We start from the raw sequence: 135,000 nt of genomic DNA on the forward strand, positions 1-135,000 counted from the left end.
GCACGGGGAATCCCGGCACATGAAAGAGAGAAGAGTATATATATGTAATCAGAGGCTGGCGGTGGTGGGAGTTTTAACGGTAGAACCCCCCAATATAAGATTCTTCCCTTGTTTTTTCAAAATGTTCTGTTCATTACCTGTGTTAATTAATGTACACCCATTTTATGCTTTCTCCTTTTTAAGACCTGCGTTTTGGATGTCTTACAAGGGGGGGTTCCACTGTAGACTAGCTTTTCTTTGGGGCTCATACAAAAGAGGACTTGCACGCATGCATGCACACGCTACCCTCCACCCTTATCTCCACCTCAGATTGACATGTTTCTAACCTGCTAGCAATCTGTTTTTTGCTGCTGACGTTGTGTGGGGAGGCGGTTTAGATTTAGAATGTATTATTAATGTAATACACAATGTATAAGTATTCCTGAGATGGAGACACAGGTCTCTACCTCTTAAAGCCATATGTACTCGATGACTATACACGCTAATTGCTTTACCAACAGCTGGAGACATGCTAAATTAAGTTCCCTGCAAAATATTGTGGTCTAGGACCCCTTCAATGTTGAGATATTTGAATTTTTATTTTGATCTAGATCGTCCTATTTATAGATTTGCCAACAGAGGTAGCGTTGACGCAAGGGAAATAACTCCGCGTCTTTGTTGACATCCTCACTTTTTCAGAGGCTAGAACAAGCTGTAATGCATGTATATGGTCCGCGCATTGCGACATATCGTCATTATATGGCCTTATGATGCATTTGACATCGATTGTGGGCAAACTACACATCGTAAACACGGGAGCGAGTTAGTAAGCCTGTGCATGCCCTCAGGATTGGAAGTGTGTGATGAGTGAAGCAACATGAGACGTCATCCATACTCGAAGTCCCACAACAGATTCTTGGTAGAATATTATTCTTTCGTTAGTTCCAAGTACAAATAAGAGAGAACGGGGACAGATAGGAAGGGACATTGGGTGGGTACATGGCAAGGCAGTTTGGGGTTGTGGGTGTTCATCGGTGATAACTGCAATAAACAAACAATACCTTATAATACATGCATTTTAAACATCAAATACTATACCAAGTCATTCAATAAAGATAAAGAAGAAATAAAATGAGAAAAGAGAGACAATCTGCACTAAAGTGCACATTTAAAGAAAAAGCTTAATTGTATGCATATTGGGACCGTTTGGAGATGGGAGAGACTGTACTAAAGTGTGCCTTTAAAAAGTCAAGATATACATGTGCTCAAAACAATCTCGTTCCGTTCCCATGACACAACTTTCACAGGTGGCCGAGGCCAGCGTTTCAAAACACCACTCTGTAAATAGAGTCCCGTGCTTCACGTTATTACGTTGCAAAACTGTCTAGTGACAATACCATTCGTTTGCAGATCAAGCCGACTGCATAAAGAAAAAACTCACTTAGTCGTTTGCCTTTTAGTCCTTTACACATCCGTTTAAATTTAATAACAGAGCCATTTGTGGCAAAGTTATATCCACGCCACAAAAACTTGCGTGTAAGTCATTTAATCCCTAACATCGCGTTAATTTCGTTTTAATTAACATTACATAACAAAATAACATTTGCACACAAGGCGGGGAAGGAAGACTGACAAGTGAATACCTCACACTCACAATATATACGATTTACACCACCGACTGGCGTGAGAACAACTTGAAAAGGAGTAACCATTAACCGGTGGGGAGGGGGGGGGGAATAATCGACCCAATCAATTTAGCATTAACTAAGCAAACTTAAACACACAGTCAGGTTAACATTACAAGCATCGATGCCTACAAAAATCACAACAACAACTATTTAAAAATACTAACCATTTGGGCTCATTTCTTCACGACACTTCTCATAAAGGCACGCAAGTCATGAATGCACAAAAACTTCACATCTGGTGTACTTCTCTCCTGAACTATTTTGAACACAAAACCATGGTCGGTTTTACTATTAATCTAAGTTTCTATTTTCTGACACAATCTGTAGAGATGTGCTCGGTTTCACAGACAGGAAGCAACTGAAGGTATTTGCGGGAAGAATAGCCCGCGTGAACCCTTTTTGAGACTGTACCAAAAAACTGACTGTGCAAATTCGTTCTCGTGCGTGTTTCACGCCCGACCAACAATCGTGACATAAATTCAACTCACTGCGTGCGTCCCGTTCAAACGGAGCTGAGGGGCAGTTTTCCAACAAAAATCAACTGCTATCCGCATTACAAAAACATTCACACATTCATCCAACGAGAACGTGGAACTAAAGCGTCAATCACAATACATAGTAGAAAAAGTGAGTCAAGAGTCAATGAATGATAGTCGGTCCAGTAAGAGTCTCAAACAAAGGAAAATAACATCTTTCTCACACGCATGACAACCCAATGAACAAAAAACCCTTACACAGGTACAAAAAAACCAATACCAATTAATATCGTCATAATTTGAGAACGCAACACACGGCAACAACAATTCTGTCTTGTTTCGTCAACACACAAAAATTGGCAATAATAGCCCAACCATAGGCGCATGACATGAAGTAGCATGCCTTGATCAGGGGCATGCACAAAGCCTTTAATTGTCGTGCTGTAATGTTAATGGGATGTTGTTTTTCAGAATGGCCTGGTGCCCATTGTGGAGCCAGAAGTGTTGCCTGATGGTGAACATGATCTGGAAACTGCACAGAAAGTTACAGAGCAGGTGAGACAGTCTTCCCCTGTAGAAAGCTTCACAGACACAAGGAGTTCAGTATATGGACTTGATTGACCAAGGGACGCAACTGTTGGCAGTGCCACTTTTGTTATGTCCCTTCAGCTGTACGGTTGTGATGGTGGTTGTGAGTTGGCAGGCAGAGTCATACCTCTTTGACTAAAAACACCTTACCTGTGCGTATACCTACCCAGATATAAATATGTTTTTTTTAAAAAGGAGTGTTAAATTCCTCCTAGTAGTCCATGATGTTTACCTGATTTTTGGCATCAGGAAATACTGTGCATCTGATTGTTTGTAATGTGAAACACAGTTAGTATTGCAGGTGTCATTTGGCATTTGTAGAGAGCATCAGTGTTGTTCCCAAGCCTCAGTCTTGGGTCAGCATAAAGTCAAATTTATATAACAGTTTGCCTAAACTTGTGCCATCATTTCTGCAGAATAACTGAACTTTGTCATGGGAAGGGGAAGGGTGACTTAAAACTTTGCACAAAGTTGGAAGAGCACTGGACTTGTCATCCTATAGGGTCACGGATTTGAATCTAGGTCGATTTTATGTGCAGACTCTGTATCCATGTTGAACCCCCATGTCACAACAGTGGCACATAAATGACCTTGGTCATTCTGCCATAAGTGCAGGTGGCTGATAACACCTAAACACGCACACACCTGGGTAGCGCGACTCTTGTTGTTGCTAGCTTTCCACTGGGAGGAAGCGACCTGCATTTCTCAGCGATGGGACAATAAATTGATGAAAATGAAGACAATCAATCCTGGCAACATGCGTGTATTGTGTGCAGGTTCTGGCCTTCCAGTACAAGGCCCTGGCTGACCACCACGTGTTCCTGGAGGGCACTCTGCTCAAGCCTAACATGGTGACCGCCGGTCAGGCTTGCGCCACGAAGTTCACCCACGAGCAGATCGCCATCGCCACCGTCACTGCCCTCTCCAGAGGGGTACCCCCTGCTGTGCCTGGTAAGTCGCATATCTCTGTGGGATTTTCTGTATGGTTTATTAATCGCTCCTTCTCGCTGGAGCCCACGTTGCTGTACAATAGCTTCTTCTTCTTCTGCGTTCCCGGGTGTGCTGTACAATAGCAAAAGGGGCTCCTACAGTCCTTCTATCCTACTCTGTGCTTGCGTGAGTGCATGCGTAGTTTGTAGGAGGGCCCCTTTTTGCACCTGTATTTCAGAGGAACAAGTTTTATGCGTGGTGAAAACTGTTTTAGGATCTCCAAATATTTGGGAAAATTGTTTATTGTAGAGCAGTGAGTCGGAAATGTTACAAAGTTAGGGAAAACGTGGTATAAGTTGCACAACACACTTGAGTTATGCACTGTCAAATTTTGGCATTTCTGCGTCGCTGAGTTTTCTCTCTTTGGGCCTGGAAACCCTGCTCATGTTCACATACACGTGAGAGAATGTTATCTTCACAAACTTTCCAATTTTGGAGAAAAAACCCCACAAACATTAAGCAAATTCCTCTACTTGTGCTCACCCAGGCATCACATTCCTGTCGGGCGGTCAGTCTGAGGAGGACGCGACGGTCAACCTGGACGCCATCAACAAGTACAAGGGCAAGAACCCCTGGGCGGTCACCTTCTCCTACGGCCGTGCGCTGCAGGCTTCCGTGCTGGCCGCCTGGAAGGGGAGCAAGGATAACGTCCCCGCCGCTCAGAAAGAGCTGCTCACGCGTGCCAAGGTGAGCACACACTTTTTTAGACTCGCCTGAGTAACCAGGGCCGAGGTACACAAGGCGAATTTGGTGGCACCCAAATGTGTGGTGACAAGCTGCGGGGTCTCAAAGGTTTAAAACACAACAAATCTCAATTTCAGTCAGTCTGACCCTACGGTTGCGTACCACACATTTGGGTGGCGCTCATTGTCGCTTCTCGCCCCTCAGCCCAGGAGTCTTCCAAATGAGCAGTATTATATCATTCGGCTGTCCAAATGAGCAGTAATATATCATTCGGCTGTCCAAATGAGCAGTATTATATCATTCGGCTGTCCAAATCTGCAGTATTTTATCATTCGGCTGTCCAAATAAGCAGTATTATATCATTCGGCTGTCGAAATTTGCAGTATTATATCATTCGGCTGTCCAAATGAGCAGTATTATATCATTCGGCTGTCGAAATGAGCAGTATTATATCATTCGGCTGTCCAAATGAGCAGTATTATATCATTCGGCTGTCCAAATGAGCAGTATTATATCATTCGGCTGTCCAAATGAGCAGTATATCATTCGGCTGTCCAAATGAGCAGTATTATATCATTCGGCTGTAGTCATTTGCAACCAATTTGGATCAGAAAGAAAGAAACAAAAAAACAAGGTGTTACGTAGTTTGGAATGCTACCAAACTCTTTGTGTTTATAGAAAATGGGTTGCATAAAAAGATGTGAAGTTTGTTAAAGCCATATGTACTCGATGACTATACATGCTAATTGCTTTACCAACAGCTGGAGACATGCTAAATTAAGTTCCCTGCAAAATATTGTGGTCTAGGACCCCTTCAATGTTGAGATATGTTAATTTTCATTTTGATCTGGATCGTCCTATTTATAGATTTGCCAACAGAGGTAGCGTTGATGCAAGGGAAATAACTCCGCGTCTTTGTTTACATCCAAAGTTTTTGAGACTCTAAAACAAGCTGTAATGCATGTATATGGTCCGCGCATGGCGACATATCGTCATTACATGGTCTTATGGTGCGTTTGACATCGATTATGGGCAAACTACACTTTGTAAACACGGGAGCGCGTACATATGCCTTTAAATTAAGCAGCAGTGTATAGGTCGTTTGATATCTGTTACTGCATTTTGACCTTTTACATTGTGATTGACCTCAGGTTTTGCATTACTGAACAGATATATATATATATGTAGTTCCAGTGTTTCCCGCAGTGGGGCACTGCGGTTATGAAATTAAAGGCCCCTCCTGTTTTTGGAACCGCAGGAGCTTTCTAGTTTGCTGTTAGGTAGATTTTTGGTTCCTCTTTCCTGTCATGCTCTCTTTTTCTTCATGAATTCTTTTCTTTTTTCTGCCTTCTTGCTCATTCACCTGTATTTTTTCCAAAAATCTCTTCTCTTGCCGCTTGTCTCGCGATTCATGTATAGTTTAGTCTGTTAGTGTTCTGATGTAAGTCCAGCAGTAGATTGGTTAAGCCTATTTTAACATACTGGAAACTGGTAATCTTCCAGTAGGTATTAATTTAGTTTTACTAAAGCCTGCTGGGACACAAGTAATGGGTTAGTGCATTTGTAAACAGGAATCGCTTGACAAGTGGCCCCCTTCATCCCCCCCTTCCTCGTCCTGATATGGCTCTGCGTAGTCGGCTGGACGTTAAGCAACAAATAAACAAACAAACAAAAGTTCCAGTGTTACAGATGACCCCTCTCATAAGTGAAACGTAAAGCATGCAGAACTTTGGAATTTGGTCAGTTTAGACCCAGCTTTTTATTTTAGAAGGGTTGTTGGATCGCTTTAGTAAATGTTTGAAAATGTCTACTCTTACGTGTATCTAATTTAAAAAAAAAATATCAAGAACCAGGGAAGTCGTTAGGCGTCAGGCATCGGACATATAACAATGAAAATCCCCAAATGTCCGATTCACATTGCCGCATGTTGGTGAGATGTCCTATCGTTTTAGCCTGAGCGTGGTCATTGTCCGATATGTACTCCATTCCTTCGGACAGCGCGATATTCGTTAATTTTCATTTCAAGATACAAATCTTCTAAAAGACCGAACGCTCTCGTGTTCAGCCGACACTGAAGTTGCCAGTGCCGCGTGCGGATCTTTTGTCGAGAATTCCCGAACCGTTTGCGGTATGCGCCGTTTGGGTATAACCGTCTTGGTGCAGCGCACTGATCTAATAATAGTCAGTGCATGCTACAGGAGTACGGGAGACAACTCCAACTGACTAAATTTGTCGTCTGCTTTTGTTTTCAATACGAGACGAAGCACTGAATTATGCCGCTGAAAAAACCCCGAAAGCCTGCAAAAGATCAGCATTAGATCAAACCGATCATTTTGTTTTTCAACTTTAATATCCAAATCATGCAGTTTGTAATCAAAGTAAGAGCTCTGAAGTTGTTCATGTTGGTTTCTTTTTTGTGGTTTCTTTGAAACTAAACAAATACAACATTATACGCACACTGTGTTGATGTATTTACTATATTATGTGTGTGTTCTACAGCGCGCGTGGGGGTGTGTGTGTGTGTGTGCGTGTGTGTGTGGGCGCATGACTTTGGAACAATTCCATGGAATGTGTTATAAGCTGTTTGGCACAAATTCATAATGTCCTATTACACTTTCTGAAAGCGGTCAAATGTCCTATTGATGCTGAAGAACTCAGGACATTTGTCCTATAGGTATGAATTTGTAGCAACATCCCTGAGAACACTGGTTTACAACATGTATGTATGGTTTGTGTTTCCAGGCTAATGGCGATGCGTCACAGGGCAAGTACGCTGGCGGTGTCGCCGGTGCTGCTACCGGCCAGTCCCTCTTCGTGGCTGGACACGCTTACTAAGCATCCTGTCCTTACCCTGGACAAGTGGAACTTGTCCTGCTTTCTTCATAGACTTTTGGCACCATTTTTTGCCATCGTTGGTGCTTCGTGCATTTTTTACTGACTCAATCAGGAACAAGTTCCGTGTGATCAGAGGGGGAAAAAATTGAAATGCATTACAACTTATGGTGGTTCTTTTTTCTTTGCCACAAGTATCCGAATAGAACAGTATTTGTTACTTATTTTTCTTTAAATGTGTGTATCTTTGACCCAACTTTGGCTTAGTTGTAGTGTAGATGTCACCTCAAATATAGACAAAGAACATCAGCTGTCATGTGATATAAGGGGTCTGAGGACTTCAAGACCTAATCTTATTATGTGTATTTAGTCCCTTTTCATCGATACACAAACGGCATTCAAAGACAGTATTTTGTATTGTCTTTGGGGAAGACTTCAGGGCTTGTTTGTACATAATTTTTCATGGTGTTTATTTTGTAAAATGTGGGAAAGAAAGCACTAGATAATCTGGGTCATTGTTGTGCAGTGCACTGAACGTGCTGTCTATTGTGGCAGACATGGCTTGTCATTTCTCTTCACAGTCTGTAGTTTCCATAGAATTGTTTGTTGCTGTTGCACATCCCCAAGTAACCTCCAGATTTATCCCAGCATTCCTTTTTGATTTTCCCTTTGAGTATCTTTGTTGTGAAAAACAAAAGATGTTCTTCAGCGGAGCTGCACATAAATGGTTGGTCCATATTAAAATGCTGAGACTGATTGTGGCAATGTTTAAACAATGCTGAGACTGATTGTGGCAATGTTTAAACAATGCTGAGACTGATTGTGGCAATGTTTAAACAATGCTGAGACTGATTGTGGCAATGTTTAAACAATGCTCACACATTGTGATTTGTCAGTGCAGATGTGCTTGTTTTGTTGCGCAAACGTCACCAAATTCCTGGACTGTTAGTGAATAATAAATACGTAGCTGCCATCGATAACTTGACAAAGTGTTGGTTGGTGAATTGTGAATGGGATGGGTATGTAGGAGAGAGAGGGTGTGTGTGCATGTGTTTTTGTGTGTGCGCATGTGTTTTTGTGTGTGCATGTGTTTTTGTGTGTGCGCATGCGTGTACGAAAGAAAGTGTGAAACCGAATGTCTTGCACATACTTGATTATGCTGAGGTGCTTTTTGATGCATCTAAGGAGTCGGGACAGACTTGTAATGATCAGATTTTAAAGATAGGGATTTAAAAAGATGTACTGTTTGGAGGCACTTTTGGAACGTTCAGTAGAAAGAGGCTCTTCTCCTAAATGTTTGTAACCATTGCCACAGTTTTACACAAAGTGCATGAAGATTTATTTTGATTGGCACTCTTGCAAAACACATTCTTTTTCGCCCAGGCAACAAAGATATTTTATCAGACAACCCCCTACTGTCAATAATACAGTACTGACACAAGTCTGACTTAAGTTATTGAAAGAATTATCAATTGTTGGAATTTTCTTCTTTCAGCATTTATAGCTGAGAGACAGTCCTATTAGGGAAAGGACCAGTGAAGTCGATAGTTATGGAGTGTAGTTTGTCAAATTTATAGCTTTTTACACAGAACAAACAATCGTGCAATGTGTCTGTAGTGAAAAACGGCAATGCAAATTATCCAGGATTATCCAACAAAGCCTGAAGCGGTTTCTCGAACCTGTATTCTTTATTGAACAACACACTAACACACACACAATCCGCTGGCTTTTCAATCAAAAACAGGCACCGTTTCTTGTGTGTGAAAGCATAGATATCTGCTTGCCTGTAGGCAAAAGCATAAGCCAGGAACGGTCAACCTAATCTTTTCTCGCTCCATTTTGCACATAATACGCCAGAACAAAAACCCTGGCTCCTATAGAGACACACGCACATACACAAGTACAGTAGGACCCCCCCCCCCCCCCCCCTTATAATTCTCTAGAAAAATATATTAAAAAACACCAACTAAATCAGGTCTTAACAAGTCGCGTAAGGCGAAAATACAATATTTAGTCAAGTAGCTGCCATTTTTCAGCAAGACCGTATACTCGTAGCATCGTCAGTCCACCGCTCATGGCAAAGGCAGTGAAATTGACAAGAAGAGCGGGGTAGTAGTTGCGCTAAGAAGGATAGCACGCTTTTCTGTACCTCTCTTTGTTTTAACTTTCTGAGCGTGTTTTTAATCCAAACATATCATATCTATATGTTTTTGGAATCAGGAACCGACAAGGAATAAGATGAAAGTGTTTTTAAATTGATTTGGACAATTTAATTTTGATAATAATTTTTATATATTTAATTTTCAGAGCTTGTTTTTAATCCGAATATAACATATTTATATGTTTCTGGAATCAGCAAGTGATGGAGAATACGATAAACGTAAATTTGGATCGTTTTATAAATTTTTATTTTTTTTTTACAATTTTCCGATTTTTAATGACCAAAGTCATTAATTAATTTTTAAGCCACCAAGCTGAAATGCAATACCGAACCCCGGGCTTCGTCGAAGATTACTTGACCAAAATTTCAACCAATTTGGTTGAAAAATGAGGGCGTGACAGTGCCGCCTCAACTTTCACGAAAAGCCGGATATGACGTCATCAAAGACATTTATCAAAAAAATGAAAAAAACGTATGGGGATTTCATACCCAGGAACTCTCATGTCAAATTTCATAAAGATCGGTCCAGTAGTTTAGTCTGAATCGCTCTACACACACACACAGACACACACACACACGCACATACACCACGACCCTCGTTTCGATTCCCCCTCGATGTTAAAATATTTAGTCAAAACTTGACTAAATATAAAAAGGAGGGAGTCAACGTGCAGGTGGTAATCTATACATATAAATAAAAGAGTGTCTGTGTGTGTGTGTCTGTCTGTCTGTCTGTGATCGCCAAAGCTCCGAGAAGGGAGGGGGCAGGAAGACGATGTCGTGCCTGTGACTGTTCTTCTTCTTCTTCGTTCATGGGCTTAGACTCCCACGTTCACTCATGTTTTTAGCACCAGTGGATGTTTACGTGTATGACCGTTTTTACCCCGCCATTTAGGCAGCCATACGCCGATTTCGGGGGAGGCATGCTGGGGTATTTTCGTGTTTCTATAACCCACCGAACTCTGACATGGATTACAGGATCTTTTCCGTGCGCACTTGGTCTTGTGCTTGCGTGTACACACGAAGGGGGTTAAGTCACTAGCAGGTCTGCCCATAAGTTGACCTGGGAGATCGGAAAAATCTCCACTCTTAACCCACCAGGCGGCAGCGACCGGGATTCGAACTCACGACCTCCCGATTAGGAAGCCGACGTCTTACCACCACGCCACTGCGCCCGTCGTGCCTGTGACTGTGAAGATGTGCACCTGACCGCCGCTGCGCTGCCAGCCCTCCAATCCTCCTCCGCCTCCTCCCCCCCCCCCCCCCCGGAGAGAGAAACTTTTAGTTGTGGCTTGGCTCTTCTAAAAAAAAAAGTAAACTTGCCCCCCCCCCCCCCTTTCAATCCCCAGATCTGACCCCCCCCACCACCACCACCCCCATTCCCACCACCACCGCCGACTCCACAACTACCACTCCCACTAGCCCTACATCATCAACACCAACCCAACCACCATCCCCAGCACCCCCATCATCCCCCATCACCAAGGGCGGATCTGGGGGGGGGGGGGGGGGGTTACACGGGTTACGTAACCCCCCCCCCCCCAAAAAAGAGGTAATTTATTGGCTCAGGATGCACCAGATAGCTCTATTTTGCTTCTTTGGATAAAAAAAATTCCGGGGGGGCATGCCCCCGGACCCCCCTAGAGGCTAAGGCGCCTTCGGCGCCGTCAACTTGTATCTTCGCAGTCATTTTGTAACCCTCCCCTCCAAAGTGAATTGATCCGCCCTTGATCACCACCACACCAACCCCTTCCTTACCCCCTAAAAGAAAAAAGAATTATAGCTATCTCGATGTCATCACTGCATGTCTACTAAAACGGCTACATTTCGTCTACAACACATCAAAGCACAAGCCGCGTCTGCATCCCTCAGCAGGTTCACGTCATATTCCGGAGTATTCAGATCAAAGCACAAAGCCGCGGCGTATCAGCACGATTGCAAAACTGAAGAGAATTCTCATGCCCTCGTATATATATAAAAATGGATGTAAGTGTGTGTGTGTGTCTGTCTCTGGTCGCCATACCTCTGAGATGGCAAGAGGCAGGAACAAGATAGTGTGCACGTACACTCCCTAGGTGCCGCAGATGTGCACCTGGGTTTTAGTTTCTTGATTCATTGTTTCCTTTCTCAGATTATGGACCTCCCATTTATTGAATACAGCCTATATGGTGCAAGACCAGTTCAGTGCCTACTGTTCACCTGTAGCAAGCACATCATGCCACTGAGTGATAAAGTTCCGGTATTTTCTCGTTTCAACCGGTATATTTACCGGTATTTGTCGGTTAACGCCAATACTGAATTTTATTAACTAATGTTACACAGTTACTTCATATTTTACGGATTTGCAAGGACACTAAAAAGTTTGACGGTTGCATACCACGGAACGGCGTGGTCAGCAGCTGCACCCAGCGCGTGGTTGGCACATGAACGGTGGAAGTCTCCAGACTATGCTTTGAAACTTATGCTTTTTTGGCGCACTTTGTATTGAATATTCTCATTTTCGAGACTTCCATTCACATGTGCACGTGCTTGTTACATGAATAAGTTGTGTATCAATAGAGTAATTACAAAATTTATGGTTGAGTGTCATGAAATGAACACTGTCACCACATTTAAACTCGGAAATTTGTCATTACTGGCAACAGACTGGCTTGTTTAAGTACTCGAATGTGCTAGTTTATGTATCCCTGATAGCTGATTAAGTTTACAAGGGTTGGTGTTGTGTAGATTTTACACAGTTCGTAAATCAAATCTGAAGTCTGTTTTTTTTGCTGCCTGCGCGCCGCGTGCAGACCCGGCTATAGTACATTCCTGGGGAAGGGGGGGTTCTGGGGAGTGCACGGTAGGCCCCGTCACATTGGCAACTATTCCGCTTCTTCTAAGGTCGCGCAATAGCGGACCCGCGCTGGACCCGCGCAATAGCGGCCCAGGCTGGAAGTACCGTCTTTCACTGAACATTATTTTAATCTTCTTTCTTTCCTTATGTGTGTTCCTGCAATTCTGCTGGATTGTCAAGTTTTCTGTGTGGAGAGGGCTAGTGTTCTTCTTGTTTCAAGTTGTTGTTTCTTCTTCTTCCTTTTTTTTTTTTTTAGATATATTAGTTAGGCCTACATCAAGTTTTTTTAATTGATCTTACTTGCATAAATCAGTCAGAGAGAAACAGAGAGAGAAAGAAACAGAGAGAGAGAGAGAAACAGAGAGAGAGAGAGAGAAACAGAGAGAGAGAGAGTGTGTGTGTGTGTGTGTGTGTGTTCCAGTGTGTGTGTGTGTGAGAGAGTGCAAGCTTTGCGGAACAGTCAGGACATGATACAGGCGTTAGTGTGTATATCTGCATAAAACACACACTCACACACACACACACACACACACACATGTATATGTAGTGCCTAATTCACAGAATTGCCAGATTCGCGGAATTAAATGGCAACATTTTTGCCCATTTCGCAAAATCGACAAAATACTGCCCATTACGCAAAATCGGCAGCTGTTTGCCGAAAACGTGCTAAGGCTTCTAAATGTTACCCACTTCCCGAAAGCGGCAGCCAGTCTGTTACTTTTTGTGTCACCAAAATATTGCATTAACATTACATTACCTCCCTATTGTGGTTTTATGGTCTGTGTCGAGCATAACCCCGGAAATGAACGAAAACTACACTTTTTGTCATAACTTTTAGATTATTGCGATATTCATCCATTCAAGTACCTAGCTGTCTAAATGTGATGATATCCCAGGCATATCACAACTTTAAACCCATAAAGTGGCTGCTGATTTCATAAACTTGGCAAATGCTTGAAGCCTTTAAGCGTTTTCAGCAAAATGTTGCCGATTTCGTGTAATGGGCAGTGTTTTGCCAATTACGCAAGATGGGCACAAATGTTGCCCCGGCAATTCCGCGAATTCGGCAATTCCGTGAATTCGGCACGACATATACATGCACACACACATGGACACACATCCTCTCTCTCAATCTCTCCCAACTCTTAAACTGACTCTCAAACACAGATCAAGTTCTTGCAACCATGTCTTTATTCCTGTGTTTAACATCTTCTTCTCTCCTCCACTTCGCCTACCGACCGAAGCCGGTGGCTACAAGCCACAATACACAGTTGGTTACATCTCCTGAGTTAGTGGAGCACACAACAAAATACGTCCACACTCTTCCGAAGTTCTCAAAGTTCTCGCTATAGATCAGAAGGTCGTCTAAGTAGACTAACAGTACAGCTTAAGTTCTGTCAAAGCAGACATATGGAAAAAGTCATGATCCTCATCACTAAAACCATGCTCCTCTCTTGGAGTCAAAGGGAGAAGTGGCCGAAAATGGGGGGAAAAGTTCCAGAATTGCAGGATAAGCACTGTCTTATCCTGTAGCCAGACGAAACTAGTTCTTTGCACTCAACTACTTTCAGTGCCTCAAAATACTATAAATATTCATTAATAACATAGGAGAAGATTCCAAAATACTAAACTTAAAATGTTTAATACAAAAATTGCATTATTGATTAGAAATTTTGTATCCCTACACAAGACAGACGTTTTCAGTGGCAGGGGAAGACAAGCACACTGGTCACACCAGAGTTATCCTCAAACACAGAGATATAGACTAAGGAGTAGTGCAGGGGAGATAATAAAATTTTTGATTTAACGGACTCTCTTTACAAAGTGACTGCACCACTGGAATAAATGAAAATACATCTCAAGATTTAAACAGTATTATGTACACATGTAAATGTGAACCTCTTACATGCGTACACGCAAGCAAAAGACCAACTGCGCACGAAAAAGATCCTGCAATCCATGTCAGAGTTCGGTGGGTTATAGAAACACAAAAATACCTACATGCTTCCCCTGAAAGCAGCGTATGGCTGCCTGAATAGCGGGGTAAAAACGGTCATGCACGTAAAAACCCACTCGTGCAAAAACATGAGTGAACGTGGGAGTTTCAGCCCATGAACGAAGGGTAAACTTTTTTTTTAAATACACATACTTGTGAAGTATAGCTGCATGCACACATATGTTCTATTACTTGCAACACAGTGAAGAACAGTACTTCAAACCAATCAAATGGCAACAGAAGTAGTGTCTGACTCTCTCATCTTCCACCCACTCCCTCCCCTCTCTCCCAACAGCACCTTCTTTACGTATATTCCTTATCTCATGGCATTCTTGGATACAAATATACATACATTTTTGACAATTAATACGCAATTCCAGTGTACATGTAGAAAGAAATCAGAACTGACACTTTTAGCTGCTGAAATATAGGATTATGTGCCACACTGTATTAAGTTCTCCAGGTCAGATTTAGATTTTTGTTATAAAAATCAGAATTACTGGTTTGGTGTTGATGTTTGGCTGTGTATTTTTCAGCCAAAAAAATCTTTTTGTTTACCTGTTTGAAAAGATCAAGAGGAATGTTGCTAGGATTTATTTTCTTAGGTAAATTTGCAGAAATGACCATGCAAGTTTTGGTAATTTTCCAAAATTCAAGGCAGCCACTAGTGTTTCTTTTTACCCACCAGAAGGAAAGTCAGGCAGAGCTGCCAAAATTACAGCCGTTTTCCACAGTTTGAAAGAGGTTTGGGCATTCTGCTGACAGCCAAACCCAAATGACATTCTTGATAAGGCAGTGAATGTTCACGATGCTCTGTCAACATAAAGATCTTTCACAAGAGAAAGAAAACTTGTGAATCCCTAGGAGGATGAAGGAAGGTATTTGTTCATGAAATTGAGAATCCTTTGCCATGAGTCTTCCTGAGCGATAGCATGTTCTTTCACATAGCCTCCCCACAGTAAGTCTTGACCTGTTCAAAAACAAAACGTAATTTTTCATTAAAGGTTTGCATCATTTCATCACAAACTGCTATATTTCATAACAAAATTACAATCATTCGATTTCAACTTACTATCATTTTATTACAAATCAGCATAAACTCTAAAATGACCCATAAGAATATCCTTCTGAGAGTCAAAGGGTGCATCTAGATTATGTACCTATATAATTCTATACCGAATTGTGTACACACACACACACACACACACACACACACACACACACACACACACACATATGCACACTTTAGACTCATTCACACATCTGATTTCATTTTCTCGTTTGTCCCTCAAATCAACTCCTCCAAAATACCGTACCAAAGAAGGGGTTGTAGCAGGTGCGGCAGTGCGGGTTGTAGGGGGGTTCCAACAGGTGACCTGCACCCGGGTAGTGCATCACCTCTATCAGGTGACGGCGGTCTTCAGGGTACAGCTTCTTGGGCATGTCTCCAACATGAGGATGATTCTGACCATCATCATCCGATATCAGGGTCAGCATGTGTACATCTCTCTCCCATAGCTGGTTAAAAAAAACACCATGATTTACTACTACTAATAATAATAATAAATGAGCATTTATAGCGCAACATCATAACTTTACAATTATGCTCTTTGCGCTTGACACATTTAAAATTAAAACACAGTTATACAAGCATTTACATCTACATTCATAGTCAACAACGCTTAATTAAAAGCATACACCATCAAACATACATTACACAAGATTTTTCCACTAAGTAATAAAAACATAATATACAAGCATTTACATGAATAAAATAGGTAGTGAAAAACAAGGAAATACCAGCTGAATACCCTTAATCAAACAGAATATGTTATCAACAATACTGAAAACAGTCCTTGATGTTTATATACATTATCACTAAAACAACCGATACACTACATGTAGCATACTGATGGACTGAGAAAACAAAATCAGGGGTTGTATTTCTTGAAGAAGTGCGTTTTAAGTGCTCGTTTGAATGCTTGGGGTGACTGAGAGTGGCGGATGTGAAAGGGGAGAGAATTCCATTGTGTGGGTGCGCAGAAAGTAAAAGTGTGTTGTCTGTATGTTTTGGTTTTGGTGTGTGGAATGGTAAGGATGCGACAGTCAGAAGAGGCACGGAGTTGTCTTGCTGGAGAATAGACGGTGAGGAGTTCAGAGAAGTAAGCAGGAGACGAGCCAGAAAAGAAGTTAAAGCAGAGGGTGGACAGTTTGTAGTCAATGCGGGCTTGAATAGGTAACCAGTGCAGCTAGTGTGTGAAGTTTCTGCAGGGGGACTGGGTTTATACAGCTGGGTGTCATCAGCAAAAGACTGATTTAAAACAGAATGGTTTTGAATCAGTGTGGAGAGGGGCTTAGTGTACATGATGAAAAGGATGGGACCGAGTACTGAACCTTGAGGGACGCCGAAAGAAAGTGGGGCTGGAGCAGACATCTGGCCATCGACAAGCACAGCCTGAGTCCTGCCAATGAGATAGGACTCAAGCCATGCTAGCGGTGGACCGGAGATGCCGTACAGAGTCTGAAGTCTATGAAGAAGCGTGACATGGTCAATCGTGTCGAACGCTGCAGAATTTAGGTCAAGTAGGGTAAGCACTGACACATCACCACCATCCAGAGCAGACAGAATGTCACTGATTACTTTAAGTAGGGCTGTTTCAGTACAGAGAAGGGCGATAAGCGGACTGAGAGTGCGAGATCAAATCATGGGTGTTCAAATATGACAACAGCTGCTTCAAAACTACCTTTTCAAAAACTAAAAAAGTGATTACTTTTTTTTTTAATTATGGGGATAGTGTCCTGTTGGAAAAGTACTTCTTTAGGCTAAAACTACAGTCCTTTTTCCTAATATTATTTGTCTGCATTCATGGGCTGCAACTCCCACATGCACTCGCTTTTTGTTTACATCTCCAAATGAAGCTGAAGTTACTTTTGCAGATTCTATCACATACACAATCAGTAAAGCCAGCTGTAAACATTTGTAGTATGTATATAACTTACAGGGATAATATCTTCCTCTGGAAAAGTCCAGCCATCTTTCATTACTTGCCCTTCTTCTGTGACGGGACATTTGTCCATATCCAGCCTGCAAAACATTAAGATTAACTGTAGTTATAAAGAACATGAACTCAATCTCTGAGGGCTCATTCTGATTATAAGTACAAGATGTAAAATTTGATACTGAAGAAAAATACTCAAATCAGACAAATGATCTGACCCCCGTTTCTCAGCGGACAGACACATGGTGAGTGAAGCGAGGAAGTAGCTTTTCTTGTGGACCACTTGCCAAGAAGAAGGCTAGGATTTAGCAAGAGTAGATGAGCATCCATGTGGAAGTGCTTGCAATGCTATAAAACAAGGTGGCTGCACAGCTGGCAATTCCATGGCTTTTTCTCGACGAGTGCAGATGACGATTTCGATATCAACCAAAAGCGTTTATAACTCTTGCCTGGCTAGCACATAAGGCCTAAAAAAAAAATAGGTGTGGTTACGGTAACCCGACCTACCCTATTTTTAGGGGCCGATCCTATAACTTTTTATTACATTTGTCAAAACAAAAAAAAAACGAGTGCAAAAAACGCAATGAAAGCGAAAGCGCCCGTGTCGCACACTTATTTCCCTGTCAAGTAGGTTTAATTTGTACACATTAGAAAAAAAGTAATTAAAAAAAAAGTGATTGCCTACCTACCTACCCTATTTTTTTTGGCAATGTTACCGTAACCACATCTATTTTTTTTTTTGGCCTAATCGTTTTATATATACACCCTTGCTTTCTTGCAAATGGGACATTACACTATATATACAATGAAACATTCACCAGTACATCGACCTAGCAGTCTTTAAAGTGGATGAAAAAGGAAGTAAAAAAACAAAACAGAAAACTGATTTAATTCGGTTTTAAAGACTGATCCTTTGTCTGAAGATGAGAGTTAAGAAAAAGAAATCTAGCTGAGTCTCATTTCTATTTGAGTGTCTGTCCACTTGAAAGACTGCTCGGTCAATGCATGAGTGAATGATTTCTTTCGTTTATAATTAAATGTTTCATCGGCTAACCAGTTTTGATTCTTGGACACTTACCGAACTCCTTTTTTTAGCAGCATTCCTTTCCGGTGAAGATTAATCATAAAGCCATGAAATCCTGGTCCATTTATGCGGACAAAGGCCCTGATCTGGAAAGCACTGAGGTTTAATATGCTATCAAAATCTACAACAGACAAAAACTTTCACCTCAGCAGAAATAAGCATCCAAGTGTTAGTTGCTATTCAATATTAATATTCTAACAACCAGCTGTATACAGCATAAAACAAGGATCGAGACATTACAGACGAACCCTATCTAAAGAACCCCCTATATTTCAGGCTACTCCAATTATGGACGTTTTCCGGAAATACCTTTGTCAGGATTTTCGGCGGTTTGAAGGAGTAGTAACCCCTGAAACTGCGGAAAGCTTTTTCACAACATCCGGGACACTCTCCACGCCTCCGACAGGCTGTATGCTGCGATCGGGACGAACAACAAACTCCGATGTAAATGCTATGCGGCATGCACTAGATATGATACCGGCATTTTCAATATTAAAGAAGCCATCAGAGCCACAAATCGCCACGGATGGCTTGCTGATCACTGGAAGTGTTCGCTAAGTACGTGTGTTTTCCTGATACCACGTGACCTTTAAGCCAAACCCACATGACCTCTATCAAAACACCTTATATGTGCCAGCGATCCTTTCCACAACAAATTCTGAACTCCGATGATTTTCGAAAGAAAAGGGTATCATATTGTGAGCGCGCTACATGGCATACACATCGGATTGGGTTTTTCCTCCTGATCGTGGGGTACGTACAGTCCAGCGGAGAGTGCTCTGGAAGTTGTGAAAAACCTGTCTGTAGTTAGGGGCTCTCTCTCTCTCTTTCTTAGTCTCTCTATCTCTCTCTCTCTTTCTTAGTCTCTCAGTCTCTCTCAGTCTCTCCCTCCCCCTCTCCTCTCCCTCCCCTGCAAGAAGTCGGTGAAGGGAGAAACTCGATGCACCCACTGAAGTAGCGCTGTGGGTTTCCCTGAACCCACCCCGTCGTTAGAGAAATAAACGGTAAAAACCCTCTTTCAAATGTATGGGTTCAGACAAACCCGCATCGTCGTGAGAGAAATAAACGGTAAAAACCCTCTTTCAAATGTATGGGTTCAGACAAACCCGCATCGTCGTTAGAGAAATAAACGGTAAAAACCCTCTTTCAAATGTATGGGTTCAGACAAACCCGCATCGTCGGGCGTGTGTAGTCAAAAGCGGCATCCGGCAAAGGTTAAGACGCCTGCATACTTTCTCAGATTTTCCCATTATAGGGGTTCCACTGTAGTACAAGTACCCAAAACAGCCACAGATGCCAGAGTAACAAGGCCTCACCTGAGGACAGTGCCAGGCCATCATCAGCCCAACAGCGGCTCCTCCTGAGATTGCGATGAGGCCAACACCTTCAGGATGGATAGACGGATGTGATGCAAACCATGTTGCTGCGTCCTTTGCAAAAATAAAAACAATGCTTTGAGATCTGAAGAAAACAAGTAAAATTCAATGCCGTAAACTGAGTTCTTCTTCTTCTTCGTTCATGTGCTTTGACTCCCACGTTCACTCATGTTTTTAGCACGAGTGGATTTTTACGTGTATGACCGTTTTTACCCCACCATTCAGGCAGCATTAGCCAATTTCGGGGGAGGCATGCTGGGTATTTTTGTGTTTCTATAACCCACCGAACTCTGACATGGATTACAGGATCTTTTTCATGCGCACTTGGTCTTGTGCTTGCGTGTACACACGAAGGGGGTTAAGTCACTAGCAGGTCTGCACATAAGCTGACCTGGGAGATCGCAAAAATCTCCACTCTTAACCCACCAGGTGGCAGCGACCGGGATTCGAACTCACGACCTCCCGATTAGGAGGCTGACGTCTTACCACCACGCCACTGCGCCCGTCTGTAAGCTGACTAATATTGTCATAATTATAGCACTTGACAAGATCAAATAACCATAATTTGAGATCACAAGAAAACAACATATGAGTGAGGCAGAGAGTGCTGCTACATGTAGCAAGGTAAAATAACAAAGAGAAGTAAGCACTAGAAATAAAGACAACAGCAAGTGAGAGTTATGTGGAACCAATCTCCTATTACCTCTAAAAAAAAATGATCATTTGCGCAGGGCTAAAAAATGACTAATACAGAACACTGACAAAGACAAATATAGGTTTAATTATTTATTTATTTATTTATTTATTTATTTACGAGGATTTATATCGCGCACGTATCTCACCACACAAGGCGACTCAAGGCGCATGTTACCTATTAATGCCGTGTGAGATGGAATTTTTTACACAATATATCACGCATTCACATCGGCCAGTAGATCGACTGCCTTTAGGCGCTGCATCCACCTTTCACGGCCTATTATTCCAGGTCACACGGGTATTTTGGTGGACATTTTTATCTACGCCTATACAATTTTGCCAGGAAAGACCCTTTTGTCAATCGTGGGATTTAAAGGCCAAATATGAAGTGGTGTGAACAGTAATAGAACAGAAGGGAAGAGTAATACAAAAGTCAAACATTATAGGTGTGTACTGCGGATAAGATATGGCGTCATTGTGATAGGACCGCCATACTGGGTGTATGGAGAGCACGCCTCTTGTAGCGCTAGAGCAGCAGCTAGTTCCTACAAGCACCAGTATGTGAACAGAAAAAAATACACTTAATTTCTTACCTCAAAGTAATCAAATGTTTGTTCTGTAAAGGTCTTTGGAAGATCATCATAGCCAAAGAAGGGCAGAGCAAAAGCTGCAAAACCGTTAGCTGCCAGCAAAGCTGCTCGAATCTCCATCAGCCCTCCAGCGATTCCAAACATGTCTATCACTCCAGGGAAGGGGCCATCGCCTGAAACAACATTACGGCAAAATTGGGCCTCATAACTTTTTAAAGAGCTATCGTCCATGGTGTGCTTACACAGCAGGCACAAACAAGCTGTTCAACTTGGAATATAGCACAAAATTTGGCCTCATAAATTTGTAAAAGAGATATCGTCCCTGGTATGCTTATACAGCAGGCACAAACAAGCTGTTCAACTTGGAATATAGCACAAAATTCTGCCTCATAACTTTTTAAAGAGATATCGTCCCTGGTATGCTTATACAGCAGGCACAAACAAGCTGTTCAACTTGGAATATAGCACAAAATTCTGCCTCATAACTAAGAGATATCGTCCCTGGTATACTTATACAGCAGGCACAAACAAGCTGTTCAACTTGGAACATATAGCACATGTACTTATCTATCAGACCTTGTGCCAATCTAAACAAGTCTATCACACCTAGTAAAGGAACCTTGCCTAAAACAGCATTACAGCAAACATAAAATTCTGATTCCCCCTCAGATCACATTGATATGTACAATGTCAGAAGCTTTCCTTCACAACATTGTAATACGTTGTTAACAAAAGAAAATATCATAATATGTCTCCAAGTAGAAGGGAAAACACAGACAAACAAACATCCTTCTTTAGTTAAAGGCACAGTAAGCCTCCCGTAAACCATCACAGATACTGTCAGGCTTTTACACACAGTACAAACACCCTTCCATTTGAACGCTCAGCAAACGGGAACATCCTAGGTGCCCTACGTAAAGAGCAAGCAATCTTTAAAGAATTAATTTTGCGGAATGTCTCAGAGACAATCGGACCGTTGTGCGTTTTGGCGCTAGACCTAACTTTTAAAACCTAAATAATAAATTGACAGCTTGTTACACAAACATTCTTAAATCATAAAAGAATTCTTTTTTCATCAAAACAAGATCAGTACAATTCGAAGTTTTGAAAGTTTGAAAAAAGAAAAGCCCGGAAGCAGGGTCACGCAAGGTCGTGGTTCTCGTAGCAGACGACGGGTTATGCCTATCGCCAGTTCCTCTGAACAGTCAAAAGCCATCGCTAGAGTTCTTGTAAACCACAGCCGTTTGTTTCGTGCATAGTCAGAGGTACATAATAACGTGCTATTGCAGATAAACTCACATCGAGTCGCATTCAAATTATTAACTGACGACTACATTGTGAAAAAGGGAAACTGAATCACACGGGTTCACGATGGCTCAGGGGTAAGATAAACCACGCAAAAATAAATTCTTTGAAAATTGCTCGCTCTTTACGGAGGGCACCTAGGATGTTCTCAAGCGGTGAGTGTTTGAATGAAAGGGTGTTTGTACTGTGTGTAAAAGCCTGACAGTATCTGTGATGGTTTACGGGAGGCTTACTGTGCTTTTAAACAACTTCACACAAGATTGTAAACAGTATGGCAACGCTTTGTACAAAATTACCCACCTGGAGGCAAGAACAGAGTTCCCCTCACCGTTCCCTCTCTCACTGGTATTCTTCTCACATTGGACGGCATCACCACTCTCTCCACCTCCAACGCAGACAGAGGCTCATGCTGTGTGTTCTTAATATGAAGGTCGGACAGTGGTAAGTGCCCCAGGTAGACTGACAGTTTGTACAGAACTGGACGCTCCACATTCTTCACAACCATACGAATGTTCAGAGGGCCAGACGGACATGGTTTCATGCTCCAGAACAGCCCCATTGGTTCTACACCTGAACACAAGTAAATATGATTACAATGGTACCTGCGATGAAAGGACAACCTTATGTGACCAGCTATATTGCAGGTTGTCTGTCTGTCTGTATTAGACAAAGGGACAAAAGATGTCCTTCCTCGGTTGGTGCCATTGTCTTATTATCAGAGGAGCCTCACAAAGTCATTGCAGGAACATTATTATCATTTTACTTTTTTAAAATTCACTGGAATTTTGACCTATCGGTTTTTAAAGTGGACAAACAATGTAATACCCCCATTCCACACAACCGTTCTGGGTCCCGTTCCCGTACCAACCAAGGAACAGAGCGGGCACGGGAGGGATCCGCAAAGGAACGTAAATGATCGTTAACGGAACTGCTTTGAACGGTAGGGTTGGTAGGGTTGGTAGAGTTTGGACTGCATGTTCAAAATTTTAGCCGTTCCCCTCCCAATCAGAATGAACGGTTATGGAACCTTAACCCATCAGTAACGGAACGCTTGGATCGTTAAAGGAACTTAAAACAACGGTAACGCGACGGTATCCCTCTCACACACTGAGTTGTCATACCCACATTCCACACATCCGTTCTAGGTCCCGTTCCCGTACCGAAGGACGGCTGCCACTATGGTCACGCTGCTCAAAGATGCCAAACATATCAAAACAGCGGAGCCGTTTGCGCAGTGTTCCATGGTGTGGCAGCCATCCTTGGTCGGTACGGGAACAGGACCTAGAACGGTTGTGTGGAATGGGGGTATCTTCTTCTTCTTCTTCTGCGTTCGTGGGCTGAAACTCCCACGTACACTCGTGTTTTTGCACGAGTGGAATTTTTACGTGTATGACCGTTTTTACCCCGCCATTAAGGCAGCCATACGCCGTTTTCGGAGGAAGCATGCTGGGTATTTTTGTGTTTCTATAACCCACCGAACTCTGACATGGATTACAGGATCTTTTCCGTGCGCACTTGGTCTTGTGCTTGCGTGTACACACGAAGGGGGATAAGCCACTAGCAGGTCTGCACATAAGTTGACCTGGGAGATCGGAAAAATCTCCACACTTAACCCACCAGGCGGCCGCGGCCGGGATTCGAACCCTCGACCTTCCGATTAAGAGGCCGACGTCTTACCACCACGCCACAGCGCCCGTCTGGAATGGGGGTATAAAATGCAGGAAGCAAAATGACAAAAGGAACCCCTTTTTCTCAGGCCTTTTGTCTTTTCGCGGAGTTTGTTTAGAATGTTAAAGTCTATACATGTTTATTTATTTTTATTTTTATTTATTTATTTACGAGGATTTATATCGCGCACGTATCTCACCACACAAGGCGACTCAAGGCGCATGTTACCTATTAATGCCGTGTGAGATGGAATTTTTTACACAATATATCACGCATTCACATCGGCCAGTAGATCGACTGCCTTTAGGCGCTGCATCCACCTTTCACGGCCTATTATTCCAGGTCACACGGGTATTTTGGTGGACATTTTTATCTACGCCTATACAATTTTGGCAGGAAAGACCCTTTTGTCAATCGTGGGATCTTTAACGTGCACACCCCAATGTAGTGTACACGAAGGGACCTCGGTTTTTCGTCTCATCCGAAAGACTAGCACTTGAACCCACCACCTAGGTTAGGAAAGGGGGGAGAAAATAGCGGCCTGACCCAGGGTCGAACACGCAACCTCTCGATTCCGAGCGCAAGTGCGTTACCACTCGGCCACCCAGTCCCGTATGTGTATAAGTTTTGCTTAGTGCTTGGGTTCTTGGTGTTATGTCTCAGTTAAACGTATGCTTTGTATGCTTGTTGATTTGTGCTAGTTTATTCTATAATGAATTTGTAAAGCGCCTGGAGCCAATTGATGGGACTCGCGCTATAGAAAAGTTATTTATTATTATTATTATTATTATTATATAAATATATGTTTATGATGTAAACAAAATTCATGGTTCACAGCTAGAAAGAGGGCTCCTTTTTTTGCTTAATTTTCTCTTTGCTTAAGGCACAGAAACGTAATCTAAAACACAAGGCCATCTTAACTCCTCACCTGTATAGGTGCCTCCGACAGAGGCGTCTTTCTGAAGATCCACCTCTCCACTGTGACTGGCAACATAATGACTGCACGACACAAACTGTGCTGGTTTCCTCCGCCACTCGTGTTCCGTCATGGCATGGAGTGTGACCTTGGCCTTGCTTGGGAGACCTTGAACCTTGATGTGAACTTTGTCTGTGAAGAGGCTGACCTTGGGAGTGACCTGAATGAGTTCTGACTGGGCAGGCTGGGAAAAAAATGGCCGCTGCGTGCATCTATGAAGAATAGGTTGCAGCTGGCGCAGTCGCCTAGTAGCTACAGGAAGTAAAGAAAGGGTATAATTACAGTTACAAAGCTTTATAATAATTAACTCCACAAGAATGTCAAAATCGGTGTCCCCTACCACAATCAACAGCTGTTTATTGTCAGATTACAGTTACAAACTCAGATTCAGACATGTATTCTGCATGCATGATGGCAATGTTTGCTCATAATGAGCGCATGAATGTATTGATGAGTCGGAAAAAAATGTAACAATGATAAGGATAATGAAAGTTATTGAAAAAGAAATCTAACTTATAGTAATATCTATAAGCACTGCACATATTATAAATCTCATTTATCTTTTTGTTTTGATATATAAAAATTGGGCTCCATAACATAAGCATGCATGCATGCCGCTTGTTTGTAATACAAGTGTGTTGCCTTCCCCACATTTAACTTCCTGGGTAGAATCAGAGACTATAGAGTATACAGACTGTATACTCTATAGTCTCTAGTAGAATAGAAAAAAAATGCACCTGTCAAGATTGCACATGGACACAGTGGTGAATGCAGTTTGAGGTCCCTGCGGTAAGAAGACACCTCCCATGAAAGAACACCTTTTATTTTTGCTTTTGCTATTATCTTGACCAAAAATGATCTGCCGTGAGAGACATGAGGCAATCTGCAAAGTGCAATGTAGGTACACTTCCAGTAACCAAGGTCCCAAGGGTATCCTTTTATCACAGGTATACTAACAGTAACAGTAGTAACACTAAACAGCTGATACAAAGAGGATGCATGGATAATTAGTGAACACTATAGTACACATGTACTTACTGAGACATACTAGTCCCTGTCTACAAGAGGGATAAATCCTCATGATCACATTACTACCTAACAAACACGACCACATGGTTTTACAAACTGTTTGATATCTACATGCAGTGTGACTGTGTCACAGTGTGTTAAAATACAAGCAGTATCTCTGTCCTGTACGTTATGCTATCTTTTGGGTCATGCATAGTCACACACGATCCGAGAGAACCCCATCCGTTTTCAGCGCCCATGCATACGACTGACCTACTTCAAGTGTAATGCACAGAGAGAGAGAGAGAGAGAGAGAGGAGAGAGAGGGGAGAGAGAAAGTAGAGATCGAGCGAGGGAGATTGAAAGAGAGAGAGAGGTGAATGGTTAAGTTTTAATAAAGCTAACTGAAAACTGCACAAAGAGCGTTACACACCCATCTTCGTGCTGCTACGTTTAAAAAATTGCAGAAAAACCGTCAATTCTCCTGTTAAACACAAGATTTGCTTGAGTATCAACTCTGTTGTCGAGGGCCTTTCTCAATGATAAACAAAAGACGCTGAAGTTATTTCCCTTTAGACTTCATATACCTTGTTTTATCATAATGGTTTGCGGTACTCCGACACAGCTAATGAAAACGGACTTTCACTATATGTTTCCTCCTGCTCTGTATCTGTGTTTTTATTGTGTTTTTTAATTTTCCATGTACCCTCACGGGGTTTTATCGGAATAAAACTTGACTTGACTTGACTTGGCTCGTGCGTCAAGGCTGACGGGCAAAATTAATTGATCATTCTCACTTCATTTCAAGTTGAGTCTTTAGTTTTTCGAAAGTCACGTCTTGCATTGCAGGGGATATTTAAAGCCATATGTACTCGATGACTATACACGCTAATTGCTTTACCAACAGCTGGAGACAGACTAAATTAAGTTCCTGCAAAATATTGTGGTCTAGGACCCCTTAAATGTTGAGATATTTGAATTTTCATTTTGATCTGGATCGTCCTATTTATAGATTTGGCAACACATGCAACGTTGATGCAAGGGAGAGAACACCGCGGCTTTGTTGACATCCTCACTTTTTCAGAGGCTAGAACAAGCTGTAATGCATGTATTATGGTCCGCGCATGGTGACGTATCGTCATTATATGGTCTTATGGTGCGTTTGACATCGATTGTGGGCAAACTACACTTTGTAAACACGGGAGTGCGTTAGTATGCCTTTAAGCACGGTTTTCAGGCTAAAAAAAACAAAAACGAAAACCTCCGAAAAACCCCGAAAACCCCATCTAAACTAACTAAATCTATCTTCAAAGTTAAGAATTTGACATGCCTGTGAGAAGTCATGCTACATGCACCCCAATTTATGTGTTAAAAGCCAGAGTTTTCGACAAAGTCGATGCAACAATGCATATTTAACACCATATATACGTCACAGTACTACTGTTGTTTGTAAAATATGTTTTAAACGCTTAATTAATTCTTTTTATGTATTTAAATATTTGTAGAATTTACTGGTGTGTGTGTGTGTGTGTGTGTGTGTGTGTGTGTGCGCGCGCACACACACACTGACACACACTACCTCACACACCGTCAAACACACACACACTGCACATACACACGCACACACACACACACACACTGTACACACACACACACACACACACACACACACACACACACACACACACACACACACACACAATAATTTAAACAAAAATGTTAAAAACACAAACACGGCACACACACAAAAATGTTTAAATGACACTGCGTCGGCTCTCCCACGGGTCGCCACATGCCTGCCATTGTTTTCACGCTACTACTAAATTGGAACCTCTATTTCGGGGTCACGAAAAATCTGAGAAAATAAGGTTAGTCTTAACAAGTCGCGTAAGGCGAAAATACAACATTTAGTCAAGTAGCTGTCGAACTCACAGAATGAAACAGAACGCAATGCAATTTTTCAGCAAGACCGTATACTCGTAGCATCGTCAGTCCACTGCTCATGCATGGCAAAGGCAGTGAAATTGACAAGACTAGAGACTCGCTATTGCTCCTATGAGGGGAAGAAATGAAGAATGAAAAATTAACTGGACAGGTGCACATCTTCACAGTCACAGGAGTGCACATGCACGACATCGTCTTCCTGCCCCCTCCCATCTCGGAGCTTTGGCGATCACAGACAGACACACACACACACCCACACACACACATCTAGGCTATACATATAAATAAAAGAGAGTGTCTGTCTGTCTGTGTGTGTGTGTGTGTGTGTGTGTCTGTCTGTGATCGCCAAAGCTCCGAGAAGGGAGGGGGCAGGAAGACGATGTCGTGCATGTGCACTCCTGTGACTGTGAAGATGTGCACCTGACCACAAGGCCACCGCCGCTGCCGCTGCGCTGCCAGCCCTCCAATCCTCCTCCGCCCCCCCCCCCCCCCCCGAAGAGAGAAACTTTTAGTTGTGGCTTGGCTCTTCTAAAAAAAAAGTAAACTTGCCCCCCTGTCACGATCTAGTGACATGGATCAAGAAAGTGTCACGCGGTGGGGTGCCTTCTCTTGGTCAATTGCGATAGAAAGCGCCTGTGCGTACTGTCAACGGTTGTGAATTTTGTTGACAGCGCAGAACGAACACGAATATTTTTGTGTCACTGACACGGATTTCACGTGGGTGATTTCTGCTGTGGAGGCAGAATTGTCGATAACTGAACTGGGGTATGTGACAGGGTGAGTCACGTGATTTTTGTCAAGGTTGTCTGTGTGAGGACAAGTAGGCTATCGACACTCTCGAAACTCAGCAGCGAGAGAGAAGGGTCGGTGTCAGTGTACTCCTACTAGTTTGATGGTTTTTCAACACGTGTGAATACTTCACTGGGTATCAACGTGCTATGCTACTTGCTAGTGAGGCTTGATAGGAACTCCATAGGACAGACCACCTTCTTCTTGAACACATGCTGGCTGACAGACGGGGCGTCAAGATTCTCCGCTGGGCGGTTTTCACTGCATAAGGTTTCAGCGAGAGAGGAGAAGTCATTCGAAAGGAAGCGGTTTCGCTTAAGGGAGAGCTACCTACATAGGCTTGTGAGATAATAAATCATTATTTAACGCTGTTGACGAGTCTGTGTTTGTGGAATGAAATACTCTCTGTTGTTCTTTCCAGGTTGGCGCATAATTTGCTCTTTGTGACGCTAAAATACTAATCTGTATATGGTTTTTGCAGATATTGAGAGAAGGAAGGAAAATAGCTGATTTGTTGTTGTAAAAGTCCGTTTGTGCAGGCCCACGTGCTCGATGAAATATGTCAGGGTGACATGTTTAAAGGTGGAGGTTGTTGGGTAGCTTGACATGTTTAGTGTACCGAGGCTTTTTGTTGCAGCCTTTCTGTCTTCATTTCCACCGGCTACTGGTGCTGGCTGTTATCTGCGGGACGCTACGGGAAGTGATGTAACCAGCTAACCGGCTAACCAGCAAACCGGCTAACCAGCTAACCAGCGACTGGGTGCGGCGCCTGATGTCTCCACAGTTCCCTGCTTCGTCACCACGCTAACCAGCACTTCATTCGACGGAGCAGTTGTGGAGACTAAAGACTAATTACAGGACGTCCACTCAGTGGCAGAAGAAAAGCTAAGTTGCACCATGTCTTAAGCACCCTGTTTACCACCGTTGTCATCTTTTATATTTGTGATTATATTCGAGTGGTGACAACGTGGGGTGTGTGACCCCTGCATTAACTAGCACTTTTGGGCAGATCAGCTATATTTCCCTAGCTTTACACGGGATCAGCGTGTTACTATAATTTTCTATATTCTAACTGGCATTTTGTCAGTGGCCGTGTTATTTACGTTTTGAACGTAAAAGAACATTTTTGGGAGTGAAGTCTCGAGGGAGGTGGCGAGTCATTACATAAACAGGCGTCTGAAACTTAAACTTTTGTTGTTTCCATTAAATTGTATGACTGCGAGAGTGGATCTTGGTGTGCATGTGGTTAGTTAGTTAGAAGTAACTAACCGTTTTATAATCACCTTAAGTGATATAGTGAAACGTGACACCCCCCCCCCCTTTCAATCCCCAGATCCGACCCCCCCACCACCACCACCCCCATTCCCACCACCACCGCCGACTCCACAACTACCACTCCCACTAGCCCTACATCATCAACACCAACCCAACCACCATCCCCAGCACCCCCATCATCCCCCATCACCACCACACCAACCCCTTCCTTACCCCCTAAAAGAAAAAAGAATTATAGCAATCTCGATGTCATCTCTGCATGTCTACTAAAACGGCTACATTTCGTCTACAATACATCAAAGCACAAGCCGCGTCTGCATCCCTCAGCAGGTTCACGTCATATTCCGGAGTATTCAGATCAAAGCACGAAGCCGCGGCGTATCAGCAAGTTTACTTTTTTTTTAGATGAGCCAAGCCACAACTAAAAGTTTCTCTCTTCGGGGGGGGGGGGGGGGGGGGGGGGGGAGGCGGAGGAGGATTGGAGGGCTGGCAGCGCAGCGGCGTCGGCAGCGGCGGTGGTGGTCAGGTGCACATCTTCACAGTCACAGGAGTGCACATGCACGACATCGTCTTCCTGCCCCCTCCCTTCTCGGAGCTTTGGCGATCTCAGACAGACACACACACACACACACACACACACAGACAGACAGACAGACACTCTCTTTTATTTATATGTATAGATTTAGAAGTGCACTGGATGCCTGCCAGGATCGCTCCCAATATCAAGGTAAACGCCCCTTTTTTTGTTTACAAGCATCTGGAATGATTGGTTATCTGAAGATTAAAGGTTGTGATCAAAGACTATATCGTCGGTGAAATCGTGGGACCTCGTTAGTGACTCTTGGCGCCAAGTGACTTACGACGTCCCACGATTTCACCGACGATATCATTATCAATAATGAAAAGAAAAACAAGAACTCATTCTTAAACGCCACGTCTAAAAAGTTGATCTCTTCACAAAGAGATTTTAGTTAGAATTGTCAGTCTGATATGCCCGAGACCATCGTCCTTTTACTCTGTCCCAGTCTGTATCTCTGTCCTTGTCTTTGTCTGTCTTTGTTTGTCTGTATGTCTGTCTGTCTGTCTGTCTGCCAATCTGTCTGTCTGGCTGTCTGTCTGGCTGTCTGTCTGTCTCTCTCTGTCTCTTTGTCTCTCTGTCTCTGTCTCGACTGTCTCTGTCTCTGTCTCTGTCTCTCTCTCTCTCTCTCTATGAGGATGGTGATGATAATGATGACGACGACGACGACGGTGATGATGATTTATTCATTCAGTAATAGCCTGTCCAGACTTGGAAACCGTTTTACGCTATATGCACCGCAGGCCGTTTTGTGCGTCGCGCGGGATTTTGCCGAGTGGCCACACATCGACGACTTTTTTTCACAACGCGGTATCAGTGGAGCGCAAGCGTCAAGGTCACCTGACAGGAAGGTCAACACGCTAGCGGTAATTTGCAAAGATGGCTGGGTACATACAAAACAGTGACAGTTGCATCGACTGCCACGCCGCGAACTTTGCGTCCCTGTTTTTGTATAACTTGGAAAATGTATTCCACGGGGATTCGTGGCTTCTGAAAAGATCGATAAGTTCGCCGATCTGTGTCGAAGAGATACTTAGAGTCTACCCACAATCCAACTCGATCTGACGGTTGACGTCATCGCTCTGGTTTTCTCTGATTGGTCAAATTTCCGTCGTTCTATGTCTGTGTCAGAGAAATTAGAACACGCTCTATTCTTCTGCAGATAACGCTTCGCGATCATAGCCCGCACGCCGCAGCGGGACGGCCGTTTTGAGCATAAGTCAAATGTGGACAGGGTCAGCCTGGAGTGTCTGGACAGGCCTTTTCTTATTAACTCGCGTCTCAAAGACCTGTTTTGGTCGAAGCACAATGTTGCACTTGTGTTGTTTTCTTTTATTTCTTCTTATTAGTTACTTATTTATTGATGAATTTTGATTCAGCTGATCGTTTCCACGCTTCCCAGCAAACACGGACTGCTGAAAAGACTGTACAGCAAGATCAGTGGAGGAGAAATCCTTCCTGCAGTTTTCTCCCTTGCCCCCTACGGACGCCGAGCGCGTGATAAAAGTGATGCTGGAAGCCACCGATGGTCAGGTCACACTACCACAATGGCGGCTGATCCAAGAAGCCTTCAAGCACTGTTCGCTGCCTCTGTTCATCACTCTCACGTTTCAGGTATGTACGTTTGAGAAAACATATGCATGCTGTGTTACGATGTGCTACGCTTATTTTCTTTTAGTCTCGTCACTCTCGCGATAACTTATGTGTTTTGACGTCCTTGGCATACGGATCATTGTGTTCATTACAGTAATTAGCTTGTTTTAATCTCCCCTCCTTTTGCCAAGTTAGATTTTGGCTGTTTCCGGGTTTGGTGAGTGAGCATTGACCTGTGAATTTCTTCTTCTTCTTGTCGATCACACTGGAGGCGGTTTAGACCTTTGGCGGGAGGGAGCTCCAGTCGCTGGGGGTAGACTCTGTTGATGCGCACAGTACGGCGCTGCTTAACCCTGGCGGGACCTCCATGAGTGTCGCTGGGATCTGACAATATCTTCGTGTGCATTAAGTACAGCGTTGATATAATCGCGCTAGGAAGCTGGCATTCTATTTTAAATTCAGATGTCTACGAGAAACTCTTCTGTTTCAACTCTGGTCGCCGCAGGTCCGGACTACCGGGGGGGTTATTGGGGTTGCGCAATCCCCCCCCCCCCCCCTGGCCTAAACATGTGCCTCACTTATTTAAAACATTTTTTATTATTGTTTATTTTATGCCGTTTCATGCAAGGAGCGACCATTTTCCTATCTCAGAATATGACCTACCCATCAGCTTCAGGGGGCTTCGCCCCCTGACCCCACAAGGGGCTCTGCTCCTTGACCCCGTCAGGACTCGAGGAACATCCCCCTGGACCACCGCCGGCAACCCCCCCCCCCCCTCCTCTTAGCCTAGTCCGGCCCTGGGTCGTCTCGCTCGTGCTTCTCTACACCTTGCCGCTCATGGGGAGAAACTCTTCTGTTTCAACTCTGGTCGTCTCGTGCTTCTCTACACCTTGCCGCTCACGGAGAGAAACTCTTCTGTTTCAACTCTGGTCGGCGTCTCGTGCTTCTCTACACCTTGCCGCTCATGGAGAGAAACTCTTCTGTTTCAACTCTGGTCGTCTCGTGCTTCTCTACACCTTGCCGCTCATGGAGAGAAACTCTTCTGTTTCAACTCTGGTCGTCTCGTGCTTCTCTACACCTTGCTGCTCATGGAGAGAAACTCTTCTGTTTCAACTCTGGTCGTCTCGTGCTTCTCTACACCTTGCCGCTCATGGAGAGAAACTCTTCTGTTTCAACTCTGGTCGTCTCGTGCTTCTCTACACCTTGCTGCTCATGGAGAGAAAGTGAGTCCATAGCTTTAAGGCGGTCCTTCATTCAGCCCGAAGTCGACTTCGCAAAGACTTCGCGAAGTCTTTTTACAGAAAACTCAGTGCTAAAACTCCGTGCGGCCAGCTTCGCGAAGTCTTTTTACAGAAAACTCAGTGTTAAAACTCCGTGCGGCCAGCTTCGCGAAGTCTTTTTACAGAAAACTCAGTGTTAAAACTCCGTGCGGCCAGCTTCGCGAAGTCTTTTTACAGAAAACTCAGTGTTAAAACTCCGTGCGGCCAGCTTCGCGAAGTCTTTTTACAGAAAACTCAGTGCTAAAACTCCGTGCGGCCAGCTTCGCTAAGTCTTTTTACAGAAAACTCAGTGCTAAAACTTCTCGTAGTCGGCTTCGCCCAGTTAATAATGATAGGCTGAAAGGCAGTCCTTAACTGAGCCTTAAGTCGACTTCCCGAAGTCTTTTTACCGAAAACTCAGTGCTAAAGCTTCGTTCGGCCAGCTTGGTGAAGCATAAGTCTTCGCGCAGTCGACTTCGCCAAGTTAAGGACCTGCTTTACGGGAAGATCCCTGAAGACGGAGAATGGCTGCCTAAATGGCGGAGTAGAAATCGGCCATACATGTAAAAGGCAATTCGTTAGAAGATCATGTGTATTTTTTTTTAATCATTCCTGCAGAGGGAGTATAGCCGCCTTAATGGCGCGGCATATAAAAATGAACTCGTGAAATGAAATTCGTGTGTACGTGGGAGTTGTTGCTCACGAACGAAGAAGCAGAAGGAGAAGACAATGGGGGAAGGGATGAAACATTTGCGAGAGGGTAGGATGTGTGTGTGTGTGTGTGTGTGTGTGTGTGTGTGTGTGTGTGTGTGTGTGTGTGTGTGTGTTTGTGTGTATAACGTCCGTCATTATTGTTTATATAGTATTTAACTATCATCACGTACATCTGATTAATAGAGGCCACTTTACTGGTACTGCGCGAAATTGTATTGAATTTGTTTAAACGTTTATTTGAAATATCAATACATGGTAGTATTTGTTTTATTCAAATTAATTAGAACTACTGATTATACAAGAAAATAAACAATGTGAACGTAAGCTTTTCACTGCAAAAAACAAAAATGGCTGTGTGTTACTGTTGTCTTTTTGTGTGTGTAATTAATGTGTAAGTCCCTCTGCAGCACATTTCAGGTTTTTCTTGAAGAATGATTTTTCCAAAGGGCAATGCGCGTTGTTATCAAGTTGTGCTTAATTTTTATGCACGGAGGTTTTTCCATCATCTCAAAACTCTGTAATGTTCTTGTTCCTGGCACTGTTGAATTTCTTGTCGTCTTACCGTCCAGCAGCCAGGAATTGTCCATACTGTTGAAAGAGCTTGTCACTGATCAGAAATGCCATTTTGCTAGTTTTGAAGGTGTCTCGGTTAAGCTTCCTAAAGATACTTCCATAAATCACTGGTTTTCACAATATCACACATTTTCTGTCACAAAACACACACAGAAGCTGACAGTGTTGCACGCACAATGTCACATTACGCGTTCGCTCAGAGAAGACTTGTTCGACTTCAAAATCAGTCACGGCGGGGATGAAGCTCAGTCGGTAGCGCGCTGGATTTGTATCCAGTTGGCCGCTGTCAGCGTCATCTTGAACACGCGGCCAGTACCGTGTAACTGGCCTTGAGACCGATCGATTCAAGGGGGGCAATCTCAGTCATCTGAAAGAGGGAAATCCAAACGCAATCCGCCTTGTTCGATTTTATGGGCATGGACGATAGAGAAAAATAAGAAAAGCAAAATCTGGAGTCCAGTCTGGACGAAACTGCTATCAAGAACGCAGAATTGATTTTTTCTGAGTTTTTTTTTTAGCCGTTAGCGCGATTTCTCATTTCGAATTTCTCATAACTGCTGGCGGCTGCAGTGAAACCAACAAAGGGGCCTCACTCTGGAAGAGTTTCCTGCTCCGATAAACATGGCGCTTACGGCTAAAAAAAAATCAGAAAAAATCAATTCTGCGTTCTTGATAGCAGTTTCGTCCAGACTGGACTCCAGCTTTTGCTTTTCTTATTTTTCTCTATCGTCCATGCCCATAAAATCGAACAAGGCGGATTGCGTTTGGATTTCACTCTTTCAGATGACTGAGATTGCCCCCCTTGAATCGATCGGTCTCAAGGCCAGTTACACGGTACTGGCCGCGTGTTCAAGATGCTGTCAGCGTGAGTTCGTCCCCACGTTCGGCGAGAGATTTATTTCTCAGAGTCAACTTTGTGTGCAGACTCTCCTCGGTGTCCGAGCACCCCCGTGTGTACACGCAAGCACAAGACCAAGTGCGCACGAAAAAGATCCTGTAATCCATGTCAGAGTTCGGTGGGTTATAGAAACACGAAAATACCCAGCATGCTTCCTCCGAAAACGGCGTATGGCTGCCTAAATGGCGGGGTAAAAAACGGTCATACACGTAAAATTCCACTCGTGCAAAAAAACACGAGTGTACGTGGGATTTTCAGCCCACGAACGCAGAAGAAGAAGAAGAAAAAATCAGTCATACGTACTTCCCCACACACGATAGAGTTAAAGGCAACGATGTTTGAAACAGGTGAATTCTTGAAAATCATAAGTTCACAATAGGTTTGAACTCGGATTTAAAATGAGGAACATGACTAGTAGGTCTAAGACATGCTGAATTCTCATGACGCACACGCAAGGAATTTACCATTGCATGAAGCATGCAGAGCCCTCATGATTGGAAATGGATGTCCAGACCTCAGTATATGAATTTTGTGCTGTCTTTTGTTTAGTAGCTAGTTCCATGATAGATGCAGTTAACTGTCGAATCCAATTGACAACCTGGGCCAAGGCGCACGAACCGAAAATGGGTGCCACCCTAACGGGAGAGAACAAACCGAGGTATCTGATTCGTTGAAATCACAACAAATCTCAATTTCAACCAATCAAACACTGCGGCTGGCTCCCGACCGGTTGGTTACTTTCTCGTGCATCTCAGCCCACGCCTACACTTATGCAGATGGGGTTTAAAGGCACAGTACGCCTCCCGTAAACCATCACATATACTGTCAGGCTTTTACACACAGTACAAACACCCTTTCATTTAAACACTCACCGCTTGAGAACATCCTAGGTGCCCTCCGTAAAGAGCGAGCAATTTTCAAAGAATTCATTTTTGCGTGGTTTATCTTACCCCTTAGCCATCATGAACCCTTGTGATCCAGTTTCCTTTTTTCACAATGTAGTAAGCTTATCTGCAATAGCACGTTATTATGTACCTCTCAATCTATACGAAACAAACGGCTGTGATTCACAAGAACTCTAGCGATGGTTTTTGACTGTTTAGAGGAACTGGTGATAGGCATAAACCGTCGTCTGCTACGAGAACCACGACCTTGCGTGACCCTGCTTCCGGGCTTTTCTTTCTTCAAACTTTCAAAACTTCGAATTGTACTGATCTTGTCTTGATGAAAAAAGAATTCTTTTATGATTTAAGAATGTTTGTGTAACATTAACAAGCTGTCAATTTATTATTTAGATTTTAAAAGTTAGGTCTAGCGCCCAAACGCACCACGGTCCGATCTTGAGAGGAGACAATCCGCAAAATTAATTCTTTGAAAATTGCTCGCTATTTACGTAGGGCACCTAGGATGTTCCCGTTCGGTGAGCGTTCAAATGGAAGGGTGTTTGTACTGTGTGTAAAAGCCTGACAGTATCTGTGATGGTTTACGGGAGGCGTACTGTGCCTTTAACTTAATCATGGGAGATTCATCCGTCGGAAGGATGACTGGATTCAACCGACAAGTTTGAATAGGGTCATAACTCAAATTACTGTGGATGCATTTGAACACAAACAACATATTTTGTCTGTATGGTATACGTAACTGTACGTGATGGATGTACTTTGGATGCTGAACATCTAGCTAGTCAACCACAACCCATAGTAACGTCAAGGCGAATCATCGACATTTTAAGGAGATCTGCATTTTTTTCTTATCAGACAACGATCGGCTTCGTTAGTACCAGATGCAGTTTCTCAGACAGACTCTGTACTCTTCTTCGTGTAACCCGAAGAAGGCAGCAAATGGAATCTCCCACGTTAAGTCTGTGCTAGGCTCTGTTTCATCAGGGGACGACAGAAGGCCGCATAAACACGTTAACTCTCTCAGACACAGCATGCACGCCGCCTCGTGTAACCAGAAGAAAGCAGCTCTTGGATAAAGTCTGGACTCTCGTCGTCAACGAGAAGAAGAAGAAAGCAGCACCGATGGGCTACAGCGGAGTGCCATACTCAAAGTCATTTGACCCCTCCTCATTCTCATCGATCTTCACCATGCGAATTTCCTGGGTCCCCTTGAAGTCCTGCTGCGGACTGTCCCGAACGGCCACAGTACCGATGATGACCTCAACGGGCACTTGGAGGTTGGAGCAGAGTCCGCTGGGCACGACGATCAGCTTGAGGACGTAGCGCACGTCGATGAGCTGGCAGTCCCGCAGGTAGGTCGGCGGGACGTCCGGCACTTCCATGGGCAACTCGCTCCACTGGTCTGTTCCACCCGGAGGCACGCTCCCACGCTCGCAGCCTTTGCAGATCCTCGCCGTCCGCGTCACCGCGGACCCGTAGACCTTGAGCGTGGCCACCTGCTCCAGGACGACGAAGGACCTCTTGATGTTGCGCTTGGAGGAGTTGGTGACCCGCCCCGAGATGCTCATGGCCTCCCCTGGTACGTATCCCTCGCGGGGCAGGCTGATGAAGGCGGAGATGGTGCCGGAGTTGCAGACCAGGCTGGCCACGGCCTTCTCGCCCTCATTCTCCACCGCCTGCCTGGCTACGGGGAGCTCGTTGAGGTCCAGGACGGTATGGATGATGAACTCCTGCCTCCTGGAGTAGCTGAACTTGCCCGGGCGGTGGACGATCGCCTCCACGAAGTACACCACGGAGCCGTTCTCGTCGCCGTCGCAGTGGAAGGAGTTAGGCAAGTGGCTAGGGAGCCTGACCTTGAAGGGGTACTCGTGAAGACCCGGGGGTATCTCCACAAGCGGGCCCTCTTCTTTGGGGAGATGACCCAACAGGACCACGTCTTTGGAGAAATAGCGCTCTTTCTGAGTGTCATAATCCCCGACAAACATCGTCACCTCTGCTCTGCCTTTGAATTTGACCCGTATGCCTTTCACTTGGAAAGTTTCGGCGTTTTCTAATACCACTTTTCCGACTACAGTTTCTCCCGGTAGGAAGTGGTTTTTGTCGTGTTCGAAGATTGTTTCGAGCTTTTTTAACTTCCCCATTTGTTTGAACGTTTGTTTTAATTCGTGTTGAAGTTGAACGTGAAATCCGTCAGTGGTAGAATCCGCTTCACATAAAGGACATGGTTTTCATGTGGACCAAATCATAGCAGTTTGGATTTACTTCGGGCAGAGAATGTTTATTTTTGAAGTCAGTTGCAGGTTCTGATCGATATCTCAAGTTGTTCCTGTCGTTTCGTAACCCACCGTGGTCTTTGGGTTGCGTACATTTCCGATAAACCATCATACTGTGCATGCTGTCGAAGTTCCGAAGTTGTAGACACCAAATTCCCCAATCTTCTGAAAAGTATTTGGACTTGCATTGTTCTAAAGTTTTTGTCTGATTTTGTCACGTTTCTGTTTTGCAGATGTGTCGGGCAGGCTTTAGACAACCCTCAACAGATTTGCTTCACCGGCCATGCGACTAAATGTCTTCTGTTGACACAAACCAAGATACTACAGTCCATCTACTTTGACAATGTCAGCCGAAAACATCGCACAAACGACATCTTGCAGGACCTTGACATGCGCGAATTCACTTTCTCACAACGAGCCTACGAGGTAATCTCTTCGTGTCGTCATAGCATCCCTCTAATGTCGTCAATGTTTATGTACGTTCCTTTTCTGTAATATTGGTCCTGGCAACAGAGACCCACGTAAAGCGAGACTCACAGACTGCACTGTACACGCTTGGTTAGATTATTTTGGGAAATTTTCCAGTCGTTGAAATGTTCAATTAAAATGTATCTAAGAGTAAGAGTAAGACTAAGAGTAATACTAATAGACTTAGAGAGAAAAGGGGAGAGAGAGAGAGAGAGAGAGGGGGGGGGAGAGGGAGAGAAAGAGAGAGAGATCGAAAGAGAGAGAGAGAGAGAGAGAGAGAGAGAGAGAGAGAGAGAGAGAGAGAGAGAGAGAGAGAGAGAGAGAGAGAGATTATGATGATGATGATGGAACTTTATTTTTCAACGATAGAGGTTTAAGGCTATATACGTCTTTGTGAGAGAGACATAGAGAATAATACATGGCTTGCTGTGTCGTACCAGATTTACACGAGTTTTATTTTTAAATATTGAACTGCGAGCGAAAGCGAGCTGTTCACTATTTGAAAAAGCAACGAGTGTAAATCTGGTACGACGCAGCAAGCCATGTGGTATTCTGTTTATCCTACATACTGTACTTAGGGGAAGGGCTCCTAATATGGACCGCTTTTTGTTTCATGCTGATAACTAGCTTGTTTTCTTGCGAAGAAGTTTCATTTTGTGTTTGGTAGTCCTTCCCTCTTAGGTTAACCGTTAGGCCTAATTAGAGTAAAATAGCTTTGATAGACATTCAGCAAAAATTAAATACAGGAAAAATCACAAATGGTCCATATTAGGAGCCTGGGCGCCTAATATGGACCAGTGGAGAGGCCTTCACGAATCGCTGTAAAAAGCCCCCTGTACTTCAAAATAACATGATACAACTTAGTGTGCAAGTCAGACTAATTAAAATATGCTTTAGATTTATCTGTTTTGGGTTGATGAGAGCATTATTTGAAGCACACCAGGAAACTAAAGAAGCTTATCAAAAACTTAGTGAAAATAAGTGAAATTATTAGGGGACTCACGCATACTTTGAGATTTTGCTATTATTTTTGACTCACATGCGAAGCAAAAGTGAGTCTATGTACTCACCCGAGTCGTCCGTCCGTCCGGCCGGCCGTCCGGAAAACTTTAACGTTGGATATTTCTTGGACACTATTCAGTCTATCAGTACCAAATTTGGCAAGATGGTGTATGATGACAAGGCCCCAAAAAACATACATAGCATCTTGACCTTGCTTCAAGGTCAAGGTCGCAGGGGCCATAAATGTTGTCTAAAAAACAGCTATTTTTCACATTTTTCCCATTTTCTCTGAAGTTTTTGAGATTTAATACCTCACCTATATATGATATATAGGGCAAAGTAAGCCCCATCTTTTGATACCAGTTTGGTTTACCTTGCTTCAAGGTCAAGGTCACAGGAGCTCTTCAAAGTTGGATTGTATACATATTTTGAAGTGACCTTGACCCTGAACTATGGAAGATAACTGTTTCAAACTTAAAAATTATGTGGGGCACATGTTATGCTTTCATCATGAGACACATTTGGTCACATATGATCAAGGTCAAGGTCACTTTGACCCTTATGAAATGTGACCAAAATAAGGTAGTGAACCACTAAAAGTGACCATATCTCAAGGTAGAAAGGGCCAATAAGCACCATTGTACTTCCTATGTCTTGAATTAACAGCTTTGTGTTGCATGACCTTGGATGACCTTGACCTTGGGTCAAGGTCACATGTATTTTGGTAGGAAAAATGTGTAAAGCAGTTCTTAGTGTATGATGTCATTGCTAGGTTTAGTTATTTGACCTTGACCCTGAAGGTCAAGGTCATGTAAAGGTCAAGGTCAAGCATGTGAGTCGTATGGGCTTTGCCCTTCTTGTTTTTTGTGCAGTAGAAACTCGGGGTCAACATTGCTAAAAGTAACAAATACAGTCTTAGCTGTCATATGTAGCGCGTTTTGTGTGATAAAAGCTTTGGCTGTGGACAGAAACGAGTCCGTTTTAGGCGGCAAATTTAGAGTGAACGCTGCCAAAAGTGAAAAAAAGAGAAAAAGCCTAACAGTTTTGGAGTTTGTGTTTCTGCAACTGTTTTGACATGTGCAAGTTATCCAGAGAGGGTGAATACAGCGAATGAAATTGTTTTGAGCGCTCTAGCGCCGCTAGTTTGTCAGAACTGGAGGTGGTCCATATTAGGAGCCCTTCCACTATATGTGTATTTTACTGAATATGTCCTGCAGTCGAGGCAGTTAAATGGAAGACGCTTGTTTTGGAACCTCGATCTCTTCTAAAGCCTCGTGCAATCTATTACGTCAAAGCTAAGAAACGTCACTCTGAAAGTGTGGCGTGACGTGTTAGTTCTAAAGATTCATCGAGGGTAATTATCGAGCGCAATTTTTGTTTCTATAATGACGTTTGTCTCGGTGACTTTGGCATCATAAGCAGTGGAAAAACAGGTCCCTGCCAGATTTGCTTGACATGACCTCATTTACATGATATACACACGTGTGATTTGAACGATTATTATCTCACGGGTGTCTCTCTCACGTATGTAGGATAAAGAGAGTTTATTCATGAAGTGCCCCCAAAATGAGTTTAACAACATTTGAAAGAAGATAATAATTATTGACAATTTGAAAGGGAAAACAATTCTTGATCACCTTTTTCCCCCACCTTTTTTCCAGAACCTGATCCTATGCCGTTCTCTGAGGTGCCTCTACGTGGTGGATTCCCACAGAGAGAGGCTGGTGCACCGCCTACAGAGAGCTCCGGACTCTGTCTTCACGGAAACCCTGACCAATTTCACCGGCGCAGGCTTCACCCCCGATGACCGTTTGGTGGTCGCCTCCCGCCACACACACCTGTTTGTGTGGAACACCAGCTCTGGTCAGCCGGTCAGAGTCCTGCAGGCTGCACTTTCGCCACTGGTCAAGCTCTTCGTCTCCGCCACCAACAAGGCTGTCACCCTCTTGCAGGACAACACGCTCCAGGTGGGTTTTGGGATCACAAGGGATGGAGGTTGAAATAGGTGTTTTCGCACGGTGAGAGCTTGTGTGTGTGTGTGTAGAGGGTGTGTGTGTGTGTGTGTGTGTGGGGGGGGGGATGGAAGGTCGATGATGTATGTGTGTTGGGTGGTGCGTGTGTGTTTGTATGTGTGATCATGCTGTTGGTGTGATTTTGTTGTCGGTGTGTGTGTGTGTGTGTGTTCTTGCAGCTGTGTGCATAACAATGAGTCTGTGTGCGTTCCATCGTACCCGCAAACGAGAGAGAGAGAGAGAGAGAGAGAGAGAGAGAGAGAGAGAGAGAGAGAGAGAGAGAGAGAGAGAGAGAGAGAGAGAAAGAGAGAGAGAGAGAGAGAGAAGGAGGGGGGGGGGGGGGTGATTTACCATTGAATACGTACAACGCTTGCGTGCGTAACATTGACGTCGGGTCTTACACGCACTCCCTGTTGATGCAGGCATTGAAACTATAACGTGTTAACATTGTTTATTAATTTTTATTTGCAACTAGAATTCCAAATACAAGCAACTAGAACATTATTGAAACACACACAAACTCAACTTGTTTATAACCTCTGTAAAATTACCCCCATTTTAAGACTCCCTCCTTTTTAAGACCTTGTTTTCTCTGACTTGTTTATAACCTCTGTAAAATTACCCCCATTTTAAGACTCCCTCCTTTTTAAGACCTTGTTTTCTCAGATGTTTTGAGATCTTAAAAGGGGGGTTCCACTTATAGGGTTCCACTTATAGAGTTCCACTGGGTGGCCGAGGTTGCGAGTTCGACCCTGGGTCAGGGCGTTAGCAATTTTCTCCCCCCTTTCCTAACCCAGGTGGTGGGTTCAAGTGCTAGTCTTTCGGATGAGACGAAAAACCGAGGTCCCTACATTGGGGTGTGCACGTTAACTTAAAGATCCCACGATTGACAAAATTGTATTGGCATAGATAAAAATGTCCACCAAAATACCCGTGTGAATTGGAATAATAGGCCGTGAAAAGTAGGATATGCGCCAAAATGGCTGCGATCTGCTGGCCAATGTGAATGCGTGATGTATTGTGTAAAAAAAAAAAATCCATCTCACACGGCATAAATAAATCCCTGCGCCTTGAATATGTGCGCGATATAAATTGCATAAAATAAAAAAATATAAAAAAATAAACAAATTAATCCCTGCGCTTAGAACTGTACCCACGGAATACGCGCGATTATAAGCCTCATATGGATTGATTGATTGATTGATAGATCTGAGGTGTGCTCACATCAACAGTTTACACAGGAATGAATGTACCTTTAACAAAATCTAAAGTAAACAATGAAACTGTACATTTTTTTTAAGACTGAATAACAGTTGAAGTATGGACAATTCGGCTAAAGAATAACAGTTAAAGTATGGACAATTCGGCTAAAGAATAACAGTTAAAGTATGGACAATTCGGCTAAAGAATAACAGTTAAAGTATGGACAATTCGGCTAAAGAATAACTGCAGTTAAAGTATGGACAATTCGGCAAAAGAATACGCAGTTAAAATATGTACAATTTACTCTGATAAAAACTAATGACATGTTTTTGTCAAGATCCTTTTACGCTAAATCCACAGTCTGACGGTTTGGTAAAACATGAAAAGGAGGTGGGGGGGTACTGACGAGCATGATGCTACTCAGTTATTATCAACATTCGCAGACCTACGAGTAGAACGTTGTACACCATTGACAGTGACAGGGAGTTTACATTGTGATTTGTTATTGATGCTGCCGCTGATTGATGACCTGAATTATCTTCTGTCCCTTCAAACTGTAGAGTCATTACAAGACTGGACTGATCTCACTGTCTTCAAACTGTTCATTACAAGACTGGACTGATCTCACTGTCTTCAAACTGTTCATTACAAGACTGGACTGATCTCACTGTCTTCAAACTGTTCATTACAAGACTGGACTGATCTCACTGTCTTCAAACTGTTCATTACAAGACTGGACTGATCTCACTGTCTACAAGTTTTAAAAGAAGAATCAGTTTTGCTCGGAAAACATAAAACAATGGATGTTTACTGCCATCAAATAGACAACTTTGTCAAAAGAAAAAGACAAGATCAACACTATTGTGCTCTAGTAATGAGTCTATGTAATCGTGTCTACGAAGACAAGCCCGAGCCTGCTACCTCTACAAATCATACGTCAACCTCAACACGCATCTCAGTCAAATATCAGCGACACAAAAATTATTTGATAAATTTTTACAAGCTTAGACAAATGCTTATGTGCTGGTCCTTAACATTTTACATTTTGGAAAGCGCCGGGCACTTAAACATGTCATGAAAAAGTTTCAGTTGGATAAATCAATTCTTTTGAGTTCCTATGTTCCTAGTAATTATTGAGTAGAATTTTCGGTCTGTTCTTTATGTACAAGATAATTCGTAGTGGAAATAAACATTGAAAATGGTCGAAACTGAACAGACGCTGCGACACAATTGTAACCTTAACATTCCAACCTTTCCTTGAAAAGTATCACGTATCAGAAACATGTCTACAATTATTGTCGAGAGACGCAGGATTCGTTGATTGAACAGTATGGCCAATTTCTTACGCTGGAATTTGCTAAATGGCAGCAAACGTGGTCAACAATTTTTTCAGTCACATCACAAAACTATCCTTCTCGCAATTAACTATAAATTTTGGCGAGATCGTTCAGATAGATCTTCACAGTTCTTTGACAATCTCAGTCACATCACAAAACTATTTTTCTCGCAATTGACTCTAAATTTGGGCAAGATCGTTCAGATAGATCCTCATGTTCTTCACAGTTCTAACTGACATACAAAAGACGAGGCAATCCACGGACCAAAAGTCAGACGCTAAAGTTCTTCTTGCGACTAGAAGCACTCATACGGGATGCTGCAAATAACTCTAAAAGATCGTTCAGATGTATCTTCACAGTTCTTCACAGTTCTTGCTGACATCCAAAAGACGAGGCAAATCCACGGACCAAAAGGCAGACGATGAAGTTCTTCTTGTGACTCGAAGCACTCCTGGATGCCGCATTTAACTCAAAAGATAGATCTTCACACTGCATGCTGACATCCAAAAGACGAGGCAATCCACGGACCAAAAGTCAGACACTGAAGTTCTTCTTGCGACTGGAAGAAGCAATCCTACTGGATGCCCATGGTGGTACGCAAAGTATCCGCCTGCACCGTTTCCTCGTGCACCGTTTGCGTGACGCCCGTGCTCGTGTCACGCGCCGTGTGCGTGATGCGGTGGCAACCGCGCTTTTCCAGGCTACTCTCGATGCGCAGGGTTGTGGAGTAGCCCCGAGAGCCCTCGGAGGAACCCAGGTAGAACTTGCGTTGTGTGGACTTCGGGGAAGCGCCTTGCTGGCTTGTAGCTGAAGCTTCGGGAGAGGAGTACTCTTGACCTAGGCTGCACGCTGATTCTTCCAGTTCTGCAACATCATCAATGACATTTCAGTAAATTGTGCGTGTGTTGATAGACTTGATGAAAGGTTAGGATCGTTTAGAAAACGGGAGTGCTGGGAAAGTTGAAAACGCGTACGTACGTACAGACCACAGAACTTTTATTATATATCTATCTAATGTAAGTTCTGTGGTACAGACAGACAGACAGACAGGAAAGTGCAATCAATACATTTTGTCATCGTTGTAACTTCTTGTTGCCAATGCATACAACATTGCGATATATATTTACTGGCATACTAGTCAGTCCCTTGCAACAGAGTATGAACTCAACGAAAAAGATAGCAGAACGCTGTGTGGCTGTGTGTGTGTGAGAGAGAGAGAGAGAGAGAGAGAGAGAGAGAGAGAGAGAGAGAGAGAGAGAGAGAGACAGGGATACAGTGAGAGAGAGAGAGAGAGAGAATAAGAATAAGAATACTTTATTATCTCATAGAGAAATTCAGGCGTGGTACATATATAACAATAATACAAACAGGACATTGTTTTTACATAAGACATATCAATCAATCAATTATATAACAGGGCAGGTTATAAACACACCTCCCAGAGAGAGAGAGAGAGAGAGAGAGAGAGAGAGAGAGAGAGAGAGAGAGAGAGAGAGAGAGAGAGAGAGAGAGAGAGAGAGAGAGAGAGAGAGAGAGAGAGAGGAAACCAAACTAACTGCACTACACTACCTTCCTGTGGTAGACAGTTCCTCTCGAGGTTGAGCACGATGCAGCGTCGCTGATCCGCCGCTTCATCAGCAACCAGCGTTCTGTCGTTGTCGTCGTCGTTGTTGTCATCGCCTGACTGTTGCCACACGTCACTGACACGTCTCTCTACCACCGTGCTCACGGAGCTGTTCTTGGTGACGTACCCGGTCGGCAGGTCCGGGTACAGGTCACTCTGGCTGCTCTCGGGAAAGCTGTTTACAAACTGGTCACAGTCACTTCGGCTTTCCTTGTTCTGCGAGTAGAATGTTTCCTCGGTCTCGAAGCGTTGTCCTAAAAGCAGGTGATCTCTGCCTTCGAAGTCGTCATCTCTGGGTTTGGTTTCTTTTTCATGTTCTTGTACTCTTGGTAGATAGTCTCGTCTGTGGTTAAGTGGTTCCCCGTCAGTGAAGTCTTCAAATCCATACCTTCTGTCCGCCATTTCGTCATAGACTTCTGTCACGTTCATGTGCTTTTCGTCGTTGTCTTTCTTCTTACGTCTGGGGTTTTCCCGTCTGTGCTTGAGTTCTAATGTCGGGTACTCTGAGCTTGGAAAGTCGCTGTGAGTGGACAGACTTTCACCCATGTCGTTATCATCCCTGCTTGTGCTGGTGGATTTTGGCTTTGCTCTTTCTCCGTTTTCTTTCCTGTACTCTGTTTGCTCTGTCCTGCCGTCTTGCCGTCCATCCCCTCGTTCCTCGTACTTGTTCTTCCTGTCCTTCGTGCCTTGCTGTTCTTCGTTACGAGTGCCCGCGTCAGACCATTTCCCCAAACGACCTTCATCGGCGTTCACCATCTGTCGCTTGAATCGTTGCAGTTTCTCGAATCTTTCTTCCAGCCACTGACTCGCTTCTGTGAACTTTTGCTCTCTGGTCTGCTCCTCTCTTGACCGATGATCTTTTCTCTTTGGTGTCTCTGGCTTTTTCATCTCCTCTTCTTCGTCGTCCTGATCGGTTATTTCCCTCAACTCCTCTCCCTGCCACTGGTCGTCGAGCCACTGGTCTTCCTTTCTGTAACTTTGCTCCTCATCCTTCTGGCTAACGTCGTCCTCCTCCTCTTCAATAGCGAAAGAATCTTGTACATAGTACTCCCTGCCATTCCCCTGGCTCAACTCTTCTTCTTCACAGTCTGGTACATCTTCGTCTCTCTTCTGATTTTGCAGATCCTTCTTGTTGCGTTTCTCGTCTTTTCTGTGCATGTCCCTGCGTGGTTCTTTGTTAGAACCATACTGTTTTGTCTTTGGCTGTTCGGCTTGCGACTTCTCATTCAGCAATTCGTTTCGAATTCGGTCTTCTTTTCTGTACACCTTGCCCGTCTTCTGGTCTGTCAGCCACCAAGGTTCTTCTCCGCGTTCATTCTTCGTCTCCTCGTCTGGTTGTTGGGGTTTGTTTTTCCTGTAGTACTGCTCTCCTTTCTTGCCGCCTCCAAGCCAGAAATGTGCTCGTGTTCTGGGCCGAGACCTGTCCGTCTTTGCTCTGCGATCTTTAGCAGCGGAAGAGCCCTGGAAGCGTTTGAGGTCGTCTGGGTGAGGCACGCCTGTGTATTCATCGTCAATGTAGTAGTCCTGGAAGTCAAAGGGATGATTGGAGATGTCTGTGTTCCCCGCTGTGCTGGAGGGAAGGAATGGCAACAGGTGTTCAAAGCCGATATATGTGTTACGAGGACTGTTGCTGAGGCTGCCAGGGCTGTTGCTGCAACCGTTTGCAGACTGGTCAAAGCTGGCAAAGAAAAGACTGTCGGTATGGTCCAGCTCCATGTCGGATTGCTCAACAGCGGAAGCCCTGAAGTCTTCTCTCTCCTGCAAGACGTTGGTCAAGCTTGTTGACTTTCCAAGGTTGGGTGGAGATTTGTCTTCTTGTGGAGAAGATGGGGCTTGGAGCGTCAGTCTTGGTACAGCTGTAATGGTTTCGTCAGTGACATCGAGCTCGTCTTTACTAGTTAAGGGAAAGCCTTCCTCTTCCTCCTCCTCTTCCTCCTCCTCCTGAGAAGTCTCATCTCGGTAAGAAACGCTAGTGAGACTTTCCTTGCTACCCTTCAGACTGCATGCTGAATCGTCGTCTTTGTCTGGGCTTTCTTCGTCATTCTGTTTTTGGCCTTCGGGTGGGATTTCGTTCATGTCAGGGGACTGCTCCAAGCGAGTGGGGGAAGTATCAAGGTCTTCAAACAGTGTTCCGTGCGGGCTCTTGCTGCCCTTGAGGATTGACTGGCGAAGACTGTGGTTGTGCATATAGGCCTGGAACTGCTCCGTCAAGGTTCTCACGCTACCCGGCATGCTGAGCTCAACATCCTCGTTCACGTTTAACTCCGCACTCATTTCCACAACAGCTGAATGAGATTTTGTGATGTGCTTATTGCTGAAGCGTGGCGGGCGGCTTCTGGATGACGGAAGTGACCGACGTGGAGAGAGCTTAGTTTTTCGTTTGATGCCACTAACAGTCTGTAGATTAGCGAAGCTCCAATGGTCTCCTTTGGTGAAATCTTTGACGTCTGTGGAATGGCTGGCAGGCTTGACTTGCGGCAAAGTCTTGCATCGTTCAGCATAGTCTCTGTCGGAGCTACCCGGCAGATCTTCCATCGCAAAAGGCACTCTCGAAATTCGGGGCGACAGACTGCCAGCACGCAGCAGACCGAGTGACCCTTGCCAGGGCAGAGAGGCGGTGCGTCTTGAGTACCTCTGATGACGGTCAATAGCAGACGACGAACTTGACCGCTCTGACTGATTTCTGGGAAGAAGCCCCATGCCTGTAGGAGGACGGCTTCGACTTGTGCTTGGCAAAGAAAGCATGCACCCATGATCGGTCCCATCATCTTTTGTTGTTTTGGGATTACTCTGACCATCTGCGGCGTCAAACTCCAGGCTGTCATCGCTGTTGTCTAGGGTTGACCAGCTGTCAGTTGCACTGCCTGGCCTTTTCTGTCTGGTCAAGTAGTGGTTGTTTGTGGCATCTGCGACCGCTATTCCTGTGGCTCCTTCACTTGCAGGGCGATCTGATGTCTTGCTCTGCTGGCTGAGCACAGACTGTGCTGGTGCTGGAGCACTAGATGTACTGCTGCCAGACTGTACATCACTGGTTCTGTTGATTACCGTTGACTCTGACATGTCAAACCAGCCCCACGCGCTACCCTGAGCGACAGCGATTCGTTGTTGCTTTTCTTTATGCATCGTTTTGACTCGCTCAAGCGTGTCTGGATTCCATCCCGGAGGCTGGTTAAGAGGACCCTGAAGCCAGTGGTACATTGAGCTGAAGTCCCGTGGGCGTAATGTGGGTGCTGGCTTCAGTCCCATGTCGATGATATCTTGGAACAGTGTCACAGCCTTGACCGTTGGTACGAACTCTCTGCTACTTGACTTGTGCAGCTCAACCACCTCGTTGATCGTTTTGCCTTTCCACGGCAGTTCCGAAGTGATCATCTCCTGCAAGATGGAGCAGAAGCTGTACACGTCACTGGCGACGGTAGGAGGAGAGCCTTTCATGACCTCCGGTGACATCCACCTGAAGAGCTGGTCCACGTGAGGACGAGTGGCCACAGTGCAAATGCGACCAGTGGAGGCTTTCTTCATCTCTACCATGTACTCCAGGTTGCCCACCTTCACCTGGTGCATGTTGGCCAAGAAGATGGCGTGGGAGGACAGGCCGCAGTGGATGAAGCTCTGGGAGTGCACGTACTGCATGGCCAGACACACCTGGCTAGTGATGTCACGAATGTAGGTCATGGGCAGGTGGTCCAGCTTCTCGTGCAGCACGTGGTACAACGACCCGATGCTGACCCGCTCAAAGACCAGCATGAGATTGTCAAAGGTGTTTGCCTGACACAGACCCATGAGGAGCAAGAGGTTTGGGTGACGAAGCTTGCTGATGTGATCAACTTCTGAGATGAGCAGGTCCACCGTCGACTCTCTCTGCAGGTTCTTATCCAGCTTCTTGATGGTCACCGGCGTCGTGTTCCATGTCATGCTGGTCATCACGTAATAAGAGCTTGACTCAAAAGAAATGCCTCCATCGTCGCTTCTCAGTTGGTTTTCGGTGACGAGCGGTATGACGGACACGACCCCACTTGCTGCATCCCCACCGTAGTACACGCGTCCGTAGCCGTGGCTGTGAACTCGACGAAGTCCGGACTCTTGCTGAATGTCAAGCGACATTTGGCTGCCAACTTTACCACGAAGCATTTGCAGGATGGATGGCTGACGGTCCAAGCTGTTAGCACGACTCAGGAAGTCACCGCTGAAGTTAAGAGCAAACAACTGCGCCTTTTGAAGGAACTCCAACAATTTTTGTCGCTTTCTGGGACTGGGGTTCAATCCTGCCCAGTCTAGACATGACTTGCCTTGGTTGTCATGGAAACGCAGGTCACCACCAGCTTCTAGCATCGCACCGAGAGCTCGAAGACTACCCTTCAAACAGGCCACGTGCACAGGTGTCATGCCAGTATCACTTTTCTCATTGGGGTTGGCACCATTTTGTAACAGCAGTTCCACAATGCGGTACTGACTGCGCAGAGTGGCAACGAACAGTGCTGTTTGGCCAGCGTTGTTTGGAAAATCTATCCACAGGCCTTTTTGCAGCACGTCGAGAACGTCCTTCTTGCGTCCATGCATTACAGACACAAATAATTCTTTCAGATCCTCATTGTTTGAATCTATTTGTCCCAAAGTAACTAGCGGTTCATATCTATCATCTGTGCCCTTTGTGTCCTTTCCCGAGCCGACAGAACGTGTCCATTTAAACAGTTCTCTTTTCCACACAGACATCTTTTGAATTGTTTGGTCCCAACCACAATGAGGGTCAACACCTTTTGACCGCTGTCCTGACAAAGCACCAACTATCCACTGATCTCACATAAGTTGCAAGACAATTCGAAGGAACTAAACTGAGATTACCTTCTTGATGTTGCTGTTAGATGCATCTTTTACATGGTCAATCACAAGGTTGGCCTTGCTTCCTTTTTTTACACAAGTAGATTTCACAGGAATGAAATCAGTTTGCAGACGGAACGTAGTGGACGATTCCATTTGCGCTCTAAAAAGTGTGGATGGGTTTATCTGGAAAACATAGCAATCAAATATTTTGGATGAAACTCCAGAGTAAAACGTCTCTTTAGATCATCTGTGCTTCTGCTATTAATAAAACATAATAATGTAATACATTTAGTTAACAAATTAGGGAAATCTTTGATTTCTTTTTCGCATTTAAATATTTGCAACCCTCTATGAACCCCACAGCATGTTAAATGCCGGAAGTGCTTCGAGTGGATGTGTCCTTAAAAACTCAAAATAGTTCCAACGTCGAACCACCTCTTGTTAAAAGTTCGTGGATTGTGTGTACAATGGAAATGTCTTTTTCCCGATCCTTATCATTTTCACAGACTAAAAGAATGTTTTTCTCCATGTAACAGCGGAATAGCTTGTGATTCGCTTCAGTTTTAATGAATTAATCCGCCATCTAATGATCTATTTGTTTGCGAACAAAAATGGCTGCAGAACAGAAAGTTGTGTGGGCGCTCTTTTTCAAACTAGTTTCGACCTGCAAGACCGATTGCTTCACCCAAAGGTGCTTAAGCATTCTTTGCTTAAATCTTAGGAGAGTGGAAGATATGCCGTTTAAAAAAAAAATCCCATTTAGACTTCAGTTTGGTACGATCACAGAACGGCAAAAAAGCAGGGAAATGATATTCTTGAGCTTGATTTTGAATCAATCCTCAAAGCGAGTAGTCTAGACTTGTTGCTTTCAGAAATACTTTGTGAAACAAGGTAAGCTCCATTGAAACTGATAGAGATTTTGTCCTGATATGCTTCAGGTATGGAACTTGAACAACCTGGACGCAGACGTTCTGCACGCCAACGAGATCATCAAGGGTGCAGTGAAGACACTGGCCGTGTCAAACTCTGCAGGCATTGTCGCATGTCACGGCGGGGTACGGGGTCAAGCAGAAGTGAAACTGATAGAAGTCAGCACAGGAAGAGTCACAGGAACACTTCAGCAGGCCACCCATGTGGAGCTTGTGTCGTCGGTGATTTTGTCTGCCACTGGGAGGTTAGTTTGTAGCAATTTTGCTTTCGTTGTGCACAGCGTGGTGTTATTTCTAGAATGTGGGAGTGAGATGAATGAAAAGTGTGTTGTTTTCCTTGGTGTGTGTGTGTTCATGGGTGTGTGTTTGTGTGTTCGTGTGAGTGTCTCACAGTGTGTGTGTGTGTGTATCTCACACTCACAGTGTGTGTGTGTGTGTGTGTGTGTGTATCTCACACTCACAGTGTGTGTGTGTGTGTGTGTGTGTGTTGTTTTGAGGTATAGGGGTTGCTTGGTGTGTGTGTGTGTTGTTTTGAGGGGATTGAGGTATATAGGGGTTGCTTGGTGTGTGTGTGTGTGTGTGTGTGTGTGTGTTGTTTTGAGGTATAGGGGTTGCTTGGTGTGTGTGTGTTGTTTTGAGGGGATTGAGGTATAGGGGTTGCTTGGTGTGTGTGTGTTGTTTTGAGGGGATTGAGGTATAGGGGTTGCTTGGTGTGTGTGTGTGACAGTTTGGGAGATTGTGAAATGAAGAAATTGGGGTAGGATACACAAAGACCAACCAACCAACCAACCAAAGCCTACGAGGATTGTTGTGTGGTAAACAGTGTGATATTGATACAAATTACAATTAATGCAATGTTTAAAAGGGCTGATGAGATTAGGATAGCTTGCTCTGAGAATGAGCATGCCAAAAAAAACCCACTTGTCATTTGTATGGAGACGTGATGGATCCCTAGAAGATCTGGTATTATGACAGTGTTATTTTGCTTGGTGGTTCTGAATCTGTTTTCTGCATCAGTGACTGCTGCTCAGTGTTAGACGTGTGCTTTTGATTTAATGAGATACATGTATAATGCTGTCATATGATGCTGCATGGCCAAAAATTGTAATTCACATTAGTGCATGATTCCTTGCAATTGCTTGACATAACATAACCACTATTTCAGGTATGTGTTGACCCTCAACGTATGGGCTCCTCATGATGGAAACGATCGGGAAGTAACAATGGACTGGCCTTTGCTGCGGAATATGGTACTGTGGGATTCTCAAAAGCACAAGGCTGTTGTTTCAAAGGTAAATGTAACAGCACATATTTCTTTGGAGAGACCCCCTTCCACACTGTTCAAATAGAAAATGTCAATCTTCCTAATTGTCAATTTGTCAAGGATCAGAAAAGCTTGGGCATGTGACTTTTAATGGGATGGAAAAGAAAACTGTGTCTAACTTCTTACCTCCCCTCTCTGCAATTAGACACTGTAAAAGCTGGATGTGCGCGCATGTTTGCTAACGAACGCTGTGTGCGTGTGTGTGCGATTGTTGACATAAAGAAAAATCCTCAAAAAATAAGCTGATCTTTACTCCTGGGTGTCTATAACATTTTACATTTCAACATTCATAAATAGTTACTTTTAATGAAAACATTCACTTCTCTCCAAAGTAAGTTAACGCAAGACTCACTGGGGGTTTCTACAAGAATTTACTCATGCAAAATTTGTTTATTTTCAGGTGAACACTCGCTTTGCTTTCTTCGACAAGCACGGACCCTCGCTCGGTCTGGTTCTCAGCAGCTTCCACAGTCAGTTTGACTGGACCTACAACCTCTATCGCTTCTCATTCCGACACCTCGAGTCCGAAGTGAGCGGCGCTCGCGAGCAGCATTTCGAGCTGCCAGAGAATACAGAGTTCGTCGGCTCCCTGATCCTGTTTTTTCGATCGCCGTAGCCAGACGTGGGCCTTTATCTGTGTGGCCACAACACCTTTGTGCGCCCAGGCGTGGAAGGCAACAGAGAGTTCGAGACCATCGTCTACATCAGGAACCTGACTGGCGGGGAGAACAAGAGTCAACCGATGACGGAACCGAAGATCCTGCGTCTGTCGGATCTTATACGTTACCCTGACAACAAGGACTGCATCACTGGAGTGACGCTGGAGACCAACCTCTTGCTGATTCAGTACATGAAGGGCGTAAACCAATTCGTCTTTGACTCCTCTCGAGGGATGGTGCTGCCCCCTGATGTGGAGAAGGCGTCGGTCCTGTACGATGCGTTGAAAGGTGTGGTGGTGAAGCACACCATGAGGTTCTTGACGCCAGCGTCTGACTTGTCGGGCTTGCTCACCTTTCCTTCTGCTTCCGTTGTTGTCGACCAGAACTTGCAGGTAAGATTGAGCATCATATTGTGTGCATTGAAATAAAATCAGGTACTGCCCCTTTGCTCATTTAGCAGTATGAAACAAACACCATTAGAAACCCCTTTACCTCAATCCCCTCAAACACACACACGCACAGGCACACACACTCTCTCAAAACGCCTTACAAAATGTGTCAGCTACTCGATTCAGATTGTTTGAAAATGCTTGCAACTGTCAAGGTTCGTAAGTTTCTTTTGTAGTTTCCAGTGCCTGAGCCAGCATTTGTTATCCAATAATTAAATTACAGTACTTGAATGGATCTGCTACGTGTTATCGGCATAGCATCACTCTAAACTCAAATGCTTGAGACAGGGAACAGACTCAATGTTTCTGTATTGTACTTGCGTATTTTAGACAGCCTTTACATTTTCAAATAGCTTTTAGCCATCAAATGAATGGTGCAATGTGCTTCTCCCTGTGTGCAGGTGTTAGAGATAGCGACCATGCGAGTGCAGTGTAAGATAGAAGCTGACTGGTGTCAAGGGTCAGCGAGATTGGCGCTGGATGGGAGCTACGTGGTTGGGCTGACCCAAGATCTTAGGGCTTTACAGGTCTACCGCTCCAGCGATGGAACACTAAAGGTAGACTAAGAGTGACATTTCTTCTTCACAGTGGAATTATCAAGCCTTTGGGTATAGCAGTGGTATTGTTTTGCAATCAAATAAACTTTTTTTTTCTCCCGATAGAAGATGATCAGGGTTGTATTTGCTAACGGAAGCTTTGATTTTTTTTACTTCTGTTAATGACTTTACCCTAATTGGTTTGAGCTTGTCACCGGAAACGAACATTTTATTTTGCCTCATAAATTGAATATCAGTGGAATGCAAAAATCCAGAAGATGGTACACAAGAGGGTGACAAGCGAATGGCAAAATTTAGTACATGAATCAATAAACTAAACTCCATGGTGCCATGTAACCAGGGGAAGTAATTCAGCACAGTTGGATCTAAACAAAAGCAAATGCAAAAGTTCAAAAGTGCTAAGATTTAAGTCTGTAATGTACAAGGCTAGTAAACTGACATATTTGCAAAACTAGTAAATTTACAAATTTACTAAACTTTTCAGTCAGTTTACAAATTTACTGTTTCACTGAAGGAATTAACAAGTTTCCTAAATGTACTTACTTACTGGCATTTTTGAAGACAATCTGAACGAGTAAACCTTTCATAGCATGTATGTAAACCCTAAGTGTTTAAACCCAATGTTCCAGGGCTCAATAATGGTCCACGGCAAGGCCACACACCTAGAGGTCGCAGAAGACGGACGCACCATCGCCGTGGGTACCGCCGACGGTCGCGTCATGCTTCTCAGCCTCGCCCTGGACGTCAGCGATCCCTACGTGGAACTCATCCAGCACTTCGCGTCATGCTTCTCAGCCTCGTCCTGGACGTCAGCGATCCCTACGTGGAACTCATCCGGCACTTTGCGTCATGCTTCTCAGCCTCGCCCTGGACGTCAGCGATCCCTACGTGGAACTCATCCAGCACTTCGCGTCCAGGAACCCTCCTCCTCCACCCATCCTCGACGCAGTCGATGGCTTGCCTAACAGGAAGGGAAGTCTTCTGGAAAAAGACGCTCAGACCATTCGAGGCAGAACTCCGGAGCTGCTTCGCTTGTCTGCCAAGATTCGGTCGGATGTACAGATTGCCACGAGAAAGCTGCCCAGTTTCGGAAGCATCACCAACGCTATGGTTGTGGCTCAGAAGTTCCAGCAGGGCAGATCTCAAGCCTGCTGCATTCAGTGATTTTTCACTTTAATTGTGCCGTACTGCCGTGTTAAATGTGGACAGAAACCATCATTCAGTGGAACCCCCCTTTTAAGACCTCCAAAAATGTGACAAATTCAGGTTGTATACAGGAGGGAGTCTGAAAATGGGGGTAGATCTACAGAGGTTATCAACAGACAATCTCAAAAGGCAAGGTGCTAAAAGGGGAGGGGTCTTAAAAGGAGGTTCCTCTGTATAAACATTTTATAAATGTATCTGTAACTTATTTCTTTTACAGAAAAACCGGCAGGGTTGGCCTAGTGGTAAGGCGTCCGCCCTGTGATCGGGAGGTCGTGCGTTCGAACCCCGGCCGGGTCATACCTAAGACTTTAAAATTGGCAATCTAGTGGCTGCTCCGCCTGGCCTCTGGCATTATGGAGTTAGTGCTTGGACTGGTTGGTCCAGTGTCAGGATAATGTGACTGGGTGAGACATGAAGCCTGTGTTGCGACTTCTGTCTTGTGTGTGGCGCACGTTATATATGTCAAAGCAGCACCGCCCTGATATGGCCCTTCGTGGCCGGCAAACAAACAAACAAAGAAACAAACAAGCTGAGAAATTTATGGTGTAAAAAAACACACCAACATTAAACATTTTGTCACAGTTTTTGATTTGATGAGAAAACTGTCAACCGCTTTCAAATTTGTGTTGGCTGCATGGGCCAAAGTTATGAATCTGCAGTCAACTGTGTTAAACTTAACAAATGTGCACTGAGACTTCATTCCTCTGATATTCTCTTCTCGGGTCACAAAGAGCAGAGGTAGACTTATTCGTATAAAATAGTTGGGTACATGAAAGAACTGACTGGTGAATGTCACTTTTTTGCTTTCTTCCAAAATCATGAAACTCAATTCCATTATGTTAATTTTTTTTTTAATCGTGGATTTTCAAGGAGCCCTGAGAAAAAATGAACAATCAAGACTTTTGCTTTAAAATATGTCCTGCGCTTTTGTAAGAGGTTGAATTTGCTTTCTTGGTGGAAAATATGTGCTCGAAAAAATATGTTCTTCTGTAACAGATGACAGTCAACCAAATGCAGCATGTTAGATTTTGTTGTTGCTGCTGTTGTTTCACATGCACAGTATTTAGCCATGAACTCGAACACAGAGTTGCCTTGTAGTGTGTTAACTTGAACAAGAAATCCTGTTCTGTGTTACAAAGCATTGCATACATTGTTTACAGATGTTTTTCTGTTAACCTGTGATACTTTTTGGACTTAGTCTAAATGAGCTAATGATCTCACTCTATCTGTACAAAATAGTGAAGATATGCAATTGGTGTGTGTGTTTGTGTGTGAGAGAGAAGGAAGGAATGTACAGTGGTACCTCTAATGAGAGGACACCCTCGGGACCAGCCGAAAGTGTCTCTATAGCGGATTTTATTTATTTATTTATTTTATTTACGAGGATTTATATCGCGCACATATCTCACCACACAAGGCGACTCAAGGCGCATGTTACCTATTAATGCCGTGTGAGATGGAATTTTTTACACAATATATCATGCATTCACATCGGCCAGTAGATCGACTGCCTTTAGGCGCTGCATCCACCTTTCACGGCCTAATATTCCAGGTCACACAGGTATTTTGGTGGACATTTTTATCTACGCCTATACAATTTTTGCCAGGAAAGACCCTTTTGTCAATCGTGGGATCGTTAACGTGCATACCCCAATGTAGTGTACACGAATCCTCTCATGGCATGTATACTTAAATCAACTTTATAAACTAGGGGTCCAACTGAAGCTGTCCTTTACCAAGAGATGTCCTCTCATCAGAGGGACCTCAGTCCCAGGTACCCCTTTATGACCTTTGTACAGCTGATTTTGTTCCAAAATGCTTTTAGTTCCTGTTGCGATTATTCCCATGCATTTAAAATTTGTTGTTGTTAATGTGACATTGACTGGATCACCTTGTGTTAGCGTTTGTTAACTTGTCAACATTTTTCTGCATTTTATATGTGTGAATCAAAATACTAATAGGAAAAAAGTACATGGAGTTTTCCTCTGAACAAGAAAAAAAGTTTGAGGGGTATTTTTATTCTGTACCATGATTAGTTTGTTACTTATTCTTTTGTGTTCCACATGTTTGTTTTCCTTGTCTTTTATAATTATAACTAACTAACTTAATTATGGTTTTTGCCAGTTACGTGGTCCATCACATACAATTGTTTTTTTAATAACAACATAAAATTTGAATTATAAATGTGCACTCTATTTTAAAGAAATTTTACTGGTCATTGTACAAAATTAGTATGTTATTTTACGGACTATAACTTTTTTTTCTCAATCTTGACCCCTGCCGCTTGTTGAACGGAAGCGCCCTATGTGTTGTTAAAATAGAAATCCCTGGCCAAGTTTCATCTCAGACATCAAAGAGACCGCCCCACAGGTTAATCTCGGTCAGTAATGGACCTGCTTTTAATCTCACCGCACACACAGAGCACAAATATTTCCACTCTGTATTCTTTCTTTGATGTGCGGGAAGCGCCTAATGTGATGTTTTTTTCCTCTCAATTTTACCTCAAAAATGGGGGTTGCGCCGAACAAAGCGCCTTGCAGTCCCGAAAGTACGTACATAAATAAATTTCAATAGTAAATGTGTATTTTATTTGCTTATTGTTGTTCAGTAGAGTCAGTACTGTTAAAGATCTCAATAAGTCTCAAACTTGTTTTGTGGTCTGCTGTAATGTGTTGTATGGAAGGCTACATCAGAATGACGTCACACAATTTTGATGAAAGCTAGGAAAACACAAGAGGCGAAGCCATCAAGGCTCACGTAAGAAATCGACAAACAGTAACACAAACTCAATCACTCCGTCACACATACACACACACACACACACACACACACACACACAGAAAGAGCATAGGTGAAACTGTGCAAGAAAGCGAGACACTAGATCTAGATCTGTCTGTCTGCATGTAGCCTACTTACAGGGACACGACTGCCAACTAGTCTCGGCCCGCTCAAAATAATAATGACCGAGACTTTCAGTACTTCCTTCGCGTGACGTCTAACCCTCTTACGTCATAATGTGACGTCAATGTAATGTGACGTCTTCAAATGTTAGAGTTTCTACCACAGACATACACACGCACGCACGCACATACGCACGCACGCACAGACAGACAAAGTTACGATCGCATAGGCTACACTTACGTGAGCCAAAAAGACAATCTTTTCTTCACAGCTTCATAAAACTCACAAGACCTGTTCTTTGCGTTTTAGTTTTTATCTGACGGCAAGTACATTTCAGATGCATAGAATAAAACCAACTTAGAGTAACAACTTGTAACTGTCAGTCATTTCAGTCATACAGCAGTATAAAACAGTTTACAGCTTTCTATTGCACAAGAGATCAAACAATGAATAAATAAACAAATAAATAATATATTAAAACTCTAATGCCTTGGATGGATCTGATCATGTTAAAAACATTGGCAAGATTAATACAGAATATAGCTGAATGAGCCTTTAGGTTTAAAAAAAATTTTCTAAACACTTCACATTTTTTTTTATTCGTTTCTTTCAGCATGAATGTTAAAACTTTTTTGACTAAAATAAAACCAAAACCTCAACACTTTTACTGGTGGAAATGAACTTTTCCTGTCATGTTGGTGACAAATTGTTACATTTCTACTTTTAATAAGACCAAATAAACAAAAGGAAGTAAGTTTAGAAACATTGACAGTACGAGAGCTATCCTAATATGTCAAACCAGTCTCCTGGCAAAGATAATTAAAAGCCTGAATGGAACAAATAAGCTACTTTTAGTCTAGAGCGCTTACTTCCCTTTGCTATTCCAAAATGTCCTGGTGTTACTGGAATCTAGTTGGGGATATAGCTCAGTCGGTAGCGCGCTGGATTTGTATCCAGTTGGCCGCTGTCAGCGTGAGTTCGTCCCCACGTTCGGCGAGAGATTTATTTCTCAGAGTCAACTTTGTGTGCAGACTCTCCTTGGTGTCCGAACACCCCCGTGTGTACACGCAAGCACAAGACCAAGTGCGCACGAAAAAGATCCTGTAATCCATGTCAGAGTTCGGTGGGTTATAGAAACACAAAAATACCCAGCATGCTTCCTCCAAAAAAGGCATATGGCTGCCTAAATGGCGGGGTAAAAACGGCCATACACGTAAAATTCCACACGTGCAAAAAACACACGACTGAGTGTACGAGGGAGCGTCAGCCCACGAACGCAGAAGAAGAACTGGAATCTAGCTATATTCTTTGGTAAATTTGCCCCAAATGGCCATAAAAGTTTAAACAATTTCCATACATTTTAGCCAATCTTGGCATCACGTTTTACATTTCTGCTGAAGTCGCACCAAAGTTTTCAGTCAAATGACGTCCACAGGGATTCTCTCTTGACTGGGATATTTAGCAAACTTCATATTCATTCTAACAGGCGCTCAGGCAAAGATGCATCACTATCAGGGTTGGAATGGTAGTACACTCCCACTGCCCCAACGTTGGTTACCCAGCAGTCAAAACCCGCTTCTTCCAAGTCTTTGCAAGCGGCTTGTATCTTTTCATCGGGTGTGTCTGAAAAGAAATTTGAGAGTGCAGTCTCACACAGCCGTAGCTCCAAAACATGTTCTCAAGCAATAGAAACGATGTATCAAGGCTGTGATTTTGAGTCTTCTTGACTTAAACTTTCCGAAACCAAAAACCTGTACTGAAGTTTAAAGTTTAAAATCGTACATTTCTTTTGTCTGGAAAAACTTATAATGAAATACTGGATTGATAAAACAGAACCAAGCACTGATAACTGGAAAAATTCTATCCAAATTCACAAACGTACACATTCAAAAATGGACACACACACACATTGAAAGGTGAGTAATGAAAGAAATGAGGAATCAAAATAAAATCACAGGAAACTGTGTTTCCAGGGACACAGTTTTGTTGTGTGAATATTCAAGGCATCACATTCACATTACTCTGAATGTCTCTCTCCTGAAAACTATGTACTGGTGTAACTGTCTCTTTAAACGGTATGTGCAGCTATGAGACAACACACACACACACACACACGCACGCACACACACACACTTAGTCTAAACTAAGACAACACACACACAAACAGTCTAAACTAAGACAAAACAAAAACACAAACACGCACACTAACAGTCTAAATTTAGACAAATCAAAAACACACACACGCACACAGTCTAAACTAAGACAAAACAAAAACACATGCACACAGACAATCTAAACTAAGACAAAACACACACACACACACCAACCTGGTCTCAAGAGCGTGTACGCACATCCTCCACCCCCGGCCCCCGTCAGCTTGCTGTGCAGCGCTTGACGCGCCGTCAGCTTTACCACCCTGTCCAGTGAACTGTGACCCACGCCGATCGTATTCAGCAGTTGCTGGTTTATGTCGATGAGCTCCTGCAACAGCAAGATCTATATAATTGCAGCTCTGGAAAGAGTAATGACTTGATTACATTAATGCAATACAATACAGTATGACAGTACAAAACAATATTAGATTCAATCAAATTCATTACTTGCAACATGGGTACAAACAGAAATTTGTCTGAGTTAATTTAATCGTTTGTCATTAATGGTGCATCGAAGTTGTACAGTAGTACAGTTGTAGAACAAACGTTAATGACCAAACTTGTTTTGTGTTAGAAATGTTGTGCATTAGAGGTTCCTTGTAAAAGTTTTGATGACGAACTGACAAATATTATGAGTTATTTCTAATATGCTGACTGTTAGCAAATGATAACAAGACATGTCGAGAAAAAAGATATCAAGCATGAGCCTTTAGGCGAATGCTGATATCGTTTGTGAGACATGTCTGTTATTTGCTAACAGTCAGCATATTAGAAATAACGGTTTTATTACCGTTTAATTCGACCAAAAGAAATTTCGAAGCAACCCCGCGAATTAGACAGAACAGCCGCAATGGGAACTTGAGCGCTTCTACCTGATTATGCCTGTCAGTCAAAGAATTCTCGTGACCTGAGTCAGCCAATCAGAGTAACACACCTGACGTGATGAATATTCACAGGTCAAATGCCTTTGACACACAACAATCTCACAAGATAAAACATGTTAAACATGCGTTTCGGTTGCTTCGCTTTTTCTCGTTGAACAGAGAGCGACAGATTTAGAACCGACTCCAGACGGATGGGAAATGACGTAAAGATACATTTGATGTAAAGCGAGTGGCGCAATTTCACTTGATTTTTCCGAACTTTGATCATTTAGATTTCAAGTGAGCGGTCGGCATTGCACACTCAAACGATGGGCGGTGCCTTGCTGTTCCGTTACGCACCCACCGACAAAACTCGCTTTTCGGTATTTTTTGAGTCACTTGAGAAAAAGTGACTCTATGTAATCGGTCAGTGTTAGTCTGTCCGGCCGTCCGGCCGGCCGTCCGTAGACACCACCTTAACGTTGGACTTTTCTCGGAAACTATCAAAGCGATCGGGCTCATATTTTGTTTAGTCGTGACCTCCAATGACCTCTACACTTTAACGATGGTTTCGTTGACCTTTGACCTTTTTCAAGGTCACAGGTCAGCGTCAAAGGAAAAATTAGACATTTTATATCTTTGACAAAGTTCATCGGATGTGATTGAAACTTTGTAGGATTATTCTTTACATCAAAGTATTTACATCTGTAGCCTTTTACGAACGTTATCAGAAAAACAAGGGAGATAACTAGCCTTTTCTGTTCGGCAACACACAACTTAACGTTGGGCTTTTCTCGGAAACTATAAAAGTGACCGGGCTCAAATTTTATGTGAACGTGACTCATTGTGTTGTGAATAGCAATTTCTTCCTGTCCATCTGATGCCTCATATAATATTCAGAACTGCGAAAGTGACTCGATCGAGCGTTTGCTCTTCTTGTTAGATAAAGAGAGTATTACCTGACAGCATTTGAAGTGTCATTCTTTAGAATAAATCACGCTGATATTGTTGAATTACATTTTTACTTTGTCTTGTTAATTTTTAGCGTGATAAACAAAAAGGGTCCCTGCCTGAACGTTATAACATTTAAAGGGTCACCTAGAATCCGTCCTGATTGGTCAAAAAGCCATATGGGGCACTGAATTGGTAATAAATTGAACTAATGGGTTTTACCGATCTGCTATTGTGGTGGGGTAGTTCAAATTTGGCCTTTTGCTCACTCCAGTAATTTGTGATGATGTAAAAGATAGTTCAAAACTCACTAAAACACATGGAGAAAGTGACACACAGACACAGATGATAGACACAGAAGTGGAAACTAAGACACGTACAGTGGAGCCTTCTTTGAAGACCTCCCAATGTAAGACTGTTAGGAAACGCTACCGTTGCTGAGCTTTGGTTCAGTTTTGTGTGTTGCGTGTAGTTGACTTATTTGTACTTTGTGGGAAAGTACCGATATTATATTTTGTAAACACAATATTTATGCTTGGACGAGAATGCAGGTGAACTTTCTAGTCCTGTCAAAACAAGTTGTTTACCATGCTGTTTTAGTCGTGAGTTCGTGGCGTTCGTTCGGATTAAGTGTGTCGGCGCTTTTGATGTACGTCAGAGAGAATGTCGCTAGTTTAGTCCATGCACGGCTCGTATAATGTAGTTGCATGTATCGTGTTCGGTCTGGAATATTCTCGAGATTGAGTATTTACTATATATGCCAGCGCGATTTGAATGTTAAAAAAAGCTTCTATTTGAGTTCTGCTACGTTGTGCAATTGTATGTATTGAATGCTGAATAAATCCTCGAACTCAATTTGACGAGTTGTTTTCTGCTGCTGCGAAGACGGGCGACGTAGAATAAAAGAACACAACTATACGACGTTTGAGAACTTGTGGCAATCTCAAGTGCCGTGTAACAATTGGGGGCCAAGCCAAGGATCTACGTTTAACGCCAAGGGTTTTCCAGCAACAAGGACCAGTGTCAAGACAGTCACAGGAGGTAGCCATCAATCGGGTGTATCCTGAGGGATCAGTATTGAGACTACGGAACCGTGGATTCGGTGTGACTGGTGAAGAGTTTGGTAATCGCCGCAGCTCGGTACGGTGAGCGACGCCGTAGTGTATCGGGATTACAGAGGTAAGCTACCGTTTGGACGAGACGGACTTCGTCGCGGAGCTAGTGCATTAATACTACGAAATACGACTGGGGTACGTCGTGTACGTATCGTGAGCAGAGTGCGCCGTCACATTAGACGAGGAGGGTGGCAGCCTGCGTTTACGAAGGTGAACAGCGACGAGAGAAGCATCGGAGGTGCAGTAGAGACTGTGTTCTTTTAGAAGACTACATTCGTCTACGTTCGTGGCTGTGAAAGAATACAGACGAACGCACCGGAAAAGACCAGAATGGCTGAGTTCTGGGGAAAAGAAATTGAACTGGGACTAAAAGGCAAGCAGTTGACGGAGTTCGTCGAGTCCCAGACACGACTGCAAGCGTGAGCGTGAAGAAAGACAAGCGCAGCGAGAAGAAAAAGAAAGACAAGCGCAGCGGGAGCGTGAAGAAAGACAAGCGCAGCGTGAGCGTGAAGAAAGACAAGCGCAGCGTGAAGAAAGAGAAAGAGAAGCACAGCGTGAAGAAAGGCAAATTGAGCTGAAACGCTTAGAGCTCCAAATAAAAATGGAGATGAAGCGCTTAGAGCTTCAGACAGAAATGGTGCGTGTTCAAAATGAGCACGAGGCACCACGCCAAAGAGATAACCAGCAGCAAATGCTACACAGGGCATCGAAACTTCCAGCATTCACTGAAGAGAAAGACCAGATCGATACTCCAGACTTCACCGGAGAAGTTGAGGCCGTCTGCCTGAAGAAGCCCTTGTACGATCTATTAATTGGGAACATTGGGGGTGCGAGACGTCCTGATGACCCTGATTTCGAATGGAGAATGGGCTCAGCTCAGCCTGCTGCTGAGGAGGAAGACCCACTGCCATTCGCGAATGAAGATATCAGCGAACTGTTACGAGATGACAGAGCAACTGTGCATCGCCGCGACCAGCCGCAGGTTGTAAGCGCTGTGACGACCAGAGCCCAGGCGAAGAAGGACAAAACAACTACGCCACTCAGGGTCACCAACAGTTCTGCAACTGCTGTCGTGGACAGGGATCGGCTGATTCAGCTACAGGAAGCTGATTTGACCTTGACAAAGTACAGGAGTCGTCCTGTCAAGGAGATGACTAAGGGCGAAGGCACTGTGCACTTTGAAGTAAAGGCCAAGATCCTGTACAGAGTGTTCCAGCACCCGAGAGTCAACGGTGGGAAGCCATTACGTCAAGTTCTGGTGCCTCAACCACTTAGGCGCCAGGTGATGGAGGTGGCCCACGACTCTATTATGGGAGGTCACCTGGGTGTCAAGAAGACATCGGACAGAATCCAGGCTGCGTTTTACTGGCCAGGACTGCATGCAGATGTGACTCGATTCTGCCGATCGTGCGATATTTGCCAGAAAACCATACCTCGAGGAAGGGTCCCGAAAGTGCCGTTGCAGAAGATGCCTTTGATCGACCGACCTTTCAAGAGGGTGGCCATTGACCTCATCGGCGAGATCAAACCGCCAAGTGAAGAGGGTCATCGTTGGGTACTGACCCTGGTAGACTATGCAACCAGGTACCCAGAAACCGTGCCTCTGAAGAAAATTGACACCGAGACTGTTGCCGAGGCACTTGTGGACATTTTCAGCAGAATTGGGGTTCCTGAAGAGATCCTCACAGACCTGGGGACACAGTTTGTCTCTGAATGCATGGAAGAGGTCAACAGGCTGCTGAGCATTCGTCACTTGACTACGACACCCTATCACCCGATGTGCAATGGGCTGGTCGAAAAATTCAATGCGACGCTGAAGTCCACGCTGAAGAAACTATGCAGTGAGCAGCCAAGGCAGTGGCATCGCTACATCAATGCCTTGCTGTTTGCATACAGGGAGGTGCCACAAGAGTCCACTGGATTCTCCCCGTTCGAGCTGATGTACGGGCGGACCGTGAGAGGCCCGATGCAGATACTAAAGGAATTGTGGACGAAAGATGTGGACACACCTGAAGTGAAGAACAGTTACCAGTACGTGTTCGAGTTGCGAGAGAAACTGGAGGAGACTCTCGAGATTGCGAGAGAAAACTTGAGAAAGTCTCAGGATAGCGGAAAGCACTACTACGACCGCAAAGCCGTAAACAGGAAGTTTACACCAGGTAACAAAGTGCTGATACTGCTTCCCACTGATCACAACAAACTACTGATGCAGTGGAAAGGCCCATACGAGGTTGAGGCCGTGGTAGGGATCAACGACTACAAGGTGAATGTCGGCAAGAAGTCCAAGATCTACCACGCTAACCTCCTGAAACTGTACGTGGAGAGACCTCCGGAAGCAGTACAGGTCGCAGCAAGTGTGGAAGAACCAGCCGAACTAGACGAGTTCGACGGTGAGGAACTACTGGAGTTGGGAGACCTCCACAAGAAAGAGGGAGTGGATGACGTCAAGTTAGGACCTGACCTGACGGAAGACCAGCAGAAGGGGCTTTTGTTGGAAAACGTCACCAAGATCCTCAATGCGCCACGTCCTGAAACCAAGAAGCAGGTGCGATCCTTCCTTGGATTGGCTGGGTACTACAGAGAGTTCATTCCAAACTTCGCCGCCATAACGGCGCCTTTGTCGGACATGACCCGGAAAGGATGCCCCAACCGAATACTCTGGGGACCAGCTCAGGAGAAGTCATACCAGACCGTGCGCGACCTGATGTCACGAGACCCGGTGCTACGCCTTCCTGATACTGCCAAAGAGTTCATCTTGCGTACAGACGCATCGGACGAAGGGATGCTGATGCAAGAGCATGGAGGTAAACCGTTTCCGGTCAGCTATGCCAGCAAGAAGCTGTCAGGAGCCGAGAAGAACTACTCGACCATGGAGAAAGAGTGTTTAGCCATCGTGTGGGGAATCAAGAAATTTGAACTCTACCTCCAAGGGGTGAAATTCGTGCTTCAGACTGATCACAAACCCCTCACCTACCTGAACTCTGCAAAGTTTGTAAATAATCGTATCATGAGGTGGGTGATGTACTTGCAGAACTTTGATATGCGAGTGGAATCGATCAAGGGTTCAGACAATGTTGGAGCAGATTTTCTCAGCCGAGTATGTGAGTAAAACTGTGTTCATTCTCCAACAGACTAATGTACATACCTGGATTTCAATCTGTTATGTATACATAATATGTGTACAGGTAGCGTTTCAATGATTGAAAGAAATTAGGTAAATTTCTTCTGGTGTTGGGGGTAATGTTAGGAAACGCTACCGTTGCTGAGCTTTGGTTCAGTTTTGTGTGTTGCGTGTAGTTGACTTATTTGTACTTTGTGGGAAAGTACCGATATTATATTTTGTAAACACAATATTTATGCTTGGACGAGAATGCAGGTGAACTTTCTAGTCCTGTCAAAACAAGTTGTTTACCATGCTGTTTTAGTCGTGAGTTCGTGGCGTTCGTTCAGATTAAGTTTGTCGGCGCTTTTGATGTACGTCAGAGAGAATGTCGCTAGTTTAGTCCATGCACGGCTCGTATAATGTAGTTGTATCGTGTTCGGTCTGGAATATTCTCGAGATTGAGTATTTACTATATATGCCAGCGCGATTTGAATGTTAAAAAAAGCTTCTATTTGAGTTCTGCTACGTTGTGCAATTGTATGTATTGAATGCTGAATAAATCCTCGAACTCAATTTGACGAGTTGTTTTCTGCTGCTGCGAAGACGGGCGACGTAGAATAAAAGAACACAACTATACGACGTTTGAGAACTTGTGGCAATCTCAAGTGCCGTGTAACAAAGACTCCTCCCAACCCCTTCTAGAGACCTATCTCTATCAGATTTTCTGTTCACAACGTCCATATATTTACGTCCTTTTTACATTTAGTCAAGTTTTGACTAAATGTTTTAACATAGAGGGGGAATCGAGATGAGGGTCGTGGTGTATGTGTGTGTGTGTGTGTGTGTGTGTGTGTGTGTGTAGAGCGATTCAGAGTAAACTACTGGACCGATCTTTATGAAATTTGACATGAGAGTTCCTGGGAATGATATCCCCAGACGTTTTTTTAATTTTTTCGATAAATGTCTTTGATGACGTCATATCCGGCTTTTTGTAAAAGTTGAGGCGGCACTGTCACACCCTCATTTTTCAATGAAATTTATTGAAATTTTGGCCAAGCAATTTTCGACAAAGGCCGGACTTTGGTACAGTCGACTCTGGTTAATCGGCCACTTTTGGGACTGACTGAACTATGGCCGATTATCCAAAGTGGCCGATTAACCGAACATTTTAACACATAACTACGTATGAAGAAAAGATTCGGTCCCAGGGAAAATTGGCCGATTATCCGGAATTGGCCGATTATCCGGATGGCCGATTAACCGGAATAGACTGTATTGCATTTCAGCTTGTAGGCTTAACAATTATAATTGATGACTTTGATCATTAAAAATCTGAAAATTGTAATTAAAATTATATTTTTATAAAACGATCCAAAAACAATTTCATCTTATTTTGCATCATTTTCTGATTCCAAAAACATATAAATATGTTATATTCGGATTACAAACAATCTCTAAAAATTAAAAATATAACAATTATGATTAAAATTAATTTTCCAAAATTGATTTAAAACTTGTCGGTTCCTGATTCCTAAAACATATAGGTATGATATGTTTGGATTAAAAACACGCTCAGAAAGTTAAAAAGAATAGAGATAAAGCAAATCGTGCTATCCTCAGCGCAACTACTAACCCACTCTTCTTGTTAATTTCAATGCCTTTGCCACGAGCGGTGGACTGACGATGCTACGAGTATACGGTCTTGCTGAAAAAATGCAGTGCGTTCAGTTTCATTCTGTGAGTTCGACAGCTTGACTAAATGTTGTATTTTCGCCTTACGCGACTTGTTGTTTTTAAAGACTCCCTTCTCATTTTTAGTGGTAGAAAGAGGTTTCACTGTGCACACACACACTCACAGTGACAGTACAAACCCCCCCCCCCACACACACACTCACAGTGACAGTACAACCTCCCCCCCTCACACACGCTCACAGAGACAGTACAAACCCCCCCCCCCCCCCACACACACACTCACAGAGACAGTACAAACCCCCCCCACACACACACTCAGACAGTAAACCCCCCCCCCCACACACACGCTCACAGAGACAGTACAAACCCCCCCCCCACACTTACAGAGACAGTACAAACCCCCCCCACACACACTCACAGACAGTACAAACCCCCCCACACACACTCACAGACAACAGTACAACCCCCCCCCACACACACACGCTCACAGAGACAGTACAACCCCCCCCCACACACACACTCACAGAGACAGTACAAACACCCCCACACACACACTCACAGTGACAGTACAACCCCCCCCCCCCCCACACACACACACTCACAGTGACAGTACAAACCCCCCCCCACACACACACTCACAGAGACAGTACAAACCCCCCCCACACACATGCTCACAGAGACAGTACAAACCCCCCCCCCCACTCACAGAGACAGTACAACCCCCCCCCCCCCACACACACACTCACAGTGACAGTACAACCCCCCCCCCACACACACACACTCACAGTGACAGTACAAACCCACACACACACACTCACTCACAGTGACAGTACAACCCCCCCCCCACACACACACACTCACAGTGACAGTACAAACCCACACACACACACTCACAGTACAAACCCCCCCACACACACACTCACAGTGACAGTACAAACCCCCACACACACACTCACAGTGACAGTACAAACCCCCCCCCCCCCACACACACTCACTCACAGTGACAGTACAAACCCCCCCCACACACACACACTCACAGTGACAGTACAAACCCCCCCCCCCACACACTCACTCACAGTGACAGTACAAACCCCCCCCCCCACACACACTCACAGTGACAGTACAAACCCCCCCCCCACACACACTCACAGTGACAGTACAAACCCACAGACACACACACTCACAGTGACAGTACAAACCCACACACACACACACACACTCACAGTGACAGTACAAACCCACACACACACACACTCACAGTGACAGTACAACCCCCCCCCCCCCACACACACACACTCACAGTGACAGTACAAACCCACAGACACACACTCACAGTGACAGTACAAACCCACACACACACACACACACTCACAGTGACAGTACAAACCTACACACACACACTCACAGTGACAGTACAAACCCACACACACACACACTCACAGTGACAGTACAAACCCACACACACACACTCACAGTGACAGTACAAACCCACACACACACACACACACTCACAGTGACAGTACAAACCTACACACACACACTCACAGTGACAGTACAAACCCACACACACACACACACACTCACAGTGACAGTACAAACCTACACACACACACAGTGACAGTACAAACCCACACACACACACACACACTCACAGTGACAGTACAAACCTACACACACACACTCACAGTGACAGTACAAACCCACACACACACACACACACTCACAGTGACAGTACAAACCTACACACACACACTCACAGTGACAGTACAAACCCACACACACACTCACTCACAGTGACAGTACAAACCCACAGACACACACACTCACAGTGACAGTACAAACCCACACACACACACTCACAGTGACAGTACAAACCCACACACACACACTCACAGTGACAGTACAAACCCACACACACACACACTCACAGTGACAGTACAACCCCCCCCCCCACACACACACACTCACAGTGACAGTACAAACCCACAGACACACACACACACAGTGACAGTACAAACCCACACACACACACACTCACAGTGACAGTACAAACCCACACACACTGACACTTGTAAAAAAATTAGAATGAAAAACTGACCTCTAGCTGAGAATAACCCTGCCATTTGTCAGGCCGGTCAAACATGTGACCGTACACCTTGATGCTTCTCTCTGCCAGACCTTCCATCGCCTGCAGCACTGGGCCCATCACCTCTGGGAACTGAAAGTATCATCATAATCATCATCGTTGTTGTCGTCGTCATCATCATCCATCATCATCATTGTCGTCGTCATCATCATCCATCATCATCATTTTTGAAACCATAATTGTGAGCAAAACAGCAATTGGTACAAACATGCCTCAATCTAAGTGCTTTATCTATCAAAAGAAATGCCAATGCTTTTCATAAGCAACAAGCCTGTGGGCGGGGATATAGCTCAGTTGGTAGCGCACTGGATTTGTATTCAGTTGGCCGCTGTCAGCGTGAGTTCGATCCCAGGTTCGGCAGAAATTTATTTCAGAGTCAACTTTGTGTGCAGACTCTCTTCGGTGTCCGAACTCCCCCCCGTGTACACTACATTGGGTGTGCACGTTAAAGATCCCACGATTGACAAAAGGGTCTTTCCTGGCAAAATTGCTTAGGTACAGTTAATAATTGTCTACCTATACCCGTGTGACTTGGAATAATAGGCCGTGAAAGGTAAATATGCGCCGAAATGGCTGCAATTACTGGCCGTATAAAATGTCATCTCACACGGCATCACTGCAGAGCGCCTAGAACTGTACCCACGGAATATGCGCGATATAAGCCTCATTGATTGATTGATTGATTGAATATTTCTGGGTTTGTAACCATATTATACTTTCTGCTCAGACTGTTCATATACTTCGGACAGGCCTATGGTCTAATTTTTATTTAATTTTTTTCTTCGTGTGCCTCCTGCCTCCGCTCCCATTATTCAAAACTTTGCATAATTCAGAAAAACACAGGCACAATCATTCAAAACACCAGTCAGGTATGCTGTACCACAACCAAACACCTCATCAGTACCTGTACCACAACCAAACACCTCATCAGTACCTGTACCACAACCAAACACCTCATCAGTACCTGTACCACAACCAAACACCTCATCAGTACCTGTACCACAACCAAACACCTCATCAGTACCTGTACCACAACCAAACACCTCATCAGTACCTGTACCACAACCAAACACCTCATCAGTACCTGTACCACAACCAAACACCTCATCAGTACCTGTACCACAACCAAACACCTCATCAGTACCTGTACCACAACCAAACACCTCATCAGTACCTGTACCACAACCAAACACCTCATCAGTACCTGTACAAATTAAATTCTGAAAAATAAAAACTGTCAAAGAAAAAGAAAACAAGTCGCGTAAGGCGAAATTACAACATTTAGTCAAGAAGCTGTCGAACTCACAGAATGAAACTGAACGCAATGCAACGCAGCAAGACCGTATACTCGTAGCATCGTCAGTCCTCCGCGCACGGCAAAGGCAGTGAAATTGACAAGATGAGCGGAGTAGTACTTGCGCTGAGAAGGATAGCACGCTTTTCTGTACCTCTCTTCGTTTGAACTTTCTGAGCGTGTTTTTAATCCAAACATATCATATCTATATGTTTTTTGAATCAGGAACCGACAAGGAATAAGATGAAGGTGTTTTAAAATTGATTTGGACAATTTAATTTTGATAATAATTTTTATATTTTTAATTTTCAGAGCTTGTTTTTAATCCAAATATAACATATTTATATATTTTTGGAATCAGAAAATGATAAAGAATAAGATGTACGTAAATTTGGATCGTTTTATAAAAAAAATAATTTTTTTTACAATTTTCAGATTTTTAATGACCAAACTCACTCAGTTTTTAAGCCACCAAGCTGAAATGCAATACCAAACCCCGGCCTTCGTCGAAGATTACTTGACCAAAATTTCAACCAATTTGGTTGAAAAACGAGGGTGTGACAGTGCCGCCTCAACTTTTACAAAAAGCTGGATATGACGTCATCAAAAGTATTTATCGAAAAAAAGAAAAAAACGTCCGGGGATATCATACCCAGGAACTCTCATGTCAAATTTCATAAAGATCGGCCCAGTAGTTTAGTCTGAATCGCTCTACACACACACACAGACAGACACACACACACACACACACATACACCACGACCCTCGTCTTGATTCCCCCTCTACGTTAAAACATTTAGTCAAAACTTGACTACATTTGTAAATGTAAAAACAGAAGAAATCCAACATATAGCGGCAACAACAACACTAATAATTGATCAAACAAAATAAGACACAACACAAAAAGCAAAGAGCATACCCAGATAGCATGCTAACGTAGCGTTATCTAACGTTAAAAAAATGTTCGCAATAGCTATCAGGGTAGTTTCATTTGCTCAATAAAAAGAGCAGTAAAACTTCTTGGCAAAGATTGCCACTCTGCAACAAGGTGCAGCAGCAACATACCTTGTCATGCTTGTTTTTCACATTCGCTACAAGGTGCAGTAGCAACATACCTTGTCATGCTTGTTTTTCACATTCGCTACAAGGTGCAGTAGCAACATACCTTGTCATGCTTGTTTTTCACATTCGCTACAAGGTGCAGTAGCAACATACCTTGTCATGCTTGTTTTTCACATTCGCTACAAGGTGCAGCAGCAACATACCTTGTCATGCTTGTTTTTCACATTCGCTACAAGGTGCAGTAACAACATACCTTGTCATGCTTGTTTTTCACATTCGCTACAAGGTGCAGTAACAACATACCTTGTCATGCTTGTTTTTCACATTCGCTACAAGGTGCAGTAGCAACATACCTTGTCATGCTTGTTTTTCACATTCGCTACAAGGTGCAGCAGCAACATACCTTGTCATGCTTGTTTTTCACATTCGCTACAAGGTGCAGCAGCAACATACCTTGTCATGCTTGTTTTTCACATACGCTACAAGGTGCAGTAGCAACATACCTTGTCATGCTTGTTTTTCACATTCGCTACAAGGTGCAGCAGCAACATACCTTGTCATGCTTGTTTTTCACATTCGCTACAAGGTGCAGCAGCAACATACCTTGTCATGCTTGTTTTTCACATTCGCTACAAGGTGCAGCAGCAACATACCTTGTCATGCTTGTTTTTCACATTCGCTACAAGGTGCAGCAGCAACATACCTTGTCATGCTTGTTTTTCACATTCGCTACAAGGTGCAGCAGCAACATACCTTGTCATGCTTGTTTTTCACATTCGCAACAAGGTGCAGCAGCAACATACCTTGTCATGCTTGTTTTTCACATTCGCTACAAGGTGCAGCAGCAACATACCTTGTCATGCTTGTTTTTCACATTCGCTACAAGGTGCAGTAGCAACATACCTTGTCATGCTTGTTTTTCACATTCGCTACAAGGTGCAGCAGCAACATACCTTGTCATGCTTGTTTTTCACATTCGCTACAAGGTGCAGCAGCAACATACCTTGTCATGCTTGTTTTTCACATTCGCTACAAGGTGCAGTAGCAACATACCTTGTCATGCTTGTTTTTCACATACGCTACAAGGGTTTTGGTGCTCCTTGGGACATTGGTATTGGTCAGCAGAATTTTTATACTTGGCATCCTGAAATGAAAAGAACAGCATCATCAGGAAAACTTCAAGGTCAAGGACAATAACCGGACTGCATTGCATGAGCCCAGTGTGAGGCTGGCCGTCCAACTGAATCTAAAACGGTCGCTCTTCTTTCAGCATGTGACGTATAATGTCACGTGCACCTATAATGTCACGGGGGAAACAATGTCAAGTGGAGAAACTTTCCCATGTGACATTACAGGCCAGTCACTAGCGAGAGGTCGTGTCTCAAACGCGTGTACAGGAAGCACGTGGCAATGTTTGTCTGCGCAAAAGCAAGGGTACTCACTCTTTCACAACCCATACACACCCGACAGAGTTATCTCCCGAATTCTTCTATTCGGAACTATGCCGCTTCAAGTTTCATACCAATCATTTGTTAAAGAGTCATTTTTATCATGTAGCTTGTACAATTTATCAACATCCAATTATTAACAAAATTAACAGGAGCATTCAGTCTCTGGACTGTTTGAACACTTCGGCATTTTAAGTATTGCTGTGGGTAAGGGTCATGCATGCTTGTGAAATCAATTGTGATAGACGTATTCTGGACGTATTCTGGACATAACTTTGTCAGGATTTTCAAACTGGGTTCTGCTGCAAAAAATGAGGCAAGCTAGTAAAAATGACTATTATAGCCAACAACTAATTCTGATGTGTATATAATGCAGTGTGTACTCAAACTGACACCCTTTTCTTTCGAAAATACACTCGTCGGAGTTCACAATTCGTTGCAGCATTAATGATCGCTGGCTCACAGTGCTCGCTGACATGTCTTGTCTGAGGTCACATAGGTTTGGCTTTGACAGGCGCAGTGGCGTGGTGGTAAGACGTCGGCCTCCTAATCGGGAGGTTGTGAGTTCGAATCCCGGTCGCTGCTGCCTGGTGAGTTAAGAGTGAAGATTTTTCCGATCTCCCAGGTCAACTTATGTGCAGACCTGCTTAGTGACTTAACCCCCTTCGTGTGTACACGCAAGCACAAGACCAAGTGCGCACGGAAAAGATCCTGTAATCCATGTCAGAGTTTGGTGGGTTATGGAAACACGAAAATACCCAGCATGCCTACTCAACGAAAGCGGAGTGAAGCTGACTATGCTCTCAGAGTATAGTTTGGGGAACCCAAATGGGCAAACGAGCTCACACGTAACCAGAACATTCTGGAATGTTGAAGTAGAAGAAGAAGGTTTAGCTTCAGGTCACATGAGTTTAGGAAAACAAGTATAGGGAATAATATCAAGTGCACACTGCATAACATACACATCGGTTAGTTTTTTGCTGCGATAGAGGGTCTTATTGCCATTCTACAGCATGTTGTCATTTCTACTAGCTTGCCTCAGTTTGGGGCAGAACTCTGCCACAGCGCTTGAAAATCCCGACAGAATTATTTCTGAATGTCATCTATTAGTTAGATCTATTAAAACATTTTCTTTTTAAGAAAGACACTATCTTTCTTTACAAAGAAAAAAATCGCATTATTTCACTTACTTCTCAACTGTTGTGATCTGCTTGTTTTGAAACCTTATTGCACCACCTTGGAAGTAGAATACATAGTATTAAATCAAACTTGGTTTAACACACACACACACGCACGCACACACTGACACACACACACACATGCACACACATGTACACACACACACACATGACACATACAAACACACACACACGCACACAAACACTAGAGGCAGACACACATGCAGATGCTCCCAAACATATACACATGCTCCGCATCCATTGCATCCTCCCCCAACCACACTGACACTCACACAATCAGAGGAAAGCCACACCTACTAAAGCGAACCCTATCAATTACCTAAAGTACTGACAGAATTATCGATCCCAGAAGGATGGCCGTGGATAATCTTCTCCCCGAGAAAAGCCCATTTGTTGATCAGCAGCAGATCATCCAGTGACCACTTCCACACAGCCCCCTTGGCGGAGTTCGAATCCCCTTGTTCCTCAGGGTGAACGGAGGGTGTCGCTTGTCCTGTCAATTGAAGCAAAACAGCAGCCAGGCAAACAGAAAACGCAGCGGATGATCCCAGACCGGCGCCCACTGGGAGTTGAGATATCATCCTGACGTGGATGGGAGGTAACCCACTGCAAGTAAAATAAAGAAACAACCACATGAAGGCGAAACAGCATGCAGAAGTAGCCAAATAATTATATAAAAAAAATAAAAAAATAAAGAGACAACCAAATGAAGGCTCAACAGCATGCAGAAAAGGAAACCCAAAAAGCCCATTTTAGACCTCAACAAATCTGAGAACATCAGGTCTTAAAAAGGAGGGAGTCATAAAATGGGGGTAATTTTACAGAGGTTATGAACAGAAAGTCTGAAAAAACAAGGTCTTAAAAAGGAGGGAATATTAAATTGGGGGGTCTTAAAAGGGGGTTTCTACTGTATGTGGGATTTTCAGGCCCCCCCCCCCCCCCCCCCCCCCCAAAAAAAAAAGAAGATAAGAAAAACGCTTGCCTTTGCTCCTTGCTTCGTTGGCCGATGTAGCAGTAGAGGTAGAGAAAGGAGATGATGGCCAGGTGGCGGGATTCACTCTCCTCAGTGTCAATCTCAGCAAACTGTTTCAGCCGGTGTAGGCTCTTCTCCGTCGGTGGACTGGGATGACCATGACTATCTAGAAATAAATTGTAATGATTGATTAAATTTGTCCTGATCTTTTGACTATCAAAAATAAAGAAACAAAAAATGTACACACACACTACACCTACAAATGTCTACTCGCCTACCCATTAAATGATCTACCTCCCTCCAGAACCCCCCAAAAGGGTATGGACAACAATCAATCAATCAATATGAGGCTTATATCGCGCGAATTCCGTGGGTACAGTTCTAAGCGCAGGGATTTTTTAATTTTTTAAAATTTTTTATTTTATGCAATTTATATCGCGCACATATTCAAGGCGCATATTTATGCCGTGTGAGATGGAATTTTTTTTACACAATACATCACGCATTCACATCGGCCAGCAGATCGCAGCCATTTCCGCGCATATCCTACTTTTCACCGCCTACTTTTCACGGCCTAGTATTCCAAGTCACACGGGTATTTTGGTGGACATTTTTATCTATGCCTATACAATTTTGCCAGGAAAGACCCTTTTGTCAATAGTGGGATCTTTAACGTGCACACCCCAATGTAGTGTACACGAAGGGACCTCGGTTTTTCGTCTCATCCGACAACAAATGCAAAATGAATTAATAGCAATCTCTTCTACATTTTAAATACTTTGAATTATTTTTCTTTACTTATGATGGCAATTTTGTAAGAAGGTGAAAAAACAGGGATGCCACTTGGCGCCAGCGAAACAACAAAACGTGTTTTTTTTAAATCACAGAAAATGTTGCTGTTATTTTGACAGAATTGCCTTATTACTCTTTTATGGTGGGGAAAGGCGACGCCACCATCAGTAAAGACTCTCTCCCCCTTAAGTCTTTTTTTCTTAGATTTTGGATGGTCTTAAAAAGGGGGTTACACACTGTTTTAGTATATTTACGTGCAGAAGCAACACAGAACAATTAGTTCACCAGACCGTGACAAAGCTCCAGACGTGGAAGCAAGTTATTCTCCAGACTAGCAACGCTCCACTTGCGACAAATATTGACATCGGGAAGGTCGAGGGTCACGTCCCCATCCTTTGAAATTGCCGCGTGTACAAAACATCTGAGGTTGAGACTTGATGCCACTGCTACCTGAAAAAGTCATATGCAATGGAATTATTTCAGTGATTTATAAGTTTCATTCAGAGATAATCCCAAAACAGATATATATATATATGTAATATATGGCCTTAAGTCTGAAATGGTGTCCACAGCTGAAATAGCTGTGCAACCTTGGCTCTAACCTGATTTGTACATCAAAGAAAAATAAAATCCTTGTAAAGATTAATGAGACTTGTAAAAAAAAGTATGAAGTACACACCTAGAGAAACATTGTGTGCTCAGTTGTTGTTTTTAATGAAAATGTCGCCATTATCTGAAGTCAGCAGCACTACATTTTGGCCATTTTTTGTGACATGACCTTACAGCATATTGAAACATGGTCTACTCTGTCATATTTATGAGACAGAATGTCATGAATGACTTTTCACTGAGCCAGTAAAACTCAAATGTACCTTTGACAAAGCAAAGTTTTTGAATTTTGTCAGTGAGCCTGCAGAAAATGGGGAGACAAAACTTCACAGAAAGTTCATAACTATTTCCGTAAGACTTCATTTTTGTTCACTGATCAGCTCTAAATAATAATTAAAGATTGAAACCTGATATATTTTTGTAAAAAAGTATTTTACAGTATGTTTTGCAGAGGTATAAAACATAAAAAGGGTTGTTTGACTTGGTTTTGCATGTTCAAAAGTAGTTTGAAGTTTACGTGCAGATTTTCTTGTGAAAAAAGAGTTATGAACTTTCCAACCTTTTGCCTTATAAAATGAGTAAATTGACTGGTTGGGGAACACCTAGCTTTGTAATGCATTTGGATCCACTAGCAGCAGTCACACTGAAAGTTTGCATCAAGTTCATTCATTGGTGTTTGAGTAATTGAGAAATAAAAAATTCTTGTGAGAAAGTTATGAACTTTCCTACTATCTCCACTGAGAGTGTTTTTTGTCCTTAAATGCTAGCCATGAAAGTTAAGGTTGTAGTGGAACAGCAATTTTGCATATAAAAGTACATTAGATTTAGATACTAAGCAATTTTTGTCACTAAAGTCAAGCAGTATGCTTTAGTTAGCCATTTTCTCTGTGTCTTGCGCACTATTTTTATGTGAGAGTTACTAACTCATGTCAAAACCCAAAATATATGTAAAATGACTATTTTCAGTTTCCAAATTACACTGTACCATGATTTTCATCACAAAAAGAATCTACTGGCTGCTGACTGTTTCTTTCTGAAGTACTTAGCCGTTTTTTCATGAAGTTCATAACTTCACATAACTCAAGCTCATTTTTCAAGGGCGTGTTTAAAATAATGCCTTGTTAATAGCAAAAGAGTACATTTGACTTTATCTGGACATTTTGTAAGAAGTTTTCTGAATATCAACCCTCAAAATTACATTTTGATAATTCCAGCATGAATCTGGGTTGACTGCACGGTGTACATAACTTCACATCAACTGACCCTCAGCCCCACGGTGTGAAGTTATGAACACATGCCATGAGTATGATTTATACACAATAATTAATTTACTACACTAAATCACTACCTCAAATGATGTGCTGCTCTTCTCCAGAGTAGGCTGTTACAGTTTGATGTCATTTTTATTTTAATTTACCAGCAGATTTTAGTACGTAGCTTTTCAGTTAAATAAATGATGTGAAGTTATGAACACACAGTCAGCTGACATAAACACTAACTAAATAATGATTTCGGTAACAGTTTTCATGACTGAGTTTGGTTAAGTAAATCATTAAGTTGTTTAGAATTATTTGCAAGAGACTTTAGTTAGTTATTTTAGTATAAATGTGTGATTGATGTGAAGTTATGAACTTTCACAAGCTTCAAACAATTTGTTTTATTTTGGCAATTAAAATCTGATTTTGTAATATAAGTGCAGCTTTAGCCTATACTATAACTCTGTGTTCTCAGTTTGTCATTGTTTTGCAAATATATTATACAGTAACTGTACTAGAGACCAACATAACAAAAATTCTTGTGAAGTTATGCGCACGCTCACATTTTATGATTTTTGTTATCGTTTGTTTTCACAAATGTTTTACTTTTATTACTTAGTTGTATGTTGATTACAAAGAGTAGCTGGAGAGAAAATAAGATGACATATGCACTTTCTTACTTTGGTTTGAATTAGCCATACTTTGTGATGTCACGGTGTGAAGTTATGAACTCCTAGGACATTCTAAAAAAATTTCAGTTTCTGCCAACTCTTTGAGTCAGACAAACATTTTGGTGTATTGAAATCCTTTTGATGGTACTTTTCAAGCACATTTTGCACAAAAACAGCAAAATTGTAGATTTAATGATAACTTATGCCAATATTTGCTGTGAAAAAATTGTGACAATATTAATTTCTATAAATAATACAGATAACCAAAAAATCTTCTCCACACTTCATCTTCAAAAATTACCTTCATGTTCCAGCTCACCTTTTTCAGATTAAAAAACAAAACAAATTGTTTCCTGCCTGTATAAATTAAATTTATTATACCAATAAAAGTAAATTATGTGAAGTTATGAACTTCCCATTAATGGAGTTCACATCTGCATCATGCGTGACCAAAACAAGTTTAACTTGCTTGAAATGCAAAGTAATTTGCTGTAGCAATTTGCTCAGATGTCTAAAACAGACCCAATACATGTAGCAACAATGATTTAACAAGTCTAAATTTTGTGACAGTGTGAAGTTATGAACTCCTGCAAACTTTTAAACCTGAATCTGTGAAGTGATCAAACATGAGTTTTCTTAAATCATAGCTGTTCCTTGCATATTTATGCTCTAAAATACATCTCTATTTTCAAAACAAAGAAAATGTTCATTTTTAAAATTGATTTTGTATGTCACAAAAATGGACACCTATTCTGACTTTGGGCCATATATACTGCTAACATTCCGAAATTCAGAATAAAAAAACCAAGAATTGCAGGTTAATGGAACGTTTTATTGATTGAATTGAAAAAATACTTTGTAACAAAACTAACATTTTGTTTTGTCAATAATATAACATTCCATTAGCCTACAATTCTTGTTTTTTGATCCATTCAGAGTCAGACAGCTTAGTCTGTTACAATCAGTGAATCACCCTCAGCAAAAGCCCATGTTAATTAACTGTAGCTTTCAATAACTTAAATGTTAATTAGTACTTTTGATTGCTAGGGCTATTAATTGTAACTGTGACCTATAATCATTAGTAAAAGTTGCAGGATATTAGGAGATTAATTGCTGTCTTGTTTATATTGTTTAAGGATTGCTTTCAAGACCTGATCAAATTTTAAAGCATAAAAAAAACACCTGAGTGTTACAAATAACTTATTACGCTTGCAGATTGCAGACGCCTTTTGACCCTTTACACTTACAGTGATGTCCAGTTACATGCCAGACAGCAGATGGAAAATGTATGCATGGTCTTCAAAACACAAGGCCGGGCTATATTCTCACAACCCCATCTCCAGTTACAGACACACAAACCACCCAATCTATATTCTCACAACCCCATCTCCAGTTACAGACACACAAACCACCCAATCTATATTCTCAACTATGTCAGATGCTTTGAAACTGATGGGTTGTATTACTATAAGAATGTTTTGGGGTTGTATTTAAGTACTATTAGTATTAGGGACAAACCATTGCCATGGACAAACCAATAGAGACAATCAGTATTACTATGTGTGTTCATCTTTGAAGTCCCATCTGAAAAGAATCCTGCGCAATTTTAAGAAGTCCCTCGCTGGCACAAGTCCCTTTGATAAGTAAACATTTACAATTCCACTTGCAACACAAGGAAAGTACCAGAATAGAGATTGAAGAGAAGAAGAAGGATGATATAGAAGCTGCCAAACACATTTTTGGTATGCTGGTGGATATTGAAGAGGGAGATGTTGTTGAACCTGTCAGACTGGGGAAGGTGGGGGGCAACGCCCCCAGAATGCTCAGAGTCACAATCAGAAATGAGGAGAAAAAGAAGGAAATAATGAGAAAAGCTCCCACCCTGAATCGAGGAACAAATGACAGAAACAAAAAAGTGTACATTAACCATGACCAAACTCCCCTGCAGAGGCAGAAGTACAAGGACCTAAGGGTGGAGCTGGACCAAAGAGTGGCTGCAGGAGAGAAGAACCTGGTGATCAGACAGGGGAAGATTGTGGAGCGCAAGACATGGACCAAGACTGTTGACAACAACGAACAGACTGCCGTGAAGGACGACGCCACTGCTGCCAGCAAAGGCACGTCCAATGGCCGTCCCGAATGACTGAACAAAAGAAATGTAAATAGTGTACATAAAACTAAGGAAACAAAAAGAAAAAATCAGAAGGTAAATAGTGGTACAGATGCATGTAAAGTTGTTTACTCAAATGTTGATGGTTTCTTGAACAAGAAGGATGAGTTTATGACCCGCATTGACCAAATTAAGCCTAAGATTATTGCACTCACAGAAATTAAGGCAAAAAATTCACAAACTTTTAATGAGGGAGAGTTTATAATTCCCAACTATGATATGTTTATGAACAAGAATCACAAAAGAGGTGTAGCCTTGTATGTGGATAGTAAGTTGAACGCACGAGAGTGCGATGATGTTAACGTAAGTAACTTTGAGGAAAGCGTTTTTTGCACCTTTAACAGTGCAAACAAGGAAAGTGTTCTGTTGGGCTGTATTTATCGTAGTCCTAACACCAGCTCTGAGGAGAACGATAACAAACTATTCCAAATGATGAGGTCAAATGAAGTGGCACAGTACGACAAAGTATGTATTATGGGTGATTTTAATTTCCCAGGTGTTCGTTGGGATGGGGTGTGGACAGGTGAAAAGAACAACAACATAATAGAGCATATTCTTGACTCTTTTTTGATTCAGAAGGTTCAGGAACCTACCAGACGGAGAGTGGGCCAGAGGCCGACCCTGGACGATTGGGTTCTAGTTAATGAACAAAATTTAATTTCTGATGTTGATCACCTTGACCCTGTGGCCAAGAGTGACCATGATGTTTTAAGTTTCCAGTTGTACATTGCGCAACAAAAAGAAAATCAGGAGGCGAAATATAACTATAACCTTAAGAAAGGTGACTACAGTAAGTTTAGAAGAATAGTTAAGGAGCATGACTGGCCAAATCTGGCCGAACTCGGCGTGGAGGAGGCCTGGAGCTGCATAAAGACCGTGCTACATGATGGTATGGAAAAGTGTATTCCCAAGGTAAAGAAAACACATAAAAAAAATATGAAACCTAAGTGGTTGGATAATAAAGCCATGAGGCAGATAAAGAAAAAGCATAGCGCTTATAAGAGATATTTATGCACAAAGTCCGGACATGACTACCTAAGATACATTAAGATAAGAAATACTTGTACAAAAGACCTGAAAAAATCCCGTAAGGAATACGAAAAACAGATTGCAAAAGAAGGGAAGATAAACCCTAAGATGTTTTGGAAGTATACGTCCAGGAGAGAATGAAGACTTCTACAGGTATAAGCACTTTGAAAAAGGTGGATGGATCTTTTGTGGTTGACGATATGGGTAAGGCAGAAACCTTAAATGAGTATTTTTCTAGCGTTTTTACACGCGAGGACGTGTCAGACATCCCGACTATGACGGAAGGCTGCTATTCAGATGGGGCATCCTTATCTGAAATAAGAGTGACACCCTTAGCAGTTAAAAAGAAACTGAAAGAGTTGGATGAAAATAAAGCCCAAGGGCCTGATCTAATCCCATCAAAGGTACTTAAGGAGTTGTGTGATGAACTATCTATCCCATTATGCTTGCTGTTCAACAAATCTTTGGAATCTGGAAATATACCAGGTGATTGGAAAACAGCGGAGGTAACCGCTATTTTCAAAAAGGGTACCAAGTCAGAACCAGGTAACTACAGACCAGTAAGCTTAACCTGTGTAACATGCAAGGTATTGGAGTCTCTTGTTCGGGATTCTATAGTGTCTTATCTCACAGACAATAATTTATATGCTGACTGTCAGCATGGTTTTAGAAAAAGACGTTCTTGTGTCACTCAACTCATAGAGGTCATGGAAGACCTCACAAAATTCGTTGATGAAGGTGAAGCCATAGATATAATTTACTGTGACTTTAAGAAGGCCTTCGATACTGTGCCGCATGAGAGATTACTCCTAAAGCTTGCATCGTATGGGCTTAGTTCCAGCGTCCTTCCCTGGATTCGGTCATTCCTGAGTGGCCGGTCCCAGAGGGTACGAGTTGGACAGGCAACGTCGAACCAAGCAGCAGTTCTCAGCGGAATTCCACAGGGCAGCGTTTTGGGGCCGGTTCTATTTACAGTGTTTATAAATGACCTACCAGATGTGGTTAGTGGTATAGTGAAGATTTTTGCGGATGATACAAAACTGTACAATAAAGCAACAAACAGTTCAGTCATGCAAAAAGACATACACTTACTTCAGGATTGGACAAATAAATGGAAATTATTTTTTAATGTTTCAAAGTGCAATGTTCTGCATTCTGGTAAAAAGAATCCCAAATATGACTACGTGATGACTGTCAATGATGCTATTGAAAAAATAAATGTATGTGATGAGGAAAAGGACATCGGTGTTGTTTTCGACAGCAATTTGTCATTCGACCCGCATATTCGAGGAGTTGTGTCAAAAGCTAATCAGAGGATTGGAATTATCAAACGAACGTTCTCATTTCTTGACAAGGACACCTTCTTAAAGCTATACAAAGCCTTTGTGAGACCACTGGTGGAATATGCAAATGTGGTGTGGAGCCCATTCCTCAAGAGACAGTCTCAGACAATTGAGAGGGTGCAGCGTCGAGCAACTAAAATTCTAAAGGAGTGCCGGGATAAGTCTTACGCGGACAGACTCAAATACCTAGACCTCCACTCTCTGAAGGGAAGGAGGACAAGGGGTGACCTAATACAAACATATAGAATTATAAATGGGGTGGATGACATTGACATGCACAAAATATTCACATTCAAGCAGACAGACAACACCAGAAACAGCCACGGAAAAATCTTTGTTCAACACTGTAAGACTAACAAGCGCAAGTTTTCGTTTTCTCAAAGAGTTGCTAACAATTGGAATGCACTACCCGCTAACATAAAATTCGCACCCACAGTAGACGCCTTCAAAAACTTCTTGGACAATTCTCCAAAATTTCTTAACCTTTTTTACGACTTTGATTGAAAGCATTGAAAGAATAGGGATTTAGGCATGCAAAGTATCTGACAAAGAAGGGGCACCAATAAGGCCTCGCGGCCTTCGGCTAACAAATATAGCCGCCCCTATATACTACTACTACTACTACTACTAACACCCGTTCCCATTTCACATTTCATTTGCGTCCTACCTTTCCATACACAACCGAGTGTTCGCCGTGCAATATCACTTTTCCTGGGGCTGAAACTACGATGTCTGTTGTCATGATGAACAGATGGAATGCTGTGAAATGGGATAGATCCAATAAAATGCGCTCAAAAACATCTGCACATACAACGTTGTCGCTGACACAGCCGTCCGAAAATCGCCTGATCAGTTCGAAAACTCATGCCACTGATAAGCAGGAAGTGACGTTCTCTCCGAGTTTCGATTTCGCATACATAGAAACAAGTCTATTACTAACAAGCAGTCCTCGCTCCCAGTCTCTGTTGACGCCCGCTTGCAACCGGTTCCTTCTCTTTACATACTAAATGAGCACAGTATAATGCGTCATCGAAAAACTTTCACATTTTTCAACCCAGAGAACATTTTGGGTCGGGAAATCCTTTAAAAAAATGACATCATGCGTGGACTGCAAGACAGTATCCTAATGGTCGTTATTGTAAGTAACTTGCTATTTTTTCCTGTACTTATGTATCTTGAATGTGTCAATAGGCTATGTGCTTTAATGACAATAAATTCTGATTCTGATTCTGATTCTGTGTTGTGTGATCCACTTCTGATCTCGCGTGCACTAGATCAATGAGCGTGCACGGTATAAGGGATGCTACTCGTATAAACAGCCCAAACTTGAAACAGCTTTCTAGCTTCCCTTGTGTTATTGCAGGATTGTAGTACACGAAGTTCCCTTTCTGGTAGCAGAGATCGTGTTTTATATTCTCTGCTGTTCGAGGTTCAGTCAGGATTAAAAAGGGAGTTGAGTTGTTGTATGCTAATGACGAACCAGGAAATTGCATCGATTTTATTGCAATTTGCATATAGGCTAAGTGTAGAAGGGTTCGGGAAACAAGATGTTTTGGTTTCTCTGATCATGTGATGTGTTACGGACTCTCTCTGGACTTTCACTCAGGGACACAACAGATGACACGGCGACACTGAACAGCAGAATACTGGCATGGCAAACTTTATTTCTGTGTCTCTCGATCTTCCCTCCTCCTCTTCGCCAACCCACCGAACCGCGGCCGGTGGCTACAAGCCGAGCACACCGTGAATACAAAGTCGACTACATCAGTCTTGTCAGTCACAGTTACTGAGTGGAGCACACAACAAAATGCGGCCACACTCTTCCGAAGTTCTCGAAGTTCTCTCTTACACTCTCGCATGTACATACATAATCAAACTTTAGCGAGAATCACAAACATCCAATCAGCATCTTAGCCGGTGAGGGCCACCCGGCGTAACCACGACACTACTAGCGGCAGGTTCCGTGTTGTGGTTGACTAAAGACAAGAGGAAAGGGAGGGGGGGGGGGGGGGAGTAATGACTAAAACATTTGAGCCCAGCTGGCATCGTCTATCATCTACCCGGATCAAATTCAAAAGAATCACGGTGGAGACACGCCGAAGAAACGCCGGTACCCAGACAGTTGTTACGCCCGACTTTGTACCCAGAAGGCAAAAGCGACTCTCTGTGAAGGTATGCTGGCTAAAATGTTATTACAGAAAAGAATCAGAAGCGTTTTAAAACAGATTAGTTCAGTTATGATTGTGAATGTTTTCTGCGCTAAGCGGCGGTGTTTTGTTTTTGTAATTTAGGCCTGTTGTTAAAGCACAATTACTCAAGAAAACTTGATTTCAGCAAAAATGTGACTACCGTTGGAGAGAAAAATGCTAAACACACTACAGAAACGCAGTCCATTGGATCGATATCCACTAAAACTGATTTTGTACACTCTCTTTAACTTCATGGGAAAAGGGCATAATGACTAGATATATCGTGAAGAAGTACGAGAACAAAATAAAAGGGTACCCATGTGCTGCAGTGTTACGCGCCCCAGACTTTTCCATTTTTTGACTGTTACTCGGGCCCCAGGTATTGACAATTTTCTCTAACCTTCATCTTCATGCATTTTTTTGTTTACCTGAAACTAAATATGCTGGTTTTACGTGACAAAGTTTGGAGATTTGCATGTTAGTCAAGTAACTCAGGCTTGTTCTGTCTTCAGTTCGGTTACAGTTAAACACATGGATTTCAGACTCAACTACTGTCACTCTGATCATGAGCTCTTTGTGGATGTCATTAACCACGCTGTCAATGCCCATTATGACAACGAACTTACAATACGGGTTCTCACTCTAAACTCACAGACAGGGAAAAGATCATACGTACGGACAGATTTTAAAGTGGTCCCATCAGTTCTTCAAAAGGAACGTAAAACTATTATTGGGAAAACTAACAAAAGAATTGAAATAGTTTTTGAGGCAAATAAATTGTCCAGAAATTTCAAGTGAAAAATTAGACACCTCTAATTAAGTAGAAGTGCGGCATTGCCACGGCACTGCATACCCCCCGCGAGGAACAAATCGCCCTTCTCTCTCCGACTCACTCTCTCTCTCTCTCTCTCTTTCTCTCTCTCTCTCAGTCTCTCTCACACCCACCGTCACACACACAGACACACACGGATATAAACACCTACACACACACACACGCTCCCTTGTACACTCATCATCCGTGCGGGCAGGGTACAAATGAAAGAAGATGATTTTTCTACATTGCCAATTAAATCATTGCTCAATCAGCGGCCTAGCTACACATTTGAAGAATAGAAACAGACATTTCTCCCAAACAGAACAAAATAATACAGACAAAACGCTCGTAATGCTCCAATTAAAAACGAAAATCATTGCTCAATCAGCAAGCTTATTTGCACATTCCCCTGCTCAAGGGCGGATCTGGGGGGGGGGGGGGGGGGGGTTACACGGGTTACGTAACCCCCCACCACCCCCCAAAAAGAGGTAATTTATTGGCTCAGGATGCACCAGATAGCTTTATTTTGCTTCTTTGGATAAAAAAAATTTCCGGGGGGGGCATGCCCCCGGACCCCCTAGAGGCTTCGGCGCCGTCAACTTGTATCTTCGCAGTCATTTTGTAACCCCCCCCCCCCCCCTCCAAAGTGAATTGATCCGCCCTTGCTGCTGAAATAAACCAACTCAGAACCCGTGAAAAATAGACTGAGAAATAGAAAGAAAGTTCTGGGTACAACCATAGATAGGTCCCTGGTACAACTGAGTGTGACTGCCTGTCATTTTTCACCGATATATATGACTAAAGATGTCAGAATTAAAAGCGATGTGACTGGGGCGCGTAACAACAGCGAAACATATTTTTTCGGGGCCGGTAACCAGCTGATTCTGGGGACCGTAACATGACACACAAACATTCATTTTAACCCCCTTTCCTTTTGATAAGAAACATAAAATTTACTCTGATAGATTGTTGTGATTTCTTTTTTGTTTCAGTACATATGTTTGGTCTGTAAGTAGCCTACATTTCGTGTTTTCCGATGAACAGGTCAATGCACTAAATACACGAGTGAAAGATGGGGTGATTTTCTCGCCTGGAAAACTAGACCTATCTCGGTTAAAATGATACTACCAAGTAGCAGAGGCATTTAGTAGTCACGTATATAGCTTGATGTTAACTTTGACGAAATGCCTGAGATAATCTAATTTAAGTGAGCATACCCACTCGCCACGTCGATGTCCTAGCTACAAAATCGGGTGTAACAACCGTCCAGTGGGGACGTTTCTTCGGCTTAAGGTGTCTCCACCGAGGGAATTCACACCTACTTGAAAACCACTGTTACATGCCGCTAGCCGAGGAATACTGACAGAGACAGAACGGCCGCCATATGACATAACAACACCTGCAGGCCCGTCAGTCTCAGTTCCCGGCTAGGAGAGCGGCTAAAGTCAGTTGAAAGGATCAAGACTAGTCAGAACATATGGACACAGACGGCTAAGCGCGCTTAGGATCTACCGGTGACTGGACATGTGCATCTCAAAATTTAACCTAGAACAAATAATGGCATTACACAAAACATAAAGCGATCGGCAACATGAACGACAAACACTAGACTGGACAATGACAAAAACTTTACTCTATAATTGGTGACTGGTCACCCTGTCACACATAATAACATAATAATATGTTTGATGGGTCAGACCAGCTTTTTTGTCGGTCCTCGGAGGGCATATCGACTTTTGTTTCATATTTATTGACCGCGGCCGATATTCTATTGACATGTTTTTGCATGTGTGTGCCCAAGCTAAGCATATGCTAGGCAGGCTCAAAATGTTTACTCATGCGTGAGCTATTCCGAGGCTCATGCCCAGAAATGACTTACGTACTTTCCGGGTCATAAGGCGCGACTTTTTTCCTCGAGTTTGACACCGGTATTTAAATATTCTGCACTACACAAACTGAGTATTTTTTTAAACACAAGCTGATGGATTATTTTGCATGGTTTGAAATTAAGTTTTTCCCACAGTTTTCACAATTACGGTAGTTATTTGGCAGTTGTAATCTGTCACCTGCAAACTGTTATTATCATAACTGTAACGATATGATTTACATGCTTTGTTTTATCCGATCCTTGTGCTAGCTCACTATGCAAATGATGTGGTACATGTATACGCATACCCTTTTAATACGTACCAGCATAAAGCCCATTGGATGAGAGAGCAAAAATCAATGGTCCACTGAGAGACGTAAAATACCACGCCATTCTGATATGTTCCATAGACATTATTACGTGAATCTTATGTGCATTAATTTTCCTTTGCAGACGAGTATAAGTTTTTCTATCGAGGGAGATAAGCGTCCTCTCCTCCGTGCAAGAAATCGTGTCAATTAACCTCCCTTGTTAACTTCTGCGCATGCGTGGAGCTCGTCACTTCCTCGTCTGCAGCCGGCAGAAAGCGTGTCAACGCATCAACATGTTCTCTGTTTTAGGAGCAATGTTCCGTTGCTACCAGAGGCATCTTTCACAGAGACGTGTTTTGTTCAGCCTGCTATTTACTTTATGTCTTTTTTCCAATGCACTAGGCATTGGAGAAGTGATGTGGGCAGTAAATTGTGGTGGCGAACCGCACACGGATATCCACGGCATTCGGTATGAAGGCGATCCAATGCAGGACACAGGTTTCGCATCAGATTACGGCAAAAATTTATTAATCCAAAGAGTGGTGCCTCAGGATCAGATCCTGTATCAGACGGAACGTTATCATTTATCTACGTTCAACTACGACCTGCCCGTTTGGAAAGACGGAGACTATGTACTTGTGATGAAGTTCAGCGAGGTTTGGTTCACGTCGACCAATCAAAAGGTGACAGAACATGTATGCAATTAATCACCATTGACACACTGCCAGTTTTCAAACACAAACAAGAAAAATGTTCATTCAAAATGAACAGCGTCGATGCAATGTCCACCAAAGATTTATTTTGGGAAGTGTTAATAGGTTAGGGTCAAAAGTCAATGAATTGCATGTTGTGCTGGATATATAAATTGTTTATTTCAGTCAATGCTTGGCCAAAATTTCAATCAATTTGATTGAAAAATGAGGGTGTGACAGTGCAGCCTCAACTTGTACAAAAAAGCCGGATATGACGTCATAAAAGACGTTTATAAAAAAAAAACCAAAAAAAAAACGTCCTGGAATATCATTCCTAGGAAGTCTCATGTCAAATTTCATAAAGATCGGTCCAGTAGTTTAGTCTGAATCGTTCTACACACGCAAAACATCGATAATATAGCAAATCAAACTACTGTAAATTGAAAAGTACTGACTCCCCTATACTTTCATTTTAAGGGATTTTTGTTTTTCTTCAGTGGGACCATTTAAAATGGAACCCTCAGGACTGGGTGTGTGGATGTGTTCCTTACAGTCGCAAAATCTTTGATATTATAAGATGTTTGATGGGTTGTTGACAGACCAGCTTTTTTGTCGGTCGGAGGGGGAGCATATCGTCTTTTGTTTCATATTTATTGACCAAGGCCGAAGGCCGCAGTCAATAAATATGAAACAAAAGTCGATATGCCCCTGCCCCCCCGAGGACCGACAATAAAGCTGGTCTGTCAACAAACCACCACACATCGTTTTTGTCATCATTTTGGTAGTGAGACAATAAGTCAGTGCACAATCAACCCAGGGAGCCATGCTTTGAAACACGGGTTCCGTGCTGATAACCACACGAGTCCCGGTTTGATAAGCACTGGCAATCAAAGCTGGCGTGTGAAAGCAACTTTCTGTGTTTTTGAGTTCATTAAATGTTCGGATGAATATGTCAGGTTTGAGGATGCACAGTTCTGTAGGTTCATCTTGGTATTCCACCCCCTCGGCTTTCTGTTGTAAATATTAAGCTGAGTGATCGAATGTGGAAGCTACGTTTGGTCAAAGGTCACAGAAGATTTGCGTCGTGCAGCGAAGGAAAGAATCGCGATCTTGTTTCTGACTCCGTACCTCTTTGTTTTTCATTAGACCTGTCATTCTGCTTGCTCGGCTTTGTTAGATGTTTGCATATCTTGTTGCTATTTTTTTTGCTTTTATTATTGTTTCTTATTTGTGCTTTGTTTATTGATACAACGTCTTGTGCAAGGGTCAAAATGTGTGTGTCAGGGGTCGTTTTACTTGAACTTGACGTTCGTGTTTCTCCGAACGTCTGTGTATCGAAACACAGATAAACGCTCTCCATGACTCTGTAAGAAGACAAAACATATCGCTAGGTTTCATTTGTTTAACTTTTTGATGAATGTATGACCTTTCATGAAGTAGTTTTGTTTTTTTGTTTACTTTTGCCAGTTTGCCAGTTCGTTTTTGGAACTTTGCAAAGCTGTGTCGTGTTGTCTGTCTAGGTCTGGGGAAACACCAATGAAAAGAGCTGAAGAATCCCTGAGCGTTTCTATAAGTTTGGGTTTGCTTTTGATTATCCATGTATAACCTGCTTCCTGCAACTATGGTAACCGGGGATTTATTGCCTGGGGAACATGAGATTTATTTTCCAGGTGCTTGTGAATGAAAAATCGTGAAAATGATGACAAGTGTATATGTCACAGTGGAAAGTGGAATCCAGAGGAATCTGAGATTCCCCTAGGGGAAAGTAGAATTCCAGTTTCCCCTGGAGGAAACTGGAATTCTACTTTCCTCTGGATTATTGCCAGATGAAACTGGAATTCCAGTTTCCTCTAGGGGAAACTGGAATTCAATCTCTAGGGGAAAGTAGAATTCTACTTTGCCCTAGGGGAAAGTAGAATTCTACTTTGCCCTAGTGGAAACTGGAATCAGACTTGAAAATTGCTTCATTTTGTGCCAGATTTTACTGAACTTGTAGTCCTGCTGACCGACTCAGTTTTTTTTCTCAGCATTTTACCCAAAACATATGTTTTTGCCTTGTGTATGTAGTGGACTCGACAATGCTGAATTGAAGAGTGTTGTGGACAGAATGTCGTAACTATTTTTTGTTTGTGATGGAAGAGTTAACCAAGCCAATTTAACGTTCATTCATAATTTATTGCACACACACTCACATCTTTAATTACACGATATGGTCTAACAACTTTTCCAGTTTTGTCAGTCTTGAGGGTTCTTTTCTTACTTGTCTGTATTTTGACAGTTTGTTTTGTCAGGGCGAGGATGGCACTTGGTGCTGCAGGGAATTCTTGCATCTTTGCAGCAGCACTTCTTTGTTTTGCAGCTGCCTTTGCAAGAACATACCGTTCTCACGACGGCCTGATTTTGCCATCTGGTGGATGCGCGTGATGCGTGAATCAAGGTCACCTCTGACAGTCTGGCAGGATCTACTGCATTCAAAGAGGGAAACACCACACTGTTCATGTCAACCAGTTCCTCACCACGCAACCAAATTTTCACAATACCAGCAGGACAGTACACTTTGTACATCTCACAACCACCCACTCAAGCACTTTACAAGTGAGCAGCCCAACATCTGTGTTGGTTCTATCCGCACTGTGGATTTTAACTCCCACTGTGTTGCCCTCTGAAAACTACTTCGTCACATCTTTCAGTTTCTTTTGGAACCGAGATTTTTTGCGCCTGGCAGCCGTCAGGAAGTTTCTTCTTGCAGCCAACCGCTTGTCTCTGTGAACTGCACTGGCCTCATTTTCAACCACCGCACTGCGTCTCCAAAGAACAAACTGTCCAACCTCAAATGGCTCTTGCATGGGATTTCCCTGTGTGGGCACACATGCAGGGTCAAACGCTTGATCAACAGACATCACGGCATGCTCACGTGGATTTACTTTCATACCATTAACAGAGGGAATGTTCGTGTGTTCTGTTCCTGCACCGACAATGTGGTTTTCACTCCAGAGGAGATACTGTCTTCCACGCTTTCTGTTCTCAGTTGAATCATTGTTGACTGAAACAGCATGAACTGCACCGCTGTCATGACTGCCAGACTGTGGAACCGCCCCATTCTGACCCTCCAGCTCCAAACTCACACCACTGTGGCTGCCGCTCTCTTGTACTCATTGTCTGGTCGGCTTCTAAAGTTAATTAGGTCGATCTGAACTCGAAGAAGGAACGACAGGTTGATCATCGCCTTGCCTGATGGCAGACTCTTCACTGCTTGCCCTCCCGCAGTGGGGCACTGCGGTTATGAAATTAAAGGCCCCTCCTGTTTTTGGAACCGCAGGAGCTTTCTAGTTTGCTGTTAGGTAGATTTTTGGTTCCTCTTTCCTGTCATGCTCTCTTTTTCTTCATGAATTCTTTTCTTTTTTCTGCCTTCTTGCTCATTCACCTGTATTTTTTCCAAAAATCTCTTCTCTTGCCGCTTGTCTCGCGATTCATGTATAGTTTAATCTGTTAGTGTTCTGATGTAAGTCCAGCAGTAGATAGGTTAAGCCTATTTTAACATACTGGAAACTGGTAATCTTCCAGTAGGTATTAATTTAGTTTTACTAAAGCCTGCTGGGACACAAGTAATGGGTTAGTGCATTTGTAAACAGGAATCGCTTGACAAGTGGCCCCCTTCATCCCCTGCTTTCTCGTCCTGATATGGCTCTGCGTAGTCGGCTGGACGTTAAGCAACAAATAAACAAACAAACAAACAAACAAACAAACACTGCTTGCCTTTGGCAGCAACTAGTGCAGGTCTTGAGGAAAATGTCAATTACATCCCATTTTTAATGGACAATAAAGTGCTGTTATTATGTTATTATTATTATTTGATTCCGGCGTAGTTGCTTTTGACTTCTGCCCAGGTCTTGTCTCGGCCAGAATGGCCAACGTTAGTGTGGCATGTGGAGATTGTTTGGAAAATCTCCTCACGTGCGACAACCGGACAACCCGACTTCTTGCAAAATATTATATTCTGCAAGCCGACCATCCCGAGCTTGTACAGCTTTTTGGCCCAATGTTTGAATTTTGGACCCTCTGGACATGCCTCCTTCTGGTCCAAACTGAAGACCCGCAGAAATTTGTTGTATTTGTTTTGGGGCAGGCAAAAAGTCTCTGTCACCGTTAATCTCCATACCCTGCTTCTCTCTTGGCTGTCAAACTGAGATCTGTGTCAGCAACTTCCCCTTGTGTGTGAACCAGTGCTCACAATTTGTTCTCACAAAGGAGCACTTTATTGCTCCAGTACAGCTTAATGGAGTTGTATTCACGAATTCGTGATCTCAAGTCGTGGCAATTAGAATACACCACTTTCCTTTGTGACTGTTCAAGTCTGATTCCAGTTTCCACTAGGGCAAAGTAGAATTCTACTTTCCCCTAGAGATTGAATTCCAGTTTCCCCTAGAGGAAACTGGAATTCCAGTTTCATCTGGCAATAATCCAGAGGAAAGTAGAATTCCAGTTTCCTCCAGGGGAAACTGGAATTCTACTTTCCCCTAGGGGAATCTCAGATTCCTCTGGATTCCACTTTCCACTGTGACATATATAATATAAATTATAAACAAACAATGTTTATTCATATTTATATACGAATACGAATACGAATACTTTATTATCTCATACAGAGAAATTTCAGTGTGGTGCACATTAAAAGACAAAACAAATAATAAGACAACAGATAAAAATACCATACGAAGCATACTACACTCGCGCACGCATATGTACACTAACAGGAATAGCAACATGATTCCAAGGTTAATTGCCGTCAGCTTTAGCTAAAAGTTTACCGCTAAAAACTATCATTATCACAGGACTAGATATGTCATTGAACAATATATTGATTGTAGAAACAATAAAAGATCAGGTATGCATGCTTTTTACATTTAGTCAAGTTTTGTTACACTTCGGATGAACTTGAACTTCATTGACATTGTTGTAACTCGTATATTAATATTATTGTTTTACCCATACAAGCTTTTAGCAGATAATGTAGAAATCAATAGTTTTCTTCTGTATTTTTCACTGGCTCAGCCTCATGGTTTTGTTACCCAGTCTGTTCTGCATTGATTTGAATTAGCGTTTGTTTGCACATGGCTACAGGTGTCAGTTATGAGGTGTTGCAGTGGGATTGGGAACACAAGCAGTTCTTACCAAATCAATATCCAGATAGCACAGCTGTTTGTGGGAAAAAGGCCCATAGAAGAGATTGCTTTGAATCATCGGTAGTTAGGTGGTCGTCTACATTTTTGCTTTTTTTCAATAATCTTATGGTTAGATTTCGCTAAAAAAGTTATGTGATGAATGAATCACGGGGAAAAAATTTATAGAAAAAAAAATGTAAAAAAAGATTTTATTTTTGGGTAGCGTGACTCACGCTTCCAATATTTTTTTTTCTGTTTGCTGAGAACATGTGCTTTGCCTAAAAATACTGACCAATCAAATTCATGTCACTATGCTAATAGCCACGCCCAAACAAGTGCAGCAACAGTTTGACACTGGAGCGTTGTCCACGCTTTTTTTTAAACGCACAAAATGCACGGGATTTGAGAGGAGTTTTGCGCTTGGCATTTTCCAAATAAGGATATCCTACTATGAGTACTACGCTGGAATACTACAATGAATTTTCAAACGGCTACACTGGCTTCGTCTTTCCTGATCAAAAGGGGGTGTATTGTTGATATTTGTAGATAATCTATAGACTCTGCATTTTAATGGTCAAATGGCGATTTCGGTATAAAAATGTAGACAAGGGCCTTTAAGGTGTTTGATTATCGAAAAACAAAAGCTATAAGATGTGATTGTTTTTGTCACTTTTCTTTGGGTTAGATGGATAATAAATACAGTAAGAATCTGCAAAGAAATGTGCTGACATTCATAGTTGGGTGAAAAACCCAGAAATGAAATGCCACCTTTTTTAATTTGATATCGGCACACCAGACAGGATAGGATGGGTTTATTATGATAAACACTTAACACCCTCACTAATGTGAGAACAGACTATACCGTAAGTCCAGAAATTAGTTGCTCTGAATAACTGACTCCAAATACATGTGTATGTTATGCAGTGTCCGCTAGATATGACCCTGCTAGAGAGAGGGCGTGTCTCAAACCGTGTACAGGAAGCACATGGCAATGTTGGCCTGCGCAAATACAAGGGTACTCACTCTTTCACAACCCATGCAAACCCAACAGAGTTATTTCCGGAATTCGTCTTTTGCTGGAACTGGTCGACCATATGTTTATACTCATGAAAGTGGAACGCAACTCTTAACCACAATGCTTGGAAATTGTGACAGTTATTTCCAAACATCGTCTATTCTGATTAATCAGTCAAATGACTCTCATTGCCCTCAGTCTATGCCCAGTCTTTTTATATGATAATCTTCTTCTTCTTCTTGTCGATCACTCAGATGGAAACGCCGGTTCTCCGCGCAAATGTTGCCATGCGCTGTAGGTCGTCCAGACTGCCATAGAGCTTCCCTTGCACCGTGGTCGCCTCCGCCCAGATCTGGCTCCTGAGGCCATCGTGTAGTGGGCAAGTCTGCAGCAGGTGTTCCGTTGTCATGCTGCCTGTTTGACAAGGGCACTGGTCTGACTGGCCAATTCTGAACTTGGTGAAAAGTTGGTGATTCATTCGGTTGTGGCCTGTCCGCAGCCTGAATATGAGGACCTGCTCAGACCTTGTAATGATTTATCCCAATTTAAAAATATGAACACCACAGCATATAGGGTCATATGAGGGTCAGCAGATCTGGCTCCTGAGGCCATCGTGTAGTGGGCAAGTCTGCAGCAGGTGTTCCGTTGTCATGCTGCCTGTTTGACAAGGGCACTGGTCTGACTGGCCAATTCTGAACTTGGTGAAAAGTTGGTGGTTCATTCGGTTGTGGCCTGTCCGCAGCCTGAATATGAGGACCTGCTCAGACCTTGTAATGATATATCCCAATTTAAAAATATGAACACCACAGCATATAGCATATCCCCCCCCCCCCCCCCCCCCCACACACACATGATTTTGTGTTCATGGTTAGATTAAAATGGTATTTCCGATTCTCATTATTTCATGTTGTTGACTTGTGCAGGTGTTTGACGTTGTGCTGAACGGCGAGCACACAGTGGTCAGTGAGCTGGATATATACGGTCGAGTGGGGCGCGGTGTGGCACATGACGAGATTGTCCCATTCTCCATCAAAGGGGGAAAACTACGTGTCAGCGGCGAGCAGTCTTCGATTGATGGGAAGAAAATCAGTCTTGAATTTGTGAAGGTGAGCTTGTCTTTGTTTATCATATTCATAATGTGGTTGCATAGCAATGTTTTGCTGAATCATCTCAAATTCTTTTGCACTCTTTTTGTGTCACTAAAATCAAAGTTAAAGCCAAGCTGGTTCGAAAGATTTAGTAGCTCATAACAGAAATGAGCTTAACCTGAGCTACCATTAATTGCTTAGAATATATATGAATTTTTCTTATTTTCTGGGGAATCTAAAACTGGAAGATTTCTGCTGCTGCGAAATCAGTAACACTAACAATAACATTCTATTTCCAACAATCAGCGAATTCCGCAAAGGTCCAGGTGCACCTTTGACCAGTTGTGTGATACACACATGAAGAGGCTGCATCAACCTCAGAGTCAGATACACAATTGCCAGGCCTTTTTGTACTTTATTTTGTTATTGGAAATGCTAATGGTGAAGAGGAGTAGATCACATTTCATTTGACGAAAACATTTAAACAGCAGGAAGAAGTGGAGTTGACATGTTTTGTTTTTCTCTGTCCGCAGGGCGAGCTGGATAACCCCAAGGTCAATGCCATTTACGTCATTAAGGGATCCCTTGACGGTGAGGCGTTGTGTGTTGCGTTGGACCATCATGAGATACCCGGGTTGTGTGCATGAGAAACATCCCAACTAGGTGGGAACCAAGCCCTGGGTCAGATGAGTTGAGATTGATAATGATAGTTGTTCAAGATTTCAACTCGTTCGACCCAAGGTTTGCGTGCCCCACCTGGTTGGGCACTGACTCGTGCATCTCATCCCTGATTGGGCACTGACTCGTGCATCTCATCCCTGGTTGGGCACTGACTCGTGCATCTCATCCCTGGTGTTCAGACGAAGAAATGTTATGAGTCAATTTAATTTTTGGTGTGATTAAAGCGTAATGCATGAGGAATTTGCGTAAAGCATGTACATGCATGTACCATCATAAACGACTTCAGTGTTTTTTGTTGTAAACTTAAAAGCATAGCTCTCTCACTAACTGTTAAAGAATAAAACTAAATCATTTCTAACAAGAGGCGAAGCCTTCAAGGCTCACGTAAGAAATCGACAAACAGTAACACAAACTCAATCACTTCGTCACACATACACACACACACACACACACACAGTAAGCAGCATAGGTGACACTGTGCAAGAAAGCGAGACACTAGATCTAGATCTGAATGGCCGATTTCGAAGAAAAAACTAGTCTCGGCCCGCTCAAAATAACAATGACCGAGACTTTCAGTAATTACTTCGCGTGACGTCTAACCCTCTTGCGTCATAATGTGACGTCTTCAAATGTTGTGACGTCTTCAAATGTTAAAGTTTCTACCACAGACATACAGACATACATACGCACGCACGCACGCACAGACAGACAAAAGTTAGCATCGCATAGGCTACACTTACGTGAGCCAAAAATGGGTTGTGGAGAGGTGACTTTGCAGACTACTGATCCAGTGGTGTTTTAAGACCTCGAAAATTAAATTTAAACAATTGCGAAAATCAGGCATTAAAGTTAAAACAAGAAAAAGGCGGGGGGGGGGGGGGGGGGGGGAGGGAGGGGCAGTGGGTTAGGTTAGGGGAGTTATAAATTGGTGTGTGTCGAACGGGGGGCCCACTGTACCAACAAATAACGGCAATAGCTTGGAGGATCAGATTTTGAAAAGCAGCCAAGGACACTTGATGATTCATTCGCGTTGATATGTAATAATTTATGTATGTATAGGTGTATGTATTGGTACATCTATCTGTCTGTCTGTTTCATGTTATTCAAGAAATGCTTGTGTATTGACATTTTGTCACTTGAATAAATTCCTCTCGTTTGTATTCAGTTTGTGTTCTTTTTTCCGTTAAACAGATGTGCCAAAACTTCCCCCACTGCCCGGCGGGGAGGGTCAGCAGGAAGAGGAGGAGGAGGAAGACGAGGAATCTTCGTCCAGCAAGCCGTCCAAGCAGCGCCGACCCTCCGGTCCCCGAGCCAAGGACCCCTACGCTGGGGACGACACCAGCACGATGCTTCTACCGGTCTTTGTCGCCATCGGCGCTTTCATTCCTCTGGCCTTTTGTTTATGCAAGTTGTAAAAACGTTCACCTTTGCTGGAATGTTTAGATTTTGTCATGCTTGGGTGGTTGGTGAGGATGATTGGGACTGTTTCTGGTTACTTTCTATTTGTTTTCTTAGTGGCTGGATTGTGAAAGAGAGAGAAAGAAAGAGGTTATTTTGTAGTTAGAGTATCATTTTGCCCCCGCCCCCTTCCCCCTCCTTTCTGCTCTCTTGCCACCTTCCTTGCCCCCTACTCCCACTCCTCCTTCCCCCTCTTTCTCATTCCCTCTCCTTTCCCATTCCCTCTCCTTTCCCATTCCCTCTCCTTTCCCATTCCCTCTCCTTTCCCATTCCCTCTCCTTTCTCATTCCCTCTCCTTTCCCATTCCCTCTCCTTTCCCATTCCCTCTCCTTTCTCATTCCCTCTCCTTTCCCATTCCCTCTCCTTTCCCATCTAATTCTTCAACCCTCCTTCCCCCTTTCTTTGCCTTGAACACAATGAAAGTTCAGTTTAAAGAACTCCATACATCTCACAAAGTTTTGATCTTCTGAAGGTCAGTCTGTTAAAGGGCATACATTTACCAAATTTTTGAAGATAAAATTATTGGAGACCAGAGTCTTAAAACTTGAGTGGGGGGGGGGGGGGAGCAAAGATTTGAGAAGAGATGGTCTGAAATAAGGTTTCAGTCCTTGCTGTCTTTTCCCCCACATCCACCATATTTCTGCATTCGTCATACACTACCCTACCCCCCTTTTGATAGATAGTACACTAACTTTTTTTTGTTCCTGTTTCCCCGTTTTAGTGAGAAATTGGAACAAGCCAGAAAAATCCTAATTGTGTGTACATTGTGTATATTTTTCCTTTGGGATTCTCTCCCTTTACTCTTTTTTCATCCGCATTCCTTTCAATTTATTATCTGACCTTGCCTAGCGCAGTTTAAAACTAGAGTCTTATACATTATGATTTGTTATGGAAATTCTGAATGTTTTGCCAACATAGAGGTGTGTACATCATTAACTGACGTAACCTTGCCCAGAATTGTTACGATAAGAAGGATACTGTTTCTTGTTTTGTGATCAAGTTGAATTTGGGGCCATTGTACCAACTCCTTTATCGGTCACACTGACTGTTGCTGAAGAGTTTGTGTTGGAATTAAGGCAAGCACCTTTTGACTGTACATACAGGCACTCCTTATTTCAGGGCAAAGGCTGTCATTTTTAAAAGTACAGTACTGTAGGTGAAACCAGTTCGGCTCACCATCTTAGATATTGCAGTGGTCATGTTTAAGTTTCTTTAGTGAAGTCACTGGACCATTTAGAACATTCTGACCACTTCCCCAGAAGAAAAATTTAATATCTGATAAGAAGATTTTGTTGTTGTTTATTTTGACTTTGAAGACAGTGCTTGGTAAATAGAATTTTTCTTTAGATATTTTTAACTATGCTTTGCAAGGAGCAGTCAGTTTGCTTAGTTTTTCGCAGTTAAATTCTAAGTCAAACAGTTCAAGTTGAAATAGTTAGGAGAGAACAATTCTGCAGGTGAAAATGCTTGTGTTCTTGTTTTTTCACCATTAACTTTTTGTTGTTGTTGGGGGGGGGGGGGGGGGGGGGGGGTACTCATTGTTACTTAGTTTCTTCAGTGTTGTAAAAATGGATATATACTTGTATCTGCTCCTACTTATTTGTCTCTGTTTCAAGTTTGAGGTCGACTATAGATATTTGTAATATTTATCTCCCTTGACTTTGCAATTTTGAGTCTCAAGCTTGGAAGGGTGGTGATGTTTGACATTTTGTGTGACTGGGTTGTGGAGTGTCGGGTCAACTGGTTGGTGTCGTTAATCAGAATCTGAATGGGATGTTTGTGGAACAATTTCTCTGGTTTCAGTGATTTCTTGTGTCATTCTTGTGAGATTATCTGCTTTGAATACTAGGAATACGGTTTAGTAATGGAGCCTTACTTAACTATGTTTGGATAATGAGAAAAAAGAAATTCAGTAACAAGAGGAGATATTTGTTAGCTGGTATGCATATTCATGAATATGGATGTATTGTACAGCTGATGTGTTGTTGTTGTGGTCATCAAATTCATCATCATATTTGGTACACAGGGAAGAAAGAGTGGCAGAAACAAGTTCAGTGTTTGCCATGCTGTAACTAGAGTGTTTGTGATTCATATGAACTATTTGTGAATGTTTCATGCAATTATCTCCAGAATTACTTCAATTTTTTTTTTTTTTAATTCACTGAAGCTTAGCTTTGGGGCATGGGGAGCATTGTCCTGTTTTTCTTTAAACATCGCCCTGATTAATTTTATTCATTAATTTCTTTGTACATGTGGTTTGTCAGGAGCCTTGGATGCATCGAACTGTCCAATTTGTTGAAGTGTCATAATAATAAGATTAAAGGCACAGTAAGCCTCCCGTAAACCATCACAGAGCTCCCCGAGCGTCTAAATACAGTACAAGCATACTTCCATTTGAACGCTCACCGAACGGGAACATCCTGGCTGCTTTCTGTCGAGCGTGAGACATTTTCAAAGAATTTATTTTCGTAGACTTGTTCCGTTAACAACAACGGCGCCTCGTTTTTGCGCTAGACCTAACTTTTAAAATCTAAATAATAAATTGACAGCTTGTTACACAAACATTCTTTAATCATAAAAGAATTCGTTTTTCATCAAGACAAGATCAGAACAATTCAAAGTTGTGAAAGTTTAAAAAAAAGAAAAGCCCGGAAGCAGGGTCACGCAAGGGTCGTAGCAGACGACGGCCGGTTTATCAGTGCAAATCGCCGTTCCTCTCAACAGTCAAAAGCCATCGCTAGAGTTCTTGTGAACCACAGCCGTTGTTTCGTGCATAAAAAAAACGTGCTATTGTAGATAAGCTCACGTCGAGTCGCATTCAAATGACTAACTATGACGACTGCATTGTGAAAAGGGAAAACTGGATCACACGGGTTCACGATGGCTCAGGGGTAAGATAAACCACGCAACAATAAATTCTTTGAAAATTGTTCGCTCTTTACGGAGGGCACCTAGGATGTTCTCAATTGGTGAGTGTTTAAATGAAATGGTGTTTGTACTGTGTGTAAAAGCCTGACCGTATCTGTGATGGTTTACGGGAGGCTTACTCTGCCTTTAACAATACCTCAGTTGCCTGTTTGAAATGAAAGCATTCGGAGCATAGGTCAAGTTATGAGAGCCAGTCTCATGTGGCTAAAGTTGAAAACAGTCTCTCCCAGCATTCTGATTGTTAGACTTTTAGCAAATAATAATGTTGCATGGTTGATCTAGCTTTTTCTGACAGTCAGAGAGGCACCTGCAATGACAATTGCTGAGCATTTTTCGTGGCTCTCTTTATAGGAGCACAGTTTGCAAGCTGAACTGTGGAATATATGAATCCACAAATTTAAGGAGGTATACTGACAACAATAAACGAATGACGAAAAAGCAGGAATAATTTTATGAGACTGCTAAGATTTCAGAACTTTGTCAATTTGTGTGTGTAATTGTAAAGAATGTATTGCTGTTGTTGTCTATTTTTCACAGTGCATTTGTAAAGGGTCTATGTGTACGGGCGTATATGCTTGTGGATGTGAAAGTTGGCATGTAAGTTGATGTGTTCAGTGATACATGTATAATAATGTTGTGTATGCACTGACAAATTAATCAAAAACGTGCCACAAAGTGTATATTTGAAAGATCTTTCTGTACAGCTACAATAGATGATTTTCGGAAATAACTGTCAGACTTTGCAAGCATTGTGGAAGAGTTGTGCCCCGCGAACCTCGTACAAACTGGAAAAACGTGGTCGACCAGTTAAAGCCACGATCGCAGCTAATGATTGACTCCGATGTTATGAAGTGTCCAATCGCTATAATGCATTTTTCTTTCGAAAATCTGCACAGAGCACCAATTCACTTGATGGCCTGCGGCGATCGTTAAGCCTGCGTGTCAGTTTCCCACGCTGCCGTGACCTTGCCCACAAGCAAATCTCACCTGACCTCAGGCAAAGCAAGTTTTCGGCTATTATTCGGGGCAATCGATCCGGCATCGCCGCAACAAATCGTAAACCTTGATGTGTATATTTTCCGATGTGTATATTTTTGAAAGGAATGGTGTCATATTGAGAGCACACTGCATAACATACTTATCGAAGTCAGTTATTCACAGAGATTGTTGTTTTAACTGGTCAACCACTCGTTTCCTATTTGAACGATGTTAGCAGGACACAACTCTAACATAACGCGAGTTATTTTCGGAAAATATCTATTGTGGGTACATCAGTGTTTCCAATGGAGGTGGTCTATCATCAGTTTGTTTTGGTCATATTGTTGCAAAATAAATATGATTCACATTGACATATGTGTAGTGTTCCTGATTACATACGAAATTCATAAATTAAACTCTGTAGTATGGCAGCAGATACATGGCATGAAATACCTGTAAAAAGTCGAGTGGAATGACATCGCATGCCATAATAGCTCAAAACGTTCCGTTGTTTAAAAAGTATTGTTGGCTTGAACTGTTGTCTTCTTTGTTAAGTTATTTTTTTTAATGTGAATATTTTTCTTTAGATATTATTCTTTAAACAAAAAGAAAGGCAGGAAATTATAAAACATTCTTGCTTAAAGCCTGTTAGCGAAGTCATGTGCTTTTGAATTAGACACAATGTCACTTATATTCAGTAGCAGCAGTTGCACAAAATTTAATACTGTCCATTATGTTCCTTTATTTTTGTATGTGTTCATTTGATATGTTGTTTTAGGTAAATATTTGTCGCAGGACAGCTGACTGTGATGCACAATTATAACTTTGTTATCTGTGTCTTGTTGGATCCTTTCGTGTTTCATATTTTATAATCATTGTAATTTGTGTTCAGTTTACTTTGGAGACTGGAAGTTAAGTTCAGCAGAAGATTTTGCCTGCAAAAGCACAATGCAGAGCAGTGTTCGATTACAAAATTCCTCATCAAAATAGACTATTTTCACAAATGACTGGAATGTTGTACTTGAAGACTTGCACCAACCTGATTGCGAGGCAAGCAACTTCGGTATCACAGTGAATAATGAGCTCCGATTTTCACGCTGTTCATTGGTGTAAATTGTCTGAGCTATTGTCAAAGTAAAATACCAGGGGCGGTATGCAGGAGTCGAGTTAAGAGACTTTATTCCAGGATAAAAAGAATCGAGGGTACAGTTTATCCTGGAATAAAGCCTCCAACCTTGACTCTTTCATACCAGCAAAGGTCTTTCTCTGTCTTTGTTTTCCATACTGCCAAAGGAGTGAACTCTGTGCAAGCCTGAACCTGAAATAATCTCATGCTTCAATTCACAAGTTCACCCCTCCCGTGACCGGACACCTGCAATGTACGGACAGTTTTGCTATGGCCCAAGGGTGTCCGTTCATGAGAGGGACTGCTGTATGTCAAAACTCTTACTTTCATTTGATTTTTCTTTGTAATGTGTCATATATTTCAACCTTCACTGAGTTTTAGTTTGTTGTAGCTACTTACATAGAGTGAATGTGAATATGATTCTTGAATGGTTGAATTGATTCCTGTGAAATTGAGCTTTGTGTGATTGTTGGTATTTTTTGTTTCCGATGTATATCGCTACTGGGTGAAAGTTGAAGTAGCTTTCTGTTCTTTTCTTGTATTTATCTCAATATTTAAAATCCTAGAATATTTCAAATCCGGAGTTTGTTCTTTAGGTTTGTGCAGTTTTTTCTTTTGCTGTTGCTGTTGTTTCTGAATGTATTTTGTGTCTTTTGGTGGCATAATCCTGTTACAAGTATGGATCGCATAAACAGAAAAACATCTTTTTAGCATACCAATGAACTGCCATTAACACTCTCAAACTCGACATGTATGTGTTCAGTTTACATTTATGTGTAACTTAATCTTATTCTCAGCAAATGCTGCTATGTAACTAGTCTACCCCCCCCCCCCCCCCCCCCCCCCCCCGCGCGGGTTAGGGGGAAGAATTTACCCGAGGCGACTAACGGATTCTGTTTCTCCTTTTACCCTTGTTAAGTGTTTCTTGTATAGAATATAGTCAATGTTTGTAAAGATTTTAGTCAAGCAGTATGTAAGAAATGTTAAGTCCTTTGTACTGGAAACTTGCATTCTCCCAGTAAGGTAATATATTGTACTACGTTGCAAGCCCCTGGAGCAAATTTTTGATTAGTGCTTTTGTGAACAAGAAACAATTGACAAGTGGCTCTATCCCATCTCCCCCCTTTCCTCGTCGCGATATAACCTTCGTGGTTGAAAACGACGTTAAACACCAAATAAAGAAAGAAAGAAAGTGTGACAGACTAAACGAATGAAGTTGCAGATGCTCTATGTTATGCATGTAGGTGGCAGAGCCATACATCATTTGATCTTGAACCTACACTTTTCACCACATTCTTTGAAGCAATGTGCCTCTTCACACTATTCCATAGCGTAGTTCAAAGCACATGTACTCAGCATTGACTAATAGAGAATTATTAACTACCCAACATTACTCATATTAACAAACATATGTCACTGGTCAGGGAGATTTAAGTGTAATAGTGTGACCAATGATTATGCAAGCCATTTAAGAAACTAAGGTACATGTATTAATTTACAAGTACACATTGTGGTTCTAGCAGATACCGGTCATTCTGATATACCAACCAGTCAGAGCAAGTATATAGTCTGGTAACATTATTGATTTATGGGGGGAGGAGGGGGAGGGGGGGGGGAGGTGTCGGTTGTCAAGGGAAATGTTAACTGGTATACAATGACGACTTTATTCGATGTATTTTAAGATTTTAACCGCAGAAATTTGCAGTTAAGGCATTAGCTTTGTGTGAGCAAAAAGAACTGGCTGAGTATTTAAGTCCCAAGCAAACGCAGCAGATGAGTGAATGGGTAAAACAAATTTAACTAAGGTTGTAGTACCTACGCAGAATGTATTGTACATAAGGCTGAAAAGCAGGTCAAAATGTTGACATGTTGCTAGCATGCTTTCTGATGGAGTTACGCACAGATAATGGCTTGATCACTGCAGCTAGGAGTTGAAAGATAACAACAGTAGAAACACGAAAATAGCAAGCATGCATCCCCCGAAAGCGGCAAATGGCTGCCGAAATGGCAGGGTAAAAAAGGTCATCCACGTAAAGAAAACCCACCCGTGCAAAAAACACGCATACATTGGAGTTTGAGCCCATGAACGCAGAAGATCCCTGGTGCTAGGAGTTGAAAGGTATTAACAGTTAGATCACAGGTGTTAGAGTAAACGGCACTGGCCTGTGTCCACCACTCCTTGCAAAAGAAGATAAACACAGGGTTTGCTATGCGCGGCTACTGTTACTGGCGGCTCTACATGGTCTGAGTCCCCTTGTAAATCATGTGTGTGGGAAGGTGCTTTTTGACTCACATGCGAAGCAAAAGTGAGTCTATGTACTCACCCGAGTCGTCCGTCCGTCCGGAAAACTTTAACGTTGGATATTTCTTGGACACTATTCAGTCTATCAGTACCAAATTTGGCAAGATGGTGTATGATGACAAGGCCCCAAAAAACATACATAGCATCTTGACCTTGCTTCAAGGTCAAGGTCGCAGGGGCCATAAATGTTGCCTAAAAAACAGCTATTTTTCACATTTTTCCCATTTTCTCTGAAGTTTTTGAGATTCAATACCTCACCTATATATGATATATAGGGCAAAGTAAGCCCCATCTTTTGATACCAGTTTGGTTTACCTTGCTTCAAGGTCAAGGTCACAGGAGCTCTTCAAAGTTGGATTGTATACATATTTTGAAGTGACCTTGACCCTGAACTATGGAAGATAACTGTTTCAAACTTAAAAATTATGTGGGGCACATGTTATGCTTTCATCATGAGACACATTTGGTCACATATGATCAAGGTCAAGGTCACTTTGACCCTTATGAAATGTGACCAAAATAAGGTAGTGAACCACTAAAAGTGACCATATCTCATGGTAGAAAGAGCCAATAAGCACCATTGTACTTCCTATGTCTTGAATTAACAGCTTTGTGTTGCATGACCTTGGATGACCTTGACCTTGGTCAAGGTCACATGTATTTTGGTAGGAAAAATGTGTAAAGCATGTGAGTCGTATGGGCTTTGCCCTTCTTGTTTAGTTTTTTTGCTTCATAATTCTCTTGTGTAGCCTAAGTGGTTGGGTGGGTGAAGGTGGCAGTATCAGATATCCGCTGTTTTGAGACTTCACATCAGTTTAGTGTGTGCGTATTTTTTTTCTTTTTTTTTCTTCCGTTTCCAGGTTGTTTGACAAGTTTCAGCAATTTGACATAGCAATTGAAAAATAGAAAATCTTCTGTAACATTGCTGTTAAAAACCATTTGTGTTTTAAATGTTTGTGTGCACACATGGTGTTAGGATGTCCCCCCTTTCTTTCAATTTTATTTTCAGCTTATATAGTTTGTCGTTTAGGGAAGCTGCCTTTTGTATAGAAGTATTTGGAATAGGTGAAGTTGTGTCCGTTTGTGCATTTTTCAAAGTGAAAGTTCCATTATTGTTTGTTTTTAATGTACTAGTTGTTGTTGTAGTTGTCCAGCATGTCGTAAGAGGCGACTAACGGATTCTGTTTCTCCTTTTACCCTTGTTAAGTGTTTCTTGTATAGAATATAGTCAATTTTTGTAAAGATTTTAGTCAAGCAGTATGTAAGAAATGTTAAGTCCTTTGTACTGGAAACTTGCATTCTCCCAGTAAGGTAATATATTGTACTACGTTGCAAGCCCCTGGAGCAAATTTTTGATTGGTGCTTTTGTGAACAAGAAACAATTGACAAGTGGCTCTATTCCATCTCCCCCCTTTCCCCGTCGCGATATAACCTTCGTGGTTGAAAACGACGTTAAACACCAAATAAAGAAAGATAGAACATTTTTATTATGTGTTGTTTAAATGTGACACACATGTGCGTATGTTTTAAATCTATTCATAATTGTTGCTTCTCATTTGTGCCTACTACTGCAAAAGATCTTGAAATGTTACAAATGATGTTTTAATGTTAAATTAAATGGGTGTTAAATTTAAAATACAGCGGTGAGATGTCTTGTTTTGAATGAAGCGTATGTGTGTTTGTTGTTACTATTACTATGCCAACGTTTGCTGCATTACAATTATTGAAATGTTCGGACTGTAAGGTGATACTTTTCCCTCCATCCCGGACCGCGCAGTGCGTCTCATGTGTGACTACATTTTCACCCCCCTTTTTAAAATACCCCGATTTATATTTAAGACTTCTCTCTTTCCATGACCGGGAATTTTTACGTTTTCCATTCATAACCTCCATGTTAAGACCTCAGCAAATATGAGAAAAGCAGGCCTCATGGAGGAGCGTTATTTATGAGGTTATGAATAAAAAACGTAAAAATTGATATACACTGGAACCTCATGTTAAGACCTCAGCAAATAAGAGAAAAGCAGGCCTCACGGAGTCTTAAAATGGGGTTCCAGTGTGTATCAATTGGTTTTTCTTGCTCTGGTTACCTCCAATGTTCCTTACCCCCCAACTCTTATGTTATAGCTGAGATAGTCCACCAAATTGGAGATTGAAAGTGTAGTGCGCGTTTTGTAGATGGTAGCGGCCCGAATCAGTTTCTGTTTCGGCTTGTGTATGGTCAGAATTGGTTTTTGTAAATGTGAGAAAATGGTCCTTGTAATCCTAAAATTATTCAGATTTTGTAAGAAAGTTCCTTTCATGAGCGTGATGAAAAGAAGCAACATTCTATGCAGGTATACCAGGTCGGCTCTTTAATTTTGTCTTTAAAAAAATCAGAGAATGCGTTTTGTAAATCCGACAACTATCGCAGAGATTTTCTGACATTTTCCCCCGTGAAGACATAAGACATAAGATTTTATTTCAATCACGTGCATTACACAGGAATATATCTTGGTTTGAGTTCCTTCAATACATAGTACATTCAAACACAACAACCAAAGAGAGTGCACACACACACTCACTTACACCAACACACTCTACATTATACCGCGTTCATATCTTGTCCACTTCACATAAAGTACTCTTTTTACCGGGTGTACTGCATACGTGGAAAGCCAAGGTACCACAAATAGGTTCTTTATACCCACAACTTGTAATATCATTGGGGATGAAAAAGGGGTCTAGGGGTTTCCGCCGAAGAGGGTTTTCGTCTCCGTTTACCAATAACTTCTTCGGCACCGGACCACCTAACCAAGTGTCAGGTTCGTGTCCTTATATTTACAGCTTTTACGCTTCGAATGACAGCAGTGGTTTACTTCGTTTACACACCAAACTCGTGCATATTTGGCTATTTCTTCGACCGGACATTCCTGAATAAAAACAAAGTTACTATCGTCAGACATAAAAGAATTTTGTTATGAGTTTTCGGAGACAAATTTCTACTTCTTGTAGGCTTAAATTATGTTTTTGTGTGTGCCGAAAGATCTCATTGAGTATAGAGTGATCAAGTAGTAGCTTATTTATAGTATACTTGCTGATCAATATATCCAACTCAGAACCGATTTCAAAAGGTGTGTTGACTGGGAAGTGTAGTTTGTAGGAGTGGAACCGAAACATAGGCCCGTCTTTCGTGACGCGACTTCAGTTTGGGGCACAATGGAACTCTTTGATGAAGGCGGAGTGAGTGGTAGGTCTTACAGTTAGCCTACATCTTTTGACTAACCTTGCAACACTGGCGTGACAAGTCAAAGCACTCTGTATATTTGTCATACACACAAATACGCACGCACGCACGCACGCACACACACACACACACACACAGACACAGACACACACACACACACACACAGACACCAGGGGCGGATCAGTTGCTTTGTAAGGGGGGGGTGTGCACTTTGAATCGAAAGTGAATGTGATGGGCGCGAAGCGCCCGAATTTGCTAGGGCGGTCCGGGGGCATGCCCCCCCGGAAAAAAATTTGGCTCAAAGAAGCAAAATGGTGCCATCTGGTGCCATTTGAACTTATAAATGGTCATAGAATCAGCTTTCCAATTTTTTTTTTGTTGGTGGAGGGGGGGTGCAGCCCCTGCACACACACACAGACAGACAGACACACACACACACACACACACACACACACACACACACACACACAGACACAGACACACACACACACACCTCTCAATTCACAAAACATATATGCGAGTATCAAAGGACGCACACAATAAATGCTCCATGTACACACATACATACACACACGCGCACGCACGCACACACACACACAAACAAAGGCGCGCAAATAAACATACACGCACACCCCCCGCCCCACACACGCATAATATAATCGTCCTGGCACGCGTCTACACAACTCGTATAATCGTGTCATAAAAGCGTTCTTTACTTTTCAGTGTATTTCATAATTGCGTGCATGAACTCGCCCGTCCTACATTCAACTCCTCTCTTCAGACAGAAGGCTAACTGCAGTAAATACATTGAAATATAAATGCCCGTAGCTTTACATGGGTCTTCTTCTTCGTTCATGGGCTGAAACTCCCACGTTCACTCATTTGTTTGCACTAGTGGGTTTTTACTGACGCGTATGACCGTTTTTACCCCGCCATGCAGACAGCCACACGCCGCTTTCGGGGGAAGCATGCTGGGTATTTTCGTGTTTATATAAACCACCGAACTCTGACATGGATAACAGGATCTTTTTCGTGCGTGCGTGTACCGTAGAAGGGGGAGAAGGCACTATCAGATCTGCACACAAAAACTGGGAGATCGGAAAAATCTCCACCCTGACCCCACCAGGCGACCAGGATTCGAACACTCAACCTTCTGCTTAAAGGGCCGTCGTCTTATTCACAAGGCTATTGCCCCCGTCGTGGTAAACTTACGAATGGCCCAACTCTACCCCCCCCCCCACCCCCCACCCCCCCAAACAAAAACAACAACAACCCCCCCCCACACACACAAAACAACACACAAAAAACAACCCGAAAAACCAAAAATAAATTAAAACAAAAAACGTCGACAATCCATCATTTCCTTGGCAGCTGAAACGTGTGTGTGTGTGTGTGTGTGTGTGTGTGTGTGTGCGTGCGGTGTGTGTGTGTGTGTGTGTGTGTGTGTGCGTGCGTGTGTGTGTGTGTGTGTGTGTGTGCGTGCGTGTGTGTGTGTGTGTGTGTGTGTGTGTGTGCCAGTGTGTGTGTGTGTGTGTGCGTGCGTGCGTGTGTGTGTGTGTGTGTGTGTGTGTGTGTGAAACATGGAAAAATGATCATATTGATACCGCAAATGTTGACACCTGCAGACACAACAGCAATGTCTAACACACTTTTTAAATTTTTTATTTTTAATGTTCATCAATGTAATGTAAGACATTGTGGCAAAAGTAAAAGTTTGGTGTGTGTGTGTGTGTCTTATGTTGTTGTTTTGTTTTTGCAACAGACGCGAAGTTGGTTGATATAACTTTATTCTTGTACTAATAAAAAGGGCACGTTACAGAGTCTTTCTAACCATAAGAAAAGAAGAAAAAAAAGATTGAGTAGTCTTGGTTATGCCAAAGACGGGTTCGCATTCCTGCAGGTAATCTTAGACTCCGGACCACCCACTTGGGTATAATGCTTAACATTTTATATACACTCAAGTCTGAGTGCAACTGATAAAATGGCGTGTGAAAAATGTACAGCAAAATGTTCAAAAATGTGTCTGGTTTGGACAATGAATTTTATCTTCGATTAAACACAGTGACAGTAAAGTTAGCGGATAATTATGTTGTGCTCTGTTTTTAAAAAGTCAATATAATATATCCGCATAAATGCAGAAATGTGTGCCCTAAAGTGTCTTTTTGGCAGTCAAGAATCAACGTGTTTATTCTTAGATAATTTTGTGTATGTAAGATTATCGGATTTGTACCGATGACTTGTCGTGTCGACTGTTCGTGTATGAGTAGACTCCAAAAATAGTCCTGTTGTGACGTCACTGAAAGTATGTCGGCAGCGTGTCAAAGTTCTCGTCACGTCAGGAGCTAGGAGACATGCTGCACAAACAGATCACTTGAGAAAACTTGCTTGATAAATGTACCCGTTAGTATTCTTTTTCTGTCTGTCTTTCTTTATTTGGTGTTTAACGTCGTTTTCAACCACGAAGGTTATATCGCGACGGGGAAAGGGGGGTAGATGGAATAGAGCCACTTGTCAATTGTTTCTTGTTCACAAAAGCACTAATCAAAAATTTGCTCCAGGGGCTTGCAACGTAGTACAATATATTACCTTACTGGGAGAATGCAAGTTTCCAGTACAAAGGACTTAACATTTCTTACATACTGCTTGACTAAAATCTTTGCAAACATTGACTATATTCTATACAAGAAACACGTAACAAGGGTAAAAGGAGAAACAGAATCCGTTAGTCGCCTCTTACGACATCAATCAATCAATCAAAATGAAGCTTATATAGCGCGTATTCCGTGGGTACAGTTCTAAGCGCTTGTCAAAGAGTTGTCAACATAGGACTAACAAAGAAACTAACATCTTCAGACGGACACGAACCCTATCACACACTAGCAAACCCTGGTAAACATAGAACAAACAACTGTTTAACAACGATGTACACATCAATAGCTAGGTCCAAACAAAATAATATTAAGCACAAAGAAAACACCTCTCACAGAGCACAGCACAAGAATGTCTTTTGGGGCACAACACATCACGTCGAACATGAAAGTCGCAGCCAGCTACGGGAAGAACTGAGTCTTCAACCTACTCTTGAACGCGTCAAGAGAGGGGCTCTGGCGAAGCTCAAGCGGCAGGGAGTTCCAGACGGACGGGCCCGCGGAGGGGAATGCACGCTGACCAGCAGATGCGAGTTTCGAGCGAGGGATGTGGAGGCGGAGAGGGTCAGCAGCAGAACGAAGGGGACGGTCGGAGGGCTGGGTGTACAGGTCCAGGGAAGATTGAAGGTACTCGGGAGCAGACATGCTGGGGAGCATCGGGTAAATTCTTCCCCCTAACCCGCGGGGTTTTTGTGTTTCTGTGAAATGAAGAATTCAGACGATGTCATGTCGCTTACTATGGCAGAAACTGGGGGAAATGGCCCGTAACATGAGCATGTAGGCTAACATGGACCGCCTTGAGCAGTTATTGGGAAATAAAAACGCAGATGCGCACAGAAACAATGTCAGTCGCCAAGGTTACCCTCTCTGGTTAACTTGCATATGGACGTCGTCATGGAATGTTGGCTTACCTCATTGTAGACAGCTTTTCAGCAGTTTGTACCTGGTATGGATAGAAAGTTAAAAGAATGTTAAATCATGCATTGCCCATCGTATTTAAGAAAATATTTTTCATGAAGAATGATTTATTTAGTCTAAAGCACAAACATATGAAAATCGCCAAGAATCGAGTTATGCTAAATTCCAGGACGACGACAATATGTCAAAACTGCCGCGGACGCACAAATCACAAAACAGTTAGTGATTTACGCTTCTGGCAGTGTACAATATTTGATTTAAAATGGATGACTTTTTTGTGTGAACAGAAACAGCTGACAATCAAGACTCTAACCATAACTTGTTAGCAGTATTGCCCTGTTTTACCCGCACGAACGAAGAATAGTAACCAAATCTCAAGTATCTGGGTTATTCCGCAGAGCTGGGTACCCTTTTGTAACATGCTAATTTAAAATTATATTTAATGGTAAATAAAATATATTCTCTTTACTTGTATCATTTTGCGCTTGGCATTTTCCAAATAAGGATATCCTACTGTGAGTACTACGCTGGAATACTACAATGAATTTTCAAACCGGGCTACACTGGCTTCGTCTTTCCTGATCTAAAGGGGGTGTATTGTTGATATTTGTAGATAATAGACTCTGCATTGTAATGGTCAAATGGCGATTTCGGTATAAAAATGTAGACAAGGACCTTTAAAGCTCAAAACATCAATATCGCCAAGAATCGAGTTACGCCAAAAATCATCGATACCATCGGTGTACTCTTCTTCTGTCATAGTCGGTGGATATTATGTCAATACTCATGCAGTCACTCGTGACGAGTTTCTGGTCGAAGTACGAGTTTGTTTGTAGTTTGGTTTCATGTAGATTGTTTCTGCCGTGAACTCGATATTGTACATTTCTGTGTGTGCCAAGTTTATAACATGATAAAGAACACCACACATATATACAACAAGTCGCGTGAAGCGATTATAAAAACATTTAGTCCGTTGAGATCAAACTAAAAGATCAACACCAACAACCATGTAGTAATCGCCGAAACTACAGTTATCTAGTCTCGGCTAAATTTAGATTAGGCGCACAAATGTTCATAATAATAATAATAATAATAATAATAATAATAACCATAGCCGAAGACCGAGAGGATACACACACACACACACACACACACACACACACACACACACACACACACACACACACACACACACACACACACACACACACACACACGTCTGGTATGTAACTGGTCATTGTCATTGAAACCGTAACATCGCATCCCTTTTCTCTATCCAGGTATGAGTCGTGACAAATCTGTGCCTGCATAGCGCACCCCAAAGCGCCTTTTACTTTTGTATTGTTCCGCGCTAATAACAACCGAGGACAGGTCTTTTACTGCGATCTTAGTTGTGTTGACCTCATTACCTGTATTTTGGGCTGTGTTGATGTCCATTCCTGCAGTCTTTTGGTTTGTTTATTGCAAACCCTGTGGTTGTCGGTTGTGCAAACCTGTATCTCTGTGGTCACGTCACGTGTGTGCTGTTTGATATAATTATGGGCCGGATTGTGTTGATCTTCCACTTTGCAACATTATACGTTATTTGTATTTTTGACCAAAATATGACATTTTACACAGATCGAGCCTGTCAGGAGAGCTGGTTGATGCAAATCGCTCGCTGATTAAACTTCATTTAATTATTTGTTTTAAGCGTGTTTTATTCATTTTCTTTGATACAACAACAAACAATAACAACATTAAGAACGTTAACAAGCAGACTGCTTATGTACACGTTCTAAAATGATAATCAATACACATTCAGATAACAGAAAATGGCGATTTTATTATTCGGCATAGTTTCGGAGCAGTTTGAAGCAAATCATTGCAGGTGTTTTTAAATTACAGTACAGCGAATGTCCCTTAAACTTTTTAAGGTCCAAATCGTCAGAAAACTTTCCAAAATGGCGCCTTCGGTATACTATCTTTAACACAGGTCTTTAAAATATCTGCGTCTTCACTCTGCACACTTTTTGTGTTTTACTGTGTCAAGAAAGGCGAAAAAGAATGGTAGTCTAATGTTTTAGCCAAGGTGGACACGTCTCCGCAAAACCAATAACCCTTGAGCTCCGGACTACCGACTGATAACAGTTCAGGTTGGTATGTTTATATACCCAGCGCTTCAAAAACCCGTCACAGGAGAGAGGAGTAGTTTATCACATTACGCTATTGCAAATTAGACGAAATTCAGACAGTGTAGTTCTAACTGAAGCAGTCCATCAGACAGAAGAGACATTACAGACTTTTGTCGTAGTTTTCCTTGGGAAATATTGTCAATAATTACCCTGTAAATTCTCCTTTTTGCACCTCAAACGCTTGTTTCATGAAGGATTTAGGCCAAATCTATATCTATGTCTGCTGTATTACCGATAGGGATATTTTTACCAGTCGATTGAGTTCAACACTACTATTCTGCGAGCGTGTGCATTGAATCCGCACAGAGGTCTTTGTGCTCAAGGAATATCTTGCAATTGTCAGCCAGGTTTCAAGTCGCGTGATATATATTATACCGCCGGTGATATTTGCGTTATTCACAATGGCTCTGTTTTTGTCACTGTTGAGTGTGTGGACTATAGCATGAATGCGCTGATTGTTATACACTACACACGCACAAACGCAACGACACCCAAACATAGACAAACACGGACGCACGCACCTACACAAGTACAGACACAGGCACACTCGCCGCACAGATTTACACACACGGCACGCGCACACATACACACACGCGAAAACACGCCCGCACGCACACACACACACACACACACACACACACACACACACTCACACACACACGCACGCACGCACGTACGCACGCACACACGCACACAGTATTGCTTTAAATGAAAGTCAGATGCAAGGCTGTGTGGTCTTTGCAAAAGGTAAAACGAGGTAGTAGGAACCATAGCCCTTCAAAAATCGTATATCACATACATCTTTTCTGGCACACACTCTATTCTAAATTGTGAAAACAGACGGGTTTAGTATTGCCTAAGAGGAAACGTCTCTATTCTAAATTGTACACAAAGTTTGGTCTAGTATTGTCCAAAAGGAAAGGTCTCTATTCTAAATTGTACCCAAAGTTTGGTCTTGTATTGTCTAAGATGACAAATCTCTATTCTAAATTGTGTAAAAAGTTGGGTCTAGTATTGCCTAAGACGACACGTCTCCGTTGACCAATAAACCTTAGACGCCGGACCACTTACTGTCATGGACATTTGATAACTTTATAAAGCAGCGAATAACTTCCCGAACGACACGACGGGTGCACATTTTCATGTCAAAGTATTGCACATTTTAGAGAGTCTAATCCGAAAAATTCAGAATAGCGCAAGCAGGAAGGCAGTAGAATCACCACAGAATGTTGTTGTATCTTTCCCGAGAAACTGTTTTCACCCCTTTTGAAAGAAATTCAAATGTTGTACTCAAAATTCATGTTTCAGGTGCCCAGGTAGCATTGTATTTTTAGGCTATGCCTACGATGTACTATCGGGTCGAATATCTATAATTATGCAGACACTATTGTGCACAGTGTGTGAGTAGAATCTACAAATAAGTCGATGTCGTGTCAGTACGACCTTGTATGGTATCAATGCAAAGATATATCGGGCTAGATATATCTCTCCGTTGTGTTTTGTTGTGTGTGAAGAGACCAAAGGCGGTGGATTATTTGTCTATTGCTTTGAAACCACATACACAGAAAGCTTTCACAAGCGTTGAATTTAATCGTAGACGTACACCACTTTACAGAGCGCGCGCACACGTTTCTCATTACAGTCTAAGATTGAATTGTTTTGTGCATAATTAAAATTTTAAAGTCGAATACGTATCAGACGTCAATCTAGATCTTTAAAATACCTGCGTGTTCACTATGCACTCTTTTTGTGCATTCACTGTGTTCACAAGTGTATGAAATACTACAAGTAGACATCACTGTTCATTGGCTCTATCGACGCCCGTTTTTAACCGCTTGCTTCCCTTTATATGATAAACCGTCCATAGATCGTCGTTCTCCCGAACTAACTCCTTAGTATGTCATCGAGAATAGAGGATTTTGAGTAGGGAAATCCTTTCATGCAATGACGTCAGCGCCTTTCGGCGATTGGTCAATGCACTTCGTAGCAATAATGTCGGTCACGCTTGAAATTATCGCTACTTGATATTGCTTTCCAAGCTTTTACGAAGTGACCGGGACCATATAGGATCAGTTATTAACTGAACTTGCCTCGAACAGTGAGATAAAGAGAACAGTACACAAATACGAACGGAGAGACTCGGAAACTTGAGTCGTCGCCACGCTCGAGAACTCAAGTGTAATTACTAATATTTGAAGTTAAAATCTCGCCGACAGTGCGACAGAATAGCTCAGATGGTAAAGCGCCCGATTATTCGCTAGTCCTTACTTTAGTGGTCCCCGGGTTCGATCCGCTTAGACGGCAACTTTTTTTCTTCTGAACTCGTAATTCTTGTATTTTATTCCTTTGCTGCATTTCAAACGTTTTGGATGATGTAATGAATCGAAATAATCAAAAAGTTGCATCATTATTGAGTACTTACCGCGGGACAATTCCCCCAGAATTTTCCATTATATTTTGTGTAGTAACCTCGGCTTTGGTGAAAATGTAATGCCCTATAGGTAACACCGCGACTATATGTAACGATGAGAACAAGGAAACGTACAAATCACAAATACGAACGGGGAAACCGACTAGTCGACAAATACTCGATTGTTTTCACACGGTCGATTCGTGAGCCTCCGTGGCGGGGTGGTAATACGTTTGCCTGCGGTTCCGGCGGTTTCGAGTTCGAGTCCCATGATTGGCAAATCTTTTGTAAAACATTTGTTCTCAATTTTTCAAATTGTTCTTCTTTTCATAACTCTATATACTTGTATTTTTGTAATTTGTTTTTATTCATCCCAAAGGTTTTGAGTCGTGTATTGAAAATGGAATATAGTGCGTGAGTTCCCTTGAACAGCACAATCACGTATTTTATTTTCAGTACGGAATATTCCCCAGGAAAGGTCAATGGGCATAATATGTATCATCGCGTGTCGACTGCTGGTAATGGTAGTAAAGTACGTATAATAGACTTCTGCTGTGTTGAATAAGGCGAAAAATAATGGTAGTCAAACTTATTTGCCAAGGTGGGACACGTCACCGTTAAACCAATAATCCTTGAGCTCCGGACTACCCGCTGACGTCACTTGAGGTTGATATGTTTATATACCCAGCGCTTCGTAAACCGTGACACGAGACGGTTGTGCATTCTATCACATGACACTATTGCAAATTTGACAAAATTCAGACGGTGTAATTCTAACTTAAGCAGTCCATCGGACAGAAGAGACATTACAGAATGTTGTCGTATTTTTTCACAGAATAGATTGTCAATAATTACCGTGTACATTGTCATCTTTGTACCTCAGTCGACCAAACAGCAGTAACTTGAGGATTCAGGCCAAATCTATATCTGGTGTATTACCGATAGTGATATTATTTTTATCTGTCGACTGAGTTCAAGACTACTATTCAGCAAGCGTATGCATTGAATCCGCTCTTTGTGCTCAAGGCATGTCTTGTCAGCCAGGTTTTAAGTCGCGTGTTCTGCAGTCTGTGATAGTCGCCTTATTTATAATGATCTTAGTTTCGTGACTGTTGGGTGTGTGGAACATGGATGCGCTTATTGCTATAGACTATGAAAGGTACACACACACAAACGCAACGACACCTAGACAAACACGGAGGCACGCACCTGCTCGCAGGCATACTCACAGAGATTTACACAGGCAGCACGCACACACATACACACACACGCACGCACCCACGCAAACACACATACACACACACACACACACACACACTCACACACACACACACACACACACACACACACACACACACACACACACACACACACACACACACACACACTCAAGCACACACAAATGCTTTAAAACCATTTTTTAAAGATGCAAGGCAGTGTAGTATGTGCAAAAATACTGCGAGGGAGTAAATAGTATAGCCCTTCAAAGATCCTATATCTCATACATCGTTCTGGCAACACTCTATTTTTAATTGTGCAAAAAGTTGGGTCTAAGCCTTGCCTAAGACGACACGTCTCCGTTGACCAATAAACCTTAGACTCCGGACCACTTACTGACATGGACACTTGATATCTTAATAAACCAGCTCATAACTTCCCGAACGACACGACTGGTGCGCATTTTTTCATGTCAAAGAATTGCACATTTAACAAAATCTCATTCGAAAAATTCAGTAAAAAGCAAGCAGGAACGCAGTACAATCACTTCACAATTTTGTTGCAATTTTTCGGAGAAACTGTTTTCACCCCTTTTGCACGTAATTCAAATCTTGTACTCGAAAATTCATGTTTGAGGTGCCTAGGTAGTACTGTATTTATAGGCGATACCGTCGCTGTACAATCGAAAAGAATATCTATATTCAGATACTATTGTGCACAGTGTGTGAATAGAATCCACAAATCAGTCGTCGTGTGCCACATCGTGTCAGTGCGAACTTGTCTTATCAATGCAAAGATATTGTTGAACGTGAAGAGACCCTAGGCGGTATATTTTATTTTGTTTACTTCTGTGGAACCAGACGAAAAAAAGACTTGCACAATCATTATCTTTGATTGTCGGTTGACACCACAAAGCACACACACACACACACGCACACACACGCAGGCTCGCGCGCACACACACACACACACACACACACACACACACACACACACACACACACACACACACACGCCCAGGCACACACACTCACACACACACACACTCACAAACACACACACACAGACAAACACACACACACACACACACATAAACACACACACACACACACACACACACACACACACACACACACACACACACACACACACACACACACACACACACACACATATATATAATCTACGTACACTTCTTTACTGACACTATTTTTGTTAAGAATACCTGTTATTTATTGTCACGCTCATAAGAAAAATACCTCATTCAGTGTCAGGCATTTCTGCAGTGAGACTGCAGGGGAAGCTACTGGAAGGGTACCTGTCATGTGTTAGAGAGTACAAACTCTCAGACCAACAGAAACCATTGCCACGGTTACATAAGCTAAACTGTGATTCTCGTTTCTGAGTTAGGTACTTTTCCATTTTGATACATTAAGTCTTGTTTTGAGAATATGAAGGTATGCAAAAGCTTTTCGGGGTTCTTATGCAGTTTTGCTGATTGAAAATGTTGCTGTCAGCTCTTTATCTTGAGCGAATACCGCTGTCAACCGCTCGAGATGGGCAGTTTGCAACTTATAACTAAATTGAGATAGGCAGATTGTTCAAAAACCAATGAATTTTTTTTGCATTTTTCGCAAAACTCTAAAAACTGACATAGGCAATTATCTTATGAGCGTGACGTTATACTGTTTGTGTATCCAGTGTGTGGGGCCAATCCACAATGACCTTTGTGATTATAGTGTGTCGTATCTATTGCACACACTTTACATGACATATCGTATCTATTGCACACACTTTACATGACATATCGTATCTATTGCACACACTTTACATGACATATCGTATCTATTGCACACACTTTACATGACATATCGTATCTATTGCACACACTTTACATGACATATCGTATCTATTGCACACACTTTACATGACATATCGTATCTATTGCACACACTTTACATGACATATCGTATCTATCGCACACACTTTACATGACATATCGTATCTATTGCACACACTTTACATGACATATCGTATCTATTGCCCACACTTTACATAACATATCGTATCTATTGCACACACTTTACATGACATATCGTATCTATCGCACACACTTTACATGACATATCGTATCTATTGCACACACTTTACATGACATATCGTATCTATCGCACACACTTTACATGACATATCGTATCTATCGCACACACTTTACATGACATATCGTATCTATTGCACACACTTTACATAACATATCGTATCTATTGCACACACTTTACATAACATATCGTATCTATTGCACACACTTTACATGACATATCGTATCTATTGCACACACTTTACATGACATATCGTATCTATTGCACACACTTTACATGACATATCGTATCTATTGCACACACTTTACATGACATATCGTATCTATTGCACACACTTTACATGACATATCGTATCTATTGCACACACTTTACATGACATATCGTATCTATCGCACACACTTTACATGACATATCGTATCTATTGCACACACTTTACATGACATATCGTATCTATTGCACACACTTTACATGACATATCGTATCTATCGCACACACTTTACATGACATATCGTATCTATCGCACACACTTTACATGACATATCGTATCTATTGCACACACTTTACATGACATATCGTATCTATTGCACACACTTTACATGACATATCGTATCTATTGCACACACTTTACATGACATATCGTATCTATTGCACACACTTTACATGACATATCGTATCTATTGCACACACTTTACATGACATATCGTATTCAGGAGAACTTGAACTCACGCACAAGGATTCTACTTTATTTTCATTTCATTTTGTTTTATTGAATGTATGATATGTAGACACAACTAGTATACTATTGGTGATTGTTGGGACGTATATTTACGATGCATGTCTATAATGCGAGGAACGACCAAGGCGTAGCTGGCCAGCATGAACAGACACACGCTAGTGAAACACAGACCGACAGACACATAAGTAAGGGAAAGTCCCCAAATACTGAACACTTAAGCAAATCTGCCATTTTCTCAAAAACAACAAAAGACAGACCGTTTGTGAATGTGAGTTGTAATAAAGAAAATAATCAGCAACATTCATACCACTTTTTGTGGAAAGAAATCTACATAAAAGAAAGTTATGTTAATTTCAAAAAATCTAAAATATGTTCGGAATTACAACACCTGCTACCTAAATCCGAACAAAGAGGTTCAAAATCCAAACAGCACAAACCAAAGTTACTTTGCCTGACAAACAGCGCAAAAGTACTCTCTTTGGCTTTCTGTTATTCCAGCGCAATCCACATGTACCCATTTTGAGCACATCAAACACATCATGTCCTCACAGGTGTATTCTCGGCACACAAAAAACAGAACCAGTTAGCTTCCTGTTGATGACTGACATTTCTAGCCCTCTTGTTTTTGGCTTTCTGTTTCTCTCTGTTCTCTGTGTTTGGCTTTGATTAGCTTGTTTTGTTTGTTTTTGTTGTTTTTGTGGCTGCGACACTTCAAGTTTACGTGTGTAGAGACTTGACGTGATAATGCCAGCTTGTGTATAGTTCGGTAATTGAAATCTACCTAACAATTTTAAAACCACATGGTGCTCAGGCACGATTAAGACGAATGCTTTGAAACAGACATATTTGGCCAGCAGATAGATCACACTGTTCATTTCAACCATAACTTTTCACAAAAAGCAACTCAAATTCATGCTATGATTTGTCTTCTGTCGGTCGAAAATAGCTTTGAAGGTCATAAAATCCTAAAATCACTCATCGTTTTCTTGTGCAGCCTTTCGAAGCCATCATGTTTCGTGCAGGATAATAAGGGACGGTACTCTATCACCTCGTGCAGTCAAATTTGAGCAGTCACCTCTTGTTTTCGAGAAATCAGCTGTTCGGTTTTAGTCACCTGTTCGACATTTGGGGACTTTCCCCTACAAAGCCCATATAGACTAAAGCATGAAAACGTTCATTGTTATAGACACATACGCACGAACGCAACGACTACCAGACATAGATAGACAAACACGGACGCAGACTCACAGACACTTACACACACACTTACACATATATACAAGGGCGTTTTTTGAAGATGCAAGGCAGTGTAGTCTGCGCAAAAGGTAAACCGAGGTAGTAGGTACTATAGCCCTTGAAAAAGTGTATATCACATACATCTTTCTGGCACACCCTCTATTTTAAATTGTGTGAAAAGTTGGGTCTAGTTTTGTCTAAGAGGACACATCTCTATTCTAAATTGTATGAAAAGATGGGTCTAGTCTTGCATGATAGAACATGTATTTCTTCTAAATTATGCGAAAACGTTGGGTCTAGTTTTGCCTAAGAGGACGCGTCTCCGTTGACCAATAAACCCTAGACGCCGGACCACTTACTGACAGGAACATTTGATATCTCTGTAAACCCTGCCAATAACTTACCGAACATTTTCATGTCAAAGTATTGCACATTTAACAAAATCACATCCCAAAAATTCAGAATAAAGCAAGCAGGAATACATTAGAATCCCAACAGAATTTTGTTATATCTTTCCGGAGAAACTGTTTTGACCCCTTTTGCAGGTAATTGACATTTTGAACTCAAAATTCTTGTTTGAGGTGCCCAGGTAGCACTGTAATGCCTGGCCTTACCTTCGCTGTACTATCGGAAAGAATATCTATATTCACACACTATTTGGCACAGTGTGTGAGTAGAATCAACAAATAAGTCGATGTCGTGTCAGTACGACCTGGTATCGTATCAATGCAAAGATATATCGTGCGAGATATGTTTCTGTGTTCTGTTTTGTTGTATGTGAAGATCCCCAAGACGCTATAAATTTTGTTTTTCCTTCTCCTATCAAATAACCAAAGAGAAGTAATCGCTCTTTACGCATACGACATGTCAGTGTTAATGGAGTAAGCGAGAGTTGTACGGAACCTTTCTCCTGGCACCTGAGAGAATAACAAGCATTGAAATGAACAAGCGACTTTCAGCCTCAAAAAAGGATGATCACCGCAAGCTCATTTGCTCATCATTCTCCAAGGCACTCCAACTAACACTTACGTACACAGTCATACACAAGAACCAACTTTTACTCACTCACATTGTAATGTCGTATGCATAAAGGGCGATTACTTCCCTTTGGTTATTTGATATCTCAACAACGCTCTGCCTCATTTCGTTTGAGTTTCCTACTCCTGTGAAATTACACACACAGAAAGCATTCACCAGCATTGCCTTTAAACATAGACCTACACCACTTTACAGAGCGTACACACACACACACACACACGCACACACACACACGCACACGCACACGCACACGCACACACACACACACACGCACACACCCACACACACACACACACCCACCCACACACACACACACACACACACACGCACACACACACACACACACACGTTTCTCATTAAAGTCTAAGATTGAAAAAAGAAATGACATTATTAACATTTTAAAGGCGAATACGTATCAGACGTTAACCTGGGTCTTTAAAATACATGCGTGTTCACTGTGTACCCTTGTTGTGCGTTCACTGTGTTAAATAAGGCGAAAAGTAATGGTAGTCAAAGTTTTTTGCCAAGGTGGGACACGTCTCCGCTAAACCAATAATCCTTGAGCTCCGGACTACCCGCTGACGTCTCTTAAGATTGATATGTTTTCATACCCAGCACTTCATAAACCGTTACAGGAAACGGGTTTGCATTCTATCACATGGCACTATGGCAAATGTGACGAAATTCAGACGGTGTAATTCTAACTGAATCAGTCCATCAGACAGAAGAGACATTACACATTTTTGTCGTATTTTTCCACAGATAATATTGTCAATAATTACTGTGAACAGTCCTATTTTTATACCTCAAACGTTCGTTTCAAGAGACCAAGCAGCAGTTAGGATTTAGCCCAAATCGATATCCATATCTGCTGTATTACAGATAGGGATATTTTTATCAGTCGATTAAATTCAACACTACTATTCTGCAAGCGTATGCATTGAATCCGCACAGAGGTCTTTGTGCTCAAGGCATGTCTTGTCAGCCAGGTTTCAAGTCGCGTGTTATGCAGCCGGTGATATTCACCTCGTACACAATTAATGGTCCTATTGTTGTAACTGTTGGGTGTGTGATTTATTTTCGGTTAATTAGAAGTGTTGTGTCTCATTATTACATATATCTTTTTTGTCGTGTTTAGTGCAATTCCCAGCCAGCAAGACATTAGCGGCCGATAATCGGCCGAACACCCTTCAAAAAGTCGGGCCGGTGACGTCAAAACATACGACGCGGGTGTTGGCCCGACTAACTTTTGCAAAGAGGCAACGATGCGGCCGATAGGCGGCCGAACACCTGCACTATGGCGGCACGCATCCGGTCCGATGTTAATCGGCCCGATGACTTGTTTGACCTGCGGTCCGACACCTTATGCCGAGATCGGGAAGATATCGATTTCAGCGGGAAGACATCGGGACGATGTCGGCATAAGGTGTCGGGCCGCAGGTCCAACAAGCCATCGGGCCGATTAACATCGGACCGGATGCGTGCCGCCATAGTACAGGTGTTCGGCCGCCTGTCGGCCGCCTCGTTGCCTCTTTGCAAAAGTTAGTCGGGCCAACACCCGCGTCGTATCTTTTGACGTCACCTGCCCGACTTTTTGAAGGGTGTTCGGCCGACTATCGGCCGCTAATGTCTTGCTGGCTGGGTGCAGCTACAGATACAGCAGTATGTACCACCACCACCCCCCCCCCCCAAGTGTAACAGTGCAAAATTCACTTACAGCTACAGCTACAGCAGTATAACCCCCCCTCCCCCCCAGTGTTACAGTGGAAAACAAACCTACAGATACAGCAGTGTGTACAACCCCCCCCCCCCCCCCAGTGTAACAGTGCAAAACAAATCACCAGCTAGAGATACAGCAGTATGTAGAACCCCCCGCCCCTACCGCCCTCATTGTAACAGTACAAAACACACCTACAGCTACAGATACAGCCGTATACACCCCCCCCCTCAGTATTACAGTATAAAACACACCTACAGCAACAGTTTCAGCAGTATATACAACCCCCCAAGTGTAACAGTGCAAAGATTACTTACAGCTACAGCTACAGCAGTATGTACACCTCCCCTCCCCCTTAGTAACAGTGCAAAACACACCTACAGCTACAGCAGTATGTACAACCCCCAACCCCCCCCCCCCACCACTGTAACAGTACAAAACTCATTTACAGCTACAGATTCAGAATTATGTACATCCCCCTCCCCCCGCTGCCACCACTGTAACAGTACCAAACATACCTACAGCTTCAGATACAGCAGTATGTACAACACTCAACCGCCTTCCCCCGTCCCAGCCAGCAAGACATTAGCGGCCGATAATCGGCCGAACACCCTTCAAAAAGTCGGGCCGGTGACGTCAAAACATACGACGCGGGTGTTGGCCCGACTAACTTTTGCAAAGAGGCAACGATGCGGCCGATAGGCGGCCGAACACCTGCACTATGGCGGCACGCATCCGGTCCGATGTTAATCGGCCCGATGACTTGTTTGACCTGCGGTCCGACACCTTATGCCGACATCGAGAAGATATCGATTTCAGCGGGAAGACATCGGGACGATGTCGGCATAAGGTGTCGGGCCGCAGGTCCAACAAGCCATCGGGCCGATTAACATCGGACCGGATGCGTGCCGCCATAGTACAGGTGTTCGGCCGCCTGTCGGCCGCCTCGTTGCCTCTTTGCAAAAGTTAGTCGGGCCAACACCCGCGTCGTATCTTTTGACGTCACCTGCCCGACTTTTTGAAGGGTGTTCGGCCGACTATCGGCCGCTAATGTCTTGCTGGCTGGGTGCAGCTACAGATACAGCAGTATGTACCACCACCACCCCCCCCCCCCCAAGTGTAACAGTGCAAAATTCACTTACAGCTACAGCTACAGCAGTATAACCCCCCATCCCCCCAGTGTTACAGTGGAAAACAAACCTACAGATACAGCAGTGTGTACAACCCCCCCCCCCCCCAGTGTAACAGTGCAAAACAAATCACCAGCTAGAGATACAGCAGTATGTAGAACCCCCCACCCCTACCGCCCTCACTGTAACAGTACAAAACACACCTACAGCTACAGATACAGCCGTATACACCCCCCCCCTCAGTATTACAGTATAAAACACACCTACAGCAACAGATTCAGCAGTATATACTTCTTCTTCTTCTTCTGCGTTTGTGGGCTGAAACTCCCACGTACACTCGTGTTTTTTGCACGAGTGGAATTTTACGTGTATGACCGTTTTTTACCCCGCCATATAGGCAGCCATACGCCGTTTTCGGAGGAAGCGTGCAGGGTATTTTCGTGTTTCTACAACCCACCGAACTCTGACATGGATTACAGGATCTTTTTCGTGCGCACTTGGTCTTGTGCTTGCGTGTACACACGGGGGTGTTCGGACACCGAGCAGAGTCTGCACACAAAGTTGACTCTGAGAAATAAATCTCTCGCCGAACGTGGGGACGAACTCACGCTGACAGCGGCCAACTGGATACAAATCCAGCGCGCTACCGACTGAGCTACATCCCCGCCCCTAGCAGTATATACAACCCCCCAAGTGTAACAGTGCACAAATTACTTACAGCTACAGCTACAGCAGTATGTACACCTCCCCTCCCCCTTAGTAACAGTGCAAAACACACCTACAGCTACAGCAGTATGTACAACCCCCAACCCCCCCCCCACCACTGTAACAGTACAAAACTCATTTACAGCTACAGATTCAGAATTATGTACATCCCCCTCCCCCCGCTGCCACCACTGTAACAGTACCAAACATACCTACAGCTTCAGATACAGCAGTATGTACAACACTCAACCGCCTTCCCCCGTGTAGGGTGCAAAACACACCTAGACCTACAGATACAGCAGTATGTACAACCCCCCCCCCACCCCCCCACCCCCTGTGTGCAAAACACACCTACAGCTACATATACAGCAGTATGTTCAACCCCCCCCCCCTCCCCGCCTACTGTAACAGTACATAACACACCTACAGCTACATCAGTATGTACAAACCGCCCCCCCCCCCCAAGTGTAACAGTGCAAAACACACCTACAGCTACAGATACATCAGTATGTACACCCCCCCCTCCAAGTGTTACAATGCAATACCTACAGCTACAGATACATCAGTATGTACACCCCACCCCCACAAGTGTAACAGTGCAAACCACACTTACAGCTACAGATTCAGCAGTATGTACTCCACCCCCCCCCCCCCCCCCCCCCGTGTAACAGTGCAAAAATCACTAACAGCTACAGCAGTATACCCCCCCTCCCCGTACAGCTACAGCAGTATAAACAAGAAGGGCAAAGCCCATACGACTCACATGCTTGACCTTGACCTTTACATGACCTTGGCCTTCAGGGTCAAGGTCAAATAACTAAACCTAGCAATGACATCATACACTAAGAACTGCTTTACACATTTTTCCTACCAAAATACATGTGACCTTGACCCAAGGTCAAGGTCATCCAAGGTCATGCAACACAAAGCTGTTAATTCAAGACATAGGAAGTACAATGGTGCTTATTAGCGAGCTTTAGATTGACCAACGAAACTTAGTTCGTAGCGATCCCGTTCGTTTCCGGTTATGCAATCGGGAAATCCCTGCGAACTTTTCTTCGCGCCTGCGGTTAGAAGCAGACGAAATGTTTGTCGTGCTCATCCAAACCAATGGCTAAAACATTGGATAGTGTTCGTGTGTTGCACCACACTTTGAATTGTTGGGTGTGACGAAAACTCGTGGTGACGATTTTAAACCATGTTGGGTCACGCATGGTCCAATCTTACATGGTCCAATCTTACATGGTCCAACCTTACATGGTCCAACCTTACATGGTCCAATCTTACATGGTTCAATATTACATGGTCCAATAATATATATATGGACCATGTAAGAATGGACCATGTAAGGTTGGACCATGTAAGGTTGGACCATGTAAGATTGGACCATGTAAGGTTGGACCATGTAAGGTTGGACCATGTAAGGTTGGACCATGCAAGATTGGACCATGTAAGATTGGACCATGTATGGTTGGACCATGTAAGGTTGGACCATGTAAGATTGGACCAATCTTACATGGTCCAATATTACATGGTCCAACCTTACATGGTCCAATCTTACATGGTCCAATATTACATGGTCCAACCTTACATGGTCCAATCTTACATGGTCCAATATTACATGGTCCAATATTACATGGTCCAATAATATATATATGGACCATGTAAGATTGGACCATGTAAGATTGGACCATGTAAGATTGGACCATGTAATATTGGACCATGTAAGATTGGCCCATGTAAGGTTGGACCATGTAATATTGGACCATGTAAGATTGGACCATGTAAGATTGGACCATGCAAGGTTGGACCATGTAAGATTGGACCATGTAAGATTGGACCATGTAAGGTTGGACCATGTATGGTTGGACCATGTAAGGTTGGACCATGTAAGGTTGGACCATGTAAGGTTGGACCATGCAAGATTGGACCATGCAAGATTGGACCATGCAAGGTTGGACCATGTAAGTTTGGACCATGTAAGGTTGGACCATGTAAGATTGGACCATGTAAGGTTGGACCATGTAAGGTTGGACCATGTAAGATTGGACCATGCAAGATTGGACCATGCAAGATTGGACCATGTAAGGTTGGACCATGTAAGATTGGACCATGCAAGATTGGACCATGTAAGGTTGGACCATGTAAGATTGGACCATGTAAGGTTGGACCATGTAAGATTGGACCATGCAAGATTGGACCATGCAAGATTGGACCATGTAAGGTTGGACCATGTAAGATTGGACCATGTAAGATTGGACCATGTAGGTTTGGACCATGTAAGGTTGGACCATGTAAGATTGGACCATGTAAGGTTGGACCATGTAAGATTGGACCATGTAAGGTTGGACCATGTAAGGTTGGACCATGTAAGATTGGACCATGCAAGATTGGACCATGCAAGATTGGACCATGTAAGGTTGGACCATGTAAGATTGGACCATGTAAGATTGGACCATGTAAGGTTGGACCATGTAAGGTTAGACCATGTAAGGTTGGACCATGTATGGTTGGACCATGTAAGATTGGACCATGTAAGGTTGGACCATGTAAGGTTGGACCATGTAAGGTTGGACCATGCAAGATTGGACCATGCAAGATTGTACCATGCAAGATTGGACCATGTAAGGTTGGACCATGTAAGGTTGGACCATGTAAGGTTGGACCATGCAAGATTGGACCATGCAAGATTGGACCATGCAAGATTGGACCATGTAAGGTTGGACCATGTAAGGTTGGACCATGTAAGGTTGGACCATGTAAGATTGGACCATGTAAGGTTGGACCATGTAAGGTTGGACCATGTAAGATTGGACCATGCAAGATTGGACCATGCAAGATTGGACCATGTAAGGTTGGACCATGTAAGATTGGACCATGCAAGATTGGACCATGTAAGGTTGGACCATGTAAGATTGGACCATGTAAGGTTGGACCATGTAAGATTGGACCATGCAAGATTGGACCATGCAAGATTGGACCATGTAAGGTTGGACCATGTAAGATTGGACCATGTAAGATTGGACCATGTAGGTTTGGACCATGTAAGGTTGGACCATGTAAGATTGGACCATGTAAGGTTGGACCATGTAAGATTGGACCATGTAAGGTTGGACCATGTAAGGTTGGACCATGTAAGATTGGACCATGCAAGATTGGACCATGCAAGATTGGACCATGTAAGGTTGGACCATGTAAGATTGGACCATGTAAGATTGGAACATGTAGGTTTGGACCATGTAAGGTTGGACCATGTAAGATTGGACCATGTAAGATTGGTGTGCATCAGTGCAAAACACACCACCAGCTACAGATAGATCAGTATGTATCCCCCCCCCCCCAAGTGTTACAATGCAATACACACACCTACAGCTACAGATACATCAGTATACATACACCCCACCCCCCAAGTGTAACAGTGCAAACCACACTTAAAGCTACAGATTCAGCAGTATCATGAGTATGTACTCCACCCCCCCCCCCCCCCCCACTGTACAGGACAAAACACCTACATCTACATCTACAGATACAGCAGTATGTACTCCCCCCCCCCCCCCCCCACTGTATAACAGCAAAACTAACATTAAAGAAAAAAAAACTAAAATCACTTACTCGCTGGATCCGTCGGTTGTCCTCGAGTTGACGTTAACAGCTTGAACACACCTGTAGGTTTCCATCCGTCCTTGGCTCCACAATTTTAACTTGTCAACTATCACCGCCACCACGTGGCACTGGGACCAGCACTCAGATTGAGATCCCGAGGCGACATTCGTCTCGGATAACATATCATCAATGTGCTGTGCAACATTCGCAAGAATGTCTCTTCTTTCGATATTAACTTGAACTAAGAAAACAAATAAACTTCGCTCACGCGGGAAAGTAGCAGCTAGCCGGCCATGTTCACACTCAATCTTGTTTGTACCGTAAGGAAAGCTATTAGAGTATTTCAAGTATATATGATGGCGTATTTTTAAAATGTAAAACTCATGGTTTGAGCTCATGCTGTATTTGATTGCAAATATACAAACAAAACTTACAATTAATTATCCTACTCCTATGTGAAAAAGTCAACAAATATGAATAATTTAGTTTCGCATTTGCAGAGTCATGTCACGCCGTTCCCGACGCTTGAACAGGGGACGTAACAAATGCTAAAATAATGATAATAAATTCAAGTTGTTATCTCCCGTAACTCTGCATATTTTTATCGACAGCAACATTGCGTCGGGCCGATGTCGGGGTTTATTACGTACATTTGCTGAGTTTTACACACAGTCAAAACGATATCGGCGCGACAACGGACGTCGACACACGACATTTGACGACGTCACCCGACTGAAATCGTCAGTCGGCCGACGAAAGCTTGCTAGCTGGGGTGTAGAGTGCAAAACACACCTAGAGCTACAGATACAGCAGTATACACAACCCCCCCCACCCCCCCCCCCCCACCCCCTGTGTGCAAAACACACCTACAGTTACATATACAGCAGTATGTTCAACCCCCCCCTCTCCCCGCCTACTGTAACAGTACATAACACACCTACAGCTACATCAGTATGTACAAACCGCCCCCCCCCCCCAAGTGTAACAGTACAAAACACGCCTACAGCTACAGATAGATCAGTATGTACACCCCCCCCCCCCCCAAGTGTTACAATGCAATACCTACAGCTACAGATACATCAGTATGTACACCCCACCCCCCAAGTGTAACAGTGCAAACCACACTTACAGCTACAGATTCAGCAGTATGTACTCCACCCCCCCCCCCCCCCCCCCCGTGTAACAGTGCAAAAATCACTAACAGCTACAGCAGTATACCCCCCCTCCCCGTACAGCTACAGCAGTATAAACAAGAAGGGCAAAGCCCATACGACTCACATGCTTGACCTTGACCTTTACATGACCTTGGCCTTCAGGGTCAAGGTCAAATAACTAAACCTAGCAATGACATCATACACTAAGAACTGCTTTACACATTTTTCCTACCAAAATACATGTGACCTTGACCCAAGGTCAAGGTCATGCAACACAAAGCTGTTAATTCAAGACATAGGAAGTACAATGGTGCTTATTAGCGAGCTTTAGATTGACCAACGAAACTTAGTTCGTAGCGATCCCTTTCGTTTCCGGTTATGCAATCGGGAAATCCCTGCGAACTTTTCTTCGCGCCTGCGGTTCTGAGGCGGTAGCACCTTTAGAAGCAGACGAAATGTTTGTCGTGCTCATCCAAACCAATGGCTAAAACATTGGATAGTGTTCGTGTGTTGCACCACACTTTGAATTGTTGGGTGTGACGAAAACTCGTGGTGACGATTTTAAACCATGTTGGGTCACGCATGGTCCAATCTTACATGGTCCAATCTTACATGGTCCAACCTTACATGGTCCAACCTTACATGGTCCAATCTTACATGGTCCAATATTACATGGTCCAATAATATATATATATGGACCATGTAAGATTGGACCATGTAAGGTTGGACCATGTAAGGTTGGACCATGTAAGATTGGACCATGTAAGGTTGGACCATGTAAGATTGGACCATGTAAGGTTGGACCATGCAAGATTGGACCATGTAAGATTGGACCATGTATGGTTGGACCATGTAAGGTTGGACCATGTAAGATTGGATCTTACATGGTCCAATCTTACATGGTCCATATATATATTATTGGACCATGTAATATTGGACCATGTAATATTGGACCATGTAAGATTGGACCATGTAAGGTTGGACCATGCAAGATTGGACCATGTAAGGTTGGACCATGTAATATTGGACCATGTAAGATTGGACCATGTAAGATTGGACCATGCAAGGTTGGACCATGTAAGATTGGACCATGTAAGATTGGACCATGTAAGGTTGGACCATGTATGGTTGGACCATGTAAGATTGGACCATGTAAGGTTGGACCATGTAAGGTTGGACCATGTAAGGTTGGACCATGCAAGATTGGACCATGCAAGATTGTACCATGCAAGATTGGACCATGTAAGATTGGACCATGTAAGGTTGGACCATGTAAGGTTGGACCAT

General features: G+C 42.8%; 6 protein-coding genes and 1 pseudogene across 6 annotated transcripts in view; 3 read left to right on the plus strand and 4 right to left on the minus strand.

The window, feature by feature from the left end:
• The window catches only part of LOC138977013 (fructose-bisphosphate aldolase-like), a 29,784-nt gene extending 21,567 nt beyond the window's left edge, over window positions 1-8,217 (plus strand). The window contains exons 5-8 of the mRNA XM_070349904.1: window positions 2,595-2,698; window positions 3,508-3,682; window positions 4,209-4,408; window positions 7,148-8,217. Of these exons, the coding sequence (XP_070206005.1) occupies window positions 2,595-2,698; window positions 3,508-3,682; window positions 4,209-4,408; window positions 7,148-7,240 (572 nt within the window). The 3' untranslated portion in view covers window positions 7,241-8,217. The remainder of the gene's footprint in view (window positions 1-2,594; window positions 2,699-3,507; window positions 3,683-4,208; window positions 4,409-7,147) is intronic.
• A 5,190-nt stretch (window positions 8,218-13,407) lies between these two features.
• LOC138975122 (bile acid-CoA:amino acid N-acyltransferase-like) lies at window positions 13,408-26,494 on the minus strand. The gene is made up of 9 exons (XM_070347783.1): window positions 26,366-26,494; window positions 24,877-25,176; window positions 22,581-22,850; window positions 20,979-21,148; window positions 19,630-19,743; window positions 18,308-18,399; window positions 17,231-17,315; window positions 15,547-15,748; window positions 13,408-15,200 (listed from the first exon to the last, which is right to left on the minus strand). Exons 1-9 carry the CDS (start codon window positions 26,367-26,369, stop codon window positions 15,091-15,093), a joined length of 1,347 nt encoding a protein of 448 aa, XP_070203884.1. The 5' UTR covers window positions 26,370-26,494; the 3' UTR covers window positions 13,408-15,090.
• A 4,143-nt stretch (window positions 26,495-30,637) lies between these two features.
• On the plus strand, window positions 30,638-57,337 carry LOC138977014 (uncharacterized; annotated as a pseudogene).
• Window positions 35,889-38,836, minus strand: LOC138975123 (arrestin domain-containing protein 4-like). The gene has a single exon (XM_070347784.1). It carries the CDS (start codon window positions 38,595-38,597, stop codon window positions 37,584-37,586), a length of 1,014 nt encoding a protein of 337 aa, XP_070203885.1. The 5' UTR covers window positions 38,598-38,836; the 3' UTR covers window positions 35,889-37,583.
• On the minus strand, window positions 45,118-51,085 carry LOC138977346 (uncharacterized). The gene is made up of 2 exons (XM_070350248.1): window positions 46,321-51,085; window positions 45,118-45,615 (listed from the first exon to the last, which is right to left on the minus strand). The coding sequence occupies exons 1-2, from the start codon at window positions 50,933-50,935 to the stop codon at window positions 45,326-45,328; spliced, it is 4,905 nt and encodes a 1,634-aa protein (XP_070206349.1). The 5' UTR covers window positions 50,936-51,085; the 3' UTR covers window positions 45,118-45,325.
• A 3,137-nt stretch (window positions 57,338-60,474) lies between the features above and the next one.
• On the minus strand, window positions 60,475-86,065 carry LOC138975124 (mevalonate kinase-like). The gene is made up of 9 exons (XM_070347785.1): window positions 85,758-86,065; window positions 78,303-78,462; window positions 77,230-77,386; window positions 76,567-76,853; window positions 76,239-76,284; window positions 74,654-74,744; window positions 71,197-71,316; window positions 61,549-61,702; window positions 60,475-60,844 (listed from the first exon to the last, which is right to left on the minus strand). The coding sequence occupies exons 1-9, from the start codon at window positions 85,830-85,832 to the stop codon at window positions 60,696-60,698; spliced, it is 1,239 nt and encodes a 412-aa protein (XP_070203886.1). The 5' UTR covers window positions 85,833-86,065; the 3' UTR covers window positions 60,475-60,695.
• A 4,470-nt stretch (window positions 86,066-90,535) lies between these two features.
• On the plus strand, window positions 90,536-100,927 carry LOC138975125 (malectin-B-like). The gene is made up of 4 exons (XM_070347786.1): window positions 90,536-90,954; window positions 98,064-98,246; window positions 98,762-98,819; window positions 100,101-100,927. The coding sequence occupies exons 1-4, from the start codon at window positions 90,565-90,567 to the stop codon at window positions 100,322-100,324; spliced, it is 855 nt and encodes a 284-aa protein (XP_070203887.1). The 5' UTR covers window positions 90,536-90,564; the 3' UTR covers window positions 100,325-100,927.
• The last annotated feature ends 34,073 nt before the right edge of the window (window positions 100,928-135,000 follow it).

Source organism: Littorina saxatilis, linkage group LG9 (genome assembly GCF_037325665.1).
Source record: "Littorina saxatilis isolate snail1 linkage group LG9, US_GU_Lsax_2.0, whole genome shotgun sequence".
Lineage (NCBI taxonomy): Eukaryota > Metazoa > Mollusca > Gastropoda > Littorinimorpha > Littorinidae > Littorina > Littorina saxatilis.

What these genes read in the sequence shown, in the direction of transcription:
- LOC138975122 (XM_070347783.1), bottom strand. An exon ending in TGTCGGAGGCACCTATACAG is followed by an intron (nt 22,851 to 24,876) that starts GTGAGGAGTTAA and finishes ACTTGTGTTCAG; the next exon opens with GTGTAGAACCAATGGGGCTG. An exon ending in CAGAGGAAGATATTATCCCT is followed by an intron (nt 15,749 to 17,230) that starts GTAAGTTATATA and finishes TTTTTTAACCAG; the next exon opens with CTATGGGAGAGAGATGTACA.
- LOC138975123 (XM_070347784.1), bottom strand. Translation starts at nt 38,597, where the DNA reads ATGGGGAAGTTAAAAAAGCTCGAAACAATCTTCGAACACGACAAAAAC.
- LOC138977346 (XM_070350248.1), bottom strand. Translation starts at nt 50,935, where the DNA reads ATGCATGGACGCAAGAAGGACGTTCTCGACGTGCTGCAAAAAGGCCTG. An exon ending in GAACTGTCTACCACAGGAAG is followed by an intron (nt 45,616 to 46,320) that starts GTAGTGTAGTGC and finishes ATGATGTTGCAG; the next exon opens with AACTGGAAGAATCAGCGTGC.
- LOC138975124 (XM_070347785.1), bottom strand. Translation starts at nt 85,832, where the DNA reads ATGACAACAGACATCGTAGTTTCAGCCCCAGGAAAAGTGATATTGCAC. An exon ending in ACTCGGTTGTGTATGGAAAG is followed by an intron (nt 78,463 to 85,757) that starts GTAGGACGCAAA and finishes TGACTTTTTCAG; the next exon opens with GTAGCAGTGGCATCAAGTCT. An exon ending in GTACACGCTCTTGAGACCAG is followed by an intron (nt 60,845 to 61,548) that starts GTTGGTGTGTGT and finishes ATTTCTTTTCAG; the next exon opens with ACACACCCGATGAAAAGATA.
- LOC138975125 (XM_070347786.1), top strand. Translation starts at nt 90,565, where the DNA reads ATGTTCTCTGTTTTAGGAGCAATGTTCCGTTGCTACCAGAGGCATCTT. An exon ending in TCACGTCGACCAATCAAAAG is followed by an intron (nt 90,955 to 98,063) that starts GTGACAGAACAT and finishes TGACTTGTGCAG; the next exon opens with GTGTTTGACGTTGTGCTGAA. An exon ending in TCAGTCTTGAATTTGTGAAG is followed by an intron (nt 98,247 to 98,761) that starts GTGAGCTTGTCT and finishes CTCTGTCCGCAG; the next exon opens with GGCGAGCTGGATAACCCCAA.